The sequence below is a fragment of the Lytechinus variegatus genome, chromosome 4, assembly GCF_018143015.1.
Source record: "Lytechinus variegatus isolate NC3 chromosome 4, Lvar_3.0, whole genome shotgun sequence".
NCBI lineage: Eukaryota > Metazoa > Echinodermata > Echinoidea > Temnopleuroida > Toxopneustidae > Lytechinus > Lytechinus variegatus.
The window spans coordinates 63,530,259-63,653,552 of record NC_054743.1 but is presented as its reverse complement, the minus strand read 5'-3'; the positions used below and the strand labels follow the sequence as shown (position 1 = coordinate 63,653,552).

Genomic DNA, 123,294 nt, shown 5'->3' with positions numbered 1-123,294 from the left:
CACAGCAAAAACTGTGGTGTTAACCAGTGTACATAGAGGACCACACCAATTATTTTACACCGGTGGTGGTGTTAGTTTTACACCTATAAGTGTTATTACAACACCCTTTGTTGTTACATATGGGCTGCGTTTTTGCGACCTCGACCCAGAATCATGATTTGAATCACCATTTGAATCATGATTCAAAACAGCAGCATGAATCACGATCCGACAGAATCAGCGTTTATACGACCATCTTTCTAACGCTGTTTCTCCCTGAATTCGGGCCGATCCAGTGCGCATCACAGTGCGCAGTTTGACCCAGGAAGTATAGGTCAACATTTTCGCACGTGTTTCTAACTTCACGTCGGCTGCTAGATTTTTGCTGCCGCCGGAGCTAACGCGCGATCGTTTGTGCAAGTGCAACGCTACTAAATCTTTTACTTCCAGAATTCTGTGTATTGTACCTGGTATTGTTTTTGATCGGGAACCAGAAGGGGTCATCATCCTCCCTCCCGATCGATTTTTCTTGTCTATGATGGTCCTGTACTGGGCACGAATTCTGTTAATTTTGTCTCGACAGGCGGTGCCACATCTCCGTTGAAATCCCTCCCTCGCAAGCGCCGCTGAAAGGGATCGTCTTATTTCTGTGAATCCCGGTAAGGGATGCTTGTGCTTCAGGCTGAGCCCAAGGTAGAAGCAAAGCCCTGAGTTCATCGTCAGTCCAATTTGTGCCTTTGGAACTTGAAGAAATGATGGATGAAAACAATGAAATATACAAATGACGCTACAGTACAACCCCGGGGGTACAATACACAGAACCCGGGGGCCACTTCCATTCACGATACCATGCGCGACCAAGGGGTCTCGAAAAGCACCCTAAATACGTAATTTCCATATTCTGAAAATGAACCCCTTAACAAGTATTGGCGTGTAAAACCCTACCCTTAACAAGTATTGGAAACAAAAACGATACTCTTAGCAAATATTCCCTGAAATGGACCCCTAAACAAGTACAGGAATGTTTTATTGTTACGGTTCCTTCGGTCGTCGGCTTTACCTTATTTGGTTACGACCCCACTACTACACCTCGCGCAAATCGGACTCTAAACACGAAGTGTTGGGGCAAAAATGACATCCTTTATAAAACATCTTAATTTTGTTTTATCATCCCCGCAAATTAGACCCTAAACACGTAATTTTCCTAGCAAAATAGATACCCTTTTTTCACTATTTTTGTGTTTTTGGCACCCTTATCACGTTACGTACGTAACGTGCCCTATCGTGAAAAAGACATCCTTTTTACGTGTTTTTTTGGTCGCGCATGGTATCCACTCGTCAATGTAAGTGGCCCCTCCGGGACACAGAATGATAATTCCTAAATGCTGGCAATACTGCTACACGAAAATTAACCTGCACGAAACACAGCACGCGCCTTTGAGTCGAACCCGGAAGAAGCACGACACAATGACGTCATAGAATCATGATTCAAATCACGATATCGTTTATACGACCTTTTTCGTTCGTGATTCTACAGAAACGTCTTTCCAAACGCCCCTTTTTTCGTGTTTCATGTTTGTGATTCTAATCATGATTATATTCAATTTCGACTAAACGCAATCGTGATTCTGCAGAATCGTGATTTGAATCATGATTCTAATCATGATTCTAGGGTAAAAAAGTGTCGAATAAACGCACCCTTACACTCTTTGGTGTTATGTTTAATCTCTAGGGTGTAATTTTAACACCTCAGGGTGTGGTCCTCTATCAACACCAATTGGTGTCAGTTTTAACACCACAGTTTTTACAGTGTACATGCAAGATTCACAATCGCAGTGATTAGAGAATTGTGTTGCCACTTATCAGGGAGTGTTTTCTGTTTTTTTAAAAGAAAAACAGTTACAAATCCTCTATGAGATATTACCTGTACAGTTAGGAAGCAAGACAATTACTGAGATGCTGTGATTTCAGTATTTTGTCCTCATCAAGATGAATGGGCAAATTGGAGGCAGAAATCTTTGCCCCTCTCTGCAACCATATCTCTAGAACAGAATAATTATAGACTTGACGTCACTCCCTGCAACCCCTGTTCTCCCCCCTCCCACGCTCTCTCCCTCCCCCTCTTTTTCTATCGTTATCTTTTCCTCTATTCAATATGAGTCGGGATGATTCCTGGAAACCAGGGAAGTGTTTCATGAAGCAGTGATATTTTTACAAGCTTATTACAAGCCAATCAAATGCAAGGATTTCAGTAGCTTATAACAATTGTCATTGAAAATCCCTGTTTTAGTTGTTTCATGAAATGCTCCCCATAATACCACTCAATACGCCTGCATCTACAACGACCTTCATGTATGACAGAAATTGATTTTTTTTTTACTGCAGAATAAAACACAGTTTCATTCATGTGGCACCAGACTGAATAAGAAGCTGACATCTCAGTGGCAGTCTTTTACTTTCACATCATCACCATCTCAAAATGCCCAATCTTGTCAGTTTCCATAGCAACAGAGGGCATTCATCAAACAAGGAAAAAAGCTATTGGGGCAGTGAAACATCGCATCTCAAAATGTTGAGTATGATGGAGAGTGAATAGAAGGTTGACATCTCAGTGGCAGTCTTTTACTTTTACATCTCCATCGTCTCAAAATGCCCAATCTTGTCAGTTTCCATAGCAACAGATGAGAGCATTCATCAAACAAGGAAAAAAGCTATTGGGGGCAGTGAAAAATTTATCTCAAAATGTTTCATAATCAGAAAAAGCTTTAAAGGACAAGTCAACCCCAACAAAAAGTTGATTTGAATTAAAAAGAAAAATACAACAAGCATAACACTAAATATTTCATCAAAATCCGATGTATACTAAATAAGTTATTACATTTTTAATTTCGCTTAATTAAAAAAAAACAGTTTTATCTACAACCTGGTCAGTATGCAATTGAGGGGGCTGATGATATCACTCACTCACTGTTTCTTTTGTATTTTATTATATGAAATATGAAACATTCCAATTTTTTCGTGAACACGTGGAATTACAATTGTTTTAATTTTTTTGTACAGTCAAGTCCCTAATGTCAAATCTGTAAAAAAATAAATATTATATAATTCAAACAATGAAGAAGTAGTGAGTGAGGGACATCGACTCTGTTATTTATCTGTTTTGTGGAAAATAAGTGAAATTTTTTAATGTCATATCTTTTTTACTTTATATCCGATTTTGATGAAATTTTCATTATCATGCTCGTTTGATTTTTCACCATTTCTCAATAGTAATCAGGTAACAAAAATAAACACAATTACCAAGATTAAAAAAAAAATCTTGTTCTGGTTTAAAAATAAACTTTTAAATGATAAAAGTTCCTTGGACCACAGACCAAAGCTGAACAAAATGTACAGTAAACAAGTTAAAAATCATATTGAGTTCTGCAAATACATTACAGAATATGATATTAAAACATGTTCAAGTGGAAAATGTAAACAAATTGCAATAATTCTCCCCCATATCAAATAGATATAAATAATGCGTGCATGTGGCATGTGCATATATTGTATAAACAGCAATTTGGAACACAGTAAAGTATAAAGTCGCAATACATACATGTGCAATGTGATATTGCGGTATTTTCTTTTCCATCTGTAATTCTGTATACTATCTGGAACAAAATGAAAACTGTGCATAAAAGGAAATATGAAATAAATTATCTCAGAAGAGACTTTTTATGCAACAAGTGGAATGCCTCTGGCCGTCTCACCTGCATCACGCGGTTCAATATAGCATCAGTGCTGACTTTGAATACTACTCTAACTCGCACAAGATGTTCAGTGATACATGGTTACTCTTATGTCCACTTTTTATGAACTAGACCAATAAACTTACAGAGATATGATGGTTATTCAACAAAAAACCCCAACATGGCCAAAGTTCATTGACCTTACATGACCTTTGACCTTGATCATGTGACCTGAAACTCGCAAAGGATGTTCAGTGATACTTGATTACTCTTATGTACAAGTTTCATGAATCAGATCCATAAACTTTCAAAGTTTTGATGGTAATTCAACTGATACACCCACTTCGGCCAAAGTTCATTGACCTTTGACCTTGGTCATGTGACCTGAAACGCGCACAGGATGTTCAGTGATATTTGATTACTCATATGTCCAAGTTTAATGAACTAGACTAATAAACTTTCAAAGTTATGATGGTAATTCAACAGATACCCCCGATTTGGCCAAAGTTCATTGACCCTAAATGACCTTTGACCTTAATCATGAGACCTGAAACTTGCACAAAATATTCAGTGATGCTTGATTACTATTATGTTCAAGTTTCATGAATCAGATCCATAAACTTTCAAAGTTATGATGGGAATTCAACAGATATCCCCAATTCGGCCAAAGTTCATTGACCCTAAATGACCTTTGACCTTGGTCATGTGACGTGAAACTCATGCAGGATGTTCAGTGATACTTGATTAACCTTATGTCCAAGTTTCATAAACTAGGTCCATATATTTTCTAAGTTATGATGACATTTCAAAAACTTAACCTCAGGTTAAGATTTCAATGTTGGTTCCTCCAACATGGTCTAAGTTCATTGACCCTAAATGACCTTTGACCTTGGTCATGTGACATGAAACTCTGATAGGATGTTCAGTAATACTTGATTAACCTTATGGCCAAGTTTCATGAACTAGATCCATATACTTTCTAAGTTATGATGTCATTTCAAAAACTTAACCTCAGGTTAAGATTTGATGTTGACGCCGCCGCCGCCGTCGGAAAAGCGGCGCCTATAGTCTCACTCTGCTTCGCAGGTGGGACAAAAATAGCTACATGTATCCTTTACTTGCAGTACAGTATTGATTAAAATGCACTCTCAGCTCTCAAAAATGCACCATATACCAGTTATAAGCTTTGATTATCCACTGCAGCGAAATCCCAAAGCAGCAAATGGGATAAAATCAGACTTTATTAACTAGTAAAAGGATAGAACATAATGTAATTGTATTACACCTTATACAGAGTTTACAAGATTTCTGAAATAACCACCGGAATGTGAAAATAGAATTCCGCCTAACCAGTCGTCTGTAAGTGGACCATGATAAAACTGCATTAGTTCAAAATAGAACCTCTTCTCTCTAGAGATGGGTAAAAATAGTGCGTAACTAATACATTATTCAGAATACAAGATGGTGGTTTTCCCCCTTTCTTTCAACTTACAACAGACTCCTTAACAGCAAAAACTGTGGTGTAAACCGGTGTACATAGAGGACCACACCAGTTATTTTACACCGGTGTTAAATTGGTGGTGTTAGTTTTACACCTACAGGTGCTATTACAACACCTATGGTTGTTACATTTACACTCTTTGGTGTTATGTTCAATCTCTAGGTTGTTAATTTAACACCTCAGGGTGTGGTTCTCTATTAACACCAATTGGTGTCAGTTTTAACACCACAGTTTTTACAGTGTACTAAGAATCTCTGTTTATTGATAAAGTAACTTCATCTATGATGATTCACATTCTTCTCATGCTTGAATATGAATACTCTCTCTAAACAAAATCGAGTGTATAAGTCACTCCTTAGTGGAGTGAATAATTCATTCGTTGGTAGGAATAAAATTCCATTCGATCATGTAAAGAAAAACTCACGGTACACCCATTGTTGAGTGAATTCACCTTTCATAAGTGAAATTTGGGTGAAAACTGAAAGGACAAGTCCACCCCAACAAAAACTTGATTTGAATAAAAAGAGAAAAATTCAACAAACAACACTGAAAATTTCATCAAAATCGGATGTAAAATAAGAAAGTTATGGCATTTTAAATTTTCGCTTCACTCCACAAAACAGTTATATGCCCATCTCGGTCGGTATGCAAATGAGGAGCTGATGGCATCACTCACTCACTATTTCTTTTGTATTTTATTATATGAAATATTTTTATTTTCTCGTCATTGTCATGTAAAATGAAATTTCATTCCTCCCTGAACACGTGGAATTCCATTATCTTAACATTTTGTGCTTCAAGGAGGTCCTAATCGTCAAATTCGTAAAAGTGAAATATTGTATAATTCAAACAATAAAAAACAAAAGAAAAAGTGAGTGACATCATCGACTCTCCCATTTGGATGTAACTGGCTCGTTCATAAAACTATTTTGTTAAAAATAAGCGAAACTTTGAAATGTCATAACCTTCTTATTTTACATCCGATTTTGATGAAATTTTCAGCATTGTGCTTGTCTAATTTTTCTCTATTGATTCAAATCAACATTTTTCTGAGGTGGATTTGACCTTTAAATAGTTTGCATGTTCACTCTAAATTGCATGGTCTTTGATATCATTATGGATGGGAGTGAAAAATGAGTGAGTACAACGCATGGGAGCTAAAGGTGTGAAAGCTTTGAAAACTGTCATAATTATAAGCAGTACAAGTACACTTCACAAAGTCTGCGCTGTACATTGTACATTGCCCAATGACACCGTGAACAAGAGAAAATTGTTTATTATTATTAGGTGGCTTTTCAACAATATGCTGTGAATATTGATCTGCATCTGTAATGTATGACTTTAATCATCTCCTATTTATATATTGAATATCATCAGTAGATTATTTACAAAAATGAAAACAGATGTCTTGATACTATTAATCTATGAAATGTGTTATATGTATGTAGATAAATTTGAAGTTACAAACTTCATCGAAATAAAAATTTCCAATCAATTATCATATAATTGTCCTTTAAATATTAATCATGAGCTTAAGAAAAGTATAGAGGGGAAACTGTTATCTAAAGAAGATGTTAAAGGGGAATGAAACCTTTGGAACAAGTAGGCTTGTGTCGAAACAGAAAAATCAAAGAATAAGAACAAAGAAAGTTTGAGAAAAATCGGACAAATAATGAGAAAGTTATGTGCATTTGAATACTGCAATCACTAATGCTGTGGAGATCCTCCCATTGGCAATGTGACAAGTATGTGTGATGTCACATGTGAACAACTTTCCCTTTGACAGACTATAAAATACCCTCAATATGTTTCTTTTTGCTTTTTCTTATGGTGATACAAACCCTTTATCCATGATGTATTCCTCAAAAATCTGTATTACAAGCCCTCCTATAGAAAGAACACATGATCTACTGATAGATGTGATAAAAGAGGCAATTTAAGTGAAATATATACTAAAGTAATGGGGAGAGTTATTCACAAGTGACATCACACATCTTTGTCAGATTGCCAATTTTAGGATCTCCATAGCATTAGCGATCGCAATATTCAAACGCTCATAACTTTCTCATCATTTGTCCGATTTTTCTCAAAGTTTCGTTGATCTATTTGATTTTTCTGTTTTCAATCAAGTTGTGCATGTAACTGTTTTGTGAAATGAAGCGAAACTTTAAAATGCCATAACTTTCTTATTTTACATCCGAGTTTTATGAAATTTTCAGTGTTATGCTTGTTGAATTTTTCTCTTTTTATTCAAATCAAGTTTTTGTTGGGGTGGACTTGTCCTTTAAATATTGATCATGAGCTTATTTTTTCATTCAAAATACGAATTTTTTGTCCATGTGAAAGGGCGGCCAGCAGGCGCTATAAAAGAAATAGGTTTAACCTATGGAATTCAAACAAAATAATGGATTGGCTGAATGACAATTGGCCAAAAGGGTTTAATAGAAAAAGAACTGGTTGTATAATGTAAACAAACAGGATGAGGCCAAAACGAAAGGAGATGGAGCTAGTGTACATGTAGATGGTAGGCAATTTACCAATGAGGTTTGTGGCTAATGACTTGTTTAAAGGTCAAGTCCACCCAAAAAAAGTTTTAAGTTGAATCAACAGAGAAAAATCAAACAAGCATAACGCTGAAAATTTCATCAAAATCGGATGTAAAATAAAAAAGTTGACATTTTAAAGTTTCACTTATTTTCCACAAAACATTTATATGCACAACCCAGTGATATGCAAATGAGAGAGTCGATGATGTCCCTTACAACTTGTTTTTATTGTTAGAATTATACAGCATTTCAATTTTTACAGATTTGACAATGACCAACCTGACTTTAACCATAAACTGTTTATCAAAATGATAATTCCACATATTCTGGGAGGATATTTCTTATTTCATATAATAAAATACAATAGAAATAGTGAGTTTGTGATGTCATCAGTCCCCTCATTTGCCTATCGACCAGTATGTGCATATAACTGTTTTGTGAAATTAAGCTAATCTTTAAAATGTCTTAACTTTCTTACATCTGATTTTGATGAAATATTCAGTGTTATGCTTGTTGGATTTGTCCTTTAACTTCCTTTTGCCACACTCGACATAAACAACATCCAGCTTTCTCTTTCTATCTCTATTTCTCTTTCTTTTTCCACTGCAGAGCAGAGCTTTCACTTTCTGCACATTTTGCTGTATTACTTGAAAAAGTTCTCTCAAACCTTTATCTACATATACATGCATTTCTGTTTTTGTTTTCAGTCTACTGTATAATTTTTTTTCTCATTCTGTGTCTCCTTCATCACATTTCATGGCTTCTCTATACACCCCTTGCTTCTCCCCCCTTCACTATTTTTTGACAAACACAACTATCTTCACCAACTAGCTCCCCCCCCCCCCATTTACATGGTCTAATGTAGTATTCTACTTTCCTAGTTTTGATCAATAATATCTCCCTTATCTCCAATGCCTTCTCTCTCACCCCTCCCCTACTCTTTCCAATTCCCCTCTTTTTCTCCCGCCCTCTCTCTTTCCTCTTCACCATGACATGAAAAGCCAACATCTCCAGACACTTAGCTTTCGGTGGAAGTATGTGACAACGCAAATACACAAAAACCGAGAAAAGTACTTGAGATATTGAACAACAAGCTGCCAGAACATGTTGAAATATGAAGAAAAACATCCTTCAAAAAAAATATAGCTGAAATACGAACAAGATGCAAGGTGCAGTTAATATTTGCAAGCCCTCCCACGCCATCCTGCCATGTTTTCTTATCTCTCCTTTCTTTCCAAGTAAGCAAGAGCCATTTTGCTCATCAAAATCTAATATCCGCATACTGCAGGTCCATATATATTTCTCTCATAGGGTATACCCCTTTCACAGTGGTCACCTGACTCGAGGATGATCTCTTTATTGGGTTATATGATCATGATGAGGGCATGAAAATAAAAAATGAAAATATTAGGGGCCTATTTCATAAACGACTTGCAACCGTTGCAACTTTGCCATTATGGCAACTACAGTAACATGGTAACGGGGCTCAGCAGCCAATCATAATCAAGGTTTCCATGGTAGTTGCCATAATGGCAACGTTACAACAGTTGCAAATCCTTTTATATGAAATGGGCCCCCAGATGTTCTTTGCATTTTTCCATTCAAAGATAACAATTTGACACTATTTAGTCAGTCTCTGATTACAAGCTGCATGTGAGTATTAACTCTATGTCATGCTCCTAAATATCGTTGCCACATTTTCTCACAATGTAACCGTCATACATATGCCCCTTGAGGGACATAAGGGCCTGTGGGATTGTAAAGTGCCATATGTAATTTAGTTCAGAAATTATGTTGAATTTGTAAAGTGTTGTTCACATTTATAATAACATCAGTCTTTCACGTTTACAATTTTGTGGAGCTCAATAAATCGCTCCCCTTATTTGATTTAGTTGTGTGGACAACCCTCTGTTTCAAAGTCAGAAGACTTATCCACTGGGCCACAACGCTCCACATCTTTAAATCCTTGAAATGGCCATCTATTTTCCATTATTTCTTGAAATTATTTTGATGTAGTTGAAAACTATCAGAAAAATGAAGAATATTCACCTCTTTCCCCAACTCTGATTTGAACTAACACTCGGTAAATATTGTACATGTAGTCCCACATCTAGACTTCCATGGTGTCGCCATGAAAATCTACATATGGGACTACAATATTTACCGAGTTTAAATTCAAATCAGAGTCGGGAAAGGGGTGAATATTCTTCATTTTTCTGATAGTTTTCGACTACATCAAAATAATTTCAAGAAATTATGGAAAATACATGTAGATGGCCATTTCATGGATTTAAAGATGTGAAGCATTGTGGCCCAGTGGATTAGTCTTCTGACTTTGAAACAAAGGGTCCTGGGTTCGAATCCCAGCCATGGCGTAATTTCCTTCAGCAAGAAACTCATCCACATTGTGCTGCACCCAACCCAGGTGAGGTGAATGGGTACCCGGTAGGAAGAAATTCCTTGAATGCTTGAGCACCTAGGCAGCCCAGCTAAAGTCGGGGTAATAATAACAGCAAGGCCTGCTGGTAGAACAGTTTTCGAAACTGAAGTGGCTATCCTGGGTAAATATACCTATATTATTATTATGTAAAATGTAAAATGTGAAATTTTGCAATTTTTTTTTTTGAGCGCGATTTTTTTATCTTATTTTTTTATAGCAGCACGGTAGAAGCCCAGGCGCGATCGTGCTCCTCAAAAATGAAGGTCTGCAACAAGTTGGGGTAATGAAAAAGTTTCATATCTAAAAGCTTTGGAGAATTGAGAGAGGGGGGGGGGGGTGGGTTCACTCCCACCAGGGAATCCCACACAACCTTTCACTCAAATCATTCACTATGCTGTAGGTGAGTGGTACAGTACACAAAATGCGGAGATGAAAAAAACTATATTGAGAAGCAATATACAATGTACGAAAAGGGGTACATGTACATGTAATTATCTTCAAACAATTAGAAATTACCCTTCCCCTTAGAATGGCCCCAAATGGAAGGGTCACTCATCAAATTGGCAACATCACCTGAAGAGTCATTAGTAACAGAGGTTGAGCATTGTAATAGGTTTTTGATGAGGTTCTTGTTAATTTTACTCACACCTCTTCAATGTAATAGACATGCAGAATGACAATTAGTATTTTTTCCAGATGTGTATCCACACTGGAGCCTTTCCAGTTCCCCACTGCCAATGGAGAGTTTTAGGAGCAGTGAACGAGAGTGACATAGCAATCGTCTAATCGTTTGAGTCAACGTCGTCTGCCCCTTGTTCACTACAATTGCGAATACTTTAGATTTCACTACACTTGTACGTGTACGTATGTCCACATGAAACAGCGCGATAACCAGCGGGTCATGACACGCTACCCGACCCCGGATGATCTGGCGTACCATCGCCTGGCGATCCGGTCGGGTGATGCAAAGGTGCAACTTGTGCACACGTGCCCTTTCACTTGCTTTGATTCCTTTTTACTCGAGATTGGATATATATATCGATATAATTTTGGAGGTCAGAAAGCAATTCCAAATATGATAAACATAGTGCATTGTACAACTTACATCAATTTTGTGAAAAGTCATTGAAAACTGTTTTTTGAAAGGGAAAGTTTGGTCTTCATGCTGGGCTTGAACGGTCAAAATGACGTCACTCATGTACACGTTCACTATGATTTCGGAGAACCGCAAAATGGATGTGGCGAGGTTCTCGATTCTGATAGTGGACGTGTGTGAGGACCTGAGGCATATGGCAGGCCAAAAAATGACGTCATCTCGTACCAGTCCACTATGTGGACGTACATTTCTATAAGTGCTCAATAGCTGGGAGAGGTCCACTAAAAATCAAAGCCGGCATTTGAAATTACTGGACAAGTAGACCATGAAAATGAATTCCATGAACGTTATATGGGTAACATGGAAGAGAATTGAGGCACTGCTTAAATTGAATCAATGTTTCAACAAAAAAAATTGAATTTAAAAAAACCTTTATGAATATGAACTAGCACATCAATGATATGGAGCTCATCCGGCATCTCGCAACAAAATTTAACACAATTTTTAATTTAAGCCCAGATGACATTGTAGTGAATTCTAATGGTGACATAAATTTGAGGAAACAGAATTGAAATTGTTAAAGAAATGACAGAGAAGCAGCATATTTTTTTGTTATAGATCTATGAATAAATTTTGTATAAATTAGCATAATTTTCTTGTCAAAATTTATAAATTCTATGAAGAACCTTGGTGAACATCATAATGCTCTCAGATGGAAGGAAAAAATCAAATCAGTCAACAAATAAATAAGCATTTTTTTGTGAGTTTTGAAAAATATGCTGAATTAGCATATTTTATGAGTTTCAAAATTCTGTGTACAAATTTAGTATCCCCACCTAGAGCTATCATAAAAAGCAAACGAAATTGAAATTGATTATTTATGAAGGAGAAAAGGTATTTTTGTGATTTATGAATAAATTTTGCAAAAATTAGCATAAATAATTTTTTAGTAAAAATTTCAAAATTCTGAGTACAAGTTTGGTGAACCTCATGCAGCTCTACCAGAATGGAAGAAAAAAACAAATCAGTCGATAAAGAAGAAGAGGCATTTTCTGTTATTTATGACTAAATTTTGCATAAATTAGCATAAATGATTATCTACTCAAAATTCTGTGTAAAAGTGTGGTAAACCTTATGAAGCTCTACCAGATGGAAAAAAAAAAATCGGTCAACAAAATAATAAAGAATTTTAAGTGAATTTTGAAATATGCACATAAATTAGCATAGTAATGAGTGTCAAAACTCTGTGTAGAAGTTTTGAATCCCCACCTAGTGCTATCATATTAAGCAAACGTATTTGAAATTGGACTTGAAATGACGAAGAAGAAGTATTTTGAAATTCGGTCAACAAATAAAGAAGAGGCAATTTCTGTGATTTATGAATAAATTTCACATGAATTAGCATGAATAATCTTCTACTAAAATTTAGAAATTCTGTGTAGAAATTTGGTGGACCTCATGAAGCTCTACCAGATGGAAAAAAAATCAAAATCTGTCAACAAATAAAGAAGAAGCATTTTTTTGTGAATTTTGAAAAAATGTGCATAAATTAACACATTTAATGAGTTTCAAAATTCTGTGTAGAAGTTTTGAATCCCCCACCTAGTGCAACATATAAAGCAAACAGAATTGAAATCGAACTTAAAATTGCGAAGAAGAAGCATTTTGAAATTGTGGATAGACAACGGAGGCCATGACATGGCAAAGCTCATCTGGCCCTTCGGATGGGATGATCTATTAAAAGAACGATACATGAATCTCACAAGATGCAATATTTACCTTAACATTGCATCCTAAAAATGTAACTCCCCCCCCCCCTCCGCCCCGCCAAAAAAAAAAAAGAGTTATGCCTTGATCACTTTGAGCATTTACTGGTATTTGTATTCTAGAATGTATACCAACCACAAAAAAATGCTTGTGAAATACAAAAGCAAAAGCATGTATTTACACACTATATGGAAAGTACCATTAAATTCACTTCCATTATCTCTCTCTTCCCTTCCTTTACCTTTTGATAATAAGATTTAATGGTTCACTATATAATGCATCCCAGAAAAAAGAAAACCGGGATTCCCTTATCTTTTTTCTTCAAAGGAAAATGATTCGTTATTTTAAAATCATCATACCATTCAATAACTCTTCTATATTTGATACCTAACATGAGAAAAACACTTCACGCATTAATGAGCAAAACAAGTTTAAATTTTGATGTGGAAATTAGGTTGCGCAGATATTAAGTTAAACTTACGCCGACCATGATTATTTGACAATTGGCTCATTAGTATTTCTTTTATATTCTTTGCGAAGTTTCTTTCACTGATCACTGAAATGCGAGAGGATTCCGATTCACACGCGAGTTTCTGCTCAAATCATTTTTGACATGCCTCGGCATTTATTGTTTTACACAGGTCTGGTTTTAAATCTGCCATGCGCGAACACTTTGCTAAGATGTTGGCCTCATATTAAAGATGAGATTTTACTCTTACCGTAAATATCAAAATTAAAACCATTTTTAATTATTGTGATATCTGTCTCTGAAAACAGGTTTCCTTTTTTGTGGGACACACTGTACAAAAAATACCTGTGTTCTAGAATGTACAAGTACATGTAGCCTCTGTTTGTTTTGAGCAGGATTGCAAAAGGCTTTAATCTGATTAGGTTATCAAGGATTTCCCAGAACATGACAAATTCGATTGTTCTCTCCTGCATAATAACTGTGAAATATCAAAAAAATATTCCCTTCATGTTTAATACATCAGCATATTGGGAAAACTACATCTTGCACATATTAAAAGTCAACACAAGCGCTAAAGCAGGGTGACTTGTTTCATATTGCGCTTTTCACCAGCGAAGTTCGCCAGCAAAGGGGAAAGTGTCCAGTATGAAAGGTACACAGGCGAACTTCACCGGTGAACTTCGCCGGCGAAACTGTTTCACCGGTACAATAATGCAAAATACACAGTAAAAAAAGACACTGTTTAAGCCTGTCACAGGTTGTTTAAACTTTTTTGTAATTGTTATGACTTTTTAAACAACTTGTTTATAAAGTCAAAACAGTTGTTTAAAAAGTTTAAACAGTTGTTTAAAAAGTTTGAACAGTTGTTTGAAATGTTGAAACAAATAGTTGTAAGAGTGATGGGCTTTATCAACGAGCTTAAAATTTCAAACAGCATTTTTACAGTGTGATAAAAATAACAAATGTTACTCACTTGGTATTAATGCAAAAAATATGTTTGAAATTATATTAAGGAATTACTAGTAAGTTTAAAAAAATCATGAGACCTTTTGGTCTTGGGCTCTTGGTAAGACGGAGAGCCTTTGTCATGAAAAAGCTTTACTTTATAGCAAGTAGTAATGTAAACCAACAAAATGAACTTGGAAAACTTTGTCTTCTTTTCATAAAGTTTCAAGCACTTGCTGATGAAAAAAGGGGGAAACCCTTTTTAATATCCTGAATTGAATTCAATTCCTTGAATAATTCAAGAAGCTGTGACACATGAATATGGCCTATGGCTATTAAAGATAATGTGATCATCTATACCCAGATATAAATAAGACAGTGAAACATGATAGCCTGGGGTAATTACTGAATAATCGGATTACTTCAAAGCATGACATCTCAAAAGAAACAAGGGGAAATCCCAGACCACCATATGCCTTTTAATATTCTTCTATTACAAACCAATTCAATGTGTTGTATCTATCTACAAAAATAGAGAAAAGATCATATTTGAAAAGGGGTGATATGTACCAACCAAAGGACATAAAAAATTTCAATGAGGAAATGGGTGAAGTAAGGGAGGTAAAAGTAGATTTCCAAGATAAAATGAGGCCAGTGAATGTTACTTCTGTAGAAACAACAATTCTGTATTTTATCAAAAGAGGGAAGAAGAGAGGGAGGGAGGAAACAAAAAGAAAAACAATTCCTGCGATAGGCCTGGGCATATAGCACCATTTCATTTCAGAGGAGAAATCCGTTCGACATGCTTTCAAATTTGCATGATGTTTTTAAAAAAAGGAAAATTTCACGAAAACGTATAAAAATTGGTAGGAAACCCAAATGTCATGAAACAGTAGATATGAATCTTCTACATGTAGAAAATTTAAATGAATATCTTTCAAAGCCAAATATTACAATTGACTATGATGGTTTACCAACTTTGAAACATGCCCGGGTAGTACAATTACACGGGGCTTGGGGTGGGCCCGGGGGGGCACTCGACCAAAAAAGAGGTGGAGGTGTGCCGCGGGCGAGACAAAAAACGGGGGCCTTGGAGCGGGCTTATTGTAAAACGGGGGGTCCTTGGAACGGGCTTTGGAACGACAGATGTTTGTGAAAACGGGGCTCCTTGGAACGGATCGCCAGCGTGTGAGTGCGTATGCATCCCTATGGAACGGTCATACGTGCATGATGCAGCTAGCGCGGCCTCCGCCGGGTGAGCTCTGCGGCCGTTTTTCACCAAAATTGCAGCTCACTGTAGCAGATCGCCTGCGATTGGAACGGCGTAACGAAAAATATGCGATGCTTTGGAGCGGATTTCTCTCTTCTTTTTTCTCGATAAGAAGAAAATGATATGCCTTGGAACGTCCTTCTTTGTTCTTTTTCTCAAAAAGACAAAAATGCTATGCCTCGGAACGGAAATTTGAGTGTAAAAATGGGGGTCCCCTCCGCGGCACATACCCACTATGCATTATATACTGAGTGCCCCCCCCGGGGGGTGGGCATTTTTGCCCCAGATCCCTGGAAAACCTCATACACTATTGTTAAAGCTTATCCTATATGGAAAATTCAGGCAGTAGGTTTGAAATGGAGGCCAACGAAGTACAAAGAAATGACATTTTGTCTGGCAGTTATGTGTTTTTTTAAACAAAATACTATCTGGGCTTGTAAACATACAAGATAATCAAGCTACAATCAAGCTATAATCAAGTTACAAAAGGCAAAATAAAAAAAAAGCATGTAAGTAGGATTTTTATTGCTACATAAAAAATATATATTTGTATGAAATATCCATTTATTATTGTACACGTATCACAAGTTCTACATGTACATGTAGTATAAATGGGTATAAACATTTATGACATGTAATTGAAGATTCATTGTGCATACAGAACTTTTATACCATGTTGAAAAAAGTAGGCAATCACGACAGTAAATATCCGGAGGGGGGATTATCTTGTAATACGGCATCCATATTGGTATTTACGGAAGGATTGGACAATATGTCAGTAGATATTAATGTTGAAATCCATTAGAAACCTCCATGGTCATGAGTGATTGGGACTTCGCTTTGGCACAAACAGTACACAATAATAACTTGCGCTGCAAAAACAAATTGGATTGTAATGCGAAGTCATGTTTGCACGAGTGTCTCATGTGTTTATTGAAACACATCCTTGACAATATGAGGGTTAAATTTGACATCCAATGTATTAACATACAATCAAGTTATGCATGCATATCATTGTATTAAAGCATGTTATTAGAATACATTGTCAGTCAGTTTGGTCAGAAAACTTCTTTTTCTCATCAGAAATATCAAATTAAAGAAATATGCCCCGTTCTTCTTGGCCTGCTTTAAAGATTAAGAAACCTACTTTATAATTGCAAAAGTTAGGCATTTCCACATGCTTGAGAATAATAAGAAACCATACAGAAACGCCTTTGTAATTATATTATAAATATATATGATACAGCATCGTTTTCTTAGAAATGTTATCAAAAAGATGATGAGAGCAGTGATGATGTCTCATGGTGGAGACAAAGGTTTTGCGGGGGTGAAGTTTCCCAGGATGTGGTTCAATTTATCTATTTTTTTTTAATTGTAAAGCACTTGATCTGGAGAATAGCACAAAAATAAAATAAGTAGAAAAAAACACAGAAGGTGGTTTCAGACCGCCTCAAAGTTTGTCAGTTCCAGGTATTTTCTGATCAGGAAATATACCCCGATCAGAAAATACCAGGTAATATTGGCAAAGTGAAAGCAAATTACGCATATTATCCCAGAAAGAAAATTCCCACTAAAATAGTAGGTACATGTACTTGGCAAATGTACAAGAACTTTCGTGGGGATTTTTCCAAGGTCGCAGGTATTTTGGCAATGTGAAAGCAATTTACGGGAACTTTTAACCCAGCGTGTAGTTGGGCGCGGACGCCGTGGGTGACTGCTGAGATAGTGGTTTTGAATCTCGCGCCTTGCCTGCTTATCAGACCATACTGCGCATGCTCCTAACTTCAGGAAACTATCCCGAAGGATATGTTTTCGGGGCAATGTGAATGCACGAATGCACGAATGGGTATTTTTTTAATTTTAAGACTAAAAAAGTTCTTGTAATTTAACGTGGATTCTTATGACCGAGGCGGTTTGAAACCACCTAGGGAGGGACAGAGAGGGGGGGGGGGGGGGCTCCAGGAGAGGGGGTCAGTGGCTTAGACAGAAATAATAATAAAGGTATATATATATATATATATATATATATAGCCCCATCTATCTAGAAATAATCTACTCTGAGTCGCATTGTTATTATCACCCTGGCTTAATACATTGTAGCTCAAGCTGCTTTTCAGTGCTCAGTGCGTTCAAGGAATTAATCCTGCCGGGTACCCATTCACCTCACCAGGCTCACCTGGGTTGAGTGCAGCACAATGTGGGTAAATTTCTTGCTGAAGGGAAACACACCATGGCTGGGATTTGAGCCCACGTCCCTCTGTCTCTGATTGAAAGACAAGAGTTGTATTAACCACTAGACTCTAGGCACCCTAGAGTACCTTACATTACATGCACTATATGTACAAATTTCATATCTACCACTGATAGCATGATGGTATCTCTGGAGAATGCATCGTGGCGACTTCCACCACCAGAATACCATTGGCGCCAAACCCCATGTACATGTAGGAGTGTACCAGTGCTTGTAACTGACTGCATCCCGGTGTGTCCATAGACAAGTGCCTACCACCGATATACTGTCTGTGATAACGCCTAGACTGTCAACATGTATGCCTACATGTACCACTGAATTTTTAAAAAAATATAAAGTTTGATAAATATACTTTGAATAGCCCTCTATAACTCGATTTCAAAGTTTATTGCTGTGGCTATACTTCCAATAAACTTTTTTTTTAAATGACGTCATTTTCTCACACAATGGATAATCTTCATAAAGTAAATAGATCTTATCATAAAAAGTCTGAACCTTTTTGATAAAAAGGATCTTTGAATTCAGAATGTTCATTCAAAAATACACCGGAACATTGTATAATATTGGATTGAAATATCAAAAAAAAAACAAGAGACTAACGGAGGGAATGAGAAAATACAGATATTACAGAGTAAAACAGTCATTAAATTTCATTTGTTACAGTATTATCTGAAAAAAAAAACTGAAAATCAAACTCTTCAACAAAGCTGCTACTTGTATTTACGAGTCTCTGTCCTTCCCTGGAATATCAAATCAAATATGACAGTCCAAATCCCTTTTTCATATTTGCCTTCAAGCATGATTTGCCCATGTGATAAACACTGGGAAGCCTTGGCGCTCCTCTTCACACAAGCATACAAGGTACGTTTCCATCAGCCTGCCTATGAAAAGGCTGTCTGGTAGTTCTCACTGGAGCATGGAATATGACCTTGTGCTAATGCACATTGTGGCCTGAATTCACAAAGGTGGTTTTTAAAACCATCGGTTGAACCCATGGTTTATGCAAATTCCCTGTATAAAATATGCTTATTTACCGCATATATTAAAAGATGTTCAATGCTGATAAGCGCTTTTGTCACGGTGCACCAAAATGACGCGTGTTGCCATGGTTATGTACGCTATTTTATTCATGAGTCCACTGTTTTGAATTAATGAGTCCACTCTTCAAACAGTGGACTCATGAGTAAAATAGCACATCATCATTGGACATTTTTTAATGTATGCGATAAATAAGCGTAATTTATACAGGAAATCTGCATAAACCATGGGTTCAACCGATGGTTTTAAAAACTACCTTTGTGAATTCGGGCCTATGTGTTTTGAACAGTGTAGAGTGGGCTAGTGCCATGAATTGTACCTTGAACTACATATAATAGCTCCAGACTCCAGAGTGACTTGTGCTCTGGTAATTTCCTCCAGATCAGTGTTATCACGATTCTTTCAAAAGTAAGGCTAATGAAAACATTCCTCCTTAAATGCTTTCTGACATCACAGGGAGCAACCATTGGACGTGCCCTGAAAATATTCACTTGAAGATTTCGAATGGACTCTTGCAATCCAGGACAATGTGGCGTTTGCAAAAGCAACAGGTGAATAGCATTAGAAACAGACAATGAAACTGCCTTCTAATACATGTAATATGGTATCTTTATGAACAAAATCGCGTTGATTACAATGTAGGTTAAGTTCGCTGAGGAATATTTCTTTTTGAGTACTCGCTTTTCAGATGTTTTATCCAACAAGTCCTAATTTACCTGGCGGTTACCATAGGAACAACTTGTCACATCCAACAATTTGCCAGACAAAAGAGGTGGTGAAGCTCTCTCCAAATCACAACTAGCAGTCTACATGTACATGCTCTTGGTGAATTTGGCCTGATGGGGACAAGGCAGCCACTCAACTTGTATATTGGCTGTGCCCTAAAAATGCAGACTGGGATCTCAGATGAACTCTTGCAAACCAGGACAATGGGGCACTTACAAAAGCTGTGGGGGATCATGTGTGGAGCGTTGTTGCCCGGTGGATTAGTCTCCAGACTTTGAAACAGAGGGTCGTGGGTTTGAATCCCAGACATGGCGTAATTTCCTTCGGCAAGAAATTTATCCACATTGTGCTGCACTCGACCCAGGTGAGGTGAATGGATACCCGGTAGGAAGAAATTCCTTGAATGCTCGAGCGCCCGATCAAGTTAGCCATGCTAAAGCCAGGGTAATAATAACAGCAGGGCCCGCTGGGAGAACAGTTTTCGGAACTGAAGTGGCTACCCTGAGTAAATATGCCGTTATTATTATTATTATTATTATAACCCAATGAAACTGCCAATAACAACACCTTCTGCTGATTTAAATCAGGTTAGTTTGTCAGATCACAATTGGTCATTGTTTCACTTTAGAAATTTAGCCTCATTGTGTCTTTTAATATTACAAATGAAAAATACACGTAGCTCCAAACTTGCTAGCATCAGATTCAGCCAGATATATTGGAAAATTGGGCTGATGAAGACAAGGCCTACAGACGGTCAGGGAGATTCCATCCAGATATATATGGGCAAGTCCAAGAAATGGTCACCCCAGAAGGCAAAATTTCATCTTTAATTTAAGAAGTTATCTTTGGTGGGGTAAGAAAGCCCAAGTGTTGAATTTTCAAATTTCATTAAGAAAAATTTGATAATATGCATATTTATGCTAATTTGGGGCACCTAATTTGCTTAATTGTTAAAATGGGTGTTACGTATGGGACAACCATAAAAACTCATAGAAAATAAAAACAAAACTTCTGAGATTTAGTCATAGGTGGGACATGGACCCCCTAACATCTTATTACTTTTGAGGGAAAAAAAGTGGTGTCATCTAATTAATTATGCAAATTAGGTCTTGTCCAAGGATGGAATGTCCCATACGTCACATATTGAGGATGTTTTTTTTAAGTTATTTCTCATAATACAATACTTGAATTGTTGCATCTTTGGGAAGTTCTTATTTATTAAGTATGAAAATGTTATACCACAAAAAGTTTCAAAAATAGAGTTTACTTTTAATTAAGAGTTAATTAAAAAATTGTTACGGATGGGACAACATGTTACGTATGGGACATTTACACATAATGTCAATTGGGAGATTTGTGTACAAAGTGAATGGAGAAAAACAATTCTCAAGAGTGCTCTAAAAAGTGATTATTTACCTGTTCTTTGGTTTTTAAAGACTAATTTGTTATGAATACTGATTAATGAAAACTATTGAAGCAAAAAAATTGTGAAAATTGAAAAATATGAAAAAAATAAAAAACAATAGAAATACATAAGAAATTCATGAAACCATGAAAAGCAAGAAAAAAAAATGTTGAAATGACCAATTTCCTTTTCAGTCATTTCAAATATGTCTCAATAGAACATTGTAAAAGAATGACACTCTTTTGTTATTTCTTTATTTTAAATTATTTCAATTATTTGAATTATAGGGAAAATTGTGTACGTTCTTTATGGGGACAAAATGTCCCATACGTAACTGTCCCATACGTAACATGTCATTAATTTGTTTAATTAGAGTCTGTAATTAGAAGTATTTGGCATATGACATGAAACTTGCCTTAGATATACTATAGTATTGTGACTTCTATCACACTAAGTTACAAGTTGTCAAATGAAATACTTTCAGAGAATTCTCAACTTGAAAAAAAAGTTTGAAAAATTGTCTTTTTCTGCGTCCCATACGTAACGGCACATCTTTTCTCTCTAAAAGGTCAAGGTCAAGGTCATAGGTCACCATTTTTTGCATGATTATTCTTCTCCTAGATGTCTAACATCATGAGGGTATTCAATCTAATCAGAGTCATTAAACACTATTTTTCAGGTCATTAAAGCCTCTGAAATGTCCCATACGTAACGCGCGCGAATTCTTGGACTTGCCCATATATATTGGCTGTGCCCTAAAAACATTCACTGAGAATTTCAGATGAACTCTTGCAAACCAGGCCACTTGCCAAAGGGGTGTGTCAAACTGCCTGTGAATATATGAAGACCTATGAAGGTTACTGCTGATTAACTTTTATAAATAATCTACCCCTAATTGCTAGTTCGGATTGCCTTTAATAACTACCTAGAATTAGCCAAGATGGAAATTTGGGCTGATTAGTGATAGGGCCACAAGTTAGGCAGTATCCGAGCTCTGCACCAGATATTGGCTCTGTCCCATACAAAATATAGCTGGCTGCCAACTGGGCCGCTGTGAAGAGATTTTGAGTTGCAAACCAATGAAACTGACTGCTGATAAGACCTATTGCTATTGTTCCTTCAATACAAATTTACTCAAACTTGTTAATCAGGTTTAACTTCCTATTAAAGATCAGAAAAAGCCAGATATTTTTTGAAAACTTGGGCTGGGGGAGAAGGGCCCTAGACAGTGAGCATCCAACCAGATATTGGGTTTTCTCTGTATCCCAGTAGCTGGAGAACAAATTTGTAAACCAGGCCACTGATAGACTTCATCTACTGGACTTTCTTGAACTGGATTTCCTTGTGTACTGAGTAGCGTCCCCAACGTGCACCCACTCTCCTACATGTACTTCCATGTGAAGATTGCTTCTTGAAGACTGTGTCCTCACCATAAACCAGTTTAACGAGGCAAAGTGGTGGTCTTGAAAACTTCATCATGAGGAGGTTTCCCAAACTGGTTTGGAGACCACTTAAGATCCCTTCCAAGACCGCTTCAAGCATTTCTATAAAACTGGATTCTAGCGGTTCCACTAAACGTTTTAAAAAAGTAGATGAGACCAGGCACTTGATAAAGCGGTGTGCATGGGATCTTAAAGTTCAAACCAATTAAACTGCCTTCAAGTACTAAAGACCCACTACTGGATGGGATGACGTCTTAATATTACCTATTTACTCAAACAGCATTGTTGTTATCGGGTTAACTCCCCAAGAGAAAATATTTTAGGATACTTTTCAAACTTGAGCTGGTGGAAACATGGCCATCAATCTGGGAATATCCAACCAGATTTCAACGAAATTGGATCATTGAGTAATTTTCAAATAGTGTGAGGAAGGTTGATCAAATCGGATGCATTTCTGGGATCTGTTTCATAAAGATGTCACAATAACAAATGCACAGTTCAAGTTTTTTATTGAATCAAATTGAATAACTTCAGTAGCTTTAAACTAGTATTGCAAAGTTATTAAAGTCTGATGAAAAGTGCCCCTGGTATCATTCCCCTCCATTAGTAAAATTCATTACAACATTTACATGTACGGAGATTGACACAGATACAATCAATCTAAGGCAAACAATGTACAATGAAAAAATTCATTGTAAATATTGATTGTATCTTTTCTGGAGCCCGTAACAAAACGCCTAGCAATGATCGTATAACATTTTTCTATGATTGATTGCATTGACAACGATGTACAATCAATCGTGAAAATCAAGTGTACAATCAATCGCTAACCTTTGTGTTTACGGGACCCTGGTCCCCCATGAGAGCTGTACATGGAACTTCCACTTTGAAAATCTATGAAATTGGGCCTGGATTCACAAAAAAAATTTAATGAAAATCCACTGGCAAAACTAATTCTTGATTTGTAAGTCTTGAAAATTACTCTTCAGATTGTTTCAGATTCTTCAGTATCTGTTTATAATTATTTTGAGACATCAGGGTTCTTTATTTTGGACAATCACTCAAAACCAATGTACTATGAAGATAGAAGAAGGAAGCATTCAATATCTACAATACAAAGAGGATGGCAAGAGAAAAATATGAAAATATTTATTCAGATTTACACCGAATGTTTCCTTTGTTATTTTTTCAGAAAGGTCAAAGTCGTTGTCCTCAAACTTGAGACAGAGATGACTTCCTCTACAGTAGCGAAATACAATGTACAATGTAAATAGGAGGTCCCAGTTCACTTTATACTAAAGAGCAAAGTTTTCCAGTTTATTTTCTTTTAGGATCGCATTGATGTTATTGTTTTTAGGATGATTCATCATTTTCTCTGAATTGCAAAATGATTTCTGGCAAGGAGGTGTACATGTTTGTACATTGCTTCAACAGCCCTTTTTGAGTAAAAACCTTTCACTATGGAATATTCATGATTGTATCTGAACAGTCACTAAACAAAATAATGGCCTTACATCGTAAAGGAATACATGCATTTCAAGAAATTTATCGATCTGGCCAAGGTACATGTAATTCTGATGTTACTTTATACTTGTAATGTAATCAGAGTAATTGTGTTTCAATCATTAGAATTGGACTTTGCTATAAACATCTGCATTGTCTTTTTGAGCTGCAAATTATATAAATATTTGGTCAAAACACACATCATTCAGTGTGCAGAAGGATATTTTTTATAATTGGCAAATGGCTATCCTGCATCTTTTATTGACTCATGATGATGTTGATAATTATGATTCTGATGATGTTGATGGTGACGATGGTGATGATGATGGTGATGATGATGTTGATCATGTTGATGATGGTGATGATGGTGATGATATTGATGATGGTGATGATGATGGTGATGATGATGATGGTGATGATGGTGATGATGATGGTGATGATGATGGCGGTGATGATGATGATGATGATGGTGATGATGGTGATGATAGTGATGATGTTGATGATGGTGGTGATGATGGTGGTGATGATGATGGTGATGATGATGGCGATGATGATGGTGATGATGACGGTTGTGGTGATGTTGGTGGTGATGATGTTGATGGTGTTGATGGTGATGATGGTGATGTTTATGGTGATGTTGATGATGATGGTGATGATGATGGTGATGATGGCGATGATGATGGTGATGATTAGGATAATGATGACAATGCTGATGATAAAATTTATGATGATGATGATGATGGTGATAATATGATAATGATGATGATGGTGATGATGATAATGCTGATGACGATGATGATCAATGGCAATGGTGATAATATTGATGATGGTGATGATGATGTTGATGGTGATGATGGTAGGGATGATGATGGCAATGATGATGCTTATGTATAGGTGGTGGTGGTGATGATGATGATGATGATGATGAGAATCATAACAACCATGATGCCATTAAAACCATTCAAGTTCCACCTGAATCAAAATAAAGCCCCAACTACAAAAAAAAAAATCTGTGAAACATCCAAAGAACAAATGCCCTTCCGTACCTGGCATGACCTGTCGTTGACCAGTTCCACTGACCATCGCCCCTCGTACTTGATCCAGACAAATATTACCCCTTGGGCATCGCAGGTAGCCATCTTCTGAAACGGTTCATTCCATCTCACTAACACCACCTATCAGAGAGAGGAAGACACAATTAGAAAGTTGTATCAGTACAGGGTCAAATTACTGGCATGGATTGAGCAGCAAAACTTATGTTCTGGTAGCGGAGGGTAAGTGTAAAGGTTTATTGTGTCATCCGGGACCGCCTGCCCCTCCCCCCCCTCCAGTGCCAAATACATTGTATACCCAGTTGTTGTTGTTGTTTGTCCAGAGAGGGTGTGTGTCCGACAATCAATTTCAAACAACCATTTGTAAAAGTTATCAAGCACAGTATCATCAATTTTTATTACAAAAATGTTAGACAACACTATAGAGAACAAATTTGAAGAAGATTGTAACTACTGATTTCATATAATTTGACAGCCATCACCCACGTCAAGATGGAATTAAAAGAAAGATAAAAGACATATTGACAGCAGGACATTCCCAATAAAAAATTAAATACATGTAGGTTATTTCTCTTTTCCTTGACTAATACATGTACATTGTATTTCAAAGCAATTTGTTCAAACAATCATACAAACACACTATAAATATTCAGTTCGCTCTGCCATATTCCATTTTTTACTTTCTTGATGATGGAATAACCTTCTCAGGCGGAGCATGAAAAAGAGAAGCAGACTCGTCACAGTTCCTGACGACTCCCTTTAAAATCCACCACTGATCTGCTCTGCTAAACTGCTTCGGCATCCAAAATACATTGGGCGGTTAATTGACTGCATCAGTGCCATGGCAATGTTTGATGTGGGAAATGGAACAGTAGTCGGGAGAAACACCGACCACATCACGATCGGCGAACGATCAAGTTTGCAAGCTTGGGGGAATGGGGGTGTGGGGGGGGGGGAGAGGATTACGTCATCTTGGGGGTTCCTTCGTGAACATACAGTACTGTTTACATGAAGCATGCGTCACAAGGCTTGAAAGGTTTTGAGCTACATGTATAAAGGGTTTTTGCTTCTTCAGGGGAGTCTGTATGGTTTGCTATGGATCCCGCATTATGACTTTGGCTCATTTACACAGGCGGATAAGTTTATACTGGGTTCATCACTGGTGGTTCAAAATACAAGTAGGAAAGCAAAATGGAAGGGAGGAAAAAGGGGGAAAGAGTGCAAGTGAGAAAAGGGGGAGGGGGTTGATTCCCCCCCCCAGAAAAAATAATATTAATAATAATAACAGTAGCTCTTTTGCAAAATTTTCTCTGATCCTTGGTTTTGTACAAAAAATAAAGAAAAAAATAAAGATACCAAAGATACCAGTGTAAAAAGTAAAGATATAAGTGGTCTTTCCAACCAGGTATCTTTCTAGCAATGAATATGCTGTATTAGGCAGGGGAACTACATGTACATGTACATGAATTATAATAAACTCTGAAGATGATTTTCTCTGAAATGGGTTGGCACCATTGTGTGATACAATGGTTTAGATGACCGCTGACGAGTTATCTTGTCCTGTGAAAGTACTACACTAATCAATACAAATACATCATCGTGTACAATGATTTGGCCATTATACAGTCTACCACTGTAACGCATTATACCATCAATGATAATACATTCCATGCACTACCAAAAGTGAATTTACACTTTCATAATGGCTTTTGCAAATGGGTATCACATCTGCAACATCGTTAAGAAGCCTGTTGTTTATAATTATTTCACATCTACTGTACTACCAGTACATACATGTAGAGTGCTATTCTTAAGGGTGATCACTTGAGATAAGAATGAAGTAGTTTGTTGTAGAGGAAAAACAAGAGGAACAAAGAGGTCTTCTACATACCTGTATATTTACTATTACCCAGATATTCTGGATGATGTGTAATTTAAATAGTACCCTTTTCATATCTGATCAGCATTTCTTTTTTTCAAATTGGCAACATCGATACCTACTTGCTGTATCTTTTTTTTACAGGTTTGTAAATTGTAATAAGTGAAAATGACAGAGAATTTCTTTAAGTTAAAATCTGCAAATTCACATAGTGAAAGGGGCAATTTCGAGGATGTCACATTGCCAGATTTACTTCTTTTTTGGGGGGTTACATTGAATGAAAGATAGCGTATCAATAAAATTTAATTTAGCCTTCCAATGTAGACTTTGCTCTCTCTTTTTCCTGTAGAGCAACTTTATGGGGGGCATTGTGGTCTAGTGGTTACAACTCTCTTCTTTCAAATCTAAGGGATGTGGGTTCGATTCCTAACCATGGTGTGATTTCCTTCAGCAAAAAAATTACACACACTGCGCTGCACTAAACCCAGGTGAGGTGAATGGGTACCTGCTAGGAAGAAATTCCTTGAATGCTTGAGCACCTGTATGACAGCTCGACTGCAGCTGGGGTAATACCAATAAAGCACAGTTCAATATTGATATACATGTAGTAGCTGTGCTATATAAATCGTCCATTCATGGTTATGTATCAAAAGTTTAATACTAGACCTGGGGGCCATTTCATTAAGCTGTTCGTATAATACATGTATTAAAGAGCGGCTTTAAGAACGACTATTGAACTTTTATTATGCGCAATAACCTTCGCCAATGAATATACCATTTAACACAAGAAAGGATCACCAGTCATTCTAAAAGTCATTCTTAACTCACGAACAGCTTTATGAAACACCCGCCAGACCACACACAGACCACACATGTGGACACTTGTTCAGAAAGGATGAAGCATTTATAAAGAGATGCATATCAATCGACTGGAAAAAAAGTGTCAAAAATATGAGCAGACATTCCATCAAAAGATGTGAACACATACATGTATGTAGGCCCAATATCATCTAAGTACTTTTTATATCATTTGTACCACATGTAACAATGGCTGATAATGTTTACGTTGGAAAGTACATGTACATGAAGTTGCATGTGAACTACATGTATATAGCGCCCATCACTGGCATGGGTGCCATGCCCCCCCCAAAAAAAAAAATAATAATAATAATAATAATAAATAAACAAATAATTGAATAAGAAAGTTCCATCAGACCACCACAATGAAAAAAAAAATTGAAGACAAAAGGGCGAATTATATGTATTTTTAAAATTTATCACAAAATCATAAAGGTTTTTTTTTCCTTGCTCGCTTTGGTTGCTTGTGACTACAAGTACTTTAAAATAGATGTTGTTCCATACTTTCATCTTGGACCCTACAGTAGTTGGGTCCATGCTTTTATACACGGGTCATTCCATCTGGATTCACCCAGTGGTTGCACCCGACCGTCTCAGAATTTGTTGTAATTTGGTATACATAAAATTCACCATGGCCCAAGCACAAAAAAAAAAAATTAGTCCAATCGGTCCGTCGGTTCCCGCGCTACGGCCCGCCCTTTTCTCCTTGTTTTAACAAAAATTTTTGAACGGGTCAATCAGGGTGTGGGTCATTCCATGCCAATTCACCCAATGAATGTGCAATTTAGCACCCGACCATCTCAGAATTTGTTGTAATTTGGTATACATAAAATTCACCATGGCCCAAGCACAAAACAAAAAAAATTAGTCCAATCGGTCCGTCGGTTCCCGCGCTACGGCCCGCCCTTTTCTCCTTGTTTTGACAAAAATGGGCATGACCTTCAACTTTCAATGGCCACTGCGTCGTTACGTGTTGACCAATTTTCATGAAACTTGGTACCATTTGATAGGAAATTCAGAGAGGAATCCAAAACATGCATCGAATAATGTATTGGAGCAATTTATAAGGTCATGACCTTTGACCTTAACTTTGACCTTGAGTTTGACCCCCGGACAAATAATTTTTTAACTTGATTTTCGTGTATGTTAATTATTGGTATGATTTTGACAAAATATGTTAAAATCAATGATGATATTTTATTTCTTTACCTTTAAAAACTCTTCCAAAGATACCATGAAATTTCACTCTAGTCCCACACAATGATATTCATGTTAGTAAAGTGTTTACCAGTTACATGATTTCTTCCAATCTTAAGTTACAGTATGCAAGCACATGAAAAGAAATTAAGCTTAATCAGTTCACAAATAAACGATTAAACCTTTATGCTCATGAATAGGTATCTGTTTAGGCATTTTGATGTTCATCAATATATATTCATTTTGATGTTCGGCAATATATATCATATATATTCATGGTAGTAAAGTCTTCACTTTTACCATCAAAATATATACATGTATATATATGTATATGATATATATTGCTGAATCATAAAATGTCTAAACAGATACCTATTCATGAGCATAAAGGTTTAATCTTTTATTTGTAAACTGATTGAGCTTAATTTCTTTTCATCTCTTTGCATATGCTGTAACTTAAGATTGGAAGAAATCATGTAACTGGTAAACACTTTACTAACATGAATATCAGTGTGTGGGACTAGAGTGAAATTTCATGGTATCTTTGGAAGAGTTTTTAAAGGTAAAGAAATAAAATATCATCATTGATTTTAACATATTTTGTCAAAATCATACCAATAATTAACATACACGAAAATCAAGTTAAAAAATTATTTGTCCGGGGGTCAAACTCAAGGTCAAAGTTAAGGTCAAAGGTCATGACCTTCTAAATTGCTCCAATACATTATTCGATGCATGTTTTGGATTCCTCTCTGAATTTCCTATCAAATGGTACCAGTTTCATGAAAATTGGTCAACACGTAACGACGCAGTGGCCATTGAAAGTTGAAGGTCACGCCCATTTTTGTCAAAACAAGGAGAAAAGGGCGGGCCGTAGCGCGAGAACCGACGGACCGATTGGACTAATTTTTTTTGTTTTGTGCTTGGGCCATGGTGAATTTTATGTATACCAAATTACAACAAATTCTGAGATGGTCGGGTGCTAAATTGCACATTCATTGGGTGAATTGGCATGGAATGACCCACACCCTGATTGACCCGTTCAAAAATTTTGGCTCATAACACCATTGATGCTCATCTACATGTACATGTAGGCCCTACATAATAGCTTATAGCCTATACAGAAGAATTCATGCTAGATCGAGAATGATTGACAAAATAGCTGTCATATTTTTTTTCAATTAAATCATATTCCAATCATTACGAAAAGCAAACCTGTTTTATACCACTAAATCATACATGTACATGTAAGGCCTGTAGCTGACCAATCTACCATAGATTTCTATATTTCGTTACATCCTTAGAATTTATTGCTATATGTACACAGTAGGGTCCATGGTATGACATATATGTAGGCCTACATGTACAAAATGGAACTAAATGTAAATCCTTATCAATATTTTTTTATCAATACTACTGTACTGTACATGAAGAGCCTCCTGCAAAGACAATAAACAATACTTTACAACAATATGTGTGCCTACAGTAATGTACTGTGTCTGCATGTACTGTACATGTAGATTGTAAAATACAAATCTGAAAATATCAAAACATGCTAAATTACAATCAATAGTGGTATGATGTTCAGTACACAAACCAAGAGTGAATACATACATGTACATACACGTACATCATACATGTACATACATACCTATATTCACACATACATGTACATACGTGTACATACATGTACAGTACAGATAATCATGTTTATATTATCATTCATGCCACAGGGCCTATTCATGTAAATATTTCCATTTATACACAAATGTGTAATTTTGAAAATAAAGAATTTTATTGAGATTAAAAATGTGAAATGCCCATCAACATATCACAAATCTAAAACTGTCAATGGTAGATTAATGTTTTATGTTTCTAATTTTTATTAAAATGCTCGATAAACACAATATCCAGCAGAATACGCTGTAGTGGACAGATGTTGTATTGATGGAAATAAAAGGAGCAACATGGCAATAGAGTACATGTACTTTAGGCCTGTATGTGAACAATACAGATTTCTGTGCTTGACTGAAATGTCAAACATGAATACTCGTTAATGAATGCAAAAAAAATCAAAATGTCAAGTAAAATATGAGTACATACATGTACACTGTGGATGAAAGATAAATTTGGGTTAGAATCCCAGCCATGGTGTAAATTTCTTCGGCAAGAAATTTATCCACATTGTGCTGCACTCGACCCAGGTGAGGTGAATGGGTATCTGGTAAAATTTATTCCTTGAGCGAATAGCGCAGGCCTATCAATATTCAAATTGTTTTATTCTCTCAGTAAAGCCTTTACATAAAAAGAAATATCATACAAAGTTAAAATACATGCATTACAAATCGGTGTAAAAGTCTTGCAATTGGAATGCCTCTGGCCGTCTCACCTGCTCACGCGATTCAACATAGCAGCAGTGCTGACTTTGAAAACTACTATAACTCACACAAGATGTTCAGTGATACTTGGTTACTCTTCTTTCCACATTTTATGAATTAGACCAATACACTTACAGAGATAGGATGGTAATTCAACAAATACCCCCAATGCGGCCAAAGTTCATTGATCTCACATGACCTTTGATCTTGGTCATGTGACCTAAAATGCACAAAGGATATTCAGTGATACTTGATTACTCTTACATGTATGTCCAAGTTTCAAAAGTCAGATCAATAAACTTGCAAAGTTATGATGGTAATTCAACAGATACCCCCATTATGGCCAAAGTTCATTGACCTTTGACCTTGGTCATGTGACCTACAATGTAAAATGCGCACAGGATATTCAGTGATACTTGGTTACTCTTGTGTCCAAGTTTTATGAACTAGACCAACATACTTCCAGAGTTATGATGGTAATTCAACAAATACCCCCAATGCGGCCAAAGTTCATTGATCAATCTCACATGACCTTTGACCTTGATCATGTGACCTGAAACTCGCACAGGATATTCAGTGATACTTGATTACTCTTATGTCCAATTTTCAAAAGTCAGATCAATAAACTTGCAAAGTTATGATGGTAATTCAACAGATACCCCCATTATGGCCAAAGTTCATTGACCTTTGACCTTGGTCATGTGACCTACAATGTAAAATGCGCACAGGATGTTCAGTGATACTTGATTACTACTATGTCCAAGTTTCATGAATCAGATCCAAAAACTTTTTAAGTTTTGATTGTAATTCAACAGATACCCCCAAATCGGCCAAAGTTCATTGACCCTAAATGACCTTTGACCTTGGTCATGTGACGTCAAACTCATGCAGGATGTTTGATGATACTTGATTAACTTTATGTCCAAGTTTAATGACCTAGGTCCATATATTTTCTAAGTTATGATGACATTTCAAAAACTTAACCTCAGGTGAAGATTTTGATGTTGATTCCCCCAACATGGTCTAAGTTCATTGACCCTAAATGACCTTTGACCTTGGTCATGTGACATGAAACTCTAATAGGATGTTCAGTAATACTTATGGCCAAGTTTCATGAACTAGGTCCATATACTTTCTAAGTTATGATGTCATTTCAAAAACTTAACCTTAGGTTAAGATTTGATGTTGACACCGCCGCAGCCACCGCCGCCGTCGGAAAAGCGGCGCCTATAGTCTCACTCTGCTACATGTATGCAGGTGAGACAAAAATCGCATTATTGTTAAGAATCATACTGAGGGGTAGCAGCCAAAAAGGAAAAAATCCTTATAAATAGGCCGACCCATTATTAAAACGAAAAGGTGACATACATGTACATGTAGAAAATGCAATGATAACAGGAATATGGCGACTCAGCTACATGTACTGTACAGCCGGTGTAATAATATGATACCAAGAATCAAAGCGCAGTTGAGTATATATGTACATGTAGTAAAGTTCTGCGCTTATATTAATGGACATACCATTATTATCAACATTTCTTTGGATAATATGAATACTGAATACTTCATTGAAGTACAAACAATAGAGCTGATACCTATTACTGTTTTGATGGTGTAAATTTCACATGTTTTCTCATTTTTTTTTTCAAGTAGAATGGGAGATAACAATCTTGAGCCATCAGGGCCCCTTTCATTTTAATAAAAAGGAATTCTGTTTAATTACCATGGTATTAAAACTTGGATCAAGAATTTCAAGGCTGTTTGTAAACCAACATGAAAAATTTGCCATTATTGGTATTCATTTTTTTAAATTGTCACAAGATGAACTTCAAAAATGTCTAAATTTATATGGTGTAATATAGAGTATTAAAATTTTGCCAAACGAACTGATTGCCGACTTTCTAGGAAATCATCCCTATGTGAGGCAGACATTCACATAATTAACACAAAAAAGTTTCCTTGTAAGTTGTACATGTACATGTACATGTAGCAATTAAAAGCAAAATATAATGAAAATTGCCATCTGGGGACCATTCTAATCTAAAAAATAAATTTCATGCATCACCATTTACAGAAAATTTGTCATACTTTTTCAATACATCATTCATCTACATTTTACCCCACTCCCCCTTTTTAGTATTCTAGATGTACATGAGTTTGGAAAGTTTACCAGTACACACTTTATGGGGAGCTTTCTTTTCAAACATGAATATCCTACTTTTATTTTATCCGACAGTTTGCATAGGAACTGTGCTGCTCAGCAAATCAAAATAAAGGAAATTTGTCGGATCGGACAATTTTTAGGATAAAAGAGATGATCAAATGCTCCCCTGATTGACTGAACTATATGAAATCAATTATTAATTGCAACTGTTTCTGCAACTGGCCCCTGAAGGAGTATTGATTTTTCAACTCATTTTTATGAATATTGGTTCAAGGTTCAAGTTTCAAGGTTATTCATACAATACGTACATGTACATGTATCAACATTTCACATTTTTAAACATCAACAACTCAATACAAACAATTAAGCATGAATAAATATCGTTGTAAAATATGAAATGTACATGTATACATAATATAACAATAAAAAAAAGTACTACAAAGTATTCTTGTAATTGGTTCTAAAATAATGACAAAGAAAGAAAATGAGAGATGTGGATATGAGGGAGCCAAAAGTAAAAGCAAAGCTTGTTGGTTGAAGGCTCCAATGAATATGCAGTGAGAGTCCCATGAAAATATCAATATGACAAGTAGAAAAGTAAACAAAAAAGAGGGATACACGAATACATGAGTCAAGTGTAAAAGCAAAAAAAATTAATTACATGTAGAACCTGAGCGAATGAACTTCTGAGTCCAGTGTAATTCTCTCGTCTTTTTAATTGTGGGGGGGGGGGGCAGGGAGAGTTATATACACATCATTTAAAGGAAAAATAAAACAATCAGATTTGAACAGTTGAACTATTTAAAAAAAAAAATTATATGGCTTGAAGCTCAGTGGTAAGTCTCCGGACTTTGAACCACAAGGTCCGAGGTTCAAATCCCAGTGCAGCACTCACATTCTTTTGCAAGGCATTTTGCCACTCTTGATCCAGGTGTAGTGAATGGGTACCCAGTAGGAATGAATTCCTTGAATGCTTGAGCGACCGATCAGGATAGACATGCTATAAAAGCCGGGGTAATAGAATGCGGCGCTTAATACAAACATATTTTGTAAAAGTGCTATGTTGCACATTATTATTATTATAAAGAATCATTAAATTACTACATGCACTGTATGGATGATACTGGTATAATCAAGATTCAAGTGCCGATACTTTAGTTTTAATTAACTTTCGTAGACTCAAGACTGCTCAGTCTACAACCGGTTACTGCAGGTTAAAAAAAGAGATTACGCCTACATGTACATGTAGTCATGTAGATTACATGTATCTTTCTGGAGCTAATGAGAATCAAATTAAGGTGTAAAGTTCTCAAAAATGTTTGTGTTCATTATCAGTAGCTTTCATTTTACACCAAGATTGTTTGATTGATTGATCTACTGTTCAGAAACCAGAACAGTCTCAAAACTGTTTTATATTCCCCCCCCCCATGAAAAAAAGTAAACATTGGTACTGATTACAATAACAGAACAAAAGAAAATATCAACAAAACCAAAGAAAATACATATCAACAAATCCAAAAAGATATCAACATAACAAAACCAAAAGCATTTACATGTATGTTAAAACATTAAACTTTCATTTGGGTGGAAAATGATTCTGACAAAATTACATTCAGCTTAAAAATCCCAGGCGATTTCTGTCTGTCTATATAAAGTTTGCAATTATGACTACAGCATAATAATTAGCTGCAAAAGCGAAACTATTTTTTCTGAATGTAGCTTTAAAAACAATCCCTTTTTATATACAAACATGAAGATACAAAATAGATACTGTAGATCTATTCTTTTGATCTTACCTCACTATTATGCCCACGGAGGTTAAAGTTTCTTCTTGCTGGAGCCTGGGGACTCTTCCCACAGTGGCTTGTGGTGTAGGTTGCTCCAACCACCCCTTTAACATTGCCAGTAGCCAGCCAACCTTTGGTGTAATGTCTCTTGCGAGTGTAGCTTTTATCCTTCTCGCTCTCGGGGACCGTTCCTTTCCATGACAGCGACAGAATAGTACAGTCACTGCGCGCTGCCGGGTTTTGTTCTAGTACTGCATACATGATTACGAGAGAGGCATGAAACTGGACTCTAAAATATCCAATAAATATATACCAATATCACCTCCTCAGTTGCTTTGAAACCAGATTGAATTCCTTCCTTTTCTCCAGTGCATTGTTTGTTTTATTACGATACAACTCTCATATGGTTATGCATTGAGGACTTGCAGAAAGTAAAATTGAAATTTGAGAAAGAAGTTGTAAGCTGTAAAGATTCTGCTGCATATTCATGCGTTCCATTGTTCTGAATGGGATGGTACACACACAGAGTCGTTAAAAGTTATAATCCCAGAGAGATCTACTCCTGAACGGCAAGGTCGTTAGCCAGACACAAACACCGGGCCCATGATCTATGGCAGTAATTACTGGGAGAAAGGACACCAACTACCGGAGCTGTGATGTTTGCCACCTGCGTAAGGCTAGACAGAAATAACTCAATGTTTCTTCATATATCGACTCCTCTCCTCCCACTCCGATTGAATCATTAGCTATGCGAGGCACAGCCACACTCGGTGGTGTTTGGTCGTACGGAAGGCACTTCTCACACTTGATGCTCCGAGCTCTCTCTCCTCCTCTGTTTGCCCGAACATCCGCAAGTGGAACGTGACTCGGATTTATCCTCTGCATATCCACGACACATCACAATGAGAGCATCACCCCTGCACTATTCCTCTCCCAATTCCAAAAAGTATCGATGCACACTTTTTTATGCTGGACAATCCTTGATCCAAAATAGCTCACACTGCAGCAATGTCTCCTTTACTTTTCACATGAATTACTGTAAATTCCACAAGAACATGACTTTAGAAGAACTAAAACATTAAGATGCGCACATATTTCCACCAGGTTGAAATTTCCAGTTGATCAAAGTTTAAGTATTTGCTGAGCATGAATGTAGTTTTCGATCACATTCTCTCCGTATGCACATGTATATATAGCTCAAGCATCCTCAGACATCCATGGGTAGACTCACACACGTACATGGGATCACTATCCCAACCTCAAATCGATAGCCGAGTAGACTCTGGGAGATATGTACTCCAGATCTACAGATTTATCCCCCACAAACGTCACTGCATGCGTATCTCCGTCGTCTCCTGTGCCTCGTTAGCCTGACTACAGCACGCACCCGTGAAGGCGGCGAGCCGACAACCGCTTGCGCACCCCTGACTCATGCATCCAACGGACAGTTCCACTCAAACAGAGGGGAGGAAGCATGCCCTGTGCTGCTGCTTAGGGGGTGACTCATTTATACTCACTACTGCCAGCGAGGCTCGGCTACAGTACAGTACCTGCAGATGGAGCGGAAAAAAAGGAGACAATTTATGTAATTATATTTCAGACATTTCCTCACAAGGTAATCAGCTTCAAGAATGCTGGTACACTGTACAATCATGTACAGCAATGAATAGCTACTGCACTCTGACCATACATGTACATGTAAAAGATAAAATGAATTGATTGTATAGCTTCCATTACATGTGCAGATAGCAAACCATCCAAGTATATTAAAGAATGTCTAATTACTCTCAAAATGCATCTCTTTGCCCTGTATTCTGAAGTCAGGTTTAATTTAAATTCTTGGGCCCATAATCTGTACTCCGGTTTAATTAAACCATGGTTTAGGAGTTGTGTTTTAACTATGGATAGCCGATTGGGGCACAGTACACGTTCAATTCATCAATCTATATGACACTCAAATAATTCATAACTGCTAGGAATGACAACTTTTCGTCATTATGGAAGTATTAAAATGGAAACAAAACAGTAAACATGAACGATGTAAACAGAATTTTTGAGTTTTTGGCTCCCCATAATTTTAGCATAGAGTTGGACCATGGTCTATTAAAGTTAAACCTGATTTCAGAATATGGGCCATAGTCCAAAGTTGTGGTTGAACTATAGAAAGCCAAATGTGAACAAGAAATCTCTATTACTACGTACATGTACAGGTTCAATTAATCAGCTCATCTGGTGCTAGAATCATTCATAAATGTCTGGGAATAATAACTGAATTAGTTTTCATCACCATTATAGTATAATGAAAGAGCACTGCAAGCAGAAGAAACATAACAAAAACATAAATTTGTCATGGTTGGCTTCCCATAATTTTAGCGCAGTTTCATAGACCATGGTTTAAGTTACATGTACATGTGTAAACCTGATGTCAGAATACAGGCCTTAAGTCTAGATGTAGATGTATCTCTGTAAATACAGAGCCTTGAAAATCAACTCAGTACCAATTTGTATAGATCTGAAGCTTGCAAGAAAAAAAGGTTTTGATACAAGCCATGAAGCAAAGAAAGTGTTAGGAATGAACATGCACATTTCTTGGGTTAGAATGATGAAATATGAAAATTGAATTGTACCAAAGCAGGGGCGGATTTAGGATTTGCCAAAGGGGGGCAAATTTTTTGAAGGAAAATTTTGACAAGCCCCCAAAAAAGGTTTTCAACCACAAATTAAGGATATTTCGTACCCGAAAGAATAAACTAGCACATCAATGATGTGGAGCTCATCCGGCATCTCGCAACACAATTTAACAAAATTTTAATTTCAGCCCAGTTGACTGGTGTAGTAAATGGGTACCCGGTAGGAAGAAATTCCTTGAATGCTCGATGCGCCCGATCAGGGTAGCCGTGCTAAAGCTGGGGTAATAGTACATGTATGCAGCGCTTAGAAACATTTGTATTAAGCGCTATATAAATGTTGCATATTATTATTATTATAAAGAAAAAGAGGAATTTTCTGTGATTTATGAATACATTTTGCATAAATTAGCATAAATAGTTTTCAACTGAAAATTTTCAAAATTCTGTGTAGAAGTTTGGTGGGCCTTATGAAGTTCTACAGGATGGAAGAAAAAATATCAAAATCTGTGAACAAATAAAGAAGAGGCATTTTCTGTGATTTCTGAATAAATTTCGCATACATTAGCATAAGTAATTTTCTACTGAAAATTTCAAAAATCTGTGCCGAAGTTTGGTGAACCTCATAAAGTTCTACAAGATGGAAGAAGAAAAAAAGTAAAAATCGGTCAACAATTAAAGAAGAAAAAGCATTTTATGTGAAATTTTAAAAATATGAATAAATTTCGAATAAATTAGCATAACAAGTGGAATGCCTCTGGCCGTCTCACCTGCATCACGCGGTTCAATATAGCAGCAGTGCTGACTTTGAATACTACTCTAACTCGCACAAGATGTTCAGTGATACATGGTTACTCTTATGTCCACTTTTTATGAACTAGACCAATAAACTTACAGAGATTCACCAAAAAACCCCAACATGGCCAAAGTTCATTGACCTTACATGACCTTTGACCTTGATCATGTGACCTGAAACTCAAACAGGATATTCAGTGATACTTGATTACTCTTATGTACAAGTTTCATGAATCAGATCCATAAACTTTCAAAGTTATGATGGTAATTCAACAGATACACCCAATTCGGCCAAAGTTCATTGACCTTTGACCTTGGTCATGTGACCTGAAACGTGCACAGGATGTTCAGTGATACTTGATTACTCTAATGTCCAAGTTTAATGAACTAGACCAATAAACTATCAAAGTTATGATGGTAATTCAACAGATACCCCTGATTCGGCCAAAGTTCATTGACCCTAAATGACCTTTGACCTTAATCATGAGACCTGAAACTTGCACAAAATTTTCAGTGATGCTTGATTACTATTATGTCCAAGTTTCATGAATCAGATCCATAAACTTTCAAAGTTATGATGGGAATTCAACAGATATCCCCAATTCGGCCAAAGTTCATTGACCCTAAATGACCTTTGACCTTGGTCATGTGACGTGAAACTCATGCAGGATGTTCAGTGATACTTGATTAACCTTATGTCCAAGTTTCATGAACTAGGTCCATATATTTTCTAAGTTATGATGACATTTCAAAAACTTAACCACAGGTTAAGATTTTGATGTTGATTCCTCCAACATGGTCTAAGTTCATTGACCCTAAATGACCTTTGACCTTGGTCATGTGACATGAAACTCTAATAGGATGTTCAGTAATACTTGATTAACCTTATGGCCAAGTTTCATGAACTAGGTCCATATACTTTCTAAGTTATGATGTCATTTCAAAAACTTAACCTCAGGTTAAGATTTGATGTTGACGCCGCCGCCGCCGCCGCCGTCGGAAAAGCGGCGCCTATAGTCTCACTTTGCTTCGCAGGTGAGACAAAAATTGTTCTAGTCAAAATTTCAAAATTCTGCGTACAAGATTGGTGAACCTCATGAAGCTCTACCAGATGGAAGCAAAAAATTCAAAATCGGTAAACAAATAAAGAAGCATTTTATGTGAATTTTTAAAAATATGCATAAATTAATATCGCATAAATTAACATAAAAATTGTTCTGGTCAAAATTTCAAAATTCTGTGTAGAAGTTTGGTGTACCTCATGAAGTTCTACCAGATGGAAGCAAAAAAATCAAAATCGGTCAACAAATAAAGAAGAAGTAGCATTTTTTGTGAATTTTGAAAAATGTGCATAAATTAGCATATTTAATGAATTTCAAAATTCTGTGTAGAAGTTTTGAATGCCCCACCTAGTGCTATCATATAAAGCAAACAGAATTGGAATCAGACTTGAAATGGCAAAGAAGTAGCATTTTGAAATTGTGGACGGACGACGGACGCCACGCCACGGCATAAGCTCATCTTGCCCTTCGGGCCAGATGAGCTAAAAAATCAAAAGGGGGGGGCACACCTTGGGTTTTTTTCTCAAAAGGGGGGCACATTCCCCTTGGGCCCCCTTCTGTGCCCCCCTCTGGATCCGCGCCTGTACCAAAGTGTACATACATGTACAAGTAATACCCAATACACAAAATCCATTATTAACTAATGTTACAGTGAATTTTTTATACTCAAACATTTTTTAGAGTGCAGGATTATGCATGATCATGCATAAAACTCCTACAACTCCTACAAAAATATTACATGTACATGTACATGTAGTTGCATAATCACGACCCAAAAGTCTCATTGTCATGTAAAAATAAAAATTGGTTACAAAACTACCATTTACCTGTACTTTCATGTTTGTATGCGCTGTGTATTTCATAACTATTCAGTGCATTGGATGTTCCAATGTAATTATAAACAATTCAATCATTCATACATTTAATTATCAATATACATGTAGTATTGAAAATTGAAACAGGATTTTTCCTTTCAGGTTCTCATCCCAATAAATGTGGGTTCATGACTTTCAGTATCATAATATTGTAAAGTCATTATTAAAGACACTGTATTTGGTTGAACCCAGGTAAATCATGCATGGAAATACCATCATGATGACAACAGAAAAAAACATGTGGTTATGAGAAAAAAATTAAAGACTGATTCATATATTTTGAAATCATATCAAATTAAAAGGTTACATCCTTGAATTTTTAATAGCCTCTGACAGACTTATGGACCATTTGGATCTTTAAAAAGTACTGAAAACATGCATCTTTAATAGCTTTGAATTCAAATTCTAATGTTAAAACTGGATTAAAAGTTCACACATTCTGAATCTTGATTAGAGCGTGATCGGTTCATCACGGACGGACATTTGATAGATTTTGAAAGTTTTGAAGGCTTGTAACAAATTAGGAATAAGATGAACAAGGTTCCTTTGTGTTTTGTAGTGAAGGGTAGGACAAAGTATGCTGAATGATGAAAAAAGTTTGTTTCCATGGTTACCTACAAACATGGGTATCCACTAAATGTGCCATATCACGGACGGACATGATAGAAATGTGGTTTTTAGAATTTTTGTACATAATTATTGTTTCTATCTAAACAGTTTAACATAGACCAATAATTGTTAATGCAACTAACACTCGGGTATGTTAGCTTCTATGTTCAGCATATTGAATTCTTAACCAATATCAAACTTCTGAGAGAATTGCAAATATTTTCCATCACGGACGGACATCTCGGACGGACATCACGGACGGACACAATCAAAATACATTTGAAGTACCCTGTAAGAAGTTCTTAATACTTTCTTGGGGAAACAAATGCTATTGTATTGATGATTTGTACATATCTTAATATTATTAAACATTATTAGTTGCACAATCAAGTTGCTACAACTTTAATCAAGTTGCTGCAACTTTAAGATGTATAGCAACTTGTTTTCTATGCTAGACGCACAGTATAATCTAGACATATGATTGCTCTAAACACAGTTCTTGTCAAAGAATATTGTCTTTTTAAATTGTAGAATACAAGGTTCCAAATCAACAGCTAGTTGATCAATGATCATATTGATACAAGTATTTTTATGATCATGATGATTTTTAGGCATTAATTTTCCAAGAGCAAAGAGGTTTTTTTTAAGGTAAAAAATCTAAATCGAAAAGATCAACAGCTCGCTGATCCTTATGCTTGTTTGTTGGATCAACACTTTTGGGGGACTCTCTTTAAACCCCCACGGCTCGGGGTTCGACACGCTAGCCGTGCTCAACACGGCAATTTTATGCTGTGTAAACGCGATCAGTGTGATCCGCGAGCCGTGTCGAACACGGCTTTTTTGATCCGCCAAAATCGTAGGTTTCAACCCTCGAGCCGAGTCAGACTCTGCAATTTTTTCGTGTGTAAACAGAAAGCCGTGTCGAACTCTCTTGACCAGGTCACTGCGCGCGCTTTCACTTTTGGCATTGTTGTTGTTCAGACGGACAAGATTCGGTTCCGGCGGTGAATTTCCCGCGTTTAATTTGCGACGTCATAATTCTTCTTCCGTTCGAGATCCGCGAGCCTTGTTGAACTCGCCTTTTTATATGTACGTATAAACGCGAGCTCTGATCCCTTCTTCGCAGTGTTCAACCCGGCTCGCGGATTCAACACCCGAGCCAAATCAATGTTTAAACACGGTAAAAGTGGAGACACCCCATTATATCAACAGCCCTCATGTATTTAGGAACTGACCGAATCCAAAATTGAAATTGATATATCAATCCAAAGCTTATTAAAACTTTTAAACACTGCAGTGCAAGCTTTATGCATTTTCAGTTTACCAGATATTAAGCGATTTGCTTAAAATTAGCTCCATAATGGACTTCAAAAAAAGGTATTCATGTAATTTTCACAAGCCTCAAGACTGTGATGTCATGTTCTGTTAGAAGCATTGTGAATCCATAGGTTTGTACATGGAAAAATTGATTTTTCTGCTAATATCAGATTATGCATTGCATTCTACTTCTTCTCCATCACTTTCTGCAAGCTTGAATTGATGAAATCTACAGCTTTGTACTTGTTCTTGCCTTATTTTATTTCCTGCTTTTTTGGTATATACATGTACATGCAGCTTTCCAACCCTATCTGCATTCCAATAATGTTTAACAATTTTTCCTGACAAAAATATAGCCCCAATAACGGCCAAAGATATCACAAAAAAATGTGACGAGTTGTAGGTAGTTACTCCATTTGAGTTCTGAATAATTCTCAGAGCCACTTCTCACTGCAATTAGAAGCTAAAATTAAATTCATAATCTGCTCAGCAAAGTTTCTCATTTGCATATATGAATCTTTCCACAAGTATTTCACTCGTCCGTCTGTGATGAAATGTCCGTCCGTGATCATTTTTTGATTTATTGTATGCATAAAATGTATGGATTTTAGCTATGTTCAAATAAAATGATATAGTGTCCAGTGAAATACTTCTACACAATTTTATTTCTGTTTCTATTCTGATAAAGAATAAAAAGCTGAATCCATAGACATTATCCTAATAAAAATGATCCCGGACGGACATTAATTTCATCACGGACGGACAGAAATGTTAACATCTACAAGGAAAGTTTACTTCCCATATTTTTTTCCTATTAATTTATGTTTGATGATAGATTAATGTTCAGAGTGCAAGACCATTAAAAAAATTAGAGTAACTTTGAAAACAATGAAACTAGAGTGAATTGAATTTGAGTGAATTAACTTTGTCCGTCCGTGATGAAATTAATGTCCGTCCGTGATCATTTTTGATTGAGTTTATGATATGGATAAAATGTATGGATTTCAGCTATGTTCAAATAAAATGATGTACAGTGTTTAGAGAGATACCTCTACACCTTTTTATTTCTATTCTGATAAAGAATAAAAAAACTTTTCAACTTTTTTTCCATCACGGACGGAAATTTCAAAATGGAAATGTTAACACCTACCAAAAAAAATTACTTCCCAATAATTTTTTTCTACTATATTATGTCTGATAATAGAGTAATGTTCAGAGTGCAAGAACATCCAAACCAAATTAGAGTAACTTTAAAAACAACAAGTGGAATGCCTCTGGCCGTCTCACCTGCATCACGCGGTTCAATATAGCAGCAGTGCTGACTATGAATACTACTCTAACTCGCACAAGATGTTCAGTGATACATGGTTACTCTTATGTCCAAGTTTAATGAACTAGACCACTTTTTATGAACTAGACCAATAAACTTACAGAGATATGATGGTTATTCAACAAAAAACCCCAACATGGCCAAAGTTCATTGACCTTACATGACCTTTGACCTTGATCATGTGACCTGAAACTCGCACAGGATGTTCAGTGATACTTGATTACTCTTATGTACAAGTTTCATGAATCAGATCCATAAACTTTCAAAGTTATGATGGTAATTCAACAGATACACCCAATCGGCCAAAGTTCATTGACCTTTGACCTTGGTCATGTGACCTGAAATGAGCACAGGATGTTCAGTGATACTTGATTACTCTAATGTCCAAGTTCAATGAACTAGACCAATAAACTTTCAAAGTTATGATGGTAATTCAACAGATACCCCCTATTCGGCCAAAGTTCATTGACCCTAAATGACCTTTGACCTTAATCATGAGACCTGAAACTTGCACAAAATGTTCAGTGATGCTTGATTACTATTATGTCCAAGTTTCATTAATCAGATCCATAAACTTTCAAAGTTATGATGGGAATTCAACAGATATCCCCAATTCGGCCAAAGTTCATTGACCCTAAATGACCTTTGACCTTGGTCATGTGACGTGAAACTCATGCAGGATGTTCAGTGATACTTGATTAACCTTATGTCCAAGTTTCATGAACTAGTTCCATATATTTTCTAAGTTATGATGACATTTCAAAAACTTAACCTCAGGTTAAGATTTCGATGTTGATTCCTCCAACATGGTCTAAGTTCATTGACCCTAAATGACCTTTGACCTTGGTCATGTGACATGAAACTCTAATAGGATGTTCAGTAATACTTGATTAACCTTATGGCCAAGTTTTATGAACTAGGTCCATATACTTTCTAAGTTATGACATCATTTCAAAAACTTAACCTCAGGTTAAGATTTGATGTTGACGCCGCCGCCGCCGTCGCCGCCGCCGTCGCCACTGCCGCCGCCGTCGGAAAAGCGGCGCCTATAGTCTCACTTTGCTTCGCAGGTGAGACAATAAAACTAGAGTGAATTTAATTTGAGTAGAAATGTCCGTCCGTGATGAGAGGTAGCAGCACCCCCATGAATAAAATGGACTATTCCGGAACTTTCGGAATCATCAATCTTCATGAAACTAAGTTTTTTGAAACCTGAGATATCAAAGATTATTTTAAAAGCAAATTTGATAGAAGTACCTAAAAAAAAATTTTTCACCTCAATGCGAACCCTTAACCGATCATGCTCATTAAAGGGATGATGCTCCGGGCTGAAGATATTTATATCTCAATAAATTGAGTAAAATTCAACGGGCAAAATTCTGAACATTTCATCAAAATCGGATAACAAATAACAAAGTTATTGAATTTCAAAGATTTGCATTATTCCGGTGAAACAGTTCCAGGCATGTCTTCAGAAATATTCATTAGGTGGGCTGATGATGTCATATCCCTACTTGTTCTTTTGTATTTTACTACCGGTATATGAAATTTAATAGGTTTATTAAAAATTTGCTGCAAATAACTAAAACAATTGGATTGACAACTTAAAGAGCATTACTTATTTATTTTTGCAACTTATTTCATAATAATGGAGACGCATAGTTTTTACACATTTATGAAAATATGACACTATTATGATTTTGTGTAATAACATATCAAAGAAAAAGGAAAGTGGGAATGTGACATCATCAGCCCACCTATTGAATATTCATAAAAACATGCGTAGAACTGTTTCACCAAAGTAATGCAAATATTTAGTGCTCATTATTTGTTATCCAATTTTGATGGAATTTCCAGCATTTTGCTCTGTGAATTTTACTCTATTTATTTAGATAAAAATTCTTTCAGTCCGGAGAGCATCCCTAATAATGTTTATGTGATTGTGATAGCTGGGTTTCAGATAGAGCAGGGGATGGAGGGATTGTTGGTTTTTTGTGTGTGTGTTTTAATCCGATCCTATTTCAAGAGTAATGATTTGTTTTCTTTATAAAGGGTCACATACATGTACATGTATGAGGGATGGGTGTTGGAGGTTGAGTCTAGGTTGCCTGATTCAGAATCTCAAGCCAACATGTACAAGATACATTCAACATCCAACACCATCAATTTAATACAGAAACTAAACACAATATTCTACACCAAATAGATACAAAATACATTTCTGGCTTCCCACTCAGTTTACCTGTATGTACATGTACATGTAGATCACATGATTGATAAGAAATTTACATTCATGTAACATAATCCATATGCAGCTGTACTGAATAAAAAAAAACATATCAAGAGTGTATTGTGTATTTGTCGAGGATGAAAAATATTGACATCTGTCTGCATGCTCTTGAGCCAACCTCATCGGGTACAAACACAGTCCTTGTTTGTAACAAAATGAAAATGGGAAAAAAGGGAAGAAGTATTGATTTTCTTGAAGATGACGACGAGTCAGATACTGTATGCAGAGACATGAATACGTCGAAGCGCTTCTATTCATGACCAAGCCGTCGCCACAACAACAGCGGAGGTCATTTAAGGAAATGAGAAGTGTGGGGGATATGAGGGAGAGGAATGGCAGGGAAGGGAAATGGGGGTCGGGGAGAGGAGGGGCATATGATGAGGAGAGTGAATGAGGTGAATGGGTGAGGGGATGAGGGGGAGAGGGAGCCCTGAGAGAGAGGATGAGGGGGATGGAAGAGGGGTTGAGGGAGGGGAGAGTGGATTGGATGGCTGGAAGAGGGGATCAAAGGGGATGATGGAGGGAATAGCGGAGGGGAGGGGATGAGGGGGATGGAAGAGGGGTAGGGGATGGGAGAGTGGATGGGATGGGTGGAAGAGGGGATCAAAGGGGATGATGGAGGGAATAGTGGAGGGGAGGGAGAGGAGGGAGAGGATGAGGGAGAGAGGATGAGGGGGATGGAAGAGGGGTTGGGGAGGGGAGAGTGGATGGGATGGCTGGAAGAGGGGATCAAAGGGGATGATGGAGGGAATAGTGGAGGGGAGGGATGGGGAGGGGATATAGGGATACATGTCATCAGTCGTTTTCACTGGAAAATGTTAAAAGTCTTCTGAAATTCTTTCATCTCATTGGTAAGAGTACAAATGACAGTCAAGATCAGTGCCAGGGCATTCAACAAAACACCTCCTAGAACAGTTGTGATTGATCACAAGATGTGACCCAGATATGAAACCCATCTTGGCAGTGAATGTGAAAAGGAGTCATAGCAATGTACATAGCAATGCTGCATTTTGTTGTTGTGCGGTTTCGATTTAATTAGGCCAATAACGCGATAGCTGCCGTGCCGTTCCCTCTGTGACTGCAGTAATATCCTGAGATTGTAAGCAGAGTCGGCGGCCCTGGATTTGATTCCTTTCATTGTAAACATCATCATAGAATGCTCATTATTCAATAATGACAAGCATGCAGAGAGATACAAACACACGTAGGGGGGGTGTTTAAACTCCAAGGGATACTGCAACAAAATTCCTTCATTCAAAATGAGAATATTTTTCTATAGGAGGGGGAAAACGGTCATTTACAGGGGAAGTGAACTGTGTACGGTTTCTCATTGACTGTGCTTTAGAGCTCTAAATGTACAGTCGTAAATAACTGTTCAGTACATCTGTACACAGAATAAATTGGCCTCAAATTTATTTTTTTTGTATCTAGAGAAACTAGAATATTTTGAAGGGAAAGTACTTGTTTTGCTACTTGGTATTTTATTGCAGTATCGAACAATACACATATCAAAGTGCATGTGAAATGATTTGTGTATATACTGAAGGTACAATAAAAACTAGAAATTTTCTGAGAAAATTTCAAATGATTTTTTTACCATACGATATAGGAAAGCTGCTTTTATAATGTCACACATCAAATAATTAAAATTCTAATATCTTTTTTATTGTTTGAAGGGTTTTTTACAATAAACTTTTTGCCAGGGTGAACTTCCCCTTTAAATCTGTCTTGAAGTGCACAAGATTTCTCCATGTTACAATATTCATGGACAATAATTGGTGAAATCATTTGGGCTACATGTAACTACATGTATGTACTAGTTGATGTTTCATAAAGCTTTTTGTAAGTTTTCACATGGCCGGTGACCTGTACTTTAACAATAACACGAAGCCCCCCACGTTATGACTGATGTTTCAGCAAATACTGATACATGTAGTTCAATATTTACCTTTGACAATCATAAAACTTGTATTTTTTTTAATTACTTATAAGTTTTATAGTCTGTTTATTATCAACAATCATCAATGCCAACTTTTGAGAATATGATAGTGTCCAAAGCAGTGGTTCGTAGCAGATCCAAAGTGGGATAGGGCTTTGCCCCTCCCCCTCCCCCCTCCCCTCTCGTCCTCTTTTCAATAAACGCACATACAAAAACAAAGAAATTAATCAAATTATTGGGGTTTTTTTCAAATGGTCAGCCAACCCCCACTTGCATGTCAACTTTTTTTTGCCCTTCCTTACAAGCTCTTCAAGTACACTTCTAAAAGCGGCCCACAGCGTCTCCAGTTTTGCATCATATGAAAAACTTAGAGACCCCCCCACCCCACCCTAACCAAACTCCCTATCATTCTCATTATACTGGAAACTACATGTAGTTTAGTGGAAAATAGTTTAACATATAATGAGAACAGTTGAAGCGATCTTTCAAACTGGTTCATTAAACCACCTGGCATAGGCTGGCAATATAGTTTTCAAGATCGCCTTGCCTTGTTAAACTGGTTTTAGTGTGAGAAAACAACCGTTCTTCGGGAAGCCATCTTCGCCCATTTCGAGCGCGCAACTCCACACAGTGCGCCCCTCTTGACAAGCTCTTTCAGGTACACTACTAAAAGCGCCCAGAGGTCATCAGTCTTGCATTATATGAAAACCTTGATGACCCCCCCCAACACCCCACCCTTACCTAACTCCCCACATGTATCCTATGTAAAAAAAAAGTCTATAATAAAGCATATAAGTATTTTAGGAACAGAAAAACATCATCATGTTTAACCATGGTTACAAACAGTCCAAAGATTATTAAAGGTCATGTCCACCCCAGAAAAATGTTGATTTGAATAAGAGAAAAATCAACCTAGCATAATGCTGAAAATTTCATCAAAATTGGATGTAAAATAGGAAAGTTATATTTTAAAGTTTCGCTTATTTTTCACAAAATAGTGATATGCACAACTCAGTAACATGCAAATGAGACAGTCAATGATGTCCCTCACTCACAATATCTTTTGTTTTTTATTGTTTGAATTACAATGTTTCATTTTTTATAGATTTGACAATAGGGACCAAGTTCCGTATTAAACAATGCTATCCACATATTCAGGGAAAAATGGAAAAATTTAATATTTCATATTTCTCACAATGAAATTCAAAGGAAATAGTGAGTAGATGACATCATCAGTCTGCTCATTTCATACTGACCAGGATGTGCATATATATAAAATATATAACTGTTTTGTGAACTTGAGCAAAAATTAAAATACCATAACTTTCTTATTTTGCATCAGATTTTGATGAAATTTTCAGTGTTTCAGTGTTCAGTGAAATTTTCAGTATGCTCGTTAGATTTGTCTCTTTTTATTCAAATTAACTTTTTGTTGGGGTGGACTTGTCCTTTAAGCAAAAAAGGCCCCTTTGTTTACAACTACAATACAGTAGATGTTGGTGTAGACGTACAGTACAAAGTCCAATATTTTTCATACGATCACATACATGTATGAATACCAGTAAGTCATGTGCAACCAAAGTGAGTGCATGGAACCCCTGTTAAATTTGAATAAATTCAACACACTGTACACAGTACAGTATGGAGTTCATAATGTGCATGAGCATTATAATGCAAAGTTGCAAACCCTCCCCTCCCCCTGCATTGGTATGCGTGCCCCCCCCCCCCCACCTTCATGCATTGCCAGCAGTTCCCACGCATCAATACCCCTTTCCATTGACAAATTCGGTTCTCCCCAGTTTTCATTATAAAAACCCCTCCTTCCAGATATCAGTTCTCAAGACAAAGACCCCCCCTCCCCCATTTCATGTTAAGTACCAGTTCCCAAGCACCCCCGCTTGTCGAGGGCGATACATACAACCCGTCATTTCATAGCAACTACATGTACATATGTACAGATTTGGGGTCCGTACTCTCTACCCTTTCCAAATTTGAGTGCCCCAAATCCGTGAGCCCCCTAAATAAATAGAGTAAAACACATACAGTATACTGAGCAAAAGGCTACAAATTTCATTGAAATCTGTGCTATTTTTATAAAAGACTTCATGTTGGCCTGTAGACATGGGTAGGGCTATGCATTATTTCATTTAAAAAAACAGCACTATCAAAGCATATTTCTTTAAAGGAAACATGATTAAAACATATTTCGTTTTCAAGAACAGATCAGAGATAATTTCACTGGACATAAACAGGAAATGTTAATTCCTCCCTGGTATAAAGTGTTTACAAACTTGTGTATAGTATGGATGTTGCATTGAAACTAATTACTTTGCTACATGTACATGTAGTACAAAGTATATGACGGAATAGTTTTGGCAGAGCTGTTGCATGTACATGTAGCTGACACAACACAATCCACCCTCATTTCAACGACAAATATAATCTAAGAACAACTCCAAACTGTATATACAGCACATGGGTTATACTCATCCATACAGCTATTAAAAGCCAATCACATCAAATTCATCTTTGGTCATCCACAAGCCCTACATGATACTTTCTAGATATTGGAAGCACCATGCTGTTACTGCAGTTGCCTAGCAACATTTCCCCCCCCCCTCCCCCTCCCATCCTTTCCCCATGCAAAAACCAAATTATAATCTAGATGGAATGATTTTGGTAACTGCACACAAAGTCATACAGGAAGCAATCCTGCACTAAATTGCATGGATTTCCACAAAGGAAGTCTGCTTCTCTCCAAAAATAATTACAGGAAATACAAAAAGGGTAAAGGTCAAATACGACATCCATGATCTGAATAGTTGAATAAAGTAAACCTCATGATAAAACAACATAAACTGTATATTTTTATTTTTTTTCAGTAACAACATGGTCAATGGTGAGAGAAAGAATTACCGGTACAGTACTAGTCTGCTATGCAGACTCTGAATGGCTCGTGAAGTGGGATCCGCTACTGGTTTGCGAACCAGCCTGAAAGGGCGAGCAAAGCAAGCCATTTCACTTCGGCAGCCTCAGTAGACATAGTCTGCATTGTTGAATCAGCCGAGGTACACACAATGCAGATGTGGGTCTACATTTGTAGACTAGTACAGTACAATGCACATGTATTCATAAATGTCCTGTCTGTGCATATTTATAGCAGACATGCAATCTCTGCCTCCCTACTTTGGCTGTGAGGCCCGGGGGGGGGGGGGGGGGCCACTTACATTGACGAGTGGATACCATGCGCAACCAAAAAAACACGTAAAAAGGATGTCCTTTTCACAATAGGGCACACTACGTACGTAACGTGATAAGGGTGTCAAAAACACGAAAATAATGAAAATAGGGTATCCATTTCGCTAGGCAAATTACGTGTTTAAGGTCGAATATGCGGGGATGATAAAACAAAATTAAAATGTTTTATAAAGGATGTCCTTTTGCCCCAATACTACGTGTTTAGAGTCCTATTTGCGCGAGGTGTAGAAGGTGAGGTCGTACTAAACCAAATAAGGTAAAGCCGACGACCGAAGGACCCGTAACAATAAAACATTCCTGTACTTGTTTATAGGGGTTCATTTCAGGGAATATTTGCCAAGAGTATCGTTTTGTTTCCAATACTTGTTAAGGGTAGTGTTTCACACGCCAATACTTGTTAAGGGGTGCATTTTCAGAATATTGAAATTACGTGTTTAGGGTGCTTTTCGAGACCCCATGGTCGCGCATGGTATCCACTCGTAAATGGAAGTGGCCCCCCCCCCCGGCTGTGAGGTATCATGGACCCTACCAATGAAACTACTTTATAGAATACTTGACATGAGTTGATAATTGATTTTAAAATGTACAGACCTCAAGTGGTTTATCATAATTCATCAACCACCAGGCCTACTTATAGAAGATCAGCAAATTCAAATTTTGGTTTCCAATTCAAATTGTAGAGAAAAGAATATACAAGAGAAGTGGGTGTTAGCATTCCCAGTTTATACACATGAATTTCATTTTTACAAGAAAGCAACTTTAGTGTTCATTGCCCGGGGAGCCAGTCAAATGTAAGTAATCTAATTCTCTTTAAAGGTATAGATTCATTTTCTGTCTATATGTAGCTCACTGAGGACTGCAATTATAGCAGATCTGAGTATAAAGTCAATATCGGACATCTTCCTGACAGATGTATTTCCCAAATGTGACCCTAAGAAACTGCAGTGATTTGATGATCATATGTCATATTCATGAAATTAGTTGGTTTTCTTGGGCCATGATTTTTTATTTTATTTCTTTAAAAATCTGTATCTTTCATATAAAATATGAAAATTTATCCGAGATGAATTTTTATCTTCCGTATCTAAAGATATGTGACAAAGCAGTGCCTAGGATATAGACATGTTTATCGCGTATCCAACCATTGCATCACAGATGATGTGCCTGCATCAATATTCCTTTGAAGAAAAAAAAGAACTTCAAATTATATAGGGGAGGCTATTCTCTCTATACATTTTCAATTTCAACAATATTTCTAGGTCAATTCGCTCAAGACTTTGAAATAAGAATAAAGGAAAAATGATAAATCATTTAATCATTAGAGTTCTACTCTTACATTATTCTTGTATATTAAAGAAATATTTCAAATAATTTTATTGACTAATGTTGGTTATGAAATAAAATGAGGTACTAAGCGATGTGATATTTACTTCATATTTTTGTTAATTTTTCTTTCAATTAAATCCCTGTAGGCACATAATTTGATTTGATGCAATCTCACTCATTTGCCAAAACTCATGGCAGAAAGGCTTTTAATTGGTTAAATGAGATGAGTGCTATAAAAAACAGCCTTTCTCATTGCAAATTGCTTCAAAAATAGGTTCGTGTCACAGAGATAAAACAAAGACAAAATGGTTACTGGAATACCATTTCGGAACGAATTTTATGTGATTTTATATCACTTATTTTAATAGAGATAAAATATTTTATATCAGAATGTATCTCAGAATACTACATGTACCACTGTCTCTTTGTATTTCTCTCACAGCAGAATGCTGTACATTTCTATCCATTTCCAACTGAGTTACATGTATGTGGCTGTTTGCAGATGTTTTGTTATTGATGACTTTGTCGGTCTCAATATTATCACCATCCTCTCCTTAGAGAAGTGTTCATTCTCTGTATCATCCTCACTTGAAGGGTCATCGTTGTTACTCACTTTTAATGCTGTAACCGATCCGATCCGATTTTCCCCTTTTTTCTACATTTTTCCGAACTCCGATTTTTGACCAGTGAGGAAAAAATCGGATAGGAAAAACGAAAACATAACAAGACAAAAAAAAAACACGTGGCGACATGTTTGCCATCAAAATGCGCTGGTGATTTGTTTAGATCTCAGACAAAAGCGGTGGAAGGAAAAGAAGATAAAGGGGAAGAAAATTATGATTTGTTTTTATCTCCGATATTAGCGGAAAGGCAGGTGGAGAAGATTATGATTTGTTATGATCTCCGACATAATCGGGGAAGAACAAAACGATGATGATGATAATTGGTGATAATATGTTTTGATCTCCGACAAAAATGGAGGAAGAAAAACAACGAAAAGACGCTATGTTTTGATCTTAAGCGGAGGCAAATAAGATTTAATTGAACACGTTGACATGCGCGGTAATATTTATGACTATCTGACTATACGTCCTCTAAGAGTTTACGATTACCTCCGCTATCACTACGATGTTGTAGAGAAGGTAAATATCATGGTGAACAACTCTGGATAATAATGCGTCTTTTTCGGGAGGTCATGCGACCTTTATGAGATTACAATTACCTCACGATGTTGTAGAGAAGGTGAATATCATGGTTAACCAATCTGGATAATGCGTCTTTTTCGGGAGGTCATGCGACCTTTAAGAGTTTACGATTACCTCCGCCATCACTACGATGTTGTAGAGAAGGTGAATATCATGGTAAACAACTCTGGATAATAATGCGTCTTTTTCGGGAGGTCATGCGACCTTTAAGAGTTAACGATTACCTCCGCCATCACTACGATGGTGTAGAGAAGGTGAATATCATTGTTAACCACTCTGGATAATAATGCGTCTTTTTCGGGAGGTCATGCGACCTTTATGAGATTACGATTACCTCCGCCATCACTACGATGTTGTAGAGAAGGTGAATATCATGGTATACAACTCTGGATAATAATGCGTCTTTTTCGGGAGGTCATGCGACCTTTAAGAGTTTACGATTACCTCCGCCATCACTACGATGTTGTAGAGAAGGTGAATATCACGGTAAACGCATTATTATCCAGAGTTGTTTACCATGATATTCACATTCTCTACAACATCGTAGTGATGGCGGAGGTAATCGTAAACTCTTAAAGGTCGCATGACCTCCCGAAAAAGACGCATTATTATCCAGAGTTGTTTACCATGATATTCACCTTCTCTACAACATCGTAGTGATGGCGGAGGTAATCGTAATCTCATAAAGGTCGCATGACCTCCCGAAAAAGACGCATTATTATCAAGAGTTGTTTACTGTGATATCCACCTTCTCTACAACATCGTAGTGATGGCGGAGGTAATCGTAAACTCTTAAAGGTCGCATGACCTCCCGAAAAAGACGTATTATTATCCAGAGTTGTTTACCATGATATTCACATTCTCTACAACATCGTAGTGATGGCGGAGGTAATCGTAATCTCATAAAGGTCGCATGACCTCCCGAAAAAGACGCATTATTATCAAGAGTTGTTTACTGTGATATCCACCTTCTCTACAACATCGTAGTGATGGCGGAGGTAATCGTAAACTCTTAAAGGTCGCATGACCTCCCGAAAAAGACGCATTATTATCCAGAGTTGTTTACCATGATATTCACCTTCTCTGCAACATCGTAGTGATGGCGGAGGTAATCGTAAACTCTTAAAGGTCGCATGACCTCCCGAAAAAGACGCATTATTATCCAGATTGGTTAACCATGATATTCACCTTCTCTACAACATCGTGAGGTAATTGTAATCTCAAAAAGGTCGCATGACCTCCCGAAAAAGACGCATTATTATCAAGAGTTGTTTACCGTGATATTCACCTTCTCTACAACATCGAAGTGATATGTTATAGAGAAGGTGAATATCACGGTAAACAACTCTGGATAATAATGCGTCTTTTTCGGGAGGTCTTGCGACCTTTATGAGATTACGATTACCTCCGCCATCACTACGATGTTGTAGAGAAGGTGAATATCACGGTAAACAACTCTTGATAATAATGCGTCTTTTTCGGGAGGTCATGCGACCTTTATGAGATTACGATTACCTCCGCCATCACTACGATGTTGTAGAGAAGGTGAATATCATGGTAAACAACTCTGGATAATAATGCGTCTTTTTTGGGAGGTCATGCGACCTTTAAGAGTTTACGATTACCTCCGCCATCACTACGACGTTGTAGAGAAGGTGAATATCATGGTAAACAACTCTGGATAATAATGCATCTTTTTTGGGAGGTCATGCGACCTTTATGAGTTTACGATTACCTCCGCCATCACTACGATGTTGTAGAGAAGGTGAATATCATGGTAAACAACTCTGGATAATAATGCGTCTTTTTCGGGAGGTTATGCGACCTTTAAGAGTTTACGATTACCTCCGCCATCACCACGATGTTGATCGGCGGTAGTGTCGCGCGCTGGAACGTCATTATCTTATTTTCCTTCCTCCGATTATGTCGGAGATCAAAACAACTCATCATCTTCTTCCTCCGCTTTTGTCGGAGATCAAAACAAATTCTGCCATCAGTGTAGCGTGCCGCATTTGTCCACGCGCCGGCCACATACAAATTTTAATGATTTTTTTGTTTTTGAATATCTTCCGATCCGATATCCGAACCGATTCCGATTTTAGGAGCAAAACTTCCGAACCGAACTCCGATCCCGTAATTGCTCTAACTTACAACATTACTCACTTTATCCGTGAAGTAGTGATTATTGGATGATGCTGACTTTGCATATTTCTGAGCATCCATTGCATACATGCAGGGTGGAGAACATTATTGGTTTGGTGCTAATTAAGACATCTTGAATATCTTTGTCAAATTCACCATACTTTTGGAAATGTCATCTGTAAAAGATTTAGTATGATTTTTTGGCATGTGATTCTTGTAACATCTGTAAGTTTACTGCTCGCTACACTGTTCGCCAATCACTGCCAGAGTCTGGTCCCTCACCATGGCTTGTTGCAAAGTATATCCAATCTTCCGTTGCAAGGAGAATTACACAGAAGATATCGCTTAAATTATTAGGCAGTACTTTCTGAAAATATATCCACTTCTTTGAAGCATAGAACTACTCCCAGCCATCCCAGAATTTCTTTTACTGAAAAGTTCACTACAGTCTGTTGAGGGTGAGATGATCAGAGGCAATCACAAAAAAAAAGGAATGCCATTCTTTTCCAAGGCACACACAGTGAACTTCGTCACTTCGTGATTGTGCATCTAGTATTTTGTATCTCATCAGAATTGGTACTTGGCAATGACATTTTTTCGCAAAATCAATCTGAATGAAAATTTTGTTAAGATCATCCATTCATCCTGCATACTCATTTTTCTACTCCTCCCCAAGAAGTGATTGCCCATTAATCCTTTGTAAGGCATTCACCTTATGTACATTATCTTGCCCATTTTCTGAATGTTATACTCAGGCCATATTGAATGGGACTTGCTGTCAAGTAATTGTATAATTTCATCCTGATTTAGAGTGTAATTACTACTAATCAGAAGGCTTTTAATGTTTATAACTGTGATCTACAGCTAAGATATCAACATGCCAATGGAACAACATGGGCTAATGCACACCCCTTTAAGGATATGATAATGGTAATTCCGTTACCACAGTTACAGCAGAATTAGAAATGATATTTCAAAAAAATGTTGCTAAGTCTTTAGTAAGTCACATGAAATCAGAGAATTCAGAATTATATAAAAATTTAAGCAAGTATTTAGTTCATAGGAAAAACTTTTCAGTTTCATGGTAACGGAATTACATCCGTTTTTGTAGTAGATTGCAAAATTTTCTCTGAGAAATTTGAAAATACCCATGAAAAAGACATTTGCTACTGTTAATTATTACACCTTCGCACACAACATTAGATGATTTTGAACCAAAATTGTAAAATATTTTTTTAATAATCAAATTTATCCAAAATAACGTAAAATACATGTTCTCTAATTGATAATGGTCATCAAATTCAAAAGATTGCTCAGTAAAAACCGTAACAGATATTTGAAAAAGGTTTTCAGTTCCTTAAAATATATTGTGTAAAAAGGACATTCACATTCAGATGCATATTATTAATTTTGAATTTTACTGTTTTTACCCTCTCCCATGTGGAATTGCCCGTGCCCTTTTTAAAAAAGAAATACCTTTTTGAAATATAATTTATAGTAAAACATGATACATTTTAGGCTAGGAAATCACAAAATTTTGGATCGCTCTCTCATCAATTATTGTTTAGCACGGTACCAATCCTGTTCATGGATACAAAATATTTAGCACTTCCAGTTTTCAGATTGGAGTAACACAAATTTTGGCTCATGTTATGCACTCGCATCAATTGTTAAGTAAGGTACTCATTCTGTTTCCGTTTACAAAAAATGCTTAGAATGTCCAGTTTTCCAGTTGTAATCACAAAATCTTTGAGCTCACGTTTTGCGATCGCATTATTTTGATTGGTAAGTTATGTATCCTATTTATGAGTCACTAAATGTAGTCCTTAACAGCTTCCTTTTCTGGTCAGTATATTAAAAATTTTAGCTCGCGCTTCGCGCTAATTATTTATTTAAAAAAAAAGCAGCTCGGAATGTTTAATTTTCATGTCTTATTTCACGAAATGTCTGTTTGCACCAAAATGTCAATTTTGACATATAAGTGCCCTTTTTGGCTTTGACCCCACTCCCAAACAAAATACGTCCTGCCTCCCCTGTCACAAGGAGTGGAGAAAGACATACCGGTACATTGAGAATGGGCATGTCAGGATCAGATGACTGTGGTAATAATAATTATTACACAATGTATTTGTACAAAAGTACCGTAATGTTATTATCATTTAAATATTATGTCTAAATCAAAATATTTTGTGGAATATGTCAAAATCTTTGAATTAGGCTATGCCGGGTTGAATACTGCCCATCATACGGTATGGTCAGTTCCCCCATGTCTGCGCAGTCTCCCAAGTCTGCGCGATTCTAGTAAAAGATAATACGCAACGAGCACGAACTTTACACATATAATACATAGACAGGTATTCATTAAAATATCTGACTCAAAATGGTGGAAAAATAATGAATTCAGGGTATTTCATGTGATGGTATCAAAATGCAGCCTTTCTCATCAAAATCCCCAGATCGTGTGCAAAGTGAATGAGCGCGCAGACATGGGGTACCATTTTTTTCAATATGAAAATGACTGCCGGAAGGTTTTTTCAAAAAAATCTTTTATTTTCTTTCATTTTTTAATGAGAAATTTGGTACACTTACTCTTAATAATATAAGGAACATTATTTACCAAAAGATTTTGTGAAACAAGAAGAAATTCATGTTAAATCTTAACTCAAATTGTTAGGTGCGCAGACTTGGCCTTGGCCTTGTTGGGGGCCTTTCACACAACGTTTTAATGTTGGGGCCCACCATATACGGTACCATTATGTTAATTAATTGACCAAAATAAGACAAAATACCATACCTAATTGGGATGTTAAATGTTGCTGTATTCAGCTCAGCTGGTGATTGATGACACAGCCAGGACAGAAGGATGATGTTGTTTAATTTGGAACTCACGTCACACTCCACTGTCACTGTCAATTCCACCGCACGCACGGGTACCGACAGCCGGTACCGTAGCGTACGGTACCGTATACCGGACGAGTCACAGCAACGTTCTGCCTTCTGGCATCAGGTCGGGTCACTCAGAAGTCACACTCACAGTCGGAGACAGTGTCAAACAAAGAGCCAAGAAACAGGATAAAAGAACACACTCTAAGCTCATTCATTAATCAGCATAAGAGAAGAAGATTAAATCCAAAATATGTGGCCAGTCGGTCATATAAGAAGAGGATACTTCGATAAGGAACAAAGAAAGCACAAGAAAGTTCGTGGATGCACTCAGTTTTCGGTTAGGGTCGGCGACCAATATGGATTGGAGCCGGAGACAGAATACATTATTGTACGTGGAAAATGTACCAAAAATGTACTAGAGTTGGACGCATCATAGAGATGTATTTCTACTAAACCATAGAGATATATAATCTATACATCTCTATGATACTAATTAAGTATATATTAAGTATATATCTCTATGATAGAGATGTATACTAATCTCTTTGGTTGGACGTATCTATGGTCCTGTGTAAAAGTGAGAGGATGTTGTAGGGGGTCCCCCCTTCTGAAGAAACTGATCAACGTTCATTTCCGAATAAAATCAGAAAAATGAATTATTGTATAAATCAAACAATAATAAAAAAGAAATAGCGACTATCTCATTTGCATGTCACGAAGTGGTGCATATAACTATTTTGTGAAAAATAAGCGAAATTTCAAAATGTCATAACTTTCTTATTTTACATCAGATTTAAATGAAACTTTCAGCATTATAGGCTTTTTTAATTTTTCTCTATTGACTCACATCAACATTTTTCTGGGGTGGACTTAACTTTTAAATGAATCGTACTTTAATAGCTTTTCTGAGAATATTTGTTTTCCCTATCGAAATAGTAGAATTTTTTTAACATTTTCAAAACATTTGTAAGACGTCCCGTTTATGTTTTCCGCCGCTACATAGATTGGAAAGTAATCGGATAAGCCATTTTTTAAATCATTTTTTCTCTCTCTCTTGTCATTTAATACATCTTGTTAATTTTTCATTTTGTAACTGTTGAAACGCATCAGTGTTAATTTCCAGTATCTTTGAAGTCTGATGTATAATTTGTATAATTATATGAGATATGAATTTATTGTATAATTTATAATCGTGTTTCAAATAATTTGTAAAACTTGTTTATGGAATGTGTATTTTGATTTGAGAGAATACAATAAAAACATCCTTTAAAAAAATACGCCAAATATCTTAACCAATACAATTTTGAAAATCATAATCTGTACAGTTTATAATGCAAAATTATTTTACATATGCAGACCTAATGGCCAGGAAATCATTTTAGTATAGGAGGACTAATATAGCCCAATAAGGCACACGAGAATAAAAGTAATTTCATTTTTTTTAGGTTCTCGCAAGTTTTTTGTGTGTCCCCCTCCCGCAGTGGCGGATCCAGCCTTCGCAAATAGGGGGAGGGGCGTTATTTTTTTCAGCCACATTTTCCCCGATCGTCCGCTCGAAGTTGATTTTTGTTTGTTTCTTTGAAGGGGTAGTCCTAGGCCTATATAATCATTTCTGAGCTTTGAAGTCAACATAAATATGTAATAATCTCATAAGCATTGTTTAAATAGTGCGAGCGCGAAGCGCGACCTTTTTTTCATGTATTTTGTCCTAAAATTCAAACATTCTGGGAAATGTTTGTGATCCTAAATGAGATTTTATCTAACTAAATAATTACTCCGAGCGCAAAGCGCGAGCAGAAATTCATAATATACGTTTTGATCTGATAAAAAAAAGATATGTGAACGGCTGCTTGTTAGCCATGAACAGGGGCGTAGATAGCGGCGGGATGGGGGATGCATCCCCCCCCCAGAATTTTAGGTGGGGGGATGGTGTGTACAATCATCCCCCCCCCCCCCAGGTTTCTGTGGGGGAAGAAGCAAAACTATACAGTAATAAAGCAATGAATGCTAGTTAAAATCAATCAATAATAATAGCAGTAATAATCATAACGTACAGCAATGACAAACATGATCAAAATTGGACTTTTATTCAGAGTCAATCATCTTATATGCATTTACAACTTGCAAGTTTTAAGTAATAACAACTGTCTTGCGTCGTCATATACATTTAAGGATCGTTATTCAGAGTTTCACCAAGTACATTTCCTTATGATAATTATGTATTTGCAAAGGAGATAAGTTCAAAATATTTCATTACAGATTTAAGAAAGTGTCGCTTAATCACTCCCTTTCAGAGCAATTGCTTTCATAACACATTAACACTGTTCAAACGAATTAATAAGAAATTACCTATACACATACACTGACCCTTTTCCCTGCTGGCCATGTCCTCAACAATCCGACAAATGACATTTCTCTTATGATCATCTTTACTCATTGTCATTAATCAAACTAAAGATTACTGCCATGAAAAATGTGCAAGGAAGTTTGTTTATTACTGGATGCCCTGTTTATTGCTGAACGCAAAGTGATTAAAAGACACACGAGATAATCCATGATGCAGATCGTGTTATTTTGTTATCTTGTCTGCTTTGGCCCATGATATTTTGTTTTTACCGAGTACGTTATCTCCTTCATTCTTTATATTTATATATTATTTATATATATATATATATATATATATATATATATATATATATATATATATATATATATATATATATATATATATATATATAATTAATATATAAATATAACGGCTTGTCATTGTTCAAAACCCACCTTCACCCGACAAAGGTAATTGGTATAGTGTCGAAAATCTGTCTTTCTGAAGGTCAATTGGATCTCGGTCGGCCTAGCCACTAGCCCGTCTCTGTGGTCTAGTGGTTAAGGCACCGGCGTTCAAAGCTGGGGGCCCGGGTTCGATTCCCGGCAGAGACATTTTTTCGGCATAACCAATTTTTCCAAAGGGTAGATAGCTCTGGGGAACCTTGATTTAAGCTACGTCTACCATTGTTCTCTTCATCCATTTCTTTACAATATTTAAATAAAAGAGTTGCCAAAGTTGTACAATTATACCTTCACACATTATATATATATATATATATATATATATATATATATATATATATATATAGTATGACCCAGCTAGGGATCATCCCCCCCAGGTCTAAGGACCTGTCTACGCCACTGGCCATGAAGAATTCACATATTTCAACTATCAAATAATGCGAGCGCGAAGCGCAAGCTGAAAATTTTGACATTTCTACCTGAAGAATGGAAATTCTAAACACTTTTTTTTAATCGTGTAAAGGATAAGTATGTGACTAAATAAAAATTGAGATTTGCACCTAAAAATGGGACACTCAATTCACGTTTTGTAAATCATGAAAAGGATGAGTAATTGGAAATCTTCCTACATTGATAATGCAAGCGCAAAGTGCGAGCAGAAAATTGTTCATATATTGATGTGAAAGTAAATAGTGATTTGAATAGAGAACAAGCTGCGTATCTAATTTCGATCTAGAATTTGTGTATTTTAAAAACCTTTTTATCATGAAAATCAATAAAGCGAGCAAGAAGCACGAGCTTAAAATATTTGATATTCAGTTTATAAGCTCTGTATTTCAAGCACTTTGTAGGAAAATTGTGAGGTACATATGGATCACAGCTAAAAAAGAGCTGATATGTTTTACTATTACTACTTTGAGTTTTGACATGGGACGGGACATTCTATAAGGACATTATGCAAGTGATGACTGTCTTCCCATTTCTCTTCCTAAGCGCGAGATTAAACTTTTAGATAATCCATTCTGAAAAAGGGACAATTTGATTATTGAATTAATTCTTATTTATTAATCTAATAAGTCCAATGAGATCGAGCGCAAAATCTGTTAATATTTTTGCCTAAAAACAGAACATATAAAGCACTTTTGTTACTATGAATAAGATGCATTAGTTAATATCTTTCAATGCGAGCGCGAATTGCGAGCCCAAATTTTTGATAAGCTGTCATAAAATGGGGATTTTAAGTAGTTTATTTTTATATTAATATTGAAATATATTCAACAATCAAAATGCGAGCGTGCAGCGCTAGCTGATATGCTTTGACAATCTGACCTGAATAGGGATATTTTGAGAACTTTATGGATTACATGAAAATAATAGTTAACTGACAAATCAAAATTTGCGAGCGCGCAGCGCAAGCAGTAAATGTTAATGTTCAGACCATTAAACATAATTTTTTTACAGAGTACTTTTTAAAAATCAAACAAAGATGAAAGTTCGATTCCGAGCTGAAATATATTTTGTATATTGACTTCAAAATTTGATATTTTAGGCTCCATATTGAGCAAGATAATGTAAATCACCTAAAAGGCATTGAGAGCACGAAGCGCGACCGAAAATTTTATGTAGTGACATGAACATGGGCGGAAATCTGTCCCCAAAGGTTGGGGGCCAGGCCTTGAAAATTTGACCCAAACAATTTTGACATGCAAAAAGAAGAAAAGAAAAAAAAAAAAGGTTTTCACCCAAAATGTAGGGTCATTTAGTCCAAAATACATGTATTATTTTGATCGTGAAGTGGTGTATTTTTCTCCATCATAAAAGACCCTAAAAATAGTAGGGGTACATTAAATATTGCATGTGTCCCCCTACTATTTGTGGTAGGGGGACACGACGTCCCCCCTTTCCCCCCTGTGATTTCCGCCCATGGACATGAAATATTTTTTACAATTATTTTCCAAGTCTTTCTCTCATCTTGTTTTAGTTACTCGTCTTCCCCCTCTCGTCCTTCTTTTTTTTCTCGTCTCTTTCCCATCCATTTTCTTTTTCTTTTTTCTTTCTTTCCCCCTTTTTTATATTTTTATTTTTTAATTACTCCGCCAATAGGAGGGCCCGGGCCTCTCGCCCCCGGATCCGGTTATGCCCTCCCCATTTTCAACTTCTGGATTCTCTAGCATGCACTTATTTTTCCTTGAACTCAACTGATCCTTAGAAATTGTTAGGAAAAAATGCATGAGTACAATATAAAGAGTTTTATTCATTTCCTTAGTTTTCTAAGTGTGATCGCTCAACCATGAAAGTACATAAAGTATGGAAAGTGTGTGCGGTGATGAAATGGAAGGTTGAAAAACGGCAATTAAGTCGACAAGAAATTGCCCCCATTATTCATAACCCCTCAAAATGAGCCTGTGACTTTAAAAATGCCAGTATATGTGCTTACTCGTCCATTCATTTCACATTTTTATGCCCATAGGTTTATAAACATTACTGCTGTAAATGATATTGCTAAAGACATTAAAAACAAGTGCCACCATATTGAATAAAGGGGTTACTTATTCTTAACATAATGCACCTATAGTGAACACAATGTCTATGAGAGAGGAAATAAAAATGTTAACATAAGTGAAATAAGGGTATGTTTCAAGGATGATTTTTTTTTACTTATGCCTCCAGGTTTTTGTGAAACTTCGCACATGGCTTCAGAGTGACACTATACAAAGGTGCGCATGCATACAAAAATAATTATTCGATATATGAAGAGTTTGGTTGCAAAAAAGCTTAGGTCTACTTTGGACCATTCCGAGAAAAAAACGTGTTTTTTATTCTCACTTTAATGCAATATTCTTCTGAAATTGTCAGGATCTACTACCCTATTATGTGAACATAAAATTGGGTATAAAAGAAATCTATCTGTCTTCAATTTTTTCTATGTATTAAAAAAAATATACCAGTGTGGACCTAATCCCTTTTGCAAGCAAACTGAAATGAATCCAATCCCTTTTGATTAAAAAAATGATTTTTTTTTGCAACTTTTTTCACGTTTTCATGTGAATCTCAAATTTTCTTTGTTATCGACTAAAAATTCATATAGACGTTTTGAGTGAGAAAACATTTAAAAAAAATGGACCTAACCCCCTTTTGACAAATGAGCTTTTCAGAAGAGTTTGGTTGCAAAAGGGGGTTAGATCCACTCCAAGAATTTTTATTTTTTTTCCATATTGGAATATTCTAATTCGAAACTAAATTTTCAAGATACCTTGCATGCATGAGAACATAAATTGGGTATAAAAAGAAATCTACCTGTCTTCATATTTTTTCAAAATATTCTTTTCCAACAAAATTCTGTGTGGACGTAACCTCTTTTCAACGAAACTGAAATGGACCTAATCCCTTTTGAAAAGAGCGATTTTTATTTGCCATTTTATTCTAATTTTTAATGGGAATTCAAATTTTCATTGGTCTCATCTTTTAGAGCTATTAAAATCGATACATTGAGACCAAAAAATCAAATTTGATGAAAAATGGACCTAACCACTTTTGTAAGTGAGCTCTTCATTTATATGCAGCTAGAGTTGGATGGGGCCAAAGCCTTGAACTTTTTTATATTGTGTGCTCACTGAAGCATTAGACAGCGGGATTTTCGTAAAATCAAATCAAATAAAGTTATGCAAGAAACCAGCTAGATCTTGTTGTGACAGATAAGTCAGATAGCAATTGCATTTTTTCCAATTACGTAAATATATAGAGTTTTTAAATTCCATCTGTTCATTCAAACGTGAGTGTTTAATTAAATGCCTTAGAATCAGAAGCATGTTAATTGGGTCAACATAACAATACTTGCCTAGGGTGGGAAAATCGCATTTTATTTATTTTGGTTTTCATTTAATTTTCATTGAAAGGTGAAATTATGAACAGTTTTAAAACACTTTTCCTAAACTAAATGTCATCATATCCGATAACTTTTACCAAAATGTGTGAAAAAATTCAATTTATTGCAACGACTCGATCGTGTATCAACCAGGAGCGGATCCATGCAAGCCAAAGGCTTATAACCAAAATATAAGTACTTACATTTCGTCCACGAAAAAGCAACCGCGTAGCCAGGATTTCATTTTGGAGGGGGCGGTAAATGCACACGAAGCGTGCCAACACTTACCGCTTACAGAGCTCGCGAAGCGCGATCCCTAGGGGGTGGGTGCAGGGAGGGGGAGTTTCCCCCACTCCCGCGCGAAGCGCGAAGCTTTTAGTGTTTCATAAATTAAAATGAAAAGGAGCCGTTTCTCTTGTCTCTAGTACCTCCAATTCGGTTGACTATATTGCGATTTTGAACCTTGTTTTCAAAAGTGATTGTGAACGCACAAAAGAGATATACAATGGAGGAAATTAAAATGATAATAACTCCGCGCGAAGCGCGGAAGCTAAAGCGTTTTATCAATTTTTCTTGCCATAAAAAGGGTCCCGAGAAAAGGATATTCTCAAAGATATATTGAATACTCTCTTTGGAAAGATCAGATTTGATTACAAACAATTTAGCAACAGTGCATATTTCTAACTCGCAAAACAGAGGAGAAGATTGGAAGAGGAAGATATTCCTCCCCGCGCAGAGCAATGAAACTCTGAAATTTCAAAGGGCGGACGTTTCATCAAATGTAGATATCTCTAATACCCAATCGGCTCTAATTCAATTGATTTTCTAAGATTATTGAACTTCATTACGAGGAAAATAGTGCGCAAAAAGTTGAAACTTCTGTGATTTATTGAAATTATCTATCTATATAAAAAAGGATGCCTAATTTTTTTGACTTATTCTGAAGCGCTTCATTTTGAATATAAAGAAACTTAAGTGTCATTCAAAATTTCAAACTGAGGGCGCAAAACAGGACAGTAGATGAATGTATACATGGAAATGACATGAAGTTTAATACAATTTGATAAAAAATATTGTACTTTTTTATCTAATACGACACGAATTTCATACCTTCCTCTTTTTAAATTAGGAACCTATTTGCCCCCAAATTATGGTTGTTTAATAATGAGTTGAAAAGCGGGAGAAGTTGACTTTATGGAGGTGACGGCAGAAACTGATATAAAGATTTTACCTGCTCGGAGCCGACCAGACCAGAAGTTGCGCGATTAATTGAAAAAAAAAGATGACTTCATATATTTACTTCGGCCTAACCTTACTCAAATTCATGCTCTAATGTATACAATTTTAACTATAACTGGCAAGAAGCACATAGCTGACGGTTGAAAACAGGGTTAGAGAAAAGGAGGGGGAAACAATGGAGAACTTCAATATTGTCTTTAACCGCGCGCAGCGCGGAAGCAAAATTCATATATAAATTTAGAGCAAGAAGAGTGAAGGAGTTTCTCTTTTGAGAAAAAAATAAAGAATAAAAATAAAAAAAAACACAAAGCTACCTTTCTTCCCTTTCCTCCCTTCCCTTTTCCTTTTCTCCTCTCTCTTTTCCCTTCTTTTTTTTTCTTTTTGGGGGGGCGACCGCCCCCTGGCTTTGCGCTTGGGAAAAAGAAGGTCCTCATTTTCAAGGGGGGGGGGCGCAGTTGTGTTTTAACGGCATTCAACATACATATTTTAATTGTGCCTCTCAAGGGGGGGGGGGGCACGAGCTGGCTGTGCCCCCCCCCCGTGGATTCCAGTGTATTTAACCATGAAAATTAGCAACAAAAAAAAATATTTTGTCTTTTAGAAAGTACCTTTTACAAGCTTCTGAACATTTTTCATGATGGAATTCCTCCCGATAAAATCACTAGAGCATGACATAAAATACGTCTATAACATTCACTCAGAGGCCCTCAGAGGGTAGCTTATAAAATTACCTACACGCTCATGTAAAAATATTTTTAAATTTCCTTCTGGTTGAGAATTTATGGGTGTTTGTTTTATGGGAGACTTATACTTTGTGGGGGGTTGGGGATTGGTTATCAGAGGCTTTTGCAGAAACTTTTGCAGAAACCGTACTACAAATGTATACATTTTTTTTAATCTGATAACTTCATAACCTTTAAATGGTCGCTAGAAGTAGTGCGGAAAAATAGGACGTATGGCAGGCCATTGATGTCATATTTTATTGCTCGAAAGTTATGGAAGCCCCGTACCGTGGAAAAGTAGAATATAACAATCAAACGAACTAAAGAAAAAATGGCCGGAAAATAATTATTTTCTTGGAATTTTATTTTGAGATTATGATGACTTATTAATAGTTGAAGAATATGCGTGGTCATTTTTATTGATAAGTCAAGCCACAAGGTCTTCTATATAGTTTCTCAGATCAAGCACGTTATTATGGCATGTTCTTTTCCTTTATATTTCACCTATAGTTGTCGATTGTGATCACCGAGTCAAGAACGAAAAGCTGATTGTCTACTTAATAAATTTGGGCTTTTTACAGGGCTGCCAACATTATAGCTCCCACTCAGGAGGCCAGTGATATCATTTAGGGGTCAAAATGGGTGATATAAATAAAAATGCATGCAGTTGAAACAGAGTACTAGCTTAGAAAGGACCAATATGTCACTCTCAATGAGTAAGAATTGCCGGAGAGTTATAGCAGCCCTGAAAGTCTGTAAACCTACTGGAGGAGTATTATATGGCAATGAATATTCATCCAGTATTAATATCAAGCATCAGGGCCCTCTATCTAGGCCTACCCATGCAGTCCCTATGCATTAGATCTCTCATCAGTCTCGGCCTATTAATGATCAAATCCGATATTATACGCATTTTCATATCTTTTTGGACTGATTTCTCTTAATGTAAAACACAAAAATTGTTGCAGGTTTGAGCCAGCTAGGCCTAGGCGCCGGGTTTGAGCTGGCTGAGATAATGGCCCATGTAGGATTCTCTCCCATCTCACACAAAGTTATTGGGGGCATAGATGGCCTTCCATAAACGGTACCGTACCGGTAATCCATGTGCGGATTTTCGTGTGATTAGGCCTAGGTTCTTTCGCCTCGAGAAGGATGATAAAGCTACAGATCTCTGCAATATTGTGCTTCAAATGAAATGTTGCCGTTGAATCCCTCCTGCTCCAAGCAAAATTGAGTGTTTTCATAAGGTACACTAGGTAGTGGGTATATATTTACTTTCCTTTTTATTTCGCCATCGTCCGATGCGCGATGAACAAGTTACAGAAGAGCATGGCCCCGCGATCGCGAGACCCCGCTCCGTCCGGGCCCGCTCTCACCCCGGCCGCAGCTGCTGGCTCAGTCGGGTACCGGTTACCAGAGCAGCGCAGAGTCTCGTTGTGGAACACTGCTCCTTCACTCGGCTTCAGGCTTCATTTCGTCTGGGCTGTAGCGCCCGTAATAAGACTCTTCGCATTGACAGACAAGCTGTTGAAATTTATTTATTATTATAAAATAGGCCTAGTAGTAGGGTGTCTGAAGCCACACTAAAAAGTGTCAGCATAAGCCATAAAACAGGCTGATTTAGGGGAAAATATGGCCCATTTTTTTTCAGGAAGTTCAGGCTAGGCCTACTACTACTAAAATGTGATCTGAATTGATTATTAACTTGTGTTTGGCATGTATGGAAAGAGAAAATTCAGGGGCTTCTCTTGACAGAAAGGACAAGTTTATATGATCATTTTAAATAAGGATTTAGAGATAAATTGCAAACCCTTATTTTTGTGTGTGTTGAGATTGCCATTTCCCCATGCATTTTCTATGGGAAAATGAAATTTCTGTTTTGCACAATTTTTTCACTTTGTCACAAAAAATAATTTATTTCTCCAGACACCCTACTAGTAGTAGAGCATCGCGATTGGCCAATATGCTTCACATGACATGGCATCCAACTTTTTTGGTGCACGGCAGTGCGAAATGTGCGCAGCGAAAATTTGATATTGCACGCTCAAGCAAACCGGTACTGTAGAAATCCCGGGAGAAGTCCAACAAAACTACTGTAAATTTTATTAAGATTTTTTAAATAAGTTCTTAAGGATTTGTTTCTCACTCTCTTCTGTGTTGCTATTTTAAATTAAATGCACTTGCTCTGTCGTGCGTTGCCGTTAAGGCGTTAGTGGAAATGCAGAGAAAGCTTGGTTTCTTCAGATGGTGCACACTGGGCACTCGCCGCAAGCGGCTCGTGCACAGTGCGGCACTTATCTAAAGAAACCAAGCTTGCTCTGCATTTCCACTAACGTACTCGACTGGCGACTGCATATTATTTGTATAGAATTTTTTAAATTCTGTATACTTGAGCATTTGAGTTTTGTCTTTCAGTAGTGGCGCTGGACCAAAAATTGGGATTGTCCTACAATCCCAGAAAAAAAGAATGACAAGGATATCCTCATAAACCAAGACAAATCATGACATGATTCATGTCTTGATAAATTGAGACTGTCCTTGTTTATGAGGACGTTTTTGTCCCCTACGGGACAAAGACAGCAATTACAGGAATTGAGAGTGCTAAAAATAGATTCAGTGACCTCAATTCCACCCAGTTCACTGTCTATTTTTCATCACTTACTGTCTTCCAATAATCTTGTTATGAAACCTGATAATATGTTTACATTGACTAGCACACTCGATTGGTGTTGGTACTTGACAGGTACAGGTGAATGAACATTTCTAGATTTCTTGTGTGAAGAAATCCTTAACTGAGACAGTCCGTGTAAACTGGGACGATTCCAATTTTCTGACCAGCGCCTCAAGTGTCTTTGGTCATTTCGTTAATGAAAATTCTGAATGAATATAGAACTCTATTCCTCCATTCTACAAATCTAGAGAGTATGATGAAAATCATAGTCTTTTAAATTTTAGACCAAAAAGCTTTGGTCTCTGTTATTGGTTGTTCCGCTAAACTATGTTGGCTCCACTTGGGAGGAGAATTTAAAAAAAAAATGTAAAAAAACCCCTCGAAACAGATGGCTGCCAGCTGTGTAGTAGATGAAAATGATGTGGATATTGAATGCTTGGGAGCAGAACTACGGAACCATCGGTATTTTAGACACTGGTATTATCAGACTTTTGCACGCTTTTGGCGCATGTTGGGCTGTTTCAAGCCAACTCGCAATACTTCAGACACTGAGAGTTTTACAAACTAGTACTTGAACCCAATATTTTTAATGTTTCAACGTCTTAAGAATAAATTCCGCTACAAATCTACAGAGTAGGATGAAAATGACATTGATTTTTGTCTCACCTGCATAGCAGAGTGAGACTGTAGGCACACCACTTTTCTGACGGCGGCGGCATCAACATCAAATCTTAACTGAAGATTAACTTTTGGAAATGACAGAATAACTTACAAAGTATATGGACTCAGTTCATGAAACTTGGCCATAAAGGGTAAACAAATATTACTGAACATCCTGCCTAAGTTTCATGTCACCTGACTAAGGTCAAAGGTCATTCAAAGTCTATGAACTGTGGCCAAGTTGGGGGCATTTGTTGATAGCTATACCATCATAACTTTGAAAGTTTATGGATCTCATTCATTTAACTCGGACATAAGAGTAACCAAGTATCACTGAAAAATCCTGTGTGAGTTTCAGGTCACATGACCAAGGTCTAAAGTCATTTAAGGTCAATGAACTTTTGCTTAAGTTGGGGGTCTTTGTTGAATTACCATTATAACTTTCAAAGTTTATGGATCTGATTCATATAACTTGGACATAAGAGTAATCAAGTATCACTGAACATCCTGTGCGAGTTTCAGGTCACATGACCAAGGTTTAAGGTCATTTAAGGTCAATGAACTTTTGCTTAAGTTGGGGGTATTTGTTGAATTACCATTATAACTTTGAAAGTTTATAGATCTGATTCATATAACTTGGACATAAGAGTAATAAAGTATCACTGAACTTTCTGTGTGAGTTTCATGTCACATGACCAAGATCAAAGATCATTTAAGGTCATTGAACTTTGGCCATGTTGGAGGTATTTGTTGAATTACCATCATAACTCTGAAAGTGTATTGGTCTAGTTCATAACACTTTGACATACCGCAACAGTAATAAAGTATCATTGAACATCCTTTGCGAGTTTCAGGTCACATGACCAAGGTCAAAGGTCATTTAGGGTCAATGAAAATTTAAATGTTGGGGGCATTTGTTAAATTGCTGTCATAACTTTCAAAGTTTATGGATATAGTTAATGAAATGTAGTTTATGAAATGTAGGGGTAATCAAGTATCACTGACAAGTCTTAGGTCACATGATCAAGGTCAAATGTCATATAGGGTCAATGAATATAGTAAATTTGTATCATATGAATGGTGTTTTTTGTGAATAGTTATTTTATAGTATTTTTCAAAGTCAGCACTGCTTCTATATTGAATCGCATAATTAATGCAGGCGAGATGCTCCACTTGTCCGTGTTTGGGAGCAGAACGACGGAACCATTCGCATTTTAGACGGTATTATTAGACTTATGCATGTTTTCGGCACTTTTTAGGCGATTTACAAGCCAACTTTCAACAATCTAGACACTGATAATTTAATAAGTAGTGCATGGACTCCCTATTTTTAACTTCCCTATGCCTATGCAATGCATTCATCTACAATTTTGTCGAATTTGATGCAAATGGCATGGATTTTGAATAAAGTGCACAGCTTAAACTAAATTTTTTTCAATTTTTTGAGGAGATTCATGTCTTCAAGATTTTTTTATTGGAAGTTTATGCACCATTCTTGTCAAATGAGGGCACTACTGACTCCAAATAGATTTTTCAATTAAAAGATATTGTCCTACTTTGGTACCCAATTAGTTTTCATATCCTGAAAGTTTGATGTGATATCGACAGAGTAAAGATGATTTTAACACATTTTTTTAATTAATGAGGGCTAAGAGAGGCACAATTCTTTTGATTGCGCAACATTTCATATCATGCAAATAAGGCAACTTTGAAGTCCCGTAGGAAAATAATAAGCTCATGAACTTATATTATTTTTTCCTTTTTATAATGCATAAATACCAAAGTTAAACTCTGCAAGATTTTCTTTCCTTTTGCCAGAAAAAGAAATTATGATTAGTGAATAATGATTAATAAATAATGATTATTGACATGACTTTTCGTAGTGTAGAATCTAATGTTAGCTCTGAAGTCATTTTCGGAACTAGTAGATAAATCGCAGGCGGTAACAAAACTTTACGTTGCAGATTTTGTTAGGGAAAGTATTCGTGGAATATGCAACGGGCCGATCACCAAGCCTGGACAATTTTAACTCCTCGTTTCAAAAGTCTGGCTTTATTATTGGTAGGCCCAACGATTGTGCAACTGCTTTCCATGACAAAGGCCAAGATGGCGGCGTAAATATTACAAATTATTTTGCATGTTCCAAAAAGTTTTAATAACTGGTGGTTGTATAGACAGAAAAGCAGCAAATTTTTAATCTAAAAAAAGTACTACAGGTGTAGATCTGACTTTGGCAGAATCTTGGCCGGTTTTCAATTTAATAATTACATCTAAACCAAAATGTTGAGTATTTTACTCTGTATGCTCTAAAGGGGTAAAAACATAATCCATGCTGAAAAATGAAAATGGGTGCTGCATTGTTATCAATCTTCAGATCAATACGTTGCAGTATTGTGTTGCAAGATTGTTATCTTCAAAGTGTATCCGTGAGTGAATATTATGTTTTGTTTGTGTGATCATTTGTTTGATTTTGTTGATATTTTTTTAACCACTTGCCCGATGGGGCAAGGGATTTTGAGAAGTGCTTACCTGCACATCATTTTTACTTGCCCTCAAAACGGGCAAGCATGTATGTGGTGCCCTTGATGACTATCGAGATCAGTGTGTGGACTAACGGCAGAAGTTACGTTGAACTTACTGTTATAAAGCTAAAGCAATTTTCTCGATTTGAAGAGTGTGCGTCTATAGCTTGTATGTCCAGTGCTTATTACATGATAATAATGAGGGCTTCCCATAAGGCTGAGGGTCCATGGAGCCAATTTTTCTCTTATTTTTCCTCATAATTAATTAAAATCCTCAATTTTGTCAATAGTCTAGGATAAATTTCAATTTTTCATTGAAGAATAAGCCAAGCCAGAAGTCTTCAATCTACATATATGAGAAAGTGAGCCTCATGGACCCTATGTTTTGTGGACCCTCTTGATAAAATGATCATTGGACCTGGGACAGTTGGTGAATGGTCAGCTTAAGTTTACTTGGAGTGTGTTGCTTGGCTTACATGTTTTTTTGATTGGGCCAGGCACATTTTGTTGTACTTGAAAGAGGTAAGTTTGATACCCACAAAACATGGTTTATCAGAGGAGCATTTGCTCTGGCCCAGTACGAATTATTATTTTTTTTACTTGATTTAAGCCTTCAGGGATATCATCTGTGCATTGATAACTTTGATGATATGAGTGTATGATGGCGCGGAGTGACAATGTAAAGTCTTTTTCCAGGGTTCCCAACTTCCCAGTCCATCAGGGAATCAGAAAATTATTCTACTTTTTTCCCGTCAGGAAAAATTCAGGGAATTTGATTTAAAAATACCTTAATTCAGGGGAAAATACCTCAAATGAGGGAAAAATCAGGGAATTTTGATCAGCCCAAAAGTGAAAAACACTTAGTCAGTCAGACTCTGCTATATTTTGTTGCTAATCAAAACAACATCCATTGAATGACTGGTTATGGTTGTAAAAAAATTAGATTTACATTATTGTTTTTTATACTGAAATACATATATTTCACTGCAACAACTCAGAAAACATGCGAAACTGGGAATGGGCTTAAATAATTATCAGGGATTTTTAAAACTTCATCAGGGAAAAATCAGGGAATTTTGTTTTCTTGAAAAGCTGGGAACCCTCTTCTTTACCAAGTTGATATGTTGATGCTGTGAAAACTTATTCCCAAAAAAGCTCCCAATAAAGACATGCCCTAATTTTTCATCTCGCAATGGTCAAGGGCCAATCAAGAAGGAAGGGGAAAGTGAAATGGAGGCTAGTACTTAAGAAAGAGTGCAAGAAATGATTAGATTTGTGGTAAACCTAGGCTTCGTACCAGTCACTTAATCAGAAAATTACAAAAATAATACAATCACATATCAGATTGGTGCCTTTGCTTGTGTTTATATCCGAGAGACATCCAAATTCCATCTCATGGTCAGTATAGCTGTTTTCATGCATATTATCCTTTGCACAATAGGGTTCTGCAGCTCGTTTAGCAGATTCTCTGCTGAATTTAAGGGTATTAATACGACTGATTTTGTATTAGATGTGATTTTTAGAAGTAGCGACACATCAATGTTTACTCGCCCCCCTCCCGATACCAGCAGATAGCGCGCTGCCAACGGTGCAATCATGAATGCACTTGGCTGGACCAGACGCTGTGCGTTCGCGACAGCGCTTTCGTATGGCTAGCATGCACGGTGCTTGCATAACCCGTTACCAATGGTGCTTGATATTGTGCTGTGCCGTTCCTTGTATTCGATTTTCAGGCATACTGTACATGTATAGCATGAGCAGCAGCTCTTTTCTGTGTAACTTTAATTTTGATTTCAAACTCCATATAAGTGTGTGTTCTGAGCATGTACACTTACGTACCATTGCTTATAACACGAATAGTACAATGATCACTGGCATTGGTAATACTCATATTGGCATCGAGTGTGCCGGCTTACATGCAGACTATTATGCAGGTATGTACATTAGTGTTTTTGAGATTGTAATTTTGGGGTGCTGTTATCGAATAACGCATCCCAAAATACTGATCCTTTGTAAATTGGGAGGGAATTTTTTTTCCAGCCTGATGTTGATGATCTTTTTTGCCTGATGTAAGCCTGTGGGGATATCTGTGTGCTGAGGTGAATGCGCTTGAAAACTTGTTTTGTATTGGATGAGTGTATTTTTTATAGTATGGGGTGACTGAGTTAAGCTTTGTCCTGAATGTGTATATGTAAGTATTGATATTTTTTTATTCTTGATATCGACACTGTTTGACATGTCAATGTATATTGACATGATTTTTAATGGGATTTTATAGTGCAGGAGTTGCAGGATAAGAGAGTGGTGCTAAACTAATTGTTGATGCTTAAAATGTGGTGTGGTATTGTCTTTCTCATTATCAGATTTTTTTGTTTTTATCTTGTTTCTTCCAGCTACAGGTTATCACATCCCTGAAACCAAGATGGATGGTCCATTTGCAAAGCTTATCGAACGTTCAGCTGAGAAAGGCAATTTGATATACCCTGGTGTGTTGTTGGCCAAGTCCCTTCCAGTCGAGGAGGTGCTGTCTTTTATCGATGGGCAGTACAAGTTAGCCATTGCAGCCCATGATGAACTATGGATTGAATGCCTGCAGGAGCATTTAGTCGACCATATGGCTCACAATCTGCTCATTTCAAGGTATCCACACCCGAATCCTTCAAAGAATGTGCTTCCCAAGGAACACTTCCCAGACTTACTCTTCTTCGACCCGGGTAAAGTCATGTGGGATCCTGTGTTAAGTCGACAACATCGTCGCTCTGCTGACCTCCTCTCCACTAATGCGGAGTTCAGGAAAAAAGCATCTAGAATAAGACCTGAGCAACGGAGGCCGCCAACAAGCAGCAAGGGGGAAGAGAGTAAGGAGACTAAAGTGCTTCCAGGTTCAGCCCCTCCCCTGACACCCTCCCCTGATAGCACTGTTAATGTCAAGGAGTGCAAAGATGCCACGCCTCTGGACGCACCAACTTCTACTAAAAAGCGTAAGGCTAAAAAAAGAAACTGCCCAATAACAGGGTGTAATGCTCGATTTACAGGGTCTGTTAGGAAACACATATATGACCACATGCCTGTCTGTCTGCGTCCTTCAAGTGAGACATATACTTCCATCCGAGCTTATTCTCAGGCAAGATGCCTTCATTATTTTGCAAAGCATATCCTTCAAAGAGACAATCTGCCTGAGCTGGTGTCCTGGTTAAATGCCAAGGCTGAAGGAGCTGACTATCAGTGGAACCTGCCAGAAGATCTTCGTTTTGAAATGGAGAACCTGGCCCGACATATGGAATGGCCAATAACTGATACAATTAAAGTTGGTCCTGCCAACCATCCTGCCTCATTGCTTCACTGGAGGGCTTTGGCATTGCTAAGGAACGGTCTTCCTGAAAATACTTTGAAAGGATTTGAGTTGATATCAAGTTTAGGAATTGAAACAAACCAGGTGAAGAATAATTCAGCTGGTTCCACACAGCCAGAGATGACTGCTTTGAACATGCAAACTCGTGCAAATACAGCAAGTTCCCAAGTAAGAGACATTTGTGCAGCTGCAACTGTCGAGTATTTAACCACCACTACAAAGGATTTAACCACTACTACAAAGGATTCAACCACTACTGCACCATCAGGTTCCTTACATATACAGCCATCTCAACCTGCCATGATTCCATCCCCGGCTAGGCCACCTGGTCCCTTGCAGGTCCTCCCTGCCCTAGTTGCTAATTTGCTAACCTCTGTTGCTGCAGGCTCCTTACAGATGCGCTCTACGCAAATTTCCATGTTTCCAAGGCCTGCTGTGCCATCGTGTAACTCACAGATACAACCTACCGAAGTAGCCAGAAATATATCATCCGCCAGGCCATCAGGTTCCTCACATATACACTTTGCCCAAGGAACCACAATTCCAGTGCCTGCTAGGTCATCAGGTTCTTTCCCGATTCCTCCTGTACAAGTATCCACAATTCCAACCCTAGCTGTGCCATCAGGTAACTTTCAGATGCGCCCTGCCCTAGGAGCCACAATTCCAACCCTAGCTGTGTCATCAGGTAAATTCGAGATGGGCCCTGCCCTAGGAGCCACGATTCCAATGCCCAATTGGCCATCAAGTTCCTCACTGATACCTCCTGTCCAAATGGCCACTCCAACTTCTGTTGCATTATCAGGTTCTGTTCCGATACCCCTTTCTCAACTAGCCACAATTCCACCCCCTGTTGTGGCATCAGGTTCTTTACCAATGCGCCCTTCCCAAGTTGACAAGATTCCAACTCCTGTAGCGGCATCCGGTTCCTTACAGATACTTCCTTCCCAAGGAGCAGAGATTCCAGTACCAACTAGCACATTAGACTTCGCCCCACCTTCATCAAAGGTCCCAAAGCTTTATGGTTCGAAAAGTTTATTCCAAACTTCCCCAACTCGGGGTTCTGTGGTTCCAAGCCTTTCTGGGGCACCGGGATCCTTACAAAGTCCCCAAGCCCCAACTTTGAAAGCACCAAAATCTGCTGAGCCATCAGAATCCTTACCATACACAACCTCACCTTCCATGGCTCCAAATTCCACAATGGGATCAGGTTCCATACAGGTACATCCAGTTTTGTTACAGCGAACCACTGTGCCTACTTCCAATGCTCCATCCCTTTCTGAGATACCAGACTCCTTACAGATATCATTGGCTGCAGCGTCCAAATTGTCAACCTCTTCTGGAACTGGGATGTCAGGTTTGTCCCAAGTTGCCAAGGGTCCGTTTCCTGAAAAAGCATCAGGCTCCTTTAAGACTGGTCAGCTTGCACCAATCCAGGTTGAGATCAAAGCAGGGGAATCATGTTTTGTGAGGAATAACATAAGAGACGTTGTGCAGGAGCCACTCCTCTCTTCTAAGACGATGCCCTCTACTGTGGATATAACTCAAAATAGTTCAAGAGATACTTCTAATGCAGATATTAGTGTCCCACTGAAGGCATATGATAGTCATTTTCATTTGGACCATTTAGAGCAAGAAACAGGAAAGCAGGGACATGATGCCATAGCAGCAGTCACAGGCCGGAGACCCAGGGTCAATATTGAGCTTTGTGGTGGAGTTCTCAACTACAGTGACCCCGCTTACTTCAATCAAATACACTTTCCAACAAAATCATCTTTCAGGATAGCAGTTGGGATTCACCCATGCCATGCTTTTTGTGTAAGTGAAACAGACATGAGCCAACTACGCAATCACCTCTGTGACCTACAGGTGTGTGCTGTGAGTGAAGTTGGATTGGATTTCTCTTGCCCCAGAGTCCAATGGAATTGCCAAAAGGTGTTGCTACGTATCATTCTTGAGATGGGGGTTGCAGGAAGGGTGCTGATCCTACGCTTGCGTGCTGACGAAATCAACCCTGCAGCAGAGAGGCCGTCCAAGGAGTGCATGAAGATCATGTCAGAGTGTAAAGTGAGCCGTCACCAGCGAATCCACCTTCACCTTTGTGACCTCAACAGTGAAGAGGTGGCTCTTTGGAAGCAAAGTTACCCAGAGTGTTATTTTGGATTTAGCAGCTCATCAGAACATTTTGGGTTGTCCCAACAAGAAGCTTTGAAACTTGTTCCACATAATCGTCTTCTACTTGAGTCTAATGCTCCTTTCCTTCCAATTGACTTAGCTGCCAAGTCAAATTCCCCTGCTTACATTGGAGAAATTGCTCAGGTGCTCGCAGAATATCAACACCGCAACCTTGAATCTGTTCTCAGGAGCACTACTGACAATGCAATTTGCTTGTATGGCCCCTGGCGGCATTAACAAGAGTTTCTGCATTTAGAGATACCTGCACTTCAAAAATATCACTATATTGGTGGATCAAGGCAGGGGTCTTCATGTATTTTTCTCTTGGTTTTTGTTTTACTTCCAAAATGACTGTATTCAGGTTTTGTTAAACTAATGGTTTCAGAGGATGATCATTTTCCCCCGATGTTCTAACGTCCGATCACGATATGGGGGCGTGATGTAAATATTTCTATTATAAAAAGAAACATGAAGAAAGGTTTCAATATCTGTTCAGGCACTTACAAAAAGCCTGAGGCAGAAATATTCTCTGAAAAGAGCTCACAGCCAGGCAAAATATCTTGGTTTCTTCTCTAGACATATATTAGGTATTGTAGACCTGTCCTGTCTTGTGGTCTGGGTTAATTACCAGGCTAGAGAAGCCACTTATGAATGGAACCTTCCTAAACATGTCATCTTTGAAATGAAGCACTTTGTATGGTTAATGAAATGGCCAACAGAGCATGGGAAAAAAATGGGTCCCGCCAACCATCCTGCCTCATTGCTTCAGTGGAGGGCTTTGGCGTTACTGAGGAACGCTCTTCCTGATCATGATGTTGAGAGCCAGGAGTGGCATTCACTGATGGAAACTGAACAGAATGAGAACAGGGAAGCTTGTCAGTTTGTCACACCTCGTCACCAATCTCCCAAGGGTCCAATTTCCACCAAAACATCAACTTCCTTCCAGAGTGGCCATTCATCGGGGGCCCCCTGGTCAAGCATCATGTGGCTCCTTCCAAGCTTTCAATAGTCATTTTCATCTCAATCATTTAGAGCAATTGACAGGAAAGCGAGGGGAGGATGGCATAGGGGCACTGGTAGGTCGGAATCCCAAATTTCCTGTTCATCTTGTGGCGGTGTAATCATCTATTGCGATCTTACTAATTTCCTTCAGGTACGCTTTCCGGAAACTCCTCTTTCAGGATAGCAGTTGGAATACATCCATGTCATGCTTTCCGTATAAGTGAGACAGAGATAGACCAACTTCACACACTCCTCTGTAACCCACTTGTCAGTGCTGTGAGAGAAGTTGGCTTGGATTACTCCTGCCCTCAAGAACAATGGGAAAGCCAGAAGGTACTCCTAGGCCACATCCTTGCCATGGGAGTCACAGGAAGGCTATTAATCCTTTGCTTACCGGTACATGCTGATGGAACCAACTTTGCAGCAGAGAGACCTTCAAAGGAGTGCATGAAAATTATGTTAGAGTTCAAAGTGAGCCATCACCAACGAATCCACCTCCACCTTTGTGACCTCACTAGTGAAGAGGTGGTTCTTTGGAAAGAGATTTACGCAGAGTGTTATTTTGGATTTAGCAGCTCTCCCGAATGTCCTAATTTGTCTCAGCAAGAAGCGTTGAAATGTGTCCCCTTTTCACGTGTCTTGCTGGAATCCAACGCACCCTTCCCTTTGACCTTACTGTCAATTCAAAGTCCCCAGCTTACATTGGAGTGATTGCTCAGGTGCTGGATAAACAAATAAAACTTGATATGGAAGATGTTCTGAAGATGACTTCTGACATTGTGATCCAGCTGTATGGCCCCGGGCGGGCTGAGGGCTCTTCTCAGCATTTACATTTGCGGGAAATATGTCTTTTTATTAATATTCTCACTTTATTTTTTTTTCATTTGATATTCATTTAGTTCATTTTGTTTTATTTCATATTCTTTTTATCATTACAGTTTGGTGGAGGGGGGGGGGATGGTCTAGTTAGATGGACGTGAAATGAAGAAGTGCAGAGGAAGAGCTGATGGGATGGGGTAGGGTTTGGCAAAGCTGGGGGGTGGTAGATGGATTGGAATGGGGAATATAGAGATGGAGATAGAGAAGGGGAGGGGAAGAGGAAAGGGGAATATGGAAGGCATGCTTGTTAGGGAAGGTTGGTCTTGGTAGGGGGAGCCTGTAGGGACAGGGAAGGGGAAGAGGAGGGTATAGAAGGAGGATATGATGGTAGGAGGGGTATGGAGGGAGGTAGAGGAGGGTTTAACGGAATAAATAGGGGGTAACATGTGGTAGAGATTAAAGAGGAAGGGGGATGTTAAAAGAGGGACATGGAACAGCTACAATAAAACTGGGTATTATCAACTTGCCATGACTCTTCGCAATTGAAGACTGCATCTGGATAATGAATGGTCTTGGAACATCCTCCTTGCAGGTGCGGTAGGTGAGTCTTCCAGTTCCAGTCACCATGAAGCTTTCGTTTTGGACGATGGATGCTTCTCCGATGGTTGACAGTTACACTTCTCTGCTGGGCAGGTGTCACATTGTGTCTATCCTGCAAATAAGTGCCTCTGATTTGATAAAGAACTGATTGTAGACATATGATTCCTGTCTGGCTGGCAATGGACATATTTGCCGTTGAAACAGAAGTACAAAAGAATATATGATTATGCATATTAAATGTATAGCATTTGATGACAGTTTCGTGGGAAATGTGATGATGAACTTTCATTGAGGTAATATGATGATGCACTTTCATTGAGGTAATGAAAAGTATGAATGTTTCAAAAGTTTGTCATAATATTAGTGATTTGCCCCCCCCCCCCCAACAGTCTAAGACCTACGAAATTGGTACATGTGCCGTCAGATGGTTCATTTGTCAATTTCGATCGTCAAGTTCATCGACGTGGAAGCATCTGTCATGCAAAACGAAAGCTCATTATTTTATATATGAAAGAATGACTAAACCTTTGCATGCCTGAACTACCAGGTACCCATTCCCCTCACCTGGGTTGAGGGCAGCATAATGTGGGTAAATTTCTTGCTGAAGAAAATCGCGCCATGGCTGCGATTTGAACCCAAGACCATCTGTTTCAAAGTCGGAAGACTAAACCGCTGGGCCACAATGGTCCACAGATCTCATTTTCTACAGCAGTATATTCAAAGGAGGTCAAGTCCACCTCAACAATAAGTTGATATGAATAAAAAGAGAGCAATCAAAGAAGCATGATGTTAATTTTTTCATAATTCTACCTTTTTCCTCCTTTTTTGGTCCTTATTTCAGAATTACCAGAACCTGAACTGAATCTCGAGAATTTGTTGTCATGCCGAAGCGAAAATCAAAGCAGCTACCTGACCCGCCGTCCAATGCTGCTGCGAAGGACTCTTCTAAGAAAGCTCGAGGAGTGACCAAGAACAGTGACGCAAGTGGTGATGCCAATAAGGATAACGGTATGCCCAGCTCAGCTTTGCCTTTAGATGTGTTTGCACATCTCATTCATCCAATCAAGGTAAGAACACATTTATATTATAAAACTGTGAAATGGATTCGTATCAAGTGATTGGCTGAAATTTGTCATGTGACCAGTCATTTGTGTTAGGTAATAAGTTAATTTGCTAATGACTAGTACTGATGACCAGTTCTCTTGACCAGTCATGGTTTTGAGAATAGGGTGGCCTATCATATATGGATCTGCATTACTTTCATATACATCTAATACACATTATTCGTCTCTGGCATGAGAGTAATTACACACTCTCACTCACTTTAAAATGGTCCAAATGCCCCTTGCTATGCCTCTGGTATTTTAGAACTGTCCCACAGGTACCTCCTGTGTACAATTTTGACTTGCGCCCCCAATCATTGGTGTAATTCTGCCAATGGCTTTCCTTGAGCAAAGAGGCAATGAAATTTAAAATAATTAAAAAGTAAACAAATTGATTTAATTTACAATAAGATGAAATTTCTATTATTTATTGCATAATTATGTACACTGTATGATTTGTATATACATATTTTTATGGTTGAATATATTGAATTGAGTTCGCTTCTGCATATTAACAAGACTGTGCGCTGCATGATTGTTTGGTTGGCATTTAAATGTGATGTTGCAAGAAACTTATTATCGACTGCAAGTCTTTTTTGGTCCCTAAATCAAACGTATGTCTTGCAATTCATTGCAAATTTGTGATTGATTGCTAATCTGCTCCTTGAATTCATGTAGTGTAATCCCATTTGCTTCAGTCAAAAGTGGTCAATCGTAAAATTGCAAAAGAATATTTACAATTGATTGCAAATATTTTCGTCCAACACACCGTAAGTCATACCTAAATCTTTGTGGAACACCCACCAGGTTGAAACGTTTCTGGAAGAGTACTGGGAAAAGCAACCCATCGTCATACCAAACAGAAAAGGGCACCAGGAGTTCTTCCAGTCGCTCTTTACAAGGAAGATCTTGGAGGGACTCGTTGCGGAGAAGAAGGTCTCCTTTGTCAAGGACTGCAATGTCTGTCGGTACAAGGATGGTGAGAGGGAATCGCTCAACGGGAAAGGAACGGTCAAACCGAATAAACTCAAGGAACTTTTGGATAGAGACAAAGCTACGATACAGTTTCACCAACCACAGCGCTTTCAGGTAGGCATTGTTTATATCTCTGATATTGCGTCGCATTTCATGTTGCTAATCATGTTAGGCATTGTTTATTTCTCTGATATTGCGTCGCATTTCATGTTGCTAATCATGTTGGTGCTTTGCACTGCAATATGCACCATGTATATCATTTTTTTGTCATAACAACTACCATCATCCATGGTCATGATCATCTTTAAAATCCTGATACCATCATCATCATTACCATTATTGGTGGAGATTTTTTTTTTACCCCATCGCTAAGAAAGCATGAATGGTTGTAACCAAGCAATCAGAGGACCAATGGCTTGAGGTCCTCTCTGAGGGACTTGGTAGTGAGGATTAATGCCTTTCCAAAGGGCACAAGTGCACCAAGTGGGAATTAAACCTGGGTCAGCGGAATCCAAAACCCCCACTCTACCCATTGACTAGACATCATCAGCATCTGCATCACCACCACCACCACCACTCCCACTATCACCCTAACCAACACTATCCTCATCTTCAGCATCTGTACTGAAAAATGATTTTTGGTGTAATCTTTTGTTGTTGTGCTTCCCCTCCCCCCCCCCCTCTGTACCCTGTTGATCCAGGAGAGTATATGGAGTCTACTAGAGAAGCTAGAATCATTCTTTGGTTGTTTGGTAGGATCCAATGTCTACATGACACCCAAGCTATCTCAAGGACTGGCGCCTCATTACGATGATGTAGAGGTATGAAGTTTTTATTCTACGTGTATATTTGGTTCATTACTTATGAGGTTCATACTTCTTGCTAGTTATGTAACTTTACCATGATGGTAACTATCATGCTGACGGGGTTCGGCAGCTTAGCAAAATTGAGGTTTCTGTGGTATTTCTTACAGTGGAAAAGATTCCATAGTCATATGCTCTTTATAAAACAAGCTTGAAGTTATTTGATAATGTTGATTATAGAGTACCTAACAAAAGGATATGCCCAAATGATCAGAAACCAATTGTATTGTTGTGAGTTATGTGAACTACACACAAAACTGCATTCATGGGACTATGCTCTAATGTATGGCCATATCTTTTCTTCAGCTATTTAAAAAAAAATTGTCATATTTTGAATGGTAGAGCATCTTCTGAAGAACAATTCTTTACAATTGACCTCTAAGTTCACTCTTGATTTTGTTTTATATTTTGCTATTTAACATTGAAAAGAACTTGAAAACTCATTTTTTCAGCTTCTACACAACAGCATTTCCAATTTTGATAAACTTGGATGTTTATTTCAAGATCTTGCAACGATATTCCTTCCTTCCGTTTCGCAGGTGTTTGTGCTTCAGCTTGAAGGAGAGAAACACTGGCGTCTCTACAAACCCCCAACCCTTCTTCCCCGAGATTATAGCAGAGATCTCGACCAATCAGAGATCGGAGAGCCGACACATGACATAATACTTCAGGTTTGCGGCTCAGTAGTATTTTTTTTTTGTGAGGATCATTTCCAACAAGCCATTTATGTGCTTCTTATGGTCTTCCCACCAAAGATATTTCTATTACCTTGTTTAGATATGTATGAAATTTTTTATCTTGAAGTGGAAGTAAGTGAATTGAATTGAATACTTTACGCCTTTTCAAGTACCCTGACGGATAAGACAGTCAAACTTTTGCCTGAGATGTTTAATACATGGTTCAACACACTTATACCTATGATAGGCTTTCATTTTGTGCACAGTTGCCCGTATTCTGAAGTGAGGTTTAACTTATACCATGATTTAACTTCGTGCTAAAATTATGGAAAGTCAAAAATATCTCAATTTTCCTTACTTTGTAAGTTTCTAATAATTACTGTGGTCTTTCCTTATTGAATGGTGAAGACAACTATCTTTTTTCTTCCCTGACAGTTTAAGAATGAGTTTGTGACCAATCAGACAGTAGCAACATTTATCATACGTGGAATGTGAATTGTAGATTGATTGAGGGACATGATTGAATTGCATAGTAGTCCGGTGATCCTTTCTTTCTCTTATCTTTAGGCAGGCGATCTTATGTATTTCCCACGAGGAACGGTTCACCAGGCTGATACACCTAGTACTTGTACCCACTCCACGCATCTGACTATTAGCACATACCAAAGATCGTAAGTTATTGAATTTCCTCTATCACTTAACAACTTATGCACACAAGTCTTATTATTTCTTAAAATCTAGGAATATGCATATCAGACAAGGATGGTTTTGCAAGCGAAATGTTAAAAAGTAGTCGTCATTAGGTGCAAAAAGTTATCCACAATTTACACATGTTTGACAGTGATTAGAGTAAATATTTTTATTAAACTTGTGTGTTTGTGAATATCTACAAGTTTCAGGGGAAATTAAATTTTTAATTTATTTCCATTAAATCATTAAACTTTCTTTTTCATTTGGATTATTTTTTGTATTTGATTATTTCACTTGCTGAGAGAATGTGGTGGATATGATGGAAAAATCAGTGTTTCTAGAAAAGACTGTTAAAACAAGTTTGTCTGTTTAGACGTATTTATTTTCCTTTTATTTATTTCAATTAAAAAAGAATATTGTGATGATAATTTGTTTGTGTGAAAATCATTTACATCACACATTGTTTGAGATAAAAAAAGTTTGGAAAATGCTGAAAAGCAATTCTGTTCTCTTATTTCCGTGCAGTTCTTGGGGTGATTTTCTCAGTATTGCCCTCCCGTCCATGATTCAGACAGCCATTTTAGAGAATGTCTCCTATCGTCATGGTCTTCCTTTGAGGTTTTTCTCAGATCATAGTCGGCAGGTAAATTATTGTGAATTGTGAAATCTTTTTCAAATAAGCTTGATGTGCCTAGATCCATTGAGATCATGTAAACCTATATTCTTGCATGTTCATAGTGCATTCTACCTAATGCTGATATAATTTCTTTTGAGATGATGAAAATGATAATTAATCTTTTACACATCGAGTTGAAAGTATATAATATTTAGCATATAAACTATCAAGATTAGAAGAAGAATAATCACCTGATGTGCTGAGGGCATTGACACCTCACACCTGGTCTTATGACTCAATGTTGTAAGAAACAGTATTTTGAACATTTTCTAATAGTATAAATATCAAAGGATCTTATTTGAGTTTCTGGATAACTCAGCAGGCATCCGTTCGTCTCGGAATACGATGCGCGAGGTGTTACATTTTCTAGAGTGGCTTTAGTGTCCCACTCTAGTGTGGCAGTCTGTAGAGCGATTTGTGTAGATAACGCAGGAGGCACCAAGACAGATGCTGACAAAGATGCCACCCATTCCTTCCTCCTAGTTCTTTGGTCTGCCGATTGAGCATTCTGTGTTGTATACCTTATAAACTTGCGATATCAAGATTGTGAATAATTGCAAGCCTATAAAAATAGTTAGAAATTATAGCCAAACTGGTTAAAAATTGTAGCTTGTACAATTACTATGACTTAATTAAGATTCTGAATGTAATTCATATTTATACTATGAAATGGATTTTGGATTCCCAGTTTATTCCATGATTTACATGTAATCTTCTCATTATTTCAATCTCATTTTATTCTGATATATGGTTAAAGGATAGGAGAGAAAAGGTTCATTCATGCTTGTAAGTTATATCTCAAGATATATTGTTTTTGTTTTGTTTTTCAGGCAAGCAGCAGCGAGACCGGCAAAAAAATAACAAGTTTGATATCACAGCTGAGCAGCCATATAGGATCACATGGTCAGGAAGCTGCCGATGAGATGCTCTGTGACTTCATAGCCAACCGTCTGCCACCATTCAACAATGATGACCAAGACTTCGGTCCTAAAGGTGAGGTATTTTAAAGGAGAATAAAACCTATGGAACAAATAGGCTTGTGTCGAAACAGAAAAATCAAAGAATAAGAACAACGAAAGTTTGAGAAAAATCGGACAAACAATGAGAAAGTTATGAGCATTTGATTATTGCGATCACTAATGCTATGTAGATCCTCATATTGGCAATGCGACAAAGATGTGTGATGTCACTTGTGAACAACTCTGCCCATTACTTTAGTATATATTTCACTTAAATTGCCTCTTATATCACATCTATCAGTAGATCATGTATTCTTTCTAGAGGAGGGCATGTAATACAGATTTTTAAAGGATACATCATAGATAAAGTGTTTGAATCACCTTAAGAAAAAGCAAAAAGAGACATTTTGAGGGTATTTTATAGTCCATCAAAGGGAAAGTTTTTCTTATGTGACATCACACATCCTTGTCGCATTGCCAATTGGAGAATCTCCATAGCATTAGTGATTGAAATATTCAAATGCTCATAACTTTCTCATTATTTGTCTGATTTTTCTCTAACTTTCTTTGTTCTTATTCTTTGATTTTTCTGTTTCGACACAAGCATATTTGTTCCATAGGTTTCATTCCCCTTTAAGGTAATTCAACTTGCTTCACCAAGGGTTATTTCTCCAGTCTCTCATTCTTAGCTCTCTACTGCGTCCCTCTGCCTTCCTTTGAATTATAATTGAGTTTAATGTTTAGTTTGATAAGTATATCCTGAGAGTGTTCGAATGTGCATAAAACGTAGGGGATGGGAAGGGGGAAGTGAATTCTCTCCTCTACATCCTGCCATATGAAGCGGATTATGACCTTTGAAAAATGCTCAAATGAATTGAAAATACCAAACCAGATTGACTATTGCCTTAAAAAGGCATGCTTGAGTTGGAAGTTGCGTTTGTCACAACATTATCTGTAACTGACCCTTGATTTGAAGTACCTGTGCCCCTTCATTCATTTTGTGTAGGTGTCCAGAAGATATAGGCATAAAACAGCTGTATTTGCCAACATTCACACCTTCAAAAAATAAACATTATTGGACCAAATTTAACAAATTTTTATTCTCCATTAGGTCCCATGCCTTCATCAGACCACCAGGTTCGTCTACGCCTCCCAGATCACACTTTCATCGTAAGAAGGCAAGGCGAAGAGGAGGATGATGAAGAGGAGGAAGACGATGAAAAGGAAGATGATGATGAGAAAGCATTTCAACTGTTTGTCTATCATTCTCTTCAGAATTCTCGTCAAGAGCACATGATGTCCAGTGAACCTAAAGAGGTGAGATTTATTTTTATCTTGCCTGAATAAAGTTCAGCAGAAATTTTCTTGTTAGTCTGTTATACTCCCAACAGGCACGTGGTGGCACTTGTTCACTGCTACCACCCTGCCTGTGGGGAATCTACAGGTAGGACTATGGTATGCCAATGTTGTACAGAGCACACACTTTAAAAAATCATTAAAATATCACTTTTGTGACCAAAATTACTAATTTCCATACAGTTGCAATTTATTTTTCATTAGTAACTTGGGAATAATTTTTGTATTCACCAGAGTGCTCAAAAACTTGAATTTTTGGCATATTTTTTGGTACGCCCTCTATTGGTGGAAAGTAATATGGCAAGAAAACTTTCATTTTTTGATCTCTATTTTTAATTAAGAAAAAAATAATTTAAAGAATCAAATTTAAATAAGAGTCAAGTTGTGTGAATAATAGGTGTAATGGAAACTGTCAGTGTAAAAAAATCAAGCATTTGCCCCAAAGAAAAAGAGAAAATAAGCCAAACATTGCCACCCTTATTTTGCCACACATGGAGATATAAGTGAGAACAAGGTTATATCATAATGCGCCACCATTCATAATGGGCAACCATAAACTACTTTTTACTAAGCCTGAGTCATATCGATTATTTTGAAAACCGGTGTTCGACAGCTCTAATTCGATCGAACATCGATGCATCGAATATTGAAGGCGGGGAAAATTTAGTCTTGTTTTTGCGTCGATGCGATGCGCTTTGCATTATGCACTACGCACTGACGGTATGCGCTGGCGTTGGCCGGGTGAGCGTTGCACAAGCAGATGACAGCAAAGTTCGTTTGTATTTTCCATGATCACAAAACACACAAAAAAAGGCCGGGGACCAAAGCAGAATTCTTCCCAAAATATCTTCAACAATGATATTTGCAGATGACAACATATAAGTTTAAAATGAAACAATAATAAAGACATGAATCACGCAGAGTCGATCCGAATGATTTTCGGTCAACTAGCATTCGCAGTCCATTCACCAGCCCCGTCCGCAGCTCCGTACACTCACTCTGCCGAAACGACAGGCGTGCTTGACGTCAGCGCCAGCGAACAAGTGCAATCAACGGAGAGCGCTGTAACTTGCCTGAGATTGTGTAGTTGGATCCAAAATGAGCTCCAAATAAATTTATGGGAATAAATACGTAATTTTCTCAGGATGGTCATTTGAATTGCTATTCATTGCTGATATAACGATTGTGAGGAAAGATTGTGGAATATGAGTTATGACGATGTTCGAGAATTAATCCTGACAATGACAATCCAGTTTTTTAGACGCGATTGAGCATGCGATCAAAATAAATACGAATGTTTCAAATCGAGCCCTAAATTCATCTAAATTATTACGATTTAACAAGATTTTATGGTCATACTAAGAATATTGACGATGTCAGCAAAGTATGTTATGTTCATATGGAAGAATTAATACTGGCCGGATTATTTCTATTGTTATTCCATCTCTGGACGTCTCCTCCAAGCTCCGAGAAAATAAGCACAATGCGCATGCGTGTTTGATGACGTATGACATATTTTCCCATTCATGAAATCAGAGCCCAAAGTTGGGCACAAACTAGCTTCAAATTGATGGGAAAAAAATCAAACGCAATTTTCTCTGTTTTGCCATGTAAAATATTATTATATGGTGATATTACGAACTTGAACAGAGTTTTTGCATGTAGACAATGTTCGAGAATCAATCCTGATGTGATGATTATTTTTTTAGACAAGTGCACTAGCTCGAAGTCAAGTCGATCGTCATGAGATGTCCGCCATTGAAAATTGAAACGAAATACAAACGTTTCACATCAAGCTCTAAATTCATATTAATGATTATCATATGCAAATTATTGTTAAATATTACGATTAAATAATGTTCTATGGTCATGATATTAATATTGTTCATGAAAGCAAGATTTATTTTACGTTGATCGCGTCAATTTCCGGCCATTTTCTGGTTTGATTAGAACAGTACTGCGCATGCACGATCGATGGCCATGACTTCCATTCATGAATTCATCGTGCATAAATTATCTCGGCACGAGCAGACGAGTAAGACTCGAACTATGATCGAAATAAACTTCAAATTAATGGTGAATAGCATCATAATTACTCTATCGGTTTCATTTTGGGGCAATAGAAATCAAGTAAGTAGTAGTAAAGTTGGACATTACTGATATTTTGATGATTGATTGTGTAAACCAAACGAATCGGCCGGCCGACGTATTTTTTTTTTTTTTCGATGCACCGATTTTGCAAAATCTGCACCGGTGTTCAATGACATCGATCGAACACCGATTTTAAAATCGATTCGACTCAGGCTTACTTTTTACACTTATCAAATGTTTGCCAGACGTTGATAACTGATTTGAGACATTAGATTATCAAAAGTACATGGCTAGAGAATCTTTGATATATGACAACAAAGTGCAGGAAAACAAATGAAGTTCATGCTTGAATTTAATGAATTCCAAACCTTGTAACTCTTTAAAGAGGTAAATTCATGTATTGCCAACATGTCCATTCATCACATGGTCTACCTTCTTGTAGTGTAATGCCATTCCGTCCATCAACATTTGTCTTACAACCATTTGGTGCAATCGTCGCTTTGTGTAATCACCAGTTCGTCCATGACCATTTTGTCTCGTAACCAGATGGTCCAATTTCCATTTTATTTTTACTCATTTTGCCCAATTGACACTTAGTCCAATTAAAACAAATGGTGAAAGAACTAAATGGCTATTGGACCAACTGGTAAGTAGATGAAATGGTGAGTGGACAAAAAAGCAATTAGATCATGTGGATATTGGTCGAACTGATGGTAGACCAAATGATAGAGGAGTTTGTAATTGACAAATTGAAAATTAGCCTTTCAAGACACAACAGTGGCGACCTTTCCAGTGATCACGCATCTTCAGCTGTGTTGCTTGACTGAGTCAGCTCACTCACTAACCATCGGTAGGTCATGTAAAGTAGGGCAGCTATATGCTGATTTTTTAATATCCAATCAATATTCCTGGGCCCTGCCTTACAAAGAGTTACGATTGATCTGATCAATCGTAACTATGAACGGCCAGCATCGTCAACATCTATCACGCATGTTTATTCATATTATTTTCCAGCTGTGATGTATATTCATGTATTCATTGTTTTCTTGAAAAGTCACTGCGCTTCTCTTTGCATACAGAGGACATTGTGCAAGTGTTTCGTTGAAAAAAAAATTATGGCACTGATGAAATTCCATAGAGTTACGATGATCGGATCAATCGTAACACTTTGTAAGACGGGGCCCAGGAATTTTGTTTACTCTGGCAATCAATCTAATGGCAAAGAGAGTATTAGTCGTCGGTCTGTTAGTCAGGGCCCTGGAAGACTTTCCTAGCTCTCTCTAAAGTGTGACTCAATGCTCTCTAGAGTCTTATTTACACTATCATTACTTTATTATCTTGATAGGCTCTGGGGATCCAACTACCAACAGAATGTGAGCCAGCTGTCAGAACTCTTAAAGAATCTCCACGATCCTGGAGGAACGTCAAAGACATCAGTTTGGAAGATGGCGTCAGGTCACAGATGATCATGTCACTGTGGGCAGAGGGTCTGATAGAAGTCAGGGACGGGACATAGGTCGAGATAGTTCTTGATAGCCTCAGGTCACAGATGATGTCTTGATGGGCGGAGGGTCTGGTTGAAATCCATAATGGGAGATAGTTCAAGATGCTGCCGTTGGGTCACAGATGAATCGCATCACTTTTGGTGGTATAATTAGAGGATGGGAGATAATTCTTGATTTTTGGATGCACTGCTTTAGTTTTCAGATGACTGTGTCACTCTGGGGAAAGGGTTTGGTTGGAGTTGGGGATGGGAGATAGTTCTTGAGGCAGGGTTGTATAGCATTAGGTCACAGATAATAATATCTTGGTGGATGAAGAGTCTGTTAGAAGTTTGGGACAGGAGATATTTCAGAGGCTTTCTCTAGGTCACAGGTGATCATGTCACTTTTGGTGGTACATTAGGAGGATGGGAGACATTTATGTTTTTTGGACACACTGCATCAAGTCACAGAGGATTGTGTCAGTCCGGGTGTAGGGTTTGGTTGAAGGCAGGGATCGAAGATAGTTCTTAAGGCAGGTTTATACAGCATTAGGTCACGGATGATAATGCCTTGACGGGCTATGAGTCTGGTAGAAGTCATAAATTGGGGTTAAAGGGGAAGTTCACAATGAAGAAAACTTTGTGGTAAAAATAGCAGAAAAAATAGTTAAAAATATTGGTGAAGGTTTGAGGAAAATCCGTTAAAAAGTAAGAAAGTTATTAGAGTTCAAAGTTTTTGATTTGTGACGTCATAAACGAGCAGCTGCCCCATGTGTTATGTAATATAAAATGTATGAATTTCAAATTTTGTATGGTTCCTGATGACTTCATTTTGCTTTCTTTTTATGATCGGGTGTGAAACGATTTGTCTATTGATATACAAAAGTTACAGTGAAAACCATTTTCAATTTTCTGAGAAAATGACATTTCGTTGATTTTTTACCATTCGCTATGTAGGAATGCTGCTCGCATATGACGTCACAAATCAAATAATTGAAATTCTAATAACTTTTTAATTATTTGATGAATTTTTCTCAAACCTTCGTCAATATTTTTTATTATTTTTTTCTGCTATTTTTACAATAAACTTTTTGTCAGGGTGAACTTCCCCTGTAATTGGCAGATGGTTGCAGATGATTGTGTCACTGTGGGCAGAGGGTCTGGTTGTAATCCATGATGGGAGACAGTTCAAGGTGCAGTCATTGCAGAATGGGAGATCATTCTTGATGTAGGGGTAGTGTCTTTGTTGGCAGAGAAGTCAAGGACTGGGTTATAGGTTGCAGATAATTATGTCACTGTGGGCGGAAGGTCTGGTTGCAGTCTTGGACTGGGGATGGTTCATTAAAAAGGGGTATGCATTATCAGGTCAGAAAGGATTATGTCGCAATGGATAAAGGGTCATATAGAAGTCAGGGACATGAAGCAATAATTTCAAGATGAAAAAAGAAAAAAGCCATATTTTACAATTATGGCAATGCTGGCAACCTCATCCTGTCTGAAAAGAGTTTCCCGATTCATGGAATGAATCTTTTCTGGACAAAAGAAGGTTGTGAGTTCATAGTCATAACTGAAAAATACACATTTTTCTGAGCCATCCTCAAAATTTGTCAATTTTGAGGTACACGATTTTAAAACCCGATCAATATTATGGAGAAAGAACGCTCCAAGGAATCCAGTTCTATGATTCATTACAGAGGGAATTTTAGGTGTAGGAAATGGAGCAAAGATCATGAAAATAATCATCCTTTTTAAGCTAAGTTTATAGACATTTTGACTGATGTCAACATTCAAGCAGCTTTTGAATTGCCAAAGTGTTTTTTGAAAGGTTTTTGCTATCAGGTTTGTATGAATAAAATGCAAAACATTCAACTAAAATATTTTAACTTTCCTTGTCATATTCTGTGTGTCGACCATTTCAGTGAGTACATTTAATCAAATACACTTTTGTACAAAGCTTGCAAAGAAAATATTGATGGTATTTCCATAAAGTTTATACGTCCAACCAATTAGGCCCCCAAAATGTGTTGCATAGTAGTAACCCGCCCTACCCTAGAAATATCCCCTACCTTAGGGTTTTTGTTTGTACTGTTATCAATAGTATCAGTATTACATCTCGTACTGACTTTGCGATCACATTGAAAAAAAAGGAAGTGTTGTGGGCAGAAAAATGAGATCATTCCTCAGAATTGTCCAAAGATGAATGTTCACTGAAATATTTTCATCAAAAATGTACGTCACCATTTATTCTTGAAAATATTGGTGTTTCATATTTTGATCTGTTGTGTATATGGGGTCTGATTGGTGCTTCAATCCTGGGCCCTGTTCTACAAAGAGTTACGAAGAGTGACGGCCAGCAACGTCAACATCTATTATGCACATTTGTTCAAAATATTTTCTAGCTGTGATGTATATTGAAAATTCACTGTGTTTCTCTTTACATAAAAAGGACATTGTGCAAATTTTTCGTAGAAAGAATTATGACACTGATGGATTTCCATAGAGGTACGATTGATCGGATCAATTGTAACTCTTTGTACAACAGGGCTCAGATATCTTGGGCTGGGGTGTATGGGTAACCAGTTACTTTTATAACAAAAGGAACCTGTCTTCAGTGAGATGCATGTATGTACATGTATGCATGTGTGAATGTGACTGTTGGGGGTATTTGTGTAAGTAGTGGTAGGATGGGAGGGGGGTGGGGTGTCCGGACTCTTTGAAATTTTGTAGCCTTCTTTTTTGTCTTTGAATTACACATAAAAATATGCATTCAATAGTTGTAATCTTCACGTTTGTTCTCTGTGATATTGCCCAACATTTTGGACTAAAATTGATGAGATTTTGCTTGGTAACTTTTACAAATGACCGTTCAAACAAGATTGTCCCAACACACAACGTCTGGGTATATATGCAGATTGAAAAAAAAACAGGCCCCCCAAAATGCACTACCTACACATCATTTTTCAATGACCGTTACTTCAATACAATTTTTTTTTTCTGAGGGGGGGGGGCCTTAATATTGGACTTTCCGGACACGCAGGCAAACGTGCATAACAGCCCAAATGGTCCAGTCTCCATTTCATCTGCCTTTTATTTCACTTTGTCAAGTGAAAACTTGGTTCATGAACGATTTCATCTAACCAGAATGACTGAATTATATCAGACCATGTGGATTTTGGACAAAAGGGATAGAGCCTAAATGAAAATTTATATAAAAATGGTTAAAGGTATTATTTAACTTTGTGAGCAGCCGATTTAAAAAATTCTCAAACCAAGATTGTTGACCTGAAAACAACCATTACTGAGAATGAAAAGCTAAAACTACAAGGCAAACCCCGATTTTGTAAATACCAGGTAGGCGTCTTATAGACACCTAAGTAGTACACATAGTGTATGGGATGAAATTAAGATGGTGTTTCCGGTCACTTTTTATTTCAATTTTTGAAGCACTAAATAATTATTTTCGAACGCAATTTTTTCTGGGCTTCATTTTTGTAACATCTCACAGACACAGGTGACAAGTGTGACCTTCTAGCTCATATTTTTAAAAAGTCAAACCAATGTTAACCAATCACTTTAATGGACTAAATGGAAATTGAACCAAATACTTGGTAGGTGAACTTTATGCAATATACCTTTGATAATATTTATAAACAGGTTTTACTTATTAAATACAAGACGGGACAAAAGACCTACAATTCAAGAATATACAATTTAATAGCGAGTCTTTTATACATATGTATACAGATAACATGCGAAATGTATTTTTCCATTGCCCCATTTTAAATAATCTCAAATTTACACATATGCATGTATACAATTAAAGCTTTTTCTATAGAAATGATAGAAATACATCATTTGCATATCAGCTTAAAACTAATTATAGGGGACTTTAATCCCTCGAAAATATTTTAATATCACTTCTTACAAGCAGAAAAATGAAAAATGATTCAGTGCAAAATGAGAGAAAAAGTAAGATGACAAAATGAAAGTTGTTCATTTGATTTTAAATCCTTAAAATGCAAAGTTAAGACAAATTGGCAATGTGGTCAGACAGTGTCATTTTATAATTCACCTCTGTACTGCTTGCTATGTGATTATAGTAAAAAGTGTAGCCAAAACTAATTTTTAGAGACTTCAAATACTATACTTACAAAACTGAGTGTAATTTTTTTTAAATATCCAAGTTTTACTGCTCTTTTAGAACGATTTGATTATTTAAATGGTAATTCCTTGCATACGAGGATTTCACATTGCACAAGGGTGAAATATGCATATGATAGCTAGGCCCTGTAACATGAAGCTTAGTGATTGATTATTGGGCCGATGTCTATGATTGATTGCATTATTGTGTATGATCACTTGTAAAAATCAACCTTACGATCAATCGTTGCGCTTTACGATACAGGGCCCGGGGGTCATATCATCACAGCTGTTCATAAATTTAGAGCAACTTTAAGAGCGAACGAACTGGTGAACCTTTCTTATGTGCTAAATAATCACCAAATGAACATTCAATGGTGGATATCATTTACCACAAGAAAGGATCACCAGTTGTTCTTAAAGTCGTCCTAACTTATGAACAGCTTTATGAAACAGCCCTCTGGACGGATATTAGTACACTTATGTTCCTATAAAATACTAAAGAATAAATCCTGGGGATGGTTCATGAAGCTGAATGTGAAATAACAAAAGACTTGAATATTGTACAAAATATGTAATTTACCATTATTTAAATGAAATCATTTGAAATATGTCATAGAGTGAAAAATTTGATTAAAAAAGATTGCAAATTGAGGCTAACTTTGATATTTCATATATTCCAGTCTCCACAATGTTTTTGTTTTCTACAAGCTGAAGAACAGCTTTATGAAACACCCTGGATAGTATGATAACACAACATGACTACAGATTGGTTTGAAGGGGAAGCTCAACCCTGATAATAAGTTGGTTTAAAAATAAGAGCCCCCAACAGAGAAAAATATTGGCAAATAAAAGGTAAAGTTCATGTTAATTTGTACTTGATATACAACAGTTTGATGAAAATCCATCAAAGACTTTATTTTTTCAAGTTTTTAATTAGTGACATCATATGCGAGCAGCTCCCCCATATATGTCATGTAATATAATTCCATTTTCTAAATGGAACTTGATGATTTACAATATTTTTCTTATAGGAGGGGGCCATAATGAAAGGACGTGTCTGAGAATGTATCACCCAAAAACAGTTTTTATAACAAGTGGAATGCCTCTGGCCGTCTCACCTGCATCACGCGGTTCAATATAGCAGCAGTGCTGACTTTGAATACTACTCTAACTCGCACAAGATGTTCAGTGATACATGGTTACTCTTATGTCCACTTTTTATGAACTAGACCAATAAACTTACAGAGATATGATGGTTATTCAACAAAAAACCCCAACATGGCCAAAGTTCATTGACCTTACATGACCTTTGACCTTGATCATGTGACCTGAAACTCGAACAGGATGTTCAGTGATACTTGATTACTCTTATGTACAAGTTTCATGAATCAGATCCATAAACTTTCAAAGTTAGGATGGTAATTCAACAGATACCCCCGATTCGGCCAAAGTTCATTGACCCTAAATGACCTTTGACCTTAATCATGAGACCTGAAACTTGCACAAAATGTTCAGTGATGCTTGATTACTATTATGTCCAAGTTTCATGAATCAGATCCATAAAATTTCAAAGTTATGATGGGAATTCAACAGATATCCCCAATTCGGCCAAAGTTCATTGACCCTAAATGACCTTTGACCTTGGTCATGTTACGTGAAACTCATGCAGGATGTTCAGTGATACTTGATTAACCTTATGTCCAAGTTTCATGAACTAGGTCCATATATTTTCTAAGTTATGATGACATTTCAAAAACTTAACCTCAGGTTAAGATTTCGATGTTGATTCCTCCAACATGGTCTAAGTTCATTGACCCTAAATGACCTTTGACCTTGGTCATGTGACATGAAACTCTAATAGGATGTTCAGTAATACTTGATTAACCTTATGGCCAAGTTTTATTAACTAGGTCCATATACTTTCTAAGTTATGACGTCATTTCAAAAACTTAACCTCAGGTTAAGATTTGATGTTGATGCCGCCGTCGCCGTCGGAAAAGCGGCGCCTATAGTCTCACTTTGCTTCGCAGGTGAGACAAAAAACGAAATCCCATTTTCTTGAATTTATATAACATGACGTATGGAGTAGCTGTTGTCTCGGATGTCATGAAATCCAACTTCATAACTCTGTTATTCATTCACGGATATTCACCAAACCACATCTTTATTTCATCTGCTTTGATTAAATCAAATTTTTCATCAAAGTGAATTCCTATTAAAACTATTAACATTTCAATAAATATTCACACATATAATTGTACTACTGTACTCTTAACTATACATTTTATTACAACACATTGAAATACTATGCCATAAAGATTATGATTGTTTTTGTTGCATATTACAATAGCATTGCTATAGATTTTTTTTCAGAGGAAGCTCTTCTAGCGAATGCATATCATCTTCCATTTTTAAATGTTGGAAGTTTGCTTGCAACTACGTCAGGGAAACAAATAATTAGAGAGAGTAGACATTTGGGGTTGCATAATATTGCATATTTGGGTATTCGATTATCAATGATAAGGCAATATATCATTCCTTGTGAATTGTTAAACACTAATAGATAATGCAAGAATGTTGAAAGCTTTCTGGGGAAGGTTTGAATAGTGTAAGACATTTCTCGCCATCACCCACTGAATTAGATCGAATGTTAACTTGTGAATCTGACTAAATTCCCTCTCTGATGTACATTATTTTATACTGAAATCCACCTCATTGGTGAGAGAAGACTCTCAATAAACTTTCTATCATAAATATGAGTAGCTGTGCTAAAGCGGGGGTTATAGTATGCAGTGCTTAGAAACATTGCATTAAGCGCTATATAAATGTTGCATGTTATAATTGGCCAAATCGTGTTTTGGGAAACTACACGTTTTTTACGTGCACACTTGTGTACAAAGTGAATGGAGGTGGAAATAAGGAACCAATGGGTGTGACTGGATAAAGCGCTGCTGTACGAAGTGAACGGTGGTTCCCAATTTCATAATTATCCCAAACATATTAATACAGCCGGTGCAAATTTGAACAAGAACATTTGATCAAATACATATTTTAAAACCTACTGGTTTCAATTTCAATAAATGAATCCATTCAGTCTGCACCCGCTCAAGTCTCTTGCATAGAAGTGCGGGTGGCCGACCTCAACATGTCCCCCGTGACCGGCCAGACGTCCGGCGCGGAGAGCTTGGCTTGCTCTTCTTTGACTGAGAGTTTCTTGTGCTCGTGGATGGGTTTAGCGTGGCCTTCTATGCTCAACAGCTTGAGTTCAAGGGGCCCTAGTTTGAGATAGTCCTGGTAGGGTTTGAGAAGGGGATAAAGAATAATTAAAGATGGGTGCCTTTTCATAATAATAAATTAAAGATAACTTTGCGCATGACTGGATTTACCTTTCTTGTGCTAGAAATATCTCTACCGCAGTGACTTGGCACAGTAAGAACATTTTCAGTCACTGTTAAAGTCGCGAATGACTTTACAAATTAACGACTTTATGACACACCACCCTGGATGAGAAAATTAAACTGTGAATTGGGTTGAATTCCCAAACATCAAGTTAATTTGAATAATTGAAAAGGAAACAGGCAACATTGGATTTGTACACAAATTCACGTTTTTGAGCAATTTGGGGTCTGCATGCACTTACGAAATGTTGCGTAATTTCAGAAACACATTCCCGGGGGTCTCAATTTTGGTCTAAAAAGTTACGCGAGACTTGAAAGTGAAAAGTCAGTGAGCGACGCGGGCAAAAATTTCGAGGGGAAGACTTATCACAAACAAGTGGAATGCCTCTGGCCGTCTCACCTGCATCACGCGGTTCAATATAGCAGCAGTGCTCACTTTGAATACTACTCTAACTCGCACAAGATGTTCAGTGATACATGGTTACTCTTATTTCCCTTTTTTATGAACTAGACCAATAAACTTACAGAGATATGATGGTTATTCAACAAAAAACCCCAACATGGCCAAAGTTCATTGACCTTACATGACCTTTGACCTTGATCATGTGACCTGAAACTCGAACAGGATGTTCAGTGATACTTGATTACTCTTATGTACAAGTTTCATGAATCAGATCCATAAACTTTCAAAGTTATGATGGTAATTTAACAGATACACCCAATTTGGCCAAAGTTCATTGACCTTTGACCTTGGTCATGTGACCTGAAACGCGCACAGGATGTTCAGTGATACTTGATTACTCTAATGTCCAAGTTTAATGAACTAGACCAAAAATCTTTCAAAGTTATGATGGTAATTCAACAGATACCCCCGATTCGGCCAAAGTTCATTGACCCGAAATGACCTTTGACCTTAATCATGAGACCTGAAACTTGCACAAAATTTTCAGTGATGCTTGATTACTATTATGTCCAAGTTTCATGAATCAGATCCATAAACTTTCAAAGTTATGATGGGAATTCAACAGATATCCCCAATTCGGCCAAAGTTCATTGACCCTAAATGACCTTTGACCTTGGTCATGTGACGTGAAACTCAAGCAGGATGTTCAGTGATACTTGATTAATCTTATGTCCAAGTTTCATGAACTAGGTCCATATATTTTCTAAGTTATGATGACATTTCAAAAACTTAACCTCAGGTTAAGATTTCGATGTTGATTCCTCCAACATGGTCTAAGTTCATTGACCCTAAATGACCTTTGACCTTGGTCATGTGACATGAAACTCTAACAGGATGTTCAGTAATACTTGATTAACCTTATGGCCAAGTTTTATTAACTAGGTCCATATACTTTCTAAGTTATGACATCATTTCAAAAACTTAACCTCAGGTTAAGATTTGATGTTGACGCCGCCGTCCCCGCCGCCGTCGGAAAAGCGGCGCCTATAGTCTCACTTTGCTTCGCAGGTGAGACAAAAATGTCGAGGGGTGGGGCCCTCAGTCTTATTAGGGTTAAATTGAAGTATTTAAAAAACTTGTAATTTCAGCTCAAAAAAGATTCACTTACATCAAAATCTTCATCATCAAAGTTGAGATAGTTGTCCAAGCCGCCCAGATATTCCTCCTCCTCTCCGCTATGTTGGGCAAAGACCTCTTCGCCCCTATCCCCATATCCCTCTTCCTCGCTGGCAGCTTGGTCCTGCTCCCGTGGTAGGAGAGAGAAAACTTTCTGCTCTACCGCCCTCTGGGTCGCACTCTGCGGCCTTTGCTTGCGAGGTCCTGATGACGAATGGTCATAAAAATAAATCAGGGAATAACGTTACTGTATAGATACCAACTTTCTTCTACCCCCCACCCAAAAAAGTATTCCTGACAAAAAAGAGGATCTTTCAAATTCCTCTCACCGTAACGATCCCTAGCCTTTAACTATCGGCTGACATATCAAAAAGTTGCAGTGTGGGTCTACAGCATTCTATGCGTGTGGTCACTGTAAAGAATCGTGCAGGATCGTAAAGGATTATGAAACTGAGAATAGGTGCTGCAAATCCATGTATGGAAGACAGGTTTGTGCACAATACATAACAATGTCATTCTAGATTTTCAAGGATCAACCCTGTCTTAAAAGATCTGCACTGGTTTCCAGTTCGCCAACGAATATCTTTCAAGATTTTGCTAATGGCATACAAGGCACTAAGTGGACAAGCCCCCCGTTATATTTCTGAGCTTTTACAAAGAAAAGTTCACAGACACTCTCACATACTACGTAGTTCTAGTTATAATTTGCTCTTCACATCCCCGCTCGTAATACAAAGATAACCTTGGGAGATCGTGCTTTTGCCTGTGCAGCCTCAACGTTATGGAATGGTTTGCCGTATGTTGTGAGATCCTGTCCATCAATAGAAACGTTCAAACTTAAATTGAAAAACCTATCTATTCAAATAAATCCCATACATTTCTGTAACCCCTTTTCTAATTTTGTTTTCAAGCATTTCACCAGCTCTAAATTGCAGTGCAGTAGAATATATGCACATAGTTTCTGCGCTATATAAATCAGTATATTATTATTATTATACTCAATAATCAGAAAAAAAACACATTGCCTTATTTATAGCAAGGAAAAAAGGAAAAAATATGTCAAAAACAAACATTTGGTATCAATGTTATCATAAATCTTCAATTTGAAAACCAAAGATAAAGTTACACCAAGGAGTTACCAGCAACTCCTTGGTTACACTAACCTTGTGCAAGTGCTAGTGGACAAATACCCCCTCCCCCCCCCCGACTAATGTCTGACTTTTAACCCAAGACTGATCCTTTCAAAATGTGACAAGGGTCTTATTTTAGAGGCTACCATACCTTGTGTGATTGCCATTGGAGGAGGAACATCACCCTGACTGATTGCAGACTTGGCCAGGTCAAACTCCAAGATTCCACCATCGTTAAGATCCTCATTATCCTCAAACTGGGTCAGGTAAAACTTCCTAATAGGTAAAATAATTTGGCATTGACTTAATGATGACAGACTTGAAAGAATATCATAACCAGATACATTAACATTGGGAAGAGTAAGCATTTAAGCTTTTCATTTAAAATGACTTAATTTGTGCGTTTCATAGCACATACAATCAAGTTGCACCCTTATTGCAGCATCAATCAATCATGTTGATACTGAAAGATTGGTCAACCAGTGTACACAATGGCTCCATGACATTTGCTCTGGTGACAATCGCAACGCTGGAATTTCCACACACATGGAATGACCAAATTCAACACAACACCGTAACTGCTTCTCTTTCAAAGTGATAACAAACCACATTTAAATGCCACAATGTTCAAGTGGTCTCACCTATAGTTCTGATTTAATCCTTATTGTCCCCTGTGCTTGGGATTCATCGTTAGGTTAAATAGGCCTTTATCTTTAATATCTCAATTCTCATTAGAGGACCATGCCATCTTGCACAAGTATGTCTTTAGAAAAAGTCTTCAACCGACGAGCCTCTCATAATGATAAATGTTGGACTCCGAATAAAGAGATTTCAGACAAGTTCGTAGGTTCAGAATAGCATGTTATGATTCATGGAAACGTTATGATGACGTGTCGGTATCGATACTTGTGATCGGGATATAGGTATATATCTTCAAGTCCCAAACATCTCCCTTCCTTTTAAAAAATAGAAAAAGGATAGTGAAAACTTTCATTAAAAGATAATTGATTTTGTTTTTTTCAACTACCTTCTTTTTTTCTCCCTTCCCGTTTTGTGTGAATCGTTTTGCTGAGCTTCTGCATCCCAGTCACATTACATTCAGTGATACCATTCAAATCAATTCAAAAAATAAAAAACATGTGAAAAAAAATGAGTCTTTTGTCCATTTATCAGTAGTTTTGGCACAGAGTTCAATGTCCAGTGTGTGAAGTCAAATGAAGAAATGAGTCCCACGTCTTGAAAAAATCATTATTTTATTTAAAACACATTCCAAGGCATTTTCCTGCAGCTGAACTCGATATTCTTCGTACGCGAAAAAACTATCAAAACTATCAACAAACGCGAAGAAAAAAAAAAACTGTTCTGTAATTATATACACTTGCTTCTTTATACAAGTCCAATCTCTCAGTTATCATCCTTACGGTGTAGGTTATTTGCTAACGAACTGATTGTATTTCGCTGGCATCTGGATTCCTGTTCTGGTGCGCGTAGATTTGGTAGGCCAGTTCGATTGGTTCGTTCCGCGACCAGCGCTTGTTGATTGAGTCTGAGAGTTGTTCACGGGTACCTCCTTAGCACGCGATTCGACTGGTTTTGCTGTCACTTCAGCGTAGGATGGTTGTTGACCCACTGGCTGGAATATAGTAGCATCTTCTGGGCTATCACGTGTTGTTGTTGGGCTCTCTGTCTCAGCCATCTGTGTGTCTGGAATGAGAGGTTCAGCGGTTGATCTCAAGAACCTCCGGTTCCTCCTTAACATTCGGCCAGCTTCTGTTTGAACCAAGAATGACCGTGGACCAACTTTCTCCATGCAGATTCCTTTGCCCCACTCCAAACCACGATTCTTAGGCTGGATGCGGACCGGTTGTCCAATCTCTAGCTCAGGGAGTGGTGCTGCTGTTTGGTCATAGTATTTCTTGGCCCTCTGTTTCTTGTGACTGATGTGTTGTGATACACCCCCTATTACTTGTGGTTTAAGGAGTGCTTCTGGTGTTGGTAGTAGAGTGTTGGTTCGTCGAGCCATCATCTTTTGTGCCGGGCTGGCACCACTATCAGCAGGAGTATTCCTCCAATCCAATAAAGCCAACTGGATGTCTTCTCCTTGTTTTGCTGCTTTCTTTAGGAGAGTTTTGGCAATTTTCACTGCTGATTCTGCTTTTCCATTGCTTTGAGCATGCAATGGCGAAGAGGTTATATGCTCAACCTCCCAGTCGGTAACAAACTGAGCATACTCCTTGGCAACAAACTGGGGTCCATTGTCTGTTATCACCTTGTCTGGACGTCCATATCGTGCGAAATGGCCTTTTGTGCATGCCACAATGACTGCTGCTCTGGTGTCACCTGTTATCTTGTCGATCTCCCAGTAATCACTGTAGTGGTCAACGGTTATCAGATAGTCCTCGTTGTGAAGAGTGAAAAGGTCCTGTGACACGATACTCCAAGGCCTGCTCGGAATATCATACGACAACATAGGCTCCTTTTGTTGTTTTGGCTGAAACGCATTGCAGGTGCTACATTGTGTCACCTTTTCTTTCACCTCTGCCTGCATACCTGGCCAAAAGAGAACATCCCGAGCGCGTCTAACACAGGCGTCGACTCCCAGGTGACTGCTATGCACTCGATTCAGCATTAGGGCTCTCATGGCTGATGGAACAATGACTTTCATGCCCTTGTACAGAACTCCATTCTGTACCGTTATTTCGTCTCGGTAATTGTAGTACTCACGTACTACTACAGGAACATCATCTTTGGTCTCCGGCCATCCGTTCATTACTACTGATGTCAGTGTCTGCAGTGCTGGATCTCGGAGCGTCTCCTTTTGCAGCTGAATAGACGTTGCATCACTGATTCGGACGTATTCAGTCTGATTGATTTGTTCTATCTCCTGATAGATTTTATCTCTGCCTTCAGTGGTTGGTAAGAACGCTCTGCTCAGCCAATCAGCGATATACATTTCTTTCCCTGGACAGTATATCACATCCAGATGGTAGTTCTGGAGTCTTAGCATCATCCTCTGGAGCCGCTTTGGGGCACTATGTATAGCCTTCTTGAAGATTGGTACGAGGGGTTTGTGATCGGTATGCACTGTTACATCTCTTCCCCGTATGAATTGGTCAAACTTCTCGCAGCTGTATACTATAGCTAAGCACTCCTTTTCAATTTGGGCATAGTTTTGTTTTTGGCAAGTGAAGCTGACAGAAAGGAGCAGTTTACTGACGACATTTGCAACGCCATTCGGTCGTTATAGATGGACTCGTATGCCCTTTGGCATATGTACAGCACCGGAAGAGTTTCAGAGAAGGCAACATGAGATCATTGAAGGCTTATCTGGTGTTGATGTTGTGGCAGATGACTTCCTAGTATATGGCAGTGGCGCTAATCTGGAGGAAGCCTTAGCAGACCACGACAAGAATCTCCGCAAGTTCTTGGCAAGAGCAAGAAAGGTCGGGCTAACCTTGAACAAGAAGAAGCTCAGATTACGACTGAGTGAAGTGCCATACATGGGACATCTCTTGACAGCAACTGGCCTTAAACCGGATCCAAAGAAGGTACAGGCTGTTGTGGAGATGCCAACTCCGACTGACAAGAAAGGTGTCCAGAGGCTATTGGGTAGTGTTACTTACCTTGCAAGATTCTTGCCTCGACTATCAGATGTGGCGGAGCCTCTGAGGCGTCTGACTGACAAGGATGTGCACTTTGAGTGGAGACCGGAACATGAGGAAACGCTCAAAGAGGTGCAACAACTCCTCACGCAAGCTCCAGTGCTCAAGTACTATGATGTAAAAGAGGAGGTCACCATACAATGTGATGCTTCGGAGAAGGGACTGGGAGCGACCTTGCTTCAGAATGGGCAGCCAGTATCATTTGCATCTAGATCCTTGACAAGGAGTGAACAAAACTATGCCCAAATTGAAAAGGAGTGCTTGGCTATAGTATACAGCTGCGAGAAGTTTGACCAATTCATACGGGGAAGAGATGTAACAGTGCATACCGATCGTATAGCACATTCCTTGCTGGAGCAAAATGTTCTGCCAGTTTTTTGACAATGATCTGCGGTTTCAGTCTCTCTGCATCACTCATCGGTAAGGTTGCCAATCTATCTTTACAATCTTGGCCCATCACTGATCTGAGAGTTGCTACTTGCACGCTATCTGGCTTCTTATCTAGCTCTGTCGCTATGCGGTAGTCGTTCCATGACTCCTCAAAGGCCTTCCAATTTGACTCCAAATTGCCCTTGCAGCACATCGGCTGTGGTACCGGGATGCCTATTTGACAAGACGCCATTTTCAATAGCTGGGACTGTAGTAAGAAATGACTGAAATCGGCAAAAGTTACTCACGTTTCGAGGCTCAAAATCAGCATTGCAAAGTGATTTTCCTTCTCCAAGATAGCATTTGAAATGTCCGCACAAGTCTTAATTACGGAAAATTTTCCATGAATCCCACTTCGGACACCATGTTGGACTCCGAATAAAGAGATTTCAGACAAGTTCGTAGGTTCAGAATAGCATGTTATGATTCATGGAAACGTTATGATGACGTGTCGGTATCGATACTTGTGATCGGGATATAGGTATATATCTTCAAGTCCCAAACAATAAACATTAGTGAATGATGATTATTTTATGAAAGAGACAGATTTGTAACCCTATTTGATCAGTGCTTTTTATACTGCTCAATTGGCAACGTTCTAAATTTAATTTCTAAAGGTCGACAGTTTAAGAAGAGAAATGGATATTGATACAGAATATCAAAAACTGCAAATTTTCAAGAATGGAGAAATAATAGTAATAATTATAGCTGGTTTTATATAGCGCTTTTTGCCCAAGGATACAAAGCGCTTCTATTATTACCCCGGCTTTAGCTTGAGCTACTACTACCTGTGCTCAGTGCATTCAAGGGATAAATCCTTGCCGGGTACCAAATCACCTCACCTGGGTCGAATGCAGCACAGTGTGGATTGATAAATTTCTTGCCGAAGGAAAACACACCAGTGCTAGCCTTCAAACTCCGACCCTCTGTTTGAAAGGTGAGAGTCAGAACCACTAAACCATGACATGCCCACAACTCACATGCCAAGGAAACTCACATTTCCTCTCACCTTGATATTTTGAGATCCTCTATTCTACAGTCAAACAGGTCGCTCATTACTGTTAGATTCTCCCGTTCTAATCGCTCTACCTCCCCTTGGAGCGAAATGGTCTCTTCTGTGTGAAGCTCCAACTAGAAATTAATAATAATCATCATCATCTTCATCATAGTATATTAATAATAATAACAATAATATAACTAATAATAACAAGTGGAATGCCTCTGGCCGTCTCACCTGCATCACGCGGTTCAATATAGCAGCAGTGCTGACTTTGAATACTACTCTAACTTGCACAAGATGTTCAGTGATACATGGTTACTCTTATGTCCACTTTTTATGAACTAGACCAATAAACTTACAGAGATATGATGGTTATTCAACAAAAACCCCAACACGGCCAAAGTTCATTGACCTTACATGACCTTCGACGTTGATCATGTGACCTGAAACTCGAACAGGATATTCAGTGATACTTGATTACTCTTATGTACAAGTTTCATGAATCAGATCCATAAACTTTCAAAGTTATGATGGTAATTCAACAGATACCCCCAATTCGGCCAAAGTTCATTGACCTTTGACCTTGGTCATGTGACCTGAAACGCGCACAGGATGTTCAGTGATACTTGATTACTCTAATGTCCAAGTTTAATGAACTAGACCAATAAACTTTCAAAGTTATGATGGTAATTCAACAGATACCCCCGATTTGGCAAAAGTTCATTGACCCTAAATGACCTTTGACCTTAATCATGAGACCTGAAACTTGCACAAAATTTTCAGTGATGCTTGATTATTATTGTGTCCAAGTTTCATGAATCAGATCCATAAACTTTCAAAGTTATGATGGGAATTCAACAGATATCCCCAATTCGGCCAAAGTTCATTGACCCTAAATGACCTTTGACCTTGGTCATGTGACGTGAAACTCATGTAGGATGTTCAGTGATACTTGATTAATCTAATGTCCAAGTTTCATGAACTAGGTCCATATATTTTCTAAGTTATGATGACATTTCAAAAACTTAACCTCAGGTTAAGATTTCGATGTTGATTCCTCCAACATGGTCTAAGTTCATTGACCCTAAATGACCTTTGACCTTGGTCATGTGACATGAAACTCTAATAGGATGTTCAGTAATACTTGATTAACCTTATGGCCAAGTTTTATTAACTAGGTCCATATACTTTCTAAGTTATGACGTCATTTCAAAAACTTAACCTCAGGTTAAGATTTGATGTTGACGCCGCCGCCGCCGCCGTCGGAAAAGCGGCGCCTATAGTCTCACTTTGCTTCGCAGGTGAGACAAAAACAATGGCAATAATAATACCAATAATGATAATAAAAAAGATAATGATAAAAACCCCCAGTAATATTTACGTGTTAATATAATAGCAATGAATATATCAAAACGATGTCTATTAATTTGTGATAAAAATACTAACCTCTTTCTTTAACCAGTCATTATCAATGACTTCTTGGGCACTAAACTTGTCGAGAGTTTTGATCGCTTTCTGTTAGGAAATAAGCAAAGTTCGAATGAGAAACATGCATACACCAATAAGAATAAAATATATAGTTGCTTATCACTTTACTTTATAAAAATTTTCTAAGCACTCTAAGGGGAATGCTGCATACATGTAATAACTCCTGGGTTTCAAGGAAAAGATGCCTGCCAGCTTAACTATGCCAGGATTGGGATTTAAACCAACAAGTGGTCGACCATCTGTTTTTTTTGTCCAGAGACCTATCCAATGGGTCACAACACTCCACGATATGAGTGCTTTTCTTGAATGGCATTAGTAAAGGCATACATGTATGCAAAGACACAAACATCTGCGAGAAATATATAATCTTGGTACAGGTACACGGAATTCAACAGGGGCTTTTTTCAACAATGTTTTTTATGGGAGTGTAAATCTGATGAAGCCCTTCCGTTCAGATCCTTAATGATGCAAAACTTTGAAAAGTACCTCAGGATATTTAAAGATAAATTCCAGTTCTAGTAACAATCTCAAAATGACTTTTTACAGAATCTAATATAATGACCACCCAATTAAGTGGCTGTTTGTATGAATAAAAAATATGTGCCAAAGGATTCTGGAAGAAATTGTGTAATTGCTGAGAAATAAACAAAATAAGCGCTGATTCGGTCACTTCCGTCGGGTCTTTATTCCAGCAATAATAATACACTGTCCCACGTGTGCCTATCTGTGTTGGTGATCTTCAGTGTGAACATTTTTCAGCGTAGATTTCAAGATTTCACAAAGTTCAGTTAATGTAACTGTATCAGATCTAGATCCTTGATGATATACTGACAATTAAGCCTGGTTTTAAAGACTTTCTCATGAAATCAGTGTTTACTGCAACTACTGGTATTTTTCTTTAACATCACTGTTTAAAGTTTTTTTTATTTTTTTTCTATTAAATTAAATTATGCAAATTAGATGCATATTGTTCCAATGTCTTATCTTATTTCCTCATATTAGATGTATCAATCCCAAATCAATTTTCAAAATGTGAAACATGAAGCCCAGTGTGAACATGCCCTCAAAGAAGTTATAGTGCAGTGGTACTCACCTCGGAGGCTATGTATTTTTGTTCATCTAGTCTTTCTGTTGTTTCTTTTTTAATCTCTTCCTTGGCTATGTTTAGAGTTCTCTCAAGATGAGCTGTTCAAAAAAAACAACACAATGACAGATTTATACTTATTTCTAGTGATAGACATGTACAACTTGGGTAGAACTTACTAAATCTGTACATCCCCATATCAAGCTAATCAAGCTGACAAAATAACTGGATTACAATCAATAAATTTGTGCACTTACAAACAGATGTAATACATGTGCATATTGAATTATAGTATGTAGTTTTACTTGAATGCAGGGTGCTACATAAGCACTTGCCCGATTGCCCGGGGAAGTAAAACTTAGAGTTGGGCAAGTGTTTTGAAGTAAAGACCAAAACTACTTGCCCGAATTGGGCAAGCAAAATTCTCACAGTAGAATGACCAAAATCAGGGTCAATATGATATGATATTGACCTTAATTTTGGTCATGGCAGGCAAGATAAAAATCAGTTTGGAAAAAGAAATGCAATAACAAGGTAGATCAGTTCATGTCAAAAGAGAGAAAAAGGTCAATGGTTTTAATAACCGCAAAACTTTCCTTTGAAGAGGTAAAACCTTTTTTTCAAGCATTTTTCGGGCAAGTGAAATAGATTTTTGGGCAAGTACAGTTGGGGCCAAAAGTTTACATACACCTAGTAGACAAATAGTGATCCTCGAATTTTTACACTTTCACTCATTCCTGCCAAAATATAATTTCATGGATGCAGACAAGTATGGTCTCTTCTAAATATACCTGGCATATACTTCAAATAAAAACACTTGGAGACATATATATGGTTCATAATAGATATATTTCCAGTTTATTGGAGGGTCAAAAGTTTACATACACCAGCCCTAATTCTTGGTAGCACTGCCTCCATCCGTCTTCACATCTCTCAGTCGACGTGGACAACTGGACACTAGCTTCTTGCAGACGTCTCCTGAGATTTTTGACCACTCCTCTTGGCAGATGGCATACAAATGTGTCACATTCCTTGGTTTCCTTGACCGAACATGCTTTTTGAGTTCTCTCCATAGGTTTTCAATAGGGTTCAGGTCTGGACTTGAGTGTTTCGGGTCACCGTCATGTTGGAACCCAATTGTGACTAAGATTGAGGTTCTTAGCGGACCTTTTCAGGTTTAGCTGAAGGATTTTCAGGTAGTCCTCTTTCTTCATGGTGCCATCAATCTTCTGGAGTGAGCCAGTACCACTTGCTGCAAAGCATCCCCACAATATGATGCTGCCACTGCCACTGCCCAGGTGTTCATTAGCATACTTCAGTCTGGCTTTACGGTGTCGGTCCTGGAGAAGAGGCTTCTTCCTAGCTCTGCAACCTCTCAGTCCATGATCATGGAGGACCCGCTTGATGGTAGAGGGGGATACCTTGCTTCCTGAAGCCTCCAGATCCTGGCAAATCTTTTTTTTGCCATCCATGGGATAAGCTGAACTATACGCACAAGTCTGTGTTCTACTGTCCGGTTGAGTTTTCGCTTTCTCCCTGATCTTGGTAGATTCAGCACTGTGCCGAGAGTGTTATGCTTGCGTATTATGGTTTGCACTGAAGCACGAGGCATGATCAGGGTCTTTGATATGACTCCTAAAGATGAACCGGACTTGTGTAAATCAACAGCACGCTGCCTAAGGTCTTTGGTATATTGCTTTGAATTCCCCATGGTGCTAATGTTGAGTGCTGATCAACACGGTATTGGTGGTAGCATTTATAGATACCAACACTGAATCACTGCAGGAACTTCTGGTCAACATTTTTACCATTAGGCTATTCAAAAGACAAAACCCTATTCATCAGGTCAAAATTTAGCTTTCCTTGACAAAGATGGAATGTGAATCATGCTTCAAATGTCCAAGGAAGAGGTATGCATAATTCTGCGGTCATTTTTCAAATGACATTATAGCATTATCACATTTCTCAAGTCATTAAAAGGAAATCAAGTCCACCTGAAAGCCATGGCACCTCTTTTTAAACACATTTTATCACTTCAACAGTGAACTGTATGTAAACTTTTGACCCATTGATTTTTCAGAAATATAGATATTATAAACCATGTTACATATATCTGAGTATTTTATATGAAATATTCACCTTGGGCATAAAGTATTTGGATAATTCTTCTGATCTAATTGGCAATTCAACTGGTTGAGTGACAAAAAATGATGAAAAAATGAGAAAAATAATTTTTTCACCAGGTGTATGTAAACTTCTGGCCCCAACTGTATATTCAAACAATTTAAAAATTTACTTGCCCAATCGGGCAAGTGCTTCTAAAAAGTTATGTAGCACCCTGTTGAATGACAGGATATAAAAATTTATTTTGTCTGTGTAATTGATTATCCCAACAGAAAATCTGTCATAATGGCCCAGCCAGGGTTCAGCTTGGCTGCAAGACAAGGGAACACAATGTTCACACTCTCATACTCTTTGAACTATTAATTTTTTCATATTGCAGTTCTGTGCAGAATTATCAGTCGATAACATTCCCAGCTGGTCAATGAAACCCAAACACAAGATTTGTACGTATCAAGTGTATGGGAGCACCATATTGCCTTCGTCTAAAGACTTTGGTTAATATGATTCTGCTGTGGGCAATATATTCCATATTCCCCTCAAAGTAAATATTACATAAATATATATCCCTCTCACTGGCCTTTCAAAATTCTTCCAAATTATGCTTGCAATACAGAAATGTGCCTATATAGAGAAATGGCCTTCCCCTTAAAATAACAAAAATTTAAAGATAAATGAAAGTAGTTGCAGTAAACCCTGATTTCACAAGAAAGTGTGTAAAACCAAGCTTAATTGTTACTATATCATTGACGATCTAGATCTGGTACAGTTACATAAACTGAACTTAGTGAAATCTTGAAATCTACACTGAAAAATGTTCACACTGAAGATAATCAACACAGATAAGCGCAAATGGGAAAGTGTATTATTATTGCTTTGAATGTCGGCCCGACGCTTGACCCGAATCCGGTGCTTATTTCCTAATTTCTCAGCAATTACACAATTTTTTCAGAATCCTTTGGCACTCATTTTTTATTTACACAAACAGACACTTTGTGGTCATTTCATCGGATTCTGTACGAACTCATTTTGAATTCGTTACGACAACTGAAATTTATCTTTAGGGCCTGTTTCAACAAACGCTGTACTCTCACTAACCTCTCATTTCTTCAAAGTTTTTCTGCATGTCCTCCAGCTCTTCCTGGAGCAGTTTGATGTGCGTTGCATGTTCTATGCTCCCTTTGTTCTTATACTCTGTCCATTTCTTCACCTGGATCAGGTCTTCCTCGTACTGCTTTATCGTCTCAGAAATTTTGTTCTTCATGTCTAAAATGTATATGTATAGTGGAGCAGGAATATCATAGGTTTGTTCAAACATATCACTACAAGGCTCATGAGCAAATTATTAAGCAACATTTGTGTTTATTAATAAAGGCAATGGGATAGTAAAAGTCAACATTAAGGTCACCGTCAATGGAAACTGATGCGACAATAAAGCATAGGCGGGAAATTTCCGTCTGTCACAAAAAGAGACCAATCAAATTCTTAAGAATTTAGGGCACGATATGTTGTTAAAAGTTTATAGTTAGGTTTACTTCACTGTGTAGTATTTATTAGATTTGTAGGAAGCGAGCCGGATGCTGGGGTGTTATCAAGTACATGTAGGTATGCTACAAAGTAGTAAAAAGTAAGTTTGTAGTAAAAATCTTTTTTGTTGCTTGCTTGTCAAACTTTTCTTCGAAACCAGCACCCCCTATTGAAAAATCGTTCCCAGGGCCCTGAGTACGCTTGTGCACTCTGAAACAACCATATAATGCCCCTTTAAAACTTTATGATCATTTTATTTTTATTATTATCCAAACTTTTTACACATAGCATTTTTACATCTATAATCTTGCAAATAACGTCCACAGCACAGCGCAGGAAATACATGTGGGCGACTGGCGATTTATCTCTCATGACACCCCAAATAGCCCCTAAAATTCCTTTAAAAATCCATGCATTGGGGCTACCATGCTTTCTCAATTCGCCCAAATATCTGCAACAAAATATATTCAAGATTATTCAAAATCAATATTCTAACTACAAGACAGAATGATGTTTGCTTATCCTGCACAATTGCTTTTTACCCCTAAAAAGTATCACTTAAAATGATAGAAACAGCCCCCAAAATTTCACAATCGTCCTAATGAAAAACAAAAAGAAGGAAAAAAAGATGGCCCCCAAATGATTAAAATCATTTCCTACCATGTCACAGCACCTCATACTCATGATTAATCAAAATTAACTAAATAATGTATTTTTAACCCATAAAACAGATCATAAAATGACTTAAATACAAACCAGTAGCCTTGCAGAGCAACACCTCAAGTCTTCAACTACTCTAAACAAGAATGTGGCGAGGGCGGGCACATAATACGCCCGCCTTTGACGCGGGAAATAGGAGTTATTTGTCAAGCAAGAAAAATGGAAGGTGGCAACCTGAACTTTGACCTTTTGAACTTGAAATCAAACGGCTTCTTTGGACCCATGCTAGTATCATATACACACCAAATTATATGAGCCTAGGTTAAGTTAAACTAAAGTTATCGCATTGTTTACAAGGACTTCGGAAAGGTAAGATGAAAACATGTCACTGTGACCTTGACCTTTGGACCTAAAAATCATTAGGCTTTCTGGGATTTAGGCTAGCACAATACATGCCAAATTATGTGAGCCTAGAATATGTCAACCTTAAGTTATTGTGTTTACAAGGAATAACAGACGGACGGACGGATGAACGGACGGACACTGAGCGTGATACCATAATACGTCCCATCTAGGACGGGCGTACACAAAAATATCTCCACTCTGGCATTAAAGTAATTTACCCAAGCTTCAAATCGAATCTTATCTCATGATAATTGGCTCACCTATGATATGAATCTCTCCCGTCCCCCTCCCCCAAAAAGAAGCCCCCTGGACTTACCCTCGATAGCTTTCTCCTCCTCTTTGCAGGATCTCCATTTCTCCTTCAGCGCCACCTCCACCTGCTCCTTGTTAATGACGGTCACCTGCTCCAGCTCCTGGTCTCTCTCCTTGGCTTGTTTCAGGAGCGTTTTGATATGGTACAGCTGCTCCTCCTTCAGACGCTCATTCTATCGCATTCAAGGTTCAGAGAAAATATTGAAATGGTAAAAGAGTTGCCAATCTCACTTTACTAAATATCTGATAGTTTTAATAATATGTGATTTGTAATGTGCCAAATCCACTCGACAGACTACCCAAGGGTTGGTAAAAGAAAGAGAGAAATAAAGAAAGAAAATTACAAATAAAGATTCAGGAACAATTAAGAGTAGGAAGCATTGAATAGATGAGTCTTAAAAGGTAACGTTTAAATGTGTCAATGGAGGTGCATTCACAGATAACCAGGGGAACATCATTCCAGAGAACAGGGCCAGCATGAGCAAAAGCCCGAACCCCCCATTAACGGACCTAGGAATAACTAGGGAACCAGAGTTGGATGAACGTAGGGACCTGACAGGAGTGTATTTGTTAATTAGATTGATATTGTACTGTGGAGCAGAGCCGTTAATTGCATGGAATATAAAGAGAAGGATTTTGACAATGATGCGATTGTTTACCTTTAACCAATGACCAGTTCGTAGTTACTTCATGGACAATTTTGGTCAAATGACCTTTCATTTCTTTCATTATGATAGGCAGATTTCAAAGAAGCATATTACATAAGCTTGCCTTACATAGCAGGATGAAGAAATTGAATAGACAAGGTGACTAGAATAGCACACCAGTGAACACTTTATGAAGGTATTTGTTGCATTCCTACTTTGAATGCATATCATAGCATGTTGCACAATGTACTTGGCAAACTGTGAAATTCCAGTCATTTGAGGATGCATTGTTTTTTGTGGAGGTAAGTGAAAACCACTATTCAAAAGAATTTATGAATAATCAAGACATCAAAGTTGGTGCTTATCTCATTAGATTTTAAACCACCATGTCACTTTAGTACAAATGACCTTCCTCTGATCATGCATAGAATCTTTTGATCATGCGCAGAAAGGAACTACGAACTGGCTTATGGAAAGATTTCAGAATGGGTGTGATATGAACATGTTTTTTAGACAGGGTGACCAAACGTGCTGCAGCATTCTGGAGCTTTTGGAGTTTAGACAACTAGGTGTTGGGTAAATTGTAAAGCAGGGCATTCCCAAAATCAAATCATAGAAATCCTTTTTTCAGAAAAATAATCATATTTTTAATCACAGTGTCCTGTTCTTCATCACATGTATTGCAAATTCTTTTAAAATAATTGTAATGTTCAAAAGTGCATGATTTCCCCTCAATCAATGAAATTTAGCTTTTCTATATTCATCAAACTTTAGAAAATTATTAGGTTGTTAAGAAAAGACAGAGTGAATGATTTTTTTCATCAATAACCAGTGGTAAAGCTTTATAAAAAAAAAGTCATTTTAAGAAAGTAAATTATGTGCAATCTAGGTAGAACCATACTGCATGCCATTTTCTGTGAAACAATAGTTGCTCAAAATGCAATTGTCATAGTTACTATACTCGGTAGATAAATGATTATCATTTACCCAACAATTAAATGGCTTTTGCTAGAATGACTTTATTTTCTGATAGTCCTAAATGTTGCAAATGAACAGAACAAATATGGCCACACCCATTCATAATGCAAAAACACTTGAAATGGGTGGTTCTTCATATATGGTCTAGATTGTCTTACTTTACTTTTAATTACATATTATTAAGATTATTATAAATTTATCCTAAGGGACTTACAGTTACAAGCTTCGCTTTTTAATAAGTCCCTCATTTTCATTTTCACATGCTAACTGTAATCTATAGTTTGTCTAATCATCAAAATGTATCTGGAACATAAAGAATTCTATATATTTCATCTATTTGCTATGAATTTGTTAATTAATTATAAGTGTATTCTTATAACACTTATTCTGTTTTGCACATTCATACATATGTATATATATATATGTTTGTTATGTTTATTATCAGAAAATGGAAGTGAAATAAACTAAACTGAAACAATATCATAGAGTTAAGGGCCAATAAATTCTACCAATAAAAATTGAGAAATCCCACTCTGCATTCACTTGGCTGTTGTAAGGTTTGCAGTCATGTGAAAGTATACATCTAGATCTATAAGGAAATTTGATATTTAATCTGATTAATTTTTGAGATTTTGATGACACTGAATTTATTTCACCAGTCTGATGGTTTGCGATATAAAAAAAAAACTCACTGGTGGGCATTGGTCGAAAGAAAAAAAAACCTGTTATACTCAGGCCCTGTTGTAACATGTTTTGTTTTGTTGACTCTCTTTGTCTTGGGGGTGTTGTAAAAAAATACTGTTCTGTTCCAATTTTACGATTGATGAAACGAGTTTGACTGTAGCAGATCAGGTAACCCCCCTTTGTTTGAGAAGCAGGTGGGTGTCTCATAAATCTGTTCGTAAGATACGAATGACTTTACGCACGACTGGTGATCCCTTCTTGTGCTTAATGATATCCCTTTATAATTGATATATGACCTAAGAACATGTTCCAGTCTTGCGTAAAGTTGTGCGTAACTTTACGAACAGCTTTATGAAACACCCACCAGATTTAATAGCAATCAATGGCAAATTCGCAATTGATTTCCAGACTTATGATTGGTTTAGGGAACCCAAATAGACTTGTAATTGATCGCAACTTTACCCTCTCTTTATTCCTCTGGCGTTTCTCCTCCAGTCCCTTGATCTCGTACATAAACTCTTCCAATGCATTTTCTTTGACATTGATCCTGAGATAAGAAAGAGATAGAAATTGACAAATGGATGAATAGAAGTGGATAAGTTGCCGGGGGTTCAAATCCCACTCCTCCAATGCATTTTCTTTGACATTGATCCTGAGAAAAGAAAGAGGTAGAAATCGAGAAATGGATGAATGGAAGTGGATAAGTCGCCGGACTTTGCTCTGCAAGGTCCGGGGGGTTCGAATCCCACCATGGCACTTGCGCCCTTTGGCATTTTGTTTATCTACTTTTGCCACTCTCCACCCGGGTGTAGTTAATGGGTACGAGGCAGGAAGGAATTCCTTGAATGCTTGAGCACTTGAAATGGGTGGCCATGCTAAAGCCGGGGCAAGAAACATTATAAACATTGAATTTAAGCGCTATACTATAAATAGAGCATATTATTATGAATGAGTAAATATATGAACAAATCATAAAAATTGATTGATAAAAGACAGGCTCAAATGAAATCCTATAGATCTAAAGCTTTGGTATAGGGTCAACAATGTTAATTATAAGAATCACCTATTATTTGTACAAATGTATAGTGGCAGTTAGATCTCATTTCAGCCATTGATTCTACTGGTATTTCAAATGAGACTTTGTTTATATCTACTTTAGCACAATCTCTTGGTATGTTTTCTTTAAACATGACACTTTGAAACCTTATCATCAAAATTTAGTGAATGGATATTAGAAACCTAAACCTACAAAGATCTTATCCTGAAATTCTCACCCGAACTACAGATAAGAAGAGTGTTTATATTTTTAGAAAATATGCAGATATTTCTATTTGATCGGTGAACATCAAATATATTACCCGCAACAGAATCATATTGGCCCCGAGTCTTTAGACGAGGGCAATATGGTTCTTTTAAGGGCAATATATTGGACGTTCCCCAAAAGAAAAGCAAGACAGCAAGTCAATATTTTTATTATAATCCAAATCAGACATCTAGAGCAAAAATCTGGAAAATTTTGATATTTTACCCTTAAATAAAGGGACTCTATTGTCATTTTGAGCAGGTTGAGCCACAAAGCTTTACCACTGTGATGTAATTGATATGTCGTGTCCCTGGCCTGGGAATACAGAATCCAGCATTGTCTCATATTTTGATTAGCATTATGAAGTAAAAAAATATTGCTGCACGGATCATTGATACGACGCATTTCTCTTTCTAAGCGTCCTCAAATACCCAAATGTGAGACCAGGGAAAATACAAAGGTGTATTTGCGCCATCTCTGCAAGCACAGTTAATACCCCTTTCATAAACCCATCCTCCAATTAGCCGCCTAAGAGTAATGCGGATAATTCAATAAAAATTACGTTCACAAACTCCGAAAATAATTCGCACTATTTTTACTAGCACCCGTCCTGAAAAAGGCGGATAATCATCATGGCAACCGCACACACCCCCTCCGATGCCGTTGCGCTGGAAAAGGGTGACCTTGTGACCGCACCATGGCAATTATCCGCATTACTTTCGAAATGCGTTCATAAAGTCAAAATCTGGTCCCGATGCTGCTATTATGCGGATAATAGCAGCATCAAAATAATGCGGATAACTCATGTCCTCCTCCGATTTTACGACCAAATTATGCTGTTATTAGCCGCATAATTGGGTTTATGAAAGGGCTATAAGATGCACGCAGAGACCGAGCACATACTGTTTTGTAAATTACCATCTCAGATGTCTTATACGGCTAAGGTAATAATTAAACAAATGAATTCCAATAAAACATTTTTATTTCATTTCACAAACAGCACAGCAAGTATAGGGCATAACAATTAATTTTAATATCTATATTGCAATGACAGTGACAGACACGCTCTAGTGAATTTACAAAACCCAAGACAGACTTTGATCAAGGCCAAGACTTACTGATAAGCTAAAATGGCTTCCCTGATGGTCATCTGAGGCTCCTTCTCCTTCTTCTCTTTCTTGCCTTTTCCGCTTTTCTTTCCACTTTTCTTTCCTTTCTTCTTCCCCATGGCTGCTTCTGATGACCTTTGAGCCTAACAACAAAGACACAGATAAAGAAAATTACATCAGGTAAATAAAAATGTATGAGGTCTTTGTATGTTTTACTTTTGTTTAATCAAAATAACATTTTTAATACAAAATAAACTATTCACAACTCATAAGGCTTTTATAGACCACAATAGGCCTAATTCGTGGACCCTTGTAGCCCCGTGTATGTACACAATGATGGTTTCCTTTTTCCCTCTTTTCTAATTTACATGTACATGTATTTATTACCAAATACTTTCTCTATTCCTTATTTTAGGCCTGTACATGATTATATAAAAACCTTCTTTCCCTTTATTCTTCCCCCCTTTTTAAACCTTTCTCTCCTTTAATAATTCCCTTCCTTCCTCTAGTCTTACTTAAGGTTACATTATTTTAGTAAACCAATTTAATGATATTTATAAGATTAATGAAAGCCAAAATTAGCTAAATATGATGAGACTTAATGGACCTTTTATCACCATTATCTTTCCCCATTGGATAGTCAGCTAATTGAGCGCTACGGAACTTTTCATATTACCAAAAGTCTCGTAACTACTCAAAGTCTTTGGGCGGTCATAACACATAAATAATATTGCAAGTGCGAGCAATGCAACACAACCCTGTCAAATAAGGAAAGGGGCACTGGCAAGACTTCCATATGTCCCCTCCACTAAAATTTAAAATATGGAGGTTTATCACTTTTTATCTAGCATATATCTATGAGATTTATGAAGGAAAAGTTGGATACATACAAAAATCTCAAGTGTGTGTAATTCCAAAAACTATGGCAGTGGTTTATTCAGTCAGAAAAATAAATACCCAATACTCTTGGAAAGTAGACTAGTCGTAAAATCTGTAAAGTTGTAACCCTGTAACTCTGGTACGGGTGAGGGAGGGGGCTCTTCTTTCTTTGCCTGTCTCTCTTTCAATCATTCAAATCAGTTTTTGTTTCCTATCTTATCACTTCTTGATCACATAACTCCTTTATCTCTGTCTTTACTTTACGGGTCATTATAACCCCAGAATTTGAATTGTAACTGTATAACACAAATGATTCTTGGTACACTGAGAATTCAAAGTACCCCAAAACTTGTTAAAACGTTATCCCCTCTTGTTAAAATTATTTTCTTTTATATAATATCACATAGATCGTCGATCAACAACCTTATCGTTTTCGGGAAGTAATCCCCATATTGTTTGCTGATATCTTATTCTTCAATTTATTGTTTCACATGTATTTAGATGTTTTGTTTTGTTCTGTTTGTTTTTTCATAGAAAAAACGGAATGAATATACAAGAAATACAAAAAAAAGATAATAAAAAATAATAATAAATAAAATTGTTAACCTACTTTTTATACAGCGAGTGAAAAAAAATAGTCAATCATAACTAATTGCCAAATAAAATAAGGAATGGAATGGATGGATAACTGTAGTGTTATGAAACCCATGGCTTAGGCTTAGCTTTCAACAATTCCTGCTAGCTCAGTGAGTAAGGCGACAGACTGAAGATGCTTCATTCTGCAGCGAGAGTTTCCAATCCAGGTTCCAACCAGAAGAAAAAAAAAAGATGGAAAAGAGAACACAAAAAAGAAGGGGGTTTGGGAGAACTAATTTTTCAAAATTAGTGGAGGGGACATAACGAGGTCTAAATAGACCAAAAGCTTCGGTCTCTGTTATTTTGGTTGTTCAGCTGAACTCTGTTGGCTTCACTCACCAAATACAGAGACCGAAATTCTCTACGATCTCTACAGGGGACTCAATAGCCATATGTTTATGTACTAAGTTCGGATAAAACAGAGAAGTGAAGTTGCATGACAGCCGAGGTAAGTCAACGTTTTTGTTCCTTTTAACTTGATTTTTCCCTATTTTTTGGCAATTAATGCCAAGACAGAGCTACCAAGTCTCACGCATCATGCATGAGACTCAAGCAAACTCAACTCAAATCTCTGTCTCACGCAATTATCACAGCCTATCCCCATATACATTTGTACATAATGTCTGTGATCTCACTCAGATTCACAGAAAATCTCACGCATAGCTGGTCTATGAACTTGGCATCTCTGCCAAGAGGGAATATTAATTTGCATTTCGGTCGCATTAATTTTCAAAAGTTTGATTCAATAAAGACAATTTTCATATTCAATTGACAATTGACGTCATTATCGTTATTAATGTTTTAATGTCTCGATATATCGAAAGTCGTCTGCTACCCTTGATCGTAGTGGTTTAGCTTGCATGTGGGGCAGATAGCATAATAATCAATTTGCATTGCAAGTCCCCTAATGGTGGCTGCACGATAGCGAGCCGTCTGTGTACGAGGAATTTTTTAAAAAATGTTAAAAACCTCCTCGAAACAGACGGCTGCCAGCTGTCTAGGTCTAAGTAGCTTTAACTGTTTTCACAATTTCAGAATACGTAAATGCTAATTGACCACTGATTGAGCTTTCAGAATACCACCCAAGGCCTACATCTAAAAGTTAAGTCTAACAAAGTAAAGTCAAAAGTCTTTCCAACTTGTTCTAACTTTAGGTCACATCGAATTCAGTTTGTGGGACTGAAGCAACTTCGGTCTTCGCCTTTAGTCAACATTCAGTAGGGCCTAAGTTGAGTCTATTATTCAGACAAAAACAGAGTTTGGTGTGAATAAATTAAATTTACCTATTCAAGTTTCCATCACCAGCATAAAACTGACTTGAGATTCAAGTGATTTCAACTGAAATTCGCATGAAATTTTCGGAAGTTTCCCATCGCAAAAGAAAAGGTTCAATCACCACGGTATCCAAGGAAGCTTTAGTTTTAATCCGGATAGGCCAAATCGAGATATGAAACCAATATTACACTCAATCCGGTACGTACGCGAGCGCCGCTCTTACATGTACATGTCAGTTATATCCGGATCTTGGTTTGTGTGTGTGTGTGTATTTGAGTTTTGTCAGAAGTGCATCAATCAGATATGATTATTTACGTCTTGGACCGACCTTTAACGTCACCATCCGAAAGACGTGACCACATCACGTGATTATATTACTAGTATACCTTATACTAGTGATTATATTACTAGTATACCTTATACTAGTGATTATATTAAATACTAGTACTAGTGTACCTTATACCATACCGACGT

General features: G+C 37.4%; 3 protein-coding genes and 1 long non-coding RNA gene across 5 annotated transcripts; 2 read left to right on the top strand and 2 right to left on the bottom strand.

Moving 5' to 3' along the window:
• Positions 1-25,029: 25,029 nt before the first annotated feature.
• Positions 25,030-59,434, bottom strand: LOC121414499. The gene is made up of 3 exons (XR_005969864.1): positions 58,993-59,434; positions 35,434-36,974; positions 25,030-25,284 (listed from the first exon to the last, which is right to left on the bottom strand). It is a non-coding gene; the product is annotated as an uncharacterized LOC121414499 (long non-coding RNA).
• Positions 59,435-68,777: 9,343 nt separating this feature from the next.
• Positions 68,778-92,982, top strand: LOC121414498 (ribosomal oxygenase 2-like). Of its 2 annotated transcripts, none has more exons than XM_041607697.1 (10): positions 68,778-68,947; positions 82,340-82,565; positions 83,409-83,690; positions 84,278-84,397; positions 84,979-85,110; positions 85,684-85,787; positions 86,332-86,449; positions 87,313-87,475; positions 88,553-88,758; positions 92,234-92,982. In XM_041607697.1, exons 2-10 carry the CDS (start codon positions 82,380-82,382, stop codon positions 92,402-92,404), a joined length of 1,482 nt encoding a protein of 493 aa, XP_041463631.1. In that variant the 5' UTR covers positions 68,778-68,947; positions 82,340-82,379; the 3' UTR covers positions 92,405-92,982. The 2 variants fall into 2 exon arrangements, with proteins under 2 accessions (XP_041463631.1, XP_041463630.1); XM_041607696.1 differs by lacking the exon at positions 68,778-68,947 and adding an exon at positions 81,312-81,499.
• Positions 68,919-79,314, top strand: LOC121413154 (mucin-17-like). The gene is made up of 2 exons (XM_041605916.1): positions 68,919-68,956; positions 75,947-79,314. The coding sequence occupies exon 2, from the start codon at positions 75,976-75,978 to the stop codon at positions 79,312-79,314; it is 3,339 nt and encodes a 1,112-aa protein (XP_041461850.1). The 5' UTR covers positions 68,919-68,956; positions 75,947-75,975.
• A 5,569-nt stretch (positions 92,983-98,551) lies between the features above and the next one.
• On the bottom strand, positions 98,552-122,956 carry LOC121414497 (coiled-coil domain-containing protein 83-like). The gene is made up of 11 exons (XM_041607694.1): positions 122,829-122,956; positions 120,040-120,173; positions 118,081-118,165; positions 115,314-115,482; positions 113,504-113,671; positions 110,294-110,385; positions 109,159-109,227; positions 107,722-107,843; positions 102,773-102,897; positions 101,484-101,695; positions 98,552-99,805 (listed from the first exon to the last, which is right to left on the bottom strand). The coding sequence occupies exons 2-11, from the start codon at positions 120,147-120,149 to the stop codon at positions 99,620-99,622; spliced, it is 1,338 nt and encodes a 445-aa protein (XP_041463628.1). The 5' UTR covers positions 120,150-120,173; positions 122,829-122,956; the 3' UTR covers positions 98,552-99,619.
• Positions 122,957-123,294: the final 338 nt, after the last annotated feature.

Bases quoted from the DNA above. Each gene is read 5' to 3' on its own strand.
- LOC121414498 (XM_041607697.1), top strand. From the start codon at position 82,380: ATGCCGAAGCGAAAATCAAAGCAGCTACCTGACCCGCCGTCCAATGCT. The intron at 82,566-83,408 runs GTAAGAACACAT...AACACCCACCAG, and splicing joins ATCTCATTCATCCAATCAAG to GTTGAAACGTTTCTGGAAGA. The intron at 86,450-87,312 runs GTAAATTATTGT...TTTGTTTTTCAG, and splicing joins TCTCAGATCATAGTCGGCAG to GCAAGCAGCAGCGAGACCGG.
- LOC121414497 (XM_041607694.1), bottom strand. From the start codon at position 120,149: ATGGGGAAGAAGAAAGGAAAGAAAAGTGGAAAGAAAAGCGGAAAAGGC. The intron at 118,166-120,039 runs GTAAGTCTTGGC...TTCTTATCTCAG, and splicing joins GAAGCCATTTTAGCTTATCA to GATCAATGTCAAAGAAAATG. The intron at 99,806-101,483 runs GTAAGTGAATCT...AAACCCTACCAG, and splicing joins TTGATGATGAAGATTTTGAT to GACTATCTCAAACTAGGGCC.
- LOC121413154 (XM_041605916.1), top strand. From the start codon at position 75,976: ATGGATGGTCCATTTGCAAAGCTTATCGAACGTTCAGCTGAGAAAGGC.